At 57.4% G+C, this 136,123-nt stretch overlaps 8 protein-coding genes and 2 long non-coding RNA genes across 34 annotated transcripts; 5 read left to right on the forward strand and 5 right to left on the reverse strand.

The window, feature by feature from the left end:
• Positions 1 to 10,117: 10,117 nt before the first annotated feature.
• On the reverse strand, positions 10,118 to 10,846 carry LOC115351479. The gene is made up of 2 exons (XR_003926831.1): positions 10,452 to 10,846; positions 10,118 to 10,342 (listed from the first exon to the last, which is right to left on the reverse strand). It is a non-coding gene; the product is annotated as an uncharacterized LOC115351479 (long non-coding RNA).
• Positions 10,847 to 10,957: 111 nt separating this feature from the next.
• Positions 10,958 to 26,110, forward strand: SFPQ (splicing factor proline and glutamine rich). Of its 14 annotated transcripts, none has more exons than XR_003926826.2 (13): positions 10,958 to 11,716; positions 12,097 to 12,285; positions 12,380 to 12,681; positions 12,795 to 12,890; positions 14,250 to 14,446; positions 14,738 to 14,822; positions 15,116 to 15,233; positions 15,452 to 15,500; positions 15,580 to 15,701; positions 18,352 to 24,742; positions 25,038 to 25,112; positions 25,810 to 25,931; positions 26,036 to 26,110. XR_003926826.2 is itself a non-coding variant. In XM_030038190.2 (11 exons), exons 1-10 carry the CDS (start codon positions 11,069 to 11,071, stop codon positions 24,716 to 24,718), a joined length of 1,827 nt encoding a protein of 608 aa, XP_029894050.1. In that variant the 5' UTR covers positions 10,959 to 11,068; the 3' UTR covers positions 24,719 to 24,742; positions 25,038 to 26,110. The 14 variants fall into 14 exon arrangements, 1 of the variants encoding a protein (XP_029894050.1); XR_003926827.2 differs by lacking the exon at positions 25,810 to 25,931 and having other exon boundaries at positions 18,352 to 21,551; positions 24,698 to 24,742; XR_003926822.2 differs by having other exon boundaries at positions 25,038 to 25,931.
• Positions 26,111 to 29,681: 3,571 nt separating this feature from the next.
• Positions 29,682 to 31,068, forward strand: TMEM35B (transmembrane protein 35B). 2 transcript variants are annotated; one of them, XM_041129069.1, is made up of 3 exons: positions 29,682 to 29,838; positions 30,370 to 30,508; positions 30,600 to 31,068. In XM_041129069.1, the coding sequence occupies exons 1-3, from the start codon at positions 29,731 to 29,733 to the stop codon at positions 30,728 to 30,730; spliced, it is 378 nt and encodes a 125-aa protein (XP_040985003.1). In that variant the 5' UTR covers positions 29,682 to 29,730; the 3' UTR covers positions 30,731 to 31,068. The 2 variants fall into 2 exon arrangements, with proteins under 2 accessions (XP_040985003.1, XP_029895844.1); XM_030039984.2 differs by having other exon boundaries at positions 29,685 to 29,838; positions 30,328 to 30,508.
• A 1,963-nt stretch (positions 31,069 to 33,031) lies between these two features.
• On the forward strand, positions 33,032 to 34,184 carry LOC115351981 (platelet-activating factor receptor-like). Its single transcript, XM_030039497.1, is given in 2 exon segments — positions 33,032 to 33,436; positions 33,438 to 34,184. Coding segments are annotated over 2 exon segments (1,086 nt in total). The 5' UTR covers positions 33,032 to 33,097.
• Positions 34,185 to 36,911: 2,727 nt separating this feature from the next.
• On the forward strand, positions 36,912 to 66,304 carry DLGAP3 (DLG associated protein 3). Of its 5 annotated transcripts, none has more exons than XM_030039361.2 (12): positions 36,912 to 37,278; positions 53,766 to 54,396; positions 57,245 to 58,328; positions 59,389 to 59,594; positions 60,146 to 60,260; positions 60,401 to 60,635; positions 61,190 to 61,530; positions 61,658 to 61,743; positions 62,446 to 62,870; positions 63,193 to 63,284; positions 63,480 to 63,623; positions 64,137 to 66,304. In XM_030039361.2, the coding sequence occupies exons 3-12, from the start codon at positions 57,303 to 57,305 to the stop codon at positions 64,353 to 64,355; spliced, it is 2,889 nt and encodes a 962-aa protein (XP_029895221.1). In that variant the 5' UTR covers positions 36,912 to 37,278; positions 53,766 to 54,396; positions 57,245 to 57,302; the 3' UTR covers positions 64,356 to 66,304. The 5 variants fall into 5 exon arrangements, with proteins under 5 accessions (XP_029895221.1, XP_029895222.1, XP_029895224.1 ...); XM_030039362.2 differs by having other exon boundaries at positions 54,313 to 54,396; XM_030039364.2 differs by lacking the exon at positions 36,912 to 37,278 and adding an exon at positions 41,958 to 42,499 and having other exon boundaries at positions 54,313 to 54,396.
• A 1,925-nt stretch (positions 66,305 to 68,229) lies between these two features.
• SMIM12 (small integral membrane protein 12) lies at positions 68,230 to 69,627 on the forward strand. Its single transcript, XM_030039837.2, has 2 exons — positions 68,230 to 68,303; positions 68,559 to 69,627. Exon 2 carries the CDS (start codon positions 68,576 to 68,578, stop codon positions 68,852 to 68,854), a length of 279 nt encoding a protein of 92 aa, XP_029895697.1. The 5' UTR covers positions 68,230 to 68,303; positions 68,559 to 68,575; the 3' UTR covers positions 68,855 to 69,627.
• Positions 69,628 to 76,024: 6,397 nt separating this feature from the next.
• Positions 76,025 to 79,447, reverse strand: GJA4 (gap junction protein alpha 4). Of its 3 annotated transcripts, none has more exons than XM_030039871.2 (2): positions 79,338 to 79,447; positions 76,025 to 78,362 (listed from the first exon to the last, which is right to left on the reverse strand). In XM_030039871.2, the coding sequence occupies exon 2, from the start codon at positions 78,339 to 78,341 to the stop codon at positions 77,310 to 77,312; it is 1,032 nt and encodes a 343-aa protein (XP_029895731.1). In that variant the 5' UTR covers positions 78,342 to 78,362; positions 79,338 to 79,447; the 3' UTR covers positions 76,025 to 77,309. The 3 variants fall into 3 exon arrangements, with proteins under 3 accessions (XP_029895731.1, XP_029895733.1, XP_029895732.1); XM_030039873.2 differs by lacking the exon at positions 79,338 to 79,447 and adding an exon at positions 79,019 to 79,057; XM_030039872.2 differs by lacking the exon at positions 79,338 to 79,447 and adding an exon at positions 78,904 to 78,998.
• Positions 79,448 to 82,374: 2,927 nt separating this feature from the next.
• On the reverse strand, positions 82,375 to 87,060 carry GJB3 (gap junction protein beta 3). 5 transcript variants are annotated; one of them, XM_030040026.1, is made up of 4 exons: positions 86,905 to 87,060; positions 85,565 to 85,715; positions 82,790 to 83,571; positions 82,375 to 82,482 (listed from the first exon to the last, which is right to left on the reverse strand). In XM_030040026.1, the coding sequence occupies exons 3-4, from the start codon at positions 83,539 to 83,541 to the stop codon at positions 82,467 to 82,469; spliced, it is 768 nt and encodes a 255-aa protein (XP_029895886.1). In that variant the 5' UTR covers positions 83,542 to 83,571; positions 85,565 to 85,715; positions 86,905 to 87,060; the 3' UTR covers positions 82,375 to 82,466. The 5 variants fall into 5 exon arrangements, with proteins under 5 accessions (XP_029895886.1, XP_029895882.1, XP_029895883.1 ...); XM_030040022.1 differs by lacking the exon at positions 82,375 to 82,482 and having other exon boundaries at positions 82,741 to 83,571; XM_030040023.1 differs by lacking the exons at positions 82,375 to 82,482; positions 86,905 to 87,060 and adding an exon at positions 86,209 to 86,427 and having other exon boundaries at positions 82,741 to 83,571.
• Positions 87,061 to 91,758: 4,698 nt separating this feature from the next.
• LOC115351834 (gap junction beta-5 protein-like) lies at positions 91,759 to 92,946 on the reverse strand. Its single transcript, XM_041129213.1, is given in 3 exon segments — positions 91,759 to 91,959; positions 91,961 to 92,686; positions 92,849 to 92,946. Coding segments are annotated over 2 exon segments (828 nt in total). The 5' UTR covers positions 92,663 to 92,686; positions 92,849 to 92,946; the 3' UTR covers positions 91,759 to 91,833.
• A 20,667-nt stretch (positions 92,947 to 113,613) lies between these two features.
• Positions 113,614 to 114,601, reverse strand: LOC115351855. The gene is made up of 2 exons (XR_003926926.1): positions 114,500 to 114,601; positions 113,614 to 114,052 (listed from the first exon to the last, which is right to left on the reverse strand). It is a non-coding gene; the product is annotated as an uncharacterized LOC115351855 (long non-coding RNA).
• Positions 114,602 to 136,123: the final 21,522 nt, after the last annotated feature.

A 136,123-nucleotide genomic window follows, 5' to 3' on the forward strand; every position in this document is an offset into this window, starting at 1 on the left:
ACATTTCGGCTGCAAAAATCAGTGTAACCTTTCAAGGTTAAAACCTAAATATTTAAAGCTTTGTAATGTTGCCTGTCATTCTCATGCTTTCCAATAATTAAGACACTCAAAATGTTAGCAAGACATAGGCCTATTAGGAAAAAAATTGAAACTGTGCGTAAGATAAAGATTTTTGCCTTTTTTTATTGTGAACAATGTCAAACATTACCAGCACCCACAAGCAGTTGATAAGAACAATGTGTTCCCTTCTCCTTACTACTTAAATAATCTAACTGCTAATTAAAACTTTGTCTTAAAGAGAAATCTCCGCTTCCTAGCTTTATCTGATTTGCACAATTAAAGGGTGGTATTAAGCAGCAGCTGCATTTCAGTGGTGAATGAAGTGATCCTTATATAAACACTGTCTTTCATCTGGCCTAAAATGCTAGATACATAATATTGGAATTCGTTTAGGAAGTCCTGTCAAGCCTCTCTTTAGAAATGACTGCATTCCAAGGACAGTGACATAATTAATGTAATAATTTAATAAGTTATGAATAATGCTTTTCATTTATACATTAATCCTCATCCTCAAGTATAAAATAATTCTAGCTGATGAGTTATTTTGTGAAATTTCTTAAAGTATTTGGGATTTTTTTGTGACAAAAGATCTTATGTGTAAACTGTGAGCTTGATATGAAATTTAATATTATTCAAAAAATACTGTTATCCTTAGATAGCTACAGATGAAAAGAATGAATATTTTAATATTTTTAATGGGCACAAAGTATAGTGACAATAAAAGATGTTAATATGACTTAATATTTATATTGGTATTGGGTTTTGAATAGCTAGAAATTCTAATATAGTCTAAATATAGGGCTGCCACATGTCAAGGTTCCCTTGGACACATCCACTAGTGCCCTGAGCAGAGAGCAGGGCATGTGGATGTTGTGCATAAAAGGCCACTGTGCGCGCACAGATTTCCCAAAAGCACGTGTGTGACAGCACAGATGTGCTGTACATGTGCAGATCATCTGAATGCTGAAAATGCACATATTTCTGAATGGGATTTTCTAGGAAGGCAGAAAACACAGAGAGAGAGAAAAAAAAAGAGGCAATAGCCCTCTTAGAATATAAATATTTATAAAGTACCTAAACAATTAGTAACAATGTTGAGAAATCCAAGTATTCAGAAGTCAGGAGGAAGACCTTAAAAGATGAGGTTGGTTTATGAATTAAGATCTTAAGGATAACAAACTTGCTTTTTCTTTTTGACCTGTGGTTTCTGAGTCATTATAGTGCACTGCCTTCACATTTTCAGGCTGAAGTTTAGAAAGTGTGTGTGTGGGGGGGGGAATTGTTGGTTGGTTGGTTTAATTAAACTTATATTTTCATGTAATCACAACTCCAAATGCTCAAGCATTCAGAATACACCTCAAACACCATAAGACTTCCAGTAATGTCACAAGACTTGACAAAACTGTTCTAACGTCTTGGGGCTACATTGTAAATTTCCATAGTGTTTTATAAAATGAAAATTTTATATAACTTATTCAAGCATGCTAACGGGAATGAACATTTTTATTTCATTGCATGGTTCTCATAAGTAAATTAGGGAGTTGATGGAAATATTTGAACTTTCAACATGCAGCTGAAAATGCTTTCAGACCACTAAACAAAATATTTTGTTAGAAATAGATCCTGTCATTAAAATAGATCCTAATACAACCATATGCTGTTGAAATCTATGCTTGATGGAGGGTTTTCTTCAGCTGATACTATGGATAGATGAGAGGGTGACAGTAAGCGTGGACCATTTAAAATTAGATCAACCCTGGTGTGTTCTGTAGACATCTCTCAGCCCGTTCTCTGAATAGGGCATTTGAACTAGAGCAGGATGTTTTCCAGCTTGTTCAGACCTGACTTACTTTTGACTCTAAATGAACTGTGTATGTACTAATGTAGGTAAAAAAGACACTGTATAATATGTAGATAATGTGGTGATGACTAGTGCAGAACAGACCTAGATAAATGCCTGGATAAGGTAGGGAAAAGATAAGATTGTTCCACAGTATTGTTTTTGAATTGCTTTTTAATTTACCCCTGGAGTGCCCATATTATAATCTGCTGCACAATTCTGCGTGAGACTGTTTGTCTTTAAAACAGTGACATTTAAAAAAGAAACCATGAAACTCCTTTCACGTGCAGGCTGCAATTCAATGAACTGGATGAATGATCTTTCCACATACCCACGGGCATGCACAGCTGAATATAGATCACCCAGAAAACCTGCCAGCCGTACATATTGAGATCCAGGCACTCCTTCCTCTGTTCCAGCTCAGGTTCTCTTCAGAGAATTGCAGTTGCTTACAATACTGCTGCGTGTTTCAGGCCAAACACAAATTAATAACAACGAATAAACTTGTTTCCTTTCCAGTGAGCTCAGTGAGCATCCAAATAGGACAGGCTTTGTAAGGTAGGCTGAGAAACACCGCTGTTGCATATGTTGTACCTGCATCTGGGGCTCAAGGAGAGACTCAGAAGAACAATGTAGGATGTCCTGTATAAAAGTATGGGACTTTGGAGTTAGCACAGCGTTATCTCTCCTGACTTCCAAGATACTGCATTGAGAAGGGTTGAACCAGCGCAGATTAGACTAGCGTAGCTATACTGGCAAGTCACTCCTGTACAAACATGCTTTGTGCTACTAACTATGTGCTATTGCCAATGGAGTTTCCTGAGCAAAATCCAGAGATTCTTTCAGGTTTTCCTCAATCCCTCTGCAAATTCCACTTTTACCAGGACGGCGTTTGGCCTCTGGTGGACACCATGGCACAAGGACAAGCTTCTAGTCCAGACAACAGGCACAAGACTTGTTAAGAGTAGCGTGCCAGTTCACTTGACATGTGACACCAAGGATGGAACCTGCACAGTGCCGTGTGGCTGTGGGATAAGATGGACTGAGAGCAGCGACAGAGTGATGAGAAAACTGAGGAAACAGAACTTGGAGAATTGAGGGAACATGAGAGATGAAGGAAAGGAAGGCTTAGAGTTGAAATGTGGTGCTTTGGGCACCTCTTTGCCCCTGTTGTTGTGGGGGACTGAGACTGGATGTGATGAGAGGCCAATTCTACATCGAGCGTGGAGAGATGCACTAGGCAGTGCTAATGGGAGCTGGAGCTACAGCCTCCCTAAACACCAGTCCTTAGCACATCTGGCCTGGGTGCGCAGAGAAGACTGTTTAAAGCTCAGAGGAGGCTCTGTTGGGGAACGAGGTTGAGTCTGGTCTAGGCGAGATAAACTGGAGCCTGGTAGCTTTATTTCCTACTCTCCCTACTGGTCCCTTGAACCTAGAGGCACCTCCCCAACAGAGGAGTAGTGACAACTCTGGAGGAGATGAGCAGCCAGCAGCCTTTTCTCTCCCAGAGATGAGCAGAACTGCTGAAACCTCTTTGTTTTAGGTGGCCCCGTACTGCAGACAATTCCAAGGCAGGGCCATAATGACCTAAGCAAACCCAGTGAATATTTCAGTGGAAAAACAATTGCTAGTGGAGTCTTCTCTTGGGGCCTGAGCACACGGGGGAGGTGGGGGGAGGACAGGCAGTCCCAGGGGCAGCAGCGAGGTGGGTTTGTCTCCCAGCTCTGGAGCTGCTCTGGCTTTTTCCCCCGGCACCAGGCGCATGGGGTGGCCGGCAGCAGGGCTGGCTCGCCTGACGGGATTTGCATTTCCCTGGCACTGGTGATGTCAGGGGCCTGCCTCTGCGAGGTCCCTGGGGCTGTGAGGACAAAGGGGAGCAGGAGGCTTGGAAACAACAAAGATGAAGAAAAGAGAGAAGCCAAGTTTTTAAAAGCGACACATTCAGCGTGTTTAGTCATAGATACACAAACGCAGGAGGGCTGGCAGGGGCCTATTTTCATCCTGAAACTCCCCCTCACGTCCCAGACTTGCTGGGCTGTGTTTGCTGTTGAGATAACATCCCCTTCCCCCACCACCCACAGATTACTGAAGGAGCAGCCGTTGCAAAAGGGAAAAAAAAAAAAAAAAAAAAAAAAAAAAAAAAGGCAGTTGCCTTGCTCTGCCTGCAGGAGAAATGTCAGGAAGTGTCTGGTGGTGGGTGGGATGAAAGGAGGAAGCTGAACTCTAAAGAGAATATTCTAGCTCTGCTCGTGCAAACAAATGCCCCTCTGTATTTTGCTTGATAAGAACAACCAGGAGCAGGTCTTGCTGCGTGCAGGCAGGACAAGAGTGGAGTAGTCACTTACACATCTCTGAGGTATTTATTTGTATATGCTGCATTATCCACAGCGCTCCATGAACTGGAGGGTGAAAAGATGTAAACAGCTAGGAAGAAATACAAGCGTCATCAATAATTAATAGTGTCTTTTTGTAATGGGAATGATCCAGTATTAATTATGAAGTTAATTTCTATTTGGATGGATTTGTGGGTTTATATTAAATTTGGACCAGCATTTAAGTTCAGTGCAATCATGCTTTATTCTAATGACAATAATTATAAATCTATTCTGCATCTTCTTTTTAAGTCTAAATAACACAGGCTTTTGTTTCCAAACATGCCAGACATCAGTTTTTGCGTACCAAATATGGCAGTTCTCAGATCCCCAACGTGAATCTAGTTATAAATACAAAGGAAATTGTTTTCATTCATTGTCACTGTGCAACCCTGTGGAAATGCAAAAATAAGCCCAGAACATAGATAATGATAAGTACACTGGATTTCTAAAATCACAGAGTCAACAGTGATGAAGGAACTTAATTGCATACATCATGAAATATTTAAACAGATAGTGACCAACCTGTGCCAATGTGGTATCTAGACTTTTACACCTAATTCTGTATTATAAACAGCTGATGCTACTCTGTGTCAGTGACTCTCAATCTTTTTTATTCTGTGTCTTTAAAAATTGTCAGTACGCCATCCACAAGTCACTGTTTCTTGTACTTTTGAAGCTTATTTTTTGTACCGGGTGATCTATTGTGAAAAAGTCTATGGCAGAAGCACAAAACTCAGAGGGAGAAGAGAGCTGGGTTTCTTATTTAACTATAGACCATCAGCTAGTTACATCCTTGAGACATTGATGCATCTAGTCATAGCAGATTGCGGGTGGAGGTTAGCATAGGGAGGAAGCAGAAAGCTCATCTTTGTTGCAGTAAGGTCTTCTTACATGGTCATTAACTATTTTCCAGCTATGTTCATGCCTTGCTTGTGCTACCAGTATAGATTTATTGGCGAGTTTTTCTAATGGAGATCCAGTTTATAGCAACAGAAGTTTTGTACCGGGCGCATAGCAGATTCTTGTGTCAAGGCACAAGAGAGGAAATACGAATTTTCTCTTTGCTTTTGTGTCTTTGCTTTTGTTTTTACATCTGCCATTCTCTCCTTGCTGAAAATCTAAACTCCCACGCCACATAAACTTCCTTCCTGCTTCATAGCCCTGTGTTTCTTTGATCAGCAGGGGAAGAGTTAGCGTTGGCAACAAGCTGTCAACTTTGAGCACCCAGAGTAAGATAGGGTGAGATTAGGAAGACATCAATGAGACATTGTTTCAGACTGCTTGCAGGCTCTCCTAGGCATGTGGTACAATGGTGTTCAGAGAGTATTATTTGCCATAGTAAGGTGCCAAAGCTAATTAAAAAAAAAAAAAGTCAACTGTTAGACTTCTGCAAAATCTGAGTGTGTTCAAGGTCACAAATTTTGCCTGGGATAGGTGTCAGGTTGTCAGACCTATAATCCTCTGGGAAGTCTATTCAACTGCCTGATGCTACAGCAGTATTGATTTTATCCTTGTCTTCTGAGAGTTACTGAAAAATGACATGAATAATCTATGGAGTTGTTTGGCCATTTCTGTTGTTTGGAGACCTCTTTATTGCAAGTTATGCAGGAGTGCCCACTTACAAACTCTGGTTGCTGCTTTTTAACATCATCCTGAATTTCGTGCTGTGACCACATCACTTTTCCCAAATGCAGAATAAAACTGTTTATTTGAATACTTCTGCCATTTTCTTGTTATGAAAAAAAGGTTTTCCAATTTTCTTATGGATATCTCCTGTATCTTTCCAATGTTCCCCCTTTTGTGTGAGTTTATGTTTTGGAAATAATAGTGGATTAAAAAAAATACACAGAGAAGACATTGCCAGTCTTTAAATTTTTGAGAAAGTCATGGCAGTCTGATGAAATACAGCATTGTGAGTCTACTCATTTTTTCTGCCCCACTTACATTCTTTGCATAGCCAAACATTAACCAGAACTGCAGTTCAGAACTGCTGGTATTTTTGCAGAGCTGATGTATCTGTTTCCTGTTGAGTGCTTGTCTCGTTTGTAAGAATGAAGACCAGGATTCTCTTTAACAGCTACCTCCCATTCTTGTCACATATTTATTGTCAGTGACAAAATTTTAAATTCTCTTAATAGAAGAAATAGAAGCTGCTAACTGTCGGGCAGCAGGATAAATTTTAGTTACACGTATCTTGTTTCTCTCCATAGCTCAAGGAAATGTATAGATTGATGGCTTTGTCGTACAACTGTTCTGAGTGTGTCTGCAAGGCAGTAAGCATCCTTAACTCCAATTGACTTTGTTGGAAGAGGAGGGCTCTTGGAGCCTCTTGGAAGACAGACTTGGCATGCTCAAGTGTGCCTTCAGCAGGCACGCACGGTGTGTACAAGCATCACTCTGCCCACTGGCAGAACACAGCTACTGCTGAGAGAGGAGAAAACAGGCAGCCAGGGGAGGGAGACACCAGTTGTTCCAGTGCTCAAGACACCAGATTCCTCTTCTTGCCTTTCTGTGGATTGTGTGATCTTGGACAAGTCACAGGACTTCCCCATCTTGGAGGTCTCTATTTTTAAGCCAGGGTATGAAGTTAAACATGTTAAAGGTAATGAGATGGCCAGATACAATGGCAGTGGGAACTGCATGAGTATGAATGATAAGTAGTTGCGCTTCTCAGGTTATAGTAGTGGTGTATAACATTTCCTTCTTGGTTTCAACAATTCCACTGATTCTTTTTTCAGGCCCAGTGATTGTCTTACCCATCCAGTCTCACCAACCAAGCTCTCCCTCACAACCACTAGAACACAAAGCAGTGTCAGAAAAAACACTGAGGAGTAAAGCAATGTTCTTGGATCTGCTAAGCAGTGCAAAGTAATTGTAAACAGGCTAGAGATTCCTCCTGTGACTTTCCTTGCACATCATGGGAAGGGTAGGGAGAAGAGGGAAAGGGAAAAGAGGGGACACGACTGGGGAAGTTTCCTGTTGCACTGCTTTACTGCTCTGCTGAACATTTCTTTCACAGAAGACCTTGTTTTTCTCTTATGTGACTTTGATGCTAGTTTGATTTCTGACAGAGGACTCACAACTACTGCTACTTAAGACATTTCAGTAACTTAATTCAGTTGACAGAAATGAGAAATGGAAAATCCTGAACTTTAACCCTTGCAGGTTGAGAGAACACAGTCTCCAGCAGAACTGTGAACTTTTCATGTCAGTGGTGTTCAGGTAGCAGACTTCCCTGCAGATCCAATATTACCTTTTTTGTAGACTCTTGAGCCTGGTTCGGATCCTTTTGTTCCATTAGGAATCAAGATTATATCCACTGAAATCAATGATGTTACTGTGCAAGGACAATCAACCCCTTCTTCCCTTCTTTCAGTCTCTAAATTTGCTTAACTATCAGTGTAATCTCTTGTCTGGCCCTGCATTACTTTCACTCATCTGGGTTAAGAAATGGCCTACAGGCATATTTGTCATGGTATACAGGAAAAACCTCTTGGAGAGCAGATTTAATTTGCGCTCAAGGAGGGAGTGAAAGCCGTGCAGGAGGCAGAGGAGAACTCTCATCATCAAGTGCCACTGGGAAGTTGCTGAGAGCTCTGCTGTGCAGCTGAATAGCCGTTACAGCAGCTGTTAGCCACTCCTTTCATCCTGCCTCTCAGCTTTATCTACCAGATGTTGCTGTAGGCATTTTACTTCCTCCTTTATTCTATAAGGTGACGCTGTTATTCATGAAACTGTGTTGAGCCCTAGAATAATGAAACTGTTCTGCAGAAATCCTTGTTCCAGACAGGTTTATCTGAGTGCACTACAAACTTGACTAGCAGAGCCTGCAGCAGGGTAAGGATGCTAGCCTGCACCTTCTGGGTGCCTCACTGCTCTGATCTCCCTGTGCAGTCCTTCTTTTGCTTCCTGCTGTTTTAAATTTAAAATTCCCGAGTATGTCTAGTTCTGTGACATACTTGAATTTGTGCAAACAGCCATTAAACTGTTTCCTTCTTGATCAAAAATGCCCAGGGAACGCCCAGGGAATGCAGACACAGCAGCTCCTCACAACATTTAATTGCTTCTTTAGCGGTGGTACACGTTACTGTGATTCATGCAATTTTACTGTTTGTACATGGGACACTTACAGAACCTCATGGGGTAATTATTCTTAATTAGCAGGTTGGACACATGCTGCTCTTTCCTCCTGCAATCTGCAATTAATAATATAGAGATAATGCAGATTTCTTCTTGTCAGTCTTTTGTTTATGTTTATAGGAGGAGGAAAAGGTTTAGGGAAAGATGATCTAAATCAACCACCTGCTGAGATTCATGCCTTTCCTACCTGAAGATTACCTTGCGCTCGATGGCAGCTGAGATGTTCATAACTTCAGACACCTCAGTGTCAGCCTGATTCCCTCTTTCAAATATTCCTCTAAGGCCGGCTGCAGGTCTTTTTCTCTTCAGTCATGAACTGCTGCTTACCATGGCTCAATTCACTTTTGTAGATCAGTTGTACAGTATGAAAAATCTTTGGAAGTCGTAACACTGGTGTTATCTTTTAAGTAGCTATTAATATTTTGGAGGAGGGAAGCATCTTCTCCTTTTTTGCTTCTCCCAACAGCCCCTATTAAACTAAACTAATGTACGTCTGCACTAAACGTCCCAATAACCAGATCAATATGAAGATGGAGAAATACTACAGAGCCACTTCAAATGTTATAGCAGTTGTCATAAACAGTTTCCAGTCTCAGACACAATGTTTATTTACAGTGGGACATACTAGGGAGAACATCTCGAGCTTTCTTCCTCAGTGTTTGTTTTTATATGAAAACGGCAAGCTCCCTAGTGTGAATATTTACAAAATAGGTGATTGTTACCGGAGGTCATTTTTATTTCAAAGTCCTCATAGGGACATAAATGTTTCTTTGATTTCAAGCCCAGGATACATAGTTACAAAACATGTAATCATATCCTGGCCTCTACTAGATGTGTGGAAATTCAAAGCTACTTTGTAGACTTCAGATAAGTTGTACAGATTTATGCAGGACTGGGAGCAGGATTATACTCTTTATTTCTTTCAAAGGATGCTAAAAATTAATAGCTCCCTAAAATACAGTGCGCTTACACTTAGGACACAACAAAGGTGAAACCAACCCTTTTACACTCAAGATTTTTTGTTGCTTCCTGAACAGAGATAACCAGGTGTGACAGCGAGGCAGTGCCAGTTGTTTGTGTGCAGGAAGAGCCAGTCCCAAATTTCTTCTTCCAGCGCTTTAACCTCTGAGACACCTCGTGGTGGAAGCATTTACTGCTCGCAAAGAGGGGCTGACATCTCGGAGAGAATCCATTTTAAAATAACTTGGGGCTTCCATTCTGCTGCACATGGAAGTGGTCGAAGTCATACAGCCAGTACAATACCAATTTGGGGAAAAGATTGATCTATAGCAGATTTTTATTTAAAAAACGTAAAGCCACGGGAAAATTAATTTTGTTAAGAACAAAGTCAGCCTTTGACTGCCCAGGGCTTCACAAATATTTATGAGATCGATTGATAGTATTTTATCACAACAATGCAACAGTTACCGTTTCTGCGCAAATAAAACAAAAGTGGCTTTCACTTGGGTTTCACGTGGGGTTTGGTTCTTCAGACCTGAAACTGAATGTGAAACATCAGTGGGAGCTTGGGAGCGTGATGGATTGAAACCCTCATGAAGTGAAAGTATAAAAATGCCATGTTGTTCTAATGTTAGCATGTCTGCAGCGCAACACCGCTGAAACCAGTGACGTTAAATAGATGGAAAGCGCTCTCAGCCTGTTTTCTGTATTAGAACGTGGAATATAGTGACCACAACCGCTGTGAATTTTTACAGCTGCTTTATTTTTCTACTGAGAGCACACTGCTTTACATTTTGGGGACCTGACGCCCTCTTTCTCATCAGCAGAGGAGACAGAGCCCAGAGCCCTGTCCTGCGCTTACAGGGAGTTCGTCCGTTGTGGGTTGCTGTTGGCCGGCTGTCCGGCTTTTCAAACGAAATGGAGTGAAAGCGACCTCCCACGCCGGAGCTGCGTTTCCACTGCCACCCTTGAATGAATAAATAAGAAACTTTTTGTATCAAATTTGCTTTCAAAGCACAAGTGAAGGCTGCCGACCGCGCGGAAAGTAGCCAGCCGTATTTATTCGAAAAACGCACGTATTGGAGATTTTCCCAGATGACGCCTGTGGCCGCTCAGCCGGGGGTGCCACAAGGCCCCGCGGCTCTGCTCTCTCTGCGGGCGAGCGGCTTCCCGAAGCCGGCGGCCGCCCGGAGCCGCCCTGCCCGGGCCGCAGGGCTGGGCCGGGGCCGCGGCCTGCGCAACGCGTGGCCGCCCCCGGCCGGCGGCCGGGCCGGCGGGTTCCCCTCCGACTGACTCCCCAGGCAGCCAATGGCAAGCCGGGCTCCTTTCGTGACTTCGCCTCCCGCCGACCAAACTGCCCAATCAGCACGCAGGAGGTTAACGGATCGTCCCGTGCGAACGTCGGCGGTCAAAGGAGCCAATCGGCAGAGGGCAGGTTCCTTACCAATGAGATCAAAGAGTTAGCGGAATAGGGACGTGCCATTGGCGACTCCACCTATCTGTCAGCGCCGCCGAGGCCGGTGGTTGGCTGGCGGGGCGGAGGGGCGGTTTCCGGGGGCGGGGAAACTATATTAGGGGCGGACAAAGGCGGCGGCGAGGCCGTTTAGTTCGCCGCCATTTTGAGCAGCGGGCTCTGAGGAGCAGCAGTTGCGGCCGGAGCACTTCTCCTCCTCCTCCTTCCTCCATCACCACCATGTCGCGGGATCGGTTCCGTAGCCGTGGCGGCGGGGGAGGCGGCTTCCACCGGCGCGGCGGCGGCGGTGGCCGCGGCGGCCCCAACCACGATTTCCGCTCTCCGCCGCCCGGCATGGGCATGGGCCAGAACCGCGGCCCCATGGGGGGCGGCCCGCAAGGCCCGGGCGGCCCGCCGGGCGGAGGCCCGAAGCCCGAGCCTCCGAAGCCGCCCGCGTCGACCTCCGCTCCGCCTTCTTCGTCCTCTTCAGCCGCCGCCACCACGGCGGGGCCTGCCGGCAGCCAGGCCGGCCCGGGAGCGCCTCCGCCGTCCGCGCTGCCCGCCGGGCAGCCGCCGCAGCAGCAGGCCCCGGTGTCGGCGCCCTCCTCGGCTCCCTCCGGCCCGGGGGGACAGCCGCAGCCCAAGCCGAGCCCCAGCCCCACCCCAGCCGGCGGCCCTAAGAAAGGACAAGGACAGTCGCCCGGCGGCGGGCCCAAGGGACCGGGCGGCCCCCAGCAGGGGCCCGGCGGGCCGCACAAGGGCGGACCGGGGCACCGCGGCGGGCCGGGCGGAGAGCCGCGCGGCCGCGGGCAGCAGCACCAGGGACAGCAGAGCCTGTCCGCGCAGCAGGGCTCGGCCGGCGGCGGCGGCGAGAAGCTCTCGGATGAGGTGAGTCATGGCGCCCTCCCCCTCCCCGAGCCACAAGATGGCGGCGGCTGCGGCCGGGCACGGCGGTTCTGCGCTCCCTCGCCGCCATTTTGAGGGGAGGAGCGCGGCGGCGGGGGGCCCGGGAGAAGGGCGAGGCGAGAGGGGCGGCGGCGCTGGGCGCAGGCGGCCTGCGGGGACGCCTCGACATAACGTGCGTGTTCCCTAGGTGCCTAGGCAGTTCCCGACTGCAGCCTGAGGGGGTCTGTGGCAGCATGGGTTTGTATTCGCTTGCGGTGCCCTGGAGGTGTTCTGGGCTTCCTGGCAGGAGAAGGCCGCAGGTTGGCGGTGCAGGCGGCGGGGCTGCACGCAGTGATGGCTCGAACCGGTCTGCTTCTTTGTAGGGATTCAAAGCAAACCTCTCTCTTCTGAGGCGACCCGGGGAGAAGACCTATACTCAGCGTTGCCGCTTGTTTGTTGGGAATTTGCCTGCTGACATAACAGATGAAGACTTTAAAAGACTGTTTGCCAAATATGGGGAGCCGGGAGAGGTTTTTATCAACAAGGGGAAAGGCTTTGGATTCATTAAATTGGTAGGCTTTCACACTGTACGTCCATCCGTTTAATTCTCACGAAATAATAAGTTATAGCTTGGTTTTCTAAAACTGGATCTTAAACTTTCCTCAGGAATCTAGAGCTCTTGCAGAAATTGCAAAGGCAGAACTGGATGATACCCCCATGAGGGGTCGACAGCTTCGTGTTCGGTTTGCCACACATGCTGCTGCTCTTTCAGTGCGTAATCTTTCACCCTACGTGTCCAACGAGTTGCTGGAGGAAGCTTTTTCCCAGTTTGGTCCAGTGGAAAGAGCTGTTGTGATTGTAGATGATCGAGGTAGATCGACAGGAAAAGGCATTGTTGAATTTGCATCAAAGCCAGCTGCAAGAAAAGCATTTGAACGGTGTACTGAAGGAGTGTTTTTGTTGACAACGTAAGTATTTTGCTGCTTAGGATTTTTAGTTTTAAGCTGAATAAATTGCCGGCTTCTGGTTTTTCAGAATGGAGATTCTTATGGAAAAGTGAAATGAGTATTTTTTTGTTCAGCACTCCTAGGCCAGTTATTGTGGAACCATTGGAACAACTGGATGATGAAGATGGTCTTCCAGAAAAGCTTGCTCAGAAGAATCCGATGTATCAAAAGTAGGCACTGTCTTTTGGTATAAAGAGTATATAGGTGATGTGCATAGTATTGTCCCTGACTCTGAAGGAGATGGAGTAATTTTTCAGAAACAGGCTTTGATTTTGAGTAGTATTTTCAGTTCTTGGGTGTTTTTTTTTTTTTTTTGAAGAGTGTGTTTGTAGATAATATACTGATTTGTTCAGTATATTCACTAAGTGTTACACAAGCAGTTTTCTACATTGTATCACAAAGAAACAGTAAAGCCTAAATAGCAGCCCATTAACAGATTTTTTTTTTTTTTGGTATATATGTAGAAACTCTTGAAAATCAGACCTCAACTGTTTGCTCATCCTGTTGAGAACTGTCATCTCACTTAAGGTGTATCTCATGTTGATGATCCCATAGGGAACTTAGAAACTGATGTTTTTTTAACTCATTGCATGACTAATAAAAACTAGTTGCCTGTGGATTTGCCTTCCAAAGCTGACCACTGGGCATAAAAGAGTAGATAAGAGTCCATAGGAGTCTTTTCCTAAGTAGCCATTTTAGGTTAGGATCTGCATATTAAACCTCTTCGTTGTAGAACTGTTGTGTTTTCCCAGATCACAAAAGGGAGTGCAGAGGGGAAATCCAGTCAGTCCTGTTTGTATGAGAAAGTGTTCAAAATTACTTGCTTTGATCAAAAGCTATAAATGGTTTAGAGGCAGTGTCTTTGAAACAGTGTAGATTAGTATAGTGTTTCTAAAATGTTAAAATATTTTACATTGCTAATGTATGGAAAGCTTTTGAACTTTCCTAGTTTTGTTCCATTAATTACTGAATCTTAGGCTGCAGTTTCTTTATAGGACAGCATAAGCTGTTGGCCCTTAGGCATTTTGCAAATTATTTAAGTTAGTGAAGATTATTACTTGCCTTTAACATGCAGTGCTTTGGGTAAGTCAGCACTGAAAAAAATCCATCTTTCCATATGCTGTTGTTTTGAGCAGCTGTACCTACTTGGGCAAAGGCCTGTCTTGTTTGAGGATTTTGCACCTGGCAGTTGCCAGCAATGGAGTGTCTAAGGAAGAAGTTAAGAACAAGATAAACATGCAGTAGAACTGTAAGTGGGAAGATTTGTTTGGATGTGATAGTGCAGGAGTCTCCATATTTGCTATGGTAGTCGTAGAGTTTATTTATATTAAATGCTGCTGTTAAGCATGTAAAATGCTGTACTGTTACCAGCATTGTGTCACAGCAAGTTTTCTATCACATAGTTGTGAGGTAGTGTTTTCAGGACTCCTTTGATGTTCCCTGGTAATTCTGCTGTTTTGCTTGTGATCTTTTATTGACCTTCAGTTTCCAGGTTTACCCAGTCTGAATGAGCATCTTCCTTTCTGCAGGGAAAGAGAGACTCCTCCCCGTTTCGCTCAGCCTGGCAGTTTTGAATTCGAATATTCCCAGAGGTGGAAATCTTTAGATGAAATGGAAAAACAGCAGAGAGAGCAAGTGGCAAAAAACATGAAAGATGCCAAGGACAAACTTGAAAGTGAGATGGAAGATGCTTATCATGAACATCAGGCAAACCTCTTGCGTCAAGGTAATTGGCTCTGAATTCTGTATCATCTTTTTGCTTTAAATGCTAGCTTAAATGTATAGCTGTTTAATGGTTTAATGAATAAATTCATGCTTCCTACTGCTAACTTAAGAATTTCAGGCTTAAGAAAGAGCAACTGGTAGTTTTTAAGTTTTTATTTAATTGAAATATTGTTAAGAATAGTGATGCTCAGAAGGTAGCTGTCTGCCATACTGCAGATGAGGTTGATCTAATTCTGATCTGAGTTTAAATATGAGTTTGTGAAATAGCTGCTGACAGCCTTCATTTCTGCAGACCTTATGAGGCGTCAGGAAGAACTGAGGCGTATGGAAGAACTCCATAATCAAGAAATGCAGAAACGCAAGGAAATTCAGCTGAGGTTGGTTTGGCTTTCATGGGATTTTTTTCAATGTTACATTTGTTTCTTATTTTAAAATGACTTATGTATGAAAGTTTTTATTTTTCAAGAAATACCATTGCTGCTTCAGTTTGTGTATAAGAAATTGAACTGCAGTGTAAGTTTTTCCTTGAGTATTTGAGGATCATAGAGTATCTTTTTTTCCTTAAGTGTAATCATTCAGTGCCTTTTAAATCACTTGTGCAAGTGATGTTCATGAGATAAGTGGACGTGTTACACTCCTGGGGTTTAACAATCTGCTTTGGGATGATCAGGCAGGAGGAGGAGCGTCGCAGGCGGGAAGAGGAAATGATGATACGTCAGCGGGAGATGGAAGAACAAATGAGAAGACAGAGGGAAGAGAATTATAGTAGAATGGGTTACATGGATCCAGTAAGTGAAATCATGATGGTTTTTGGATACATTACCATGTTCAGGAATTTTTTTGATCTGTTTTCAAGATTGATGCGTTTGGCTTTCTTTATGTTACATAATGGGATGTCTTTGTGTAGGTGAAATGGTAGTAGTTAGCTGTACATATGCTTTATTTCCTGAAAGGTATGGATTTCAGTAGTTGATTATCTGTGCTAAAAGTTGTTTCTTCTATGCAGAGGGAGAGAGACATGAGAATGGGTGGTGCTACCACAATGAACATGGGAGGTAAAGAATTTTTAAATAATTACTTTATGTGGTTACCTTAGAAATTGTCAGAATATGATTATATATTTTTCTTTCTTAGATCCTTATGCTTCTGCAGCCCAGAAATTTCCACCTCTCGGAGGTGGTGGCGGCATAGGTTATGAAGCTAATCCAGGAGTTGGCCAAGCAGCCATGAGTGGTTCTATGATGGGAAGTGACATGGTAATGTATCCTGTGGTGGCTTTAGTTTAGCACAGGGGAAATGTTGTGGCTGGGAATTGAGTTCTCTACCAGTGTTCGGATGGTTGTGTAAATTTCACTGTTAACTGCTGACTTTCTTGTCAGGTGTTTAACATGAAGACTAGTGTGGCAGTATGTAGTACTAGATTAGTTCTTAACCATTATGGTAGCTTACACAGTCGGAAGTTGTTTGTAAGTGGATTCAAATGTGCTGTTAAGCATATTTGCAATTAACTCTGACTTTAGTGGACTTTGGAAATTCTGCGTCACTGTTAGGCTTGGAAGGATTTTTTTATAAATTCTAGAGTATCTGACAAATTTCATAATTAAAATACATAATGTAGTAGCTTTTCAGTGATTTGACATTCTGTATTTATGGACAAGAGAGATTTTTGTTCTCCTTTCCAATGTGTAACATTGCATTTATTTTGGCCCTTCCAAGCCTAGTTAGGGTTGATGCATGTTGGTATGGGTATGCTGTTAATTCAAAAATCTGCGCTCATGACTATTTAAGCAGCAGATTAACTTAAGTAATCAATGGTAAACAGCATATCACTTACTCTGTATGCTGATGTTTGCCATAGAAGAGCAGAAATGCTGTTTTTTAGCTTTAGGCATGTTCCAGTGATCCTTGACGGTAGCCATTTTGTGGTTCCTATCTCACAAAGGAATGATAGCCTGTTCTTGTTTTCCCGTGCTGGGCATGACTATATAGGTAGAGTTTGTTAAAGCTACGGCATATCTCATCTTCTGAGGTATGTTTCCAAACTGTACTATTTTTGGCACACTATATGTGTGAATGGGCTTTGAGCCTGCTTGGTGTTATCACACTGAAGCAATATGGATGTAGATTAAAGAAATGCTTAATGGGTAGGATGGAAATCTATGTTGGCTTAGGTGGCAATATTAGTGTGCTTTCACCCTCCTGAAAGGGTGTACACTCTGTAGCACAAGCTGAACTAAATGATTTTTGGGTGGGTTTAGGCCTCTGGCTTAACGTGGTGAGCTACCATAGTAGCTTGTCAGGTATCTTCTGTTTTTTTGGGGGAACCATATCTTTGCAATGATAACTTTGCAACCATCATTGATTCAGTAGACAGTGCCGTTGGCCTTAATGTATCTATATAATCTACTGATATTTAAGCAGTTCCTCAGTTTCCCGTGAACAGTTAGGCAGTCTGTGGTGAATGCTGTGTACATTTTTCTCCTGAAAATCATGGTACAGGTGCATGCTGAACTTGTGTAATACTTGAAAATGTGATATGGTCAGACGGTGTGACAGTAAGATGGTTTAACTGCCTTGAGTTTCTTAGCATGGGGATCTCTGTCACACAGTGCTGTCACAGTTACTGGGCTGATATCTTTTAAACAGAATTGGAGATAAGCTTAAGCTGCCATGAATTAGGCAGAAAAGAACCTAGGTAATCTTTCTGAAATTCCTTTCTTGGAAGGATTGAAACTGACTTTCAGCAGTCAAGAACTTGAAGTGTGAATTTTCAGTTGCAGATATCTTTTGTAACAAGCAACCTACCATTGTTCTGTTACTCGGTAGTGGAAAACTTGCTTGAAATGAAAGTTTAAAGCTATCTTTGACTTTATAATTTGTCAGTTCTGTAGATTGAATGCTGATCACACCTACCGATACAGTAACTGAATGAAGTTTATGCAACTAGAGGTACTAGTAAAAATACCTGAAGTCTCTGCTTTATTGCAGGGTAACTTAGCTTTTACATCTTGGTGTGAAACCTTTCAATGCTGTGAAGTTGTGAATTTTCCAAGAGCTTGTTGTGAAGGTGGGGTGGGAAGGGAGATATTGACTAGATGCACACAACCCTTTGTGCATAGTTCTAACTCGAAACACTGAATAAATTGTAGTTCTTTGAAGACATTTTGCATATTATACAGCAGCAGTTCCGGAGTACGTGGGATTTTAACAAATGCAAGTCTTTTGATCGAGCAATTGCGTTGGTTAGGTAAATCACTGGTCATTAGCTTTTTTCACATTTTTTTTTTCTTCTTGCAATCCAGTAGTGCTCACAATCAGTTTTGGTTACTGCCTAAGGCCTCTGCAGTTTAGTCAGCAGACCGTAGTCTTAACCCCATCTTGAAAAGCACATGGTCTCTATTGCAGCACATGCCATTAACTGGTGAGTAGGCATTCTGTTTACAATGACATTTTATGAATGTCAGCTCATACTTCAGTGAACTGAAGATTCGTTCTCTGGCTAGGCTTATTTGGAAATGACAGTGATGTAATCTAAGCTTTTACTGCACTAAAGGTGAGAAGTTTGCAAGCTATTTGCATTAACTTGGTTGAAAATTGCTAGAGCTCATTTGGAAAAGTTGTTAATTCACATCTGCACTAATGCTTACATTTCTAGCACTGCAGGGAGGATCTGTTCTTTGTAACAGATGTATGAGAATGCATCAAGTGGGAACATACCTCAAGGCATGTATTACAATAAACTAATTTTTAAATTACCCTTTTTTCCTTTCTATGTTCCCGGTACCTGTGGATCGGCTCAATGGTGATTGTATCGACGAACCTTGACTACGGAACCTTCTAAAAATATATACTTAACACACATGGACATCAACTACATATAATGAACTGTTAATTCTGTTCCAATAGCGTCCTGAACGCTTTGGGCAGGGAGGTGCGGGGCCTGTGGGTGGCCAGGGTCCTAGAGGAATGGGGCCTGGAACACCAACAGGATATGGTAGAGGGAGAGAAGAATATGAAGGCCCAAACAAAAAGCCCCGATTTTAGATGTGACCTGTAGTTTCATTCCAGTTTGTTTTTGTCTGTCTTGTTTAGACACCAACTTTTTAATTCTTGCATTTTAGTAAGAAAGCTACGTTTTTATGGATGTTAGAAACTTACTGACCTAATATTTGTAAGTGGTCTGTTTGGGCGAGTACAATTTAATTATGTAATGCAGTGTTTCAAAACAAATTTAGCTGTTTTTTTGATGTATAACGTCCCTAACTTGATGGCAGTGTACCTTGTGCCACTGAATTCCCAAAGTGTACCAACTTTTTTTTACTGTGCTTCAAATAAATAGAAAACTAAATGTAGTAACTCTTCTTGCCATTCGTGGTTAAACATAACGAGGCTAAATACCACACCTTCCGCAGTAAACCAAGAATCTTGAGTAGAGGTCAAACTAGACCAGGGTGTGGAACTGTAGTGAAGAGTGAGATCTCTTCCCATAATGCCTCTAGCTTAAGATTGGGTCAAATAGTAGCCTAACTTTCCAGTAGGTGCAGATTTTTTGAGCATTAATTGTGCTGCAATAAGGAAGCAAATTGAAATCTTGCAAGTGCTGTAAGATACAATAATTAAAGCTGCACTGCAAGCAGTGCAGTATGTAATGAATTTCCTATTTTAGCTACGGATAATGGGTGGTGGGATGGTAGCTCTTACCACCTTGGCAGTTACTGCTTGGAATCTTTTAAAGACTTTAAGCAGAAGACTAGCAATGGTTATTTTAAAATAAATTCATAGAATGACTTGTATTGGCTGACTTCCTAACTAAAGGATTGTTAATGCGATATTTATATGCTCTTAAGCTGTCTGAGATTACAGGATCTGGCCTTGCTCCGTATTGTATACTTACCTGAAATTGCTTGGCAAAAAGACCAGAAGTGTTACTTGAGTGATTACGGTTAACTTGCTTATGTCCTCATGCTAATTGAGTGGACTAATTTGCATAGTTCAGAATACAATCATTTGTATTATTGGGACTGCAGGAACTATTCTTAAATCGTGTAGCTGGTGGGCAAATCCTAAAAACCTGTATGTAAAATACAGAAATTAGCTTGCTTGCATGATGGTTATCGCTCTTTTATTATTGATGTTTGGAGATAATGCATCAAAAGTAGTATCTGAATCTGGAGTTTAATAGTTAATACTACACAGTACAAATAAACTCCCTTTAAGGTTCTTTTGTAGAAGATTTGATGAATTCGTTAGCTTGCTGTTCATTTTATTAAGCCCCAGAAGAATTTCAAAGCATTCTGGACTCATTGATAAGGTAGTTGCTTTGCTTATTATTACATTGTACCAGATAAGCTGGGAACATGACTTCCCAGTGTAAAATACCTTGGTGTTAATGCAGGATATGTCAACCTGCTTGGCACGAAGTAGGTAAACTTATTTTGGCTGTACCTTCACACGATTCCCCAACTACCGAGCATTCTGTGAGTAGTTTTAATCTTCCAAAGATCTTTCCATTCCTTGTGTTAAGCATTGGCTAATCCTAAATTCTATGCTAAATTTTCTCTGCGGTTAAAACTTTAGTGTCAGATTGCAGTATTCTAGAGTGCAGATGATCCCTCTTGAAGTACTCACTGTAAGTGCTGTTACTCCTTAAATGAAAAAATAGCATGCTGTGAAATGCTGATACCAGGTAACACTGACTTGGAATATTAAGCGCACTAAATAGCGACTCAGCTTGTTTGGTGAACGCTTCTTATTTTCCCAGAAAAGTTTGGGGGTTGTTAACATGCTACAAAAATGAATTGCTATTCAGGAAATTCCGAATTGGCAGTTTGTAAACTGTGGACCAAGTATTTGGGAGTACTTGTATTGGATACTTAGTTTAAAAATCAGCAGTACCGATGCAATTTGCTTTATTGAAGTAGTATTAAATAATGCATATGTTTTCTGGAGGGTGTTCATGGGACACCCGCAAAAGGTGAAGGTGTCCTAGATGGGGAATTCTGAACGTGAACATTAAATTAATTTTTTCAGTTTATTTTTCAGATTACATGTCATTCTTTATTAAAGAGATGCTGGTGCATATCCTAAAGTATGTTCTTTTGTAGTTCTGTAACTTGGAAGAGTGAAGGATGCTGATGTCCTTGTACCTTACAGAGGTTGTCTTTTGCTACCCCTGTTTTGTACGTAAGCTATTGTTGCTAGGTATTAAAAATAGCTGAGTTGCAAACCTATGATTAGTAAATATATTGAAAGATTTGGCAGTTTTCAAAACATTTGAAAGTTTGGTTAAATCTAGCTTTGTTGTAGCTGCATAAGCAGAATTTCTAAAACAAGTTCTGCTTTTGAGTTGCATGTATTAAACAGGCATACAATTAACTAGCCAACTTCTTTTCAAGACCTTTTAAAGGTGGTGTCTTAAAAGCTGGCAAACATGTCAACTTTAAAATCTGATGAAGTTGCTAAATGTGGGAGGTGAGAAAGTTATGTTCCTTTGATCTGTTCCTATGAGGTTTTGGACTTTTTTCATAAAATCAGATTTATATAACTGAATCTTTAAAACCATTTAGAAAAGTGCTTTGTTGGTCAGACCTGTTTTTGGATGGTCTGGATCACATAACACATTTTTGTACTGGACTTGGAGGACATTGGCTGTTGCAATTTAGCTTGCTTTATCAAAATTGAGCCCATTTTGACACTTGGATCTCTAAAAACTGCAGCATGTAGAAACTGGTATCGTTATACATATATCTTCACGCTTTCTCAGAAACGAATACAGAATAATCTTGTCTTCTGGTGTAGACACATGACACTAATCATTTATACAGCTGATGAGAAACTGAAACTGCTTTTGAGATTTTGTGGTATTTTTGTGGTAGAAAAATTCTTGGCTTCTCCTTGGCAACCATTTACTGTGGCAGCAAGTTTTTGCTGGAGTTTGAGACTGCAATTTACACTTAAAACTAGTGGCCTGCTACATAACTGCACTTAGCCAGCATTTCTGCAGTTCATAACTGTGAGGAACGTAGTACCACAAATGGCAATGGACATTAGGACCCGGATGTAGTATTCCTGCTTGCTCCAAGATTCTCATTGCCGACTGCATACAGGTAGGTAACAAGCAATATAATATAACTTGGTGACTTTCTATGTAATCTTATACTGTGGGTATTCTGACATCACACTTCTGACTGTGGAATTACAGTGCAGCACTCTTGATACCTGTATGTTAAGCTTGCATCAAAGCTGCGTGGTTTTCGGTTTTAAGCTTTGTCTTGTTCAGAGTCAATAAGCAACTTACTGTGATTCTTAGATAAGTATTTTCAGACCCGATTCCTTTGTACATATGACTCGGCTTGTGTGGATTTTTCTTAGTTCCGATGTAACGAAGATATTCTTAGAATGAGCTCTGTGGGGAAGAGGGAATGTGATCTTACACTCACTTAAGTCAACTAGGTGCTATCGGTGCCTAGAAAAGGACTGTTTAAACTTTCTGTAGTGACAAAATGGCCCATCTGCAGCGCATCCCTTTGTAGAGTCTTGGCTCAGTAGGAAATGCATTAGCAATCGCTGTTCTAGCCTTGTGTGCACTGTGCGATAGTCACTTAAAGCTTGCTAATACAGTCAGCTTTGAGACTGATGTGGAATATTTTTGAGGACATACAAATGAGTGCTTGAATGAATATCCCCGTGAGTAGTTTCATAGAGCTTATTGGACATTTCAGTTGTCTTTTTTTAATCTTTGATTGACAAGCATAATACATTCCTCTGCCTTTAATTGACAGTGATGAGATTCTGTATTTCTGCCTCGTAGAGTCATCTTGGTAGTGTAATGCTCAATTTCATTTTTCATCAGTCTTGGGGATGTAATTCTAAACTCTTCCATTACTAGAAATACTGAATGTAGTGTTTCAGGATTAACATGCTTACATTTCCAGACATCCAGACATGCTGATCTCCAGCTCTTTTGCATTAGCTCTTGAATTTTAAGGTCCCTTGTTTCAGCACATGATCTAGCTCTTGTCTGATACTCAGTTTATTTCAGAGGTGTTGTAACGTGTTTTCCCGCTTGTTCTGCAAAGTTCTGCTTTGCATACTTGTTTCTGGTATTGTCACATTTGCACCCTTCCGTATTATCTTCCAGGCAAGACTCCTGCTGGTGAACAGGGGATCTGCTGGACGGCCTTGCCCTCTGCTGTAGCTGACTTCTCATGTTCCATTGAAAGCTTGAAGTAGCAGCTGCACCTTAAGATCGTAATAGCAGGTCTTTGGTTACACCACAGTGAGTGTAGCCGAACTCTAGCTAGTCAAGCAGTGACACCACTTGTCACAAAGTCAGTTTGGCTTTTCGTGATGCTTACTCTTACCTGTGACGAGAATTCAGTAGCAAAACTGATGGCAGTATGCGTACTGTCATGTAGCAAAACTGAATTAATTAATCTTTAAACCAGCGCTCAGATCTGACTAGTTTTTCCAGTGTGCTCTGGATACTTGACTTGACCTGCAGGAATGTCGTGGAGGGGTTATTGGCACATCTGCCTCGTTCTACGTACTTGAACTAGCAGGTTTTTGACACTCTTGGAGCAAGCAATTTGTGACTGAACCATGGGTCTCATACCAGCTCTGACTGCAGTAATGAAACTTGGTGTGGTAGCTAACTTAAAAGCAAATAGTCATGTCTGCTCTAAGTCAGTCTGTAACAAGTGGGTACAAGTAATGACATTAAGTGCTTGCATTGTGTTTCATCTTGGGTTTTATCTGTGTGTGAAATACACTTTTTCTCAAAAGCTTATCTGAAGCTCAGAAGTGTGGTGTCAGAATACATATGCGTACCTGCTAGGCCCTCAGATCCAGATACTGGTGCTGTCAGGAGAGAGCACAGCATAGTGTGTATGGGGGCTTTACTGTAACATTAAGCATACAAAGTGTTGATTTGCTTGCAGTTTTCCCCATAGCTAAACACTGAGGCCTGTGAGTAGTTTTAGGACTTGAGCAGTAATGGGGTTGCATGTCTCTGTTAATCATTGCCAGCTGCAGTGACATGATCAGGAAGGCCAGTGTTTGTTCCATTATGTTAAATGAGGCTAAGCATGTTGGAAAGGATGCATAAAAAGTATGCTGTTCTGGGTAATAACTTGGCTTCTTCCACTACTAGCAAGTTTGGAATCAGCTAATTAGCTTCAGATTTTTTTTCTCTCCATACCAGCTAGTGGGGCTGTTAAATAGCTGCTTACTGGAAAAGGAAAAAAAGGGAGGATTGGCCTTCTCCCACCTCTGTCATTGCTGCTAGATAATGATTGACACGTTAGGACTTGGCTGTGCAATCCCGCAGTGGTCTGTGAATACCCCATCTCTATAAATGTTGCTTCTGAACACCAGTACTGAAGAGCTAACTGGGGAGGGTTGGGAGGAGTGTGGCTATAAGTGAATCTGGAGTGTTAAAAGGATGCACAAAGATATAGTATCCCTTATGCATGGTGTTTGTTGCTATGGCATAGAAAACAAAACGTGCATACTATACTTCTGCTCCTGAGGGCCATGATAAAACCCAGGTGGTGGGTTTGAGACTAAACTTGAACTTCGCCCTGCCTGGTCAGATCACATTGTGACCACGGTGTGATTTGCCTCCCAACTAGAGGTGTGCACAGAACCTTGTACTACATCCCTAGCTGCTGACCATTGCAGTTTGCCCTCAACTTAGCTATAGTAAAAGGGTGGGTCTTCAGAAGGGAAGAACCTGTTGCCGAGAATAAAAGCAGTAGACTGATAATGCTAACTTCTAGTGTCTTCCTTTGGCTTTTGAAGCACTTCTAGGACTATTGAACCTGAGGGCTGCTAGGAGTCAGGAACATGGCACTCCTTCATGAAGGGGAAGAAAGAGGGCATTACTACAGGAGACAAACTAGGGTAAAATAGTTGAAGTAGCTTGACAAAATTGTTAATGCCTTCACATAAGGGATAGTATACCTCTGGCTGCAATCAAACTTCATTGTACTCAGACTGGTGATTTACGGTTTGTGCTCAGACAAGGTGCAGTTCTTCAGTCAACTACCTGCATATTCCTTCATCTCTTTACAAGTGTTTAGGCTAGCCTATTTTTGCCCCTTATTCTTCCACTTAATATTTTGGAATAATTTGTAAATTCCCCCTCATAACTAATCAGTCCATGTATCTTAAAACCTTATTTTTAAGTTAGTTTTGAAATGGTCAGAATTTTGTGTGTATTACTATAATAACTTCAGTTGTTATCCTTTAGGTGAAGATGAAAGCTGAGTGAAACCGGAGTGCTCATCCACGGGAAGTAAGCATAACTTCTAGTCTTGTTCTGAATGGGTGAAATAATAAAGGCTTCTGGACTCTTGATGTTCAGTCACTGACTACCTTTGAATTGGTGAATATTGAGAAATTGGTACAAGTGAACACATGAAATGTGTAGGGTAGGACTTAGTACCTGCTGTCAAGCTGTGGGGTTAAGCACCCAGGCTCCACCTGGGCTTGATATCTTGACAGCAGTGGTTAAAAATACCTTTCTAGACATGGGTTTGTACAAAAGATTTCAGAATCACTGTGGGTATAACTTCTGAATATTTCTCCAGTTCAGGAGCCGAGCATGAGCACATCCAACATGATGCCCAGTGATAGATGGAGGGACCAAGATAACAAGTGAACAAGTGAGTAGTTGGTGTCCTTATACTGCTCTCAGAGCTCAGTAGTCCATCACCCTGTGATGTATTATGTAGTTTCTGCCTGAAATTTGCCATTGATTAATCTCAATTTTATATAAAATTTCTGAATCTTTCTTTTGTAGACCCAAGGTATAACCATTGTTTGAGGCTTTTCAGCCCTGCAGGATCAAATAAACGCTGTCCTCTGAATGCTATAGGTGGTCAAACGAGAAAAATAACCATTTCTACATTCAGGCTCCTGTGAATAGGGTGGGTGATTGTCAGCAGGGAAAAAGGGGAACAATAGAGCAGCTGCTTCTCAAATGTTACCCAACTAAAAGTTGTTAAAAAGCTATTTTCCTGAAATACTTTAATGAACATTGAACTTTCAAAATAACCTGGAATATAAATTAGCACATACAAGAGCACAAGCAGATAGCGATTTAGGGAAATAAATTAACTTGCAGAGCTGGAATTAATGACATTTTCCCTCTAATTTACCACTTAAACTACAAGGGGGAACTTCAGATATTTAAAATCTTGTGTGAGGAGGAACATGGAAAGTACCTTAACTCACAGGTGATGGGTGAGTAATGGCTTAGATATGCCACGACCGAACCTGTAAGATGTGAAGCCAGTGAGATTCAATCGGTGAATTCCTATTGAATCATGTGTGGTTTGTCACTGCTGCTCTTGTTTCTAGGGTAGTAAAACACAAAGCCATTTCAGATCTTTGAAATTTATGAAGTAGATGAAAATGTGAATGCTGCTCGTTTCATCTCAAGTCTGACATGAGAACCTGTGATCCTAGAGAACATATGACAGGTGAATGGCCTGTTGTGATGCACCAATTCCCTTTCTGTGTCATTACGTGTGATTTCTGCTGGTGTTTTTAACGTTCTTGCTAACTATGTGCTTTGCACTTGCAGAAGAAGAAGAATGCAATGAAGAGGAGCCAGGAACATAACATTTTTAAAAATAAAATATTTAAATTTTTTTATAAATGACTTCTGTTTTGTTCCAGAGTTTATTCAGTGAGTAAGCGATCTGTTCAGCTTAATGTGGTGTGGATGAATTTGAGAAACACTGCCACAAATGAGGCTGTAGACAGGGACACAATGTGCTTGGAGTGCTGGAGGGAGAAGGGCTTGGGTCGTTGCGTCCTGCTCTACACTGTCACAAGCACATGAAAGATAACCACTCATAACCAGTAAAAAACCTGACAAATACATAATACAGTATTTTTTCCTGCTGGGATTGTGCCATGGGATTCCTCTTGTAGTTAAAATGCTCCAGTTTTCAGGCTGACTGTATTCCTGACCAATGTGCAGCCATAGGTGCTTTTGCTAAATGACTACCTTAATTTTTTTTTTCTTTTTTATAAATTACACTTGCACCTAAGGCACTTTAAGTAGTTTCTGGTAGTTTCACCTGTTCTTTCCCCATCTTGAGTCCTGTGTACTGCTGTGTTTTTTTAGATCGTAGAATTCTAAATGTTTACGTGTGCCTGATTGGTTTTTAATAGTTTTCTTGGTGATGACTGTAGTAATTAAGCCTGAGGTGCCAAAGTTCGAGTTCTTCGGAAGCCAGAAAAGTGACAAATTGCCGTGGTTCGTGTTGCTTCATTAGATTCTCTGGACAGCTGTACTGTGCACATATGTAGTTCATGCTGTCATTTATTAAATATAATCCTTTGTTTAAATATCAAATAGTTTAATGTGTTAAAACACGTCAGCAGTAGTCTCTGTTCATACAGCTGTGTTGTAACAAGGTTTTCCCCTACAGCAGCATCAAGAGTCATGAACATTTGGCTGGGAGTTGCCTTGCCAGACTAGAAAGATCAAAATAAATCGGGTTTAATGTGACAAAGTCATATGAAATACTTGAGACTTGTCTGGGTGTCCAGTGGTGCTGGCTGGAACACAGCTCGCCTGTGCTTTAAATCCTGGCCAGGAATGTGTGTTGCTTTGGCCGAAATGCAGTTTGTTTACTTCCCTCAGAAAGTTTCATTAACAAAACAGAGTAAGGCTGGTCAGAACTGCTGTAGCAGTTTTCTGATGTACGTTTCTGATGTTGACTCAATTATTTTACAGCAGTAAGGGCAGATAAGCTGCCCCGGTGCCCACCCCGATGCCCCTGGCGTGGTGGGGTTGGCCAGAGAAAAGTAGGTGCTGTTGGGGGGGGGGGGGGGGGGGGGTCAGGCCTGTGGCCTCACCCCTGTCCTGAGCGTCACTGGGGCTTGGGTGGAGGGAAGGGACCCCGGCAGCCAGCCGCAGTGGGTGGGGGGGTTCACAGCGGCCAAGCAGGTTTACAGTGGAGAAGGTTGGTGCTGCATTAAAAGCTTCTGACTGCCGCTGTTCACTGTCTGGTGCAATCAAGCAATTGGGTACAGGGTAATCTGAGGTATTTCACTCTCTGATTTGACTTCTTTGTGGTATTGTCTGGGGTCTGAAAAGGCTTCAGCAAGAAGAGGTTTTGTGGTTCCTCAATAGCTGCACTGCAAGGGGCTGGGTTTCAATGTCTTTGTCTCCACAGCTATTGCAGGCTTATGCAGCCTTTTTTTCCATCCAATTCTGTTATTTTCCAGTAACTTGTCCCAATTTCTTTTCCAGTGTTGCAGCATCGGCTGCTTCCTATGTGAAACTGTTCCAGCCTGAACGTGAGTCCAGCATTCAACCAACGTGCTGAACTTCACCTCCTACAACTCCCTTTATAAGCCAGCTGTGTTTTGCTTTCTGTATTGAGATGGGATGTGTTTTGGAGGATGGCAAAAAGCCCCCTCAGCTGTTCTCATCACCTGGTAGAGGACTGGCAAGGAGGTTTTCCTCCAACAGTTGGGCACCATGCCAGTGGGTTGTTGTCCTCTAGCTGGCAAAGCTGATCACCCGGTTCTACCAAATGTTTCATTGCTCTGAGTAGCTCCTGTAATTAAAAAAAAAAAATCAGAGACTGAGGGCAGGCATGAGGTCCCACGTGGATGGTGTTAGAGTCCCATCCCACCCAGGCAGCAGCGTTTTATCTGCCATCGTGTCCTTCTGCCATGGGGGCTTCTCTGAGCTGTGCTGCTCTGCCAGGGATTGGGAATGGTGTGGGGGCTGTGACCCCCACCCAGGCAGGATGGTGACCAGGTGCCCCTTCAGTGGTGCTGGGGCAGCCCTTGGCTTGGCCCCAGCCGCCTGGGAAGAGCAAACACACGCTGAAATGGTTTCACAATGTTTGCACAAAAAAAGGAACCTTTGTCCTGGCCGTGAGCGGGCTCTGCTCTGCGGTGGGGGCGAAACCCCGCTATCAGAGAAGGGAGCTGCTGCTTTCTAAGCTGAAGGAAGACGATTTCTGCGGGTGGGTGTCTCCCTGGCTGGCTTGAACAACAAAGCCGGGAGCAGTGACAAATGCTTCCTGCGGTAATGCCAGCGCGCTGAAGCCACGACCCCGTGCTGCGGGTGTGAGGGTGCTGAGCTGCTGCAATCCAGTGTTCAGGACGGGTTTTTTTTTTTGTTTTGTTTTTTTAATACTTTTTCCCCTGAGGGGCTTTCTGGGACAAGAAGGGCTGGAGCCTGCCCTGGCCTGTTGCTGTTTATCATCCCTCAGCTCGCAAGACGGAGCAGGGAGAAGCTCCAAATCATCGTGAGCAGCTCCTTGGCTGCACTCGCTGCGGCTTCTCCCAGCAGAGCCGGGGAACGATGTGCTGCCAAGAGTAAAATTAGTGTCGCCGCTGCCGCACCGCCATAAAGCCATGCGGCCGCGGCAGCCCCTACAAGGCGGCAACACAGGGCCACCACGGCTGCTCCGGGGTCAGTGCCGGCCCAGGCCGGCCGTGCCCTCCATGCCATGCGGTGCTTCCCGGTGCCCGGAAAACAGTTCCTCCTCTTTCATGATTTATCGGCATTAAAAAAATATTTCCACTTGAACCACGCTAACACCAGTGCCCACGCGGCTCCCCTGCGCCCTGGCTCTTGCCAATCCAAGGCTGCCTTTTCCAGGAGCCTCGGAGCGTGCCAGCAGCCGAGACACGACGCGAGCGGCGCTGGCGCAGGCGGTGACGCAGGCCCGGGGAGCGCGGGGATGGCGGCAGCCGCTTCCTTCACCCCAACCAGGCCTCCCTGGTGCCAGAAGAAAATCCTTGCTGCAGCTGCCTCATTAACCAGCTCGCTGCCTGACCCCGCGGAGCTGCCGGCATCCCTGCCCGTGCCGCTGCCTGCCCCGGTCACCCCGAGCCAGCGGCCATTTGCGGGTGCTGGCGTGGAGCTCGACGCGCCCACGGCACCCACAAAGCCGCAGCTGCGGGTTTGGGGGGGGGGGGGTGTCCACTTTTTTTCTTTTTTTTTTCACTCGGCTCTGGTTTGGTGGGAGGATGGTGCTGGCCAGGGGAGGAGGAGGGATAACAGCTTCGGGGGGGTGAAGCTGCAGATTTAAGCACCCCCTGCCCCAGCAGCACCCCACGGCTGGGGGGGGGGGGGGGGCGGTCCCTGCTCCTGCCTGCCCCAGCCAGGACGGGGCTGCGGGAGCCGGGGAGGGCCCGGACCAGGGCCCGGGTGCGGTGCAGGGGCCGGAGCAGCCCCGGGCCGTGCCGAGCCGATCCGCCGCTGGCCCCGCCCGCCCGCCGCCGTCCCCGCCCGTCCCCGCCATGGCGGCGGCGTTCACCGCCCTCCGCGTCCTGCTCGGGCTCTTCTTCCTTCTGACGGGCGCCGTGAAGCTCTCGGACCAGCTCTCGGCCGACCTGCACCGGCACATGGTGAGCGCGGCTGCGGTGGGCGGGGGGGGGGGCTGCGGCTGGTGCGGGGGGGGGGCGGGAGCGAGCCCTTGGGGTGCTGAGCCCTTGGCGGGGGGGGGGGGTGAGCTGGTTGGGGTGCTGGGCTGAGCGCTTTGGGGTGCAGGGGTGAGCCTCTTGGGGTGAGCAAGCCTGAGCCCCTTGGGGTGCAGGGCAGAGCCTTTCCGGGAAAATCCCCGGATTTTATTTATATAAAAATGGACCCTGAGCCCACTGGGGTGCTGGGGCGCGGGGCTGAGCACTTGCGGGGGCGAGCAGGTTGGGATGCTGGATGCGGGGCAGAGCCCTTGGGGGTGAGCGAGCCTGAGCCCCTTGGGGTGCAGGACAGAGCCTTTCCGGGGAAGGGGCTGAGCCCGCTGGGGCGCGGGGCTGAGCCGAGCAGACCCCGCCGGAGGGGCTGTGCCCCCCAGCCCAGGGCTCAGGGCCGCTCCGCTCCCCTCCCGCCCTTCCCAGAACTCGCAGTTCGAGCGGTTCGCCGACGTCTTTCCCCTGAAGGAGTTCGGGTTTGCGCCCGAGCCGGGCCGGTACCTGGAGGTGGTGGGCTGGGTGGAGGTGGTGGCCGGGCTGCTGCTGGCGTTCGGGCCCCAGCTCCTGCAGGAGATCAGCAACTTCATCCTCAGCGTCATCATGATCGGTGAGAGCGAACGGGCGCCCGCCGCCCCGCGCGGGGTCTCGGGGGACCCTCGGGCGAGGACCCCGGTTCCCACACTCTGCTCCTCGCCCAGGTGCCATCTACACGCTGCTGGTGCTGCGGGAGCCCCTGGCCGTGTGCGCCCCTGCCACCCTCTGCCTCGGCCTCCTCCTGCTGCTCAACATCCGCGGGCACGCGGCCCCCCCCAAGCCCAAATTCGAGTGACCGGAGGTGGGAAGGGTGGACGGCTCGGCCGGCGGGGAGCAATGCCCTTACGGTATTTTCGGGGATGGCATCGCATCCTGCGAGGTAAATTGCCGCTGGTGCGCAGTGTGTCCTCTCCTGCCGCTGCCGAGGACAGTCGTGCTGGTTGTCCCCACGCTGCGGGACCGGGGCTGGTGCTGTGGGACGGTGGCCGTGGCACCGCCACCGCTCTGGCAGCTCTGTTGCTAAACTCGCACAAAGTGTCCGGCTCTTCCCAGCATTCGGCCACGCTGGGCTGGGGCTGGCTCTGCTCTCCTGGGGGCTTTCATATTTTGGAATAAAGCCTCTTGTTTTTCATATTTTGCCTCCCCTCTTTATTTCTGCCTCCCCCCATGCTGAGGCACAGGGGCTGAGGGGACGTCCTGGGGCTGGAGGTCCTGGTCCCCTGGAGCAGTGCCCGGGGACGAGGTCTGGGGACAGGCAGGAGCCGGCGGCAGCCGGCGCAGAGGCAGACAGCTGGTGGGGAGAGCCCGCACGCAGGCGGGAACCCCCCCGGCCGCCCGGAGACACCCAGCGATGTGCCACGCCGCTTGCTGCAGATCCAGAGGGGGTGACAGCATGACCCTCCAAACCCTGTGCCCGGGCAGGCACGTGCTTTTTGGGGATCTTGCTCCAGTCGGGCCCTGCACCCACAGGGACCCCTCCACCACCACGGATGGGCAGGGCCAACGCGGTCCACTCGGGATGAACCCCAAGACCACGTTTGAACCCAGTGCATCTCCCAGCAAGGCAGCTGGGATGGCTGTGGGGGTAGACTGGGTGTCTTGGGATGAGCAGAGGGGGTACAACACCCCCATACCCCCAGTGGGACCTGAACCAGCTTGGGCTGGCACCTTTGGTGTCCCAAAGGAATACCCACAAATTGCAGGACCACGCAAAGCAGCGAGTTGGATGCTCACAGAGCCGGGGGGGGGGGGGGGGGGGGGGGGGTGCTGCTCCCCCTAAATCTAGCTTTGAAGCCAACAAAAGCACCAAGAGCCGGGAGGAGGCAGATTCCAGCTTTGATCCCTTTCAGGGCATCCCTCTTTTTCCCCAGCTGCTGGGTGCAGAAACTTGACCCTCCGCTACTTTCATCCCAGCGTGGGTGGGAAAAGGGCCCTGGGAAGTGGTCCTAGACGGGGCCAGGGCTACGCGGGGGGGCCCAGCCGCGCTGGTACTGGCGCGGCCGGGCCCCCCCACGTAGCCCCGGCCCCGTCAGCCGGCGCAGGGGGTCTTAGTATGGCTCCAGTGGGGAATCCCCCATTACATACACACGCAGGTGCTCACCCCACTCCAGCTGCTGTCCTGCAGGCACTAACCCCTACGGGGGCTTGGTGTGGCAGGGGGGGGGGCTCAGGCAGCCCCTGCCTCCCCCAGCACTTAAAGCCTTCCCCAGCCTGGCTGGATCAGACAGCGAGGAGCAGCCGGAGGGGACGCAGCCGCTCCAGCCCGACGCGGTGGGGTAAGTGACCAGCTCGGCACGCGTGAGATGGAGCATCCCCCGTGCAAACAGGGGTGGGGGAAGGAAAAGGAAAGGGGGACCGTTGAGGGAGCTGGGGGTCCTTGGGGGTCTGCGCTGGCTCTGCAGAACAACTAAAGCCCACCGGGATGAGCCCTGAATCCCACCCCCAGGCTCGGCAGCTCATGTCCTCCGTGCCTCGGCCTGGTGCTGGGTGCTGCGTGTGCCGAATCCGGCCCTGCCATGCTGGAAAACACCCGCTGGGTGACTCAGTGCCGTTGGCAAGGTGTGGGCAGGCGGTGATGGGAGGTGAAGTAGCTGCAGCCCAGGGATACAGCCATTGCGGCACAATGGGGTTTTCCATGGCCAGGACCAGCAAACGGCGGGGTGGCAGGGCTGGGGAGCACGGGGGGGCTGCCGGCCCCGTGCTCGTACCCCCTCCCCACGCTGGGGTCTCTCCACTCCACGCTGAGCCAGTGGGCAACTTCCCCACGGGTGGGCTCCGTGGGGGGATTTGGGGTGCTGGGAGCAGCATGGGGGCTGTGTGGCCCCAGCAGGCACGCGGCTGCGTGGGAGGTGTTAAGCCCCCCAGCTGCCAGCCGGAGCCGGCGCAGCACCTCCGGGTGCCGCCGGCCACGGCTCTGCCCCTCGGCCGCGGTGCAGCTGCGCCTGCCGCTCCCCGGGGAGCCCCGGCTGGGTGGCTAGCGGTGGCCTCCGGGCTCCCTCACGGCGTGGGGGGACATGGCTGGGGTTGGGATGGGAGGGGATCTTGGAGCCCCTGGTCTCTTGCCAGGAGCTTTTGGAGGCTGAGCCCCTCCGGCAGACCGCCGGGGGGGCTCCGTCTCCGGTGCCCGTGGGTGCCAGCCGGAGAGTTCGTCCTGCCCGGGTCGATGTCCCTTCCCTGTCGCCCAAGGGCTGCGTTCAGGGCTGTGCCACTGACCGTCGCCCCGTCTTTGCAGGAGCCCGGGATGAACGGCTCGGCACCGGGGCCGCTGCCGGCGGGGCACCCCGGCGAGTGCGTGTCCAGCGACCCGGTGCAGTTCGTGCTGGTGCCCGCTGTCTACTGCCTGGTGCTGTGCGTGGGGCTGCCGGGCAACCTGGTGGCCTTGCTGGTCTTCCTGCAGAGCGGCAAGGTGAGGAAGGCCATCCGCATCTACCTCATCAACCTCACGCTGGCCGACATCCTCTTCAACCTCACCCTGCCCCTCTGGATCCCCTACTATCTGGCCGGGGGGGGACTGGCTGCTCTCGGAGGCCGCCTGCCGCCTGGCCGGGGCCGCCTACTACCTGGCGACCTACAGCGCCGTCACCTTCATGGCGCTCATCAGCTTCAACCGGTACTGCGCGGTGCGGGCGACGCGGCGGGAGCTGCCGCTGACGGGGCGCCGGGGGGCCGTGCTGGCCTGTGCCTTGGCCTGGCTCCTGGGGCTGGGCTGCTCCGTGCCCACCTTGGCCGCCCGGCAGACCTTCCCTGCCCGCGCCGGGGCCACCGCCTGCTTCGAGCAGCACGGCCGGCAGCGGGCGTACGCCTATGCCATGGTGGGCTTCTTCGCCGTCGCCTTCCTGGTGGTGCTGGGCACCTACGCCTCCATCGCCCGGGCGCTCTCGGTGCCCGCTGCCGCCTCCTCGCCGGGTTCCCACCGGCAGCAGGCGCGCGCCATGGTGCTGGGGATGCTGCTGGTCTTCGTGGTCTGCGTGGCCCCCTACCACCTCACGCTGGCCCCCTGGGTGGGCAGCCGGCCCCCCGTGCCGCTCTGCGGGCCCCCCGCCACCCTGGACGTGCTGCACGCGCTGAGCGTGGCCCTGCTTAGCCTCAACAGCTGCCTCGACCCCCTCATCTACTGCTTCTCCATCCGACGCTTCCGCGCCGACCTGGGACGGACCCTGCGCAAGATCGGCCGGTGCCTCCCGCTCTCCCCGCCGGCCCCCACCGGGCCCGTGCCCAGCGTCCGCGCGTCCTCCTTCGCCTCCTCGTAGTGGGGCGGGCACCGGGGTCCTGCCCCCCAGGTGCCCCGGTGCCCCGGTCTCGGTGGGACGGGGTCCCTGGCACCCGGCTGGGGATGGGGAGCGGCGTGGGGGGAGCTCTGGCTTTGTGCGCACCCCCCTCCTCCTCCCACCCCCGCTCTGCTCTCTGCGCATCCCCACGCGCTCACGAGCCCACGGTTTCCGTTCACGCACGGATCCTGCCCTTTGCATTCGCAGGCACCGGGATGACAGCTTGCCTGGCAAGGGAGGGGGCTGAGCCGCTGTGAGGGGAGGCTGAGCCGTGGTGGGACCTGGTGAGACCGGACGGGGAGGGATGCCCAAGGTTTGCTGTCCCCTCCCGGGGGTCTCCATCCCGTGGGGACATGTTTGATCAAAGACACCCATGGCATGAGCTGGGCTGCCCGGGGCGGGGGGCTGTTAAGGGCTGTGCGGTCGGTCCCGTCCTGCAGAGTGCCCAAGCCTTGCACCCGCATCCCTCCTGCTCTCGGCCAGGATTAAAAACGAATGAGCCAAAGGCTTCCCCAGTCTCTTTGCTGGCGGGCGCCTGTGCCGCACACTGAGCAGTGCCAGCTGCTCCCGTGCCCCAGGACAGGGCTGGGTGCTGGGCAGCCCCCGGTCCCCCCCAGCGCCAGCCCCCCATCCCCATCCTCCCAGCCCCAGCTCAGCCCCGCTCCTGCAGCAGGAGCCTGCTCCGGGGCAGCTCCTGCGCCGGGGGCTGCAGGACCCTGCTCCCCCCCCCCCGCCATCCCCTACCCTGCCCACGGGTGGGTGGCCACGGTGGGCACAGCGCAGCCTCCGACGCCGCGCCTGCCGCCCACCTTCCCGGCGAGCCCTGGCGTGCGGCGGGGGCGGCGGAGCCGGCACAGGGCCGTGGGCGGCTGCGTGGGCGGAAGATGGTGTTTTCCCAGCCCTGGCTCATTCCTGCCGCCACCGCAGCCCCGCTTCCCAGCGCTGCATGGACGGGAGCAGCGGGTGCTGCGCAGCCGCATGGGCTCTGGGGCACGTGGCGGGGGTCGGGGTGCATCGGCTGCACCCTGACCGGGGGTCTCGCCCCCCCCCTCCAGCACAGGGCTGCTCTCCAGCATGCTCCAACCCACTGGTGCCTGGGAGGGAAGCGTGAAGCATCGGGTGGGAGGACACGGGCTGCCTGGGGGACCACCGGCACGGCACAGGCAGCGTGGTGGCCAGGCACCGGGACGGCTGGGTGATGCTGTGCCTGTTGGCAGTGGGTTATTAAAGGCTGCTTGGCTGCCAGGGGGGAGGCAAAGGTACGGGGCAAGGCCAGGCCCCAGGGGGACGGAGTGTCCATGTGCCATGGGAATCGTGCACCGTCGTGACTCGGGGAGACCACGGCACAGTTAACCCAGCGCGGGCTCGCAGGACGCCAGGGTTCCCCGTGGTGCCCGGGCACTTTGCTCTGGCCCCATGCAGCCGTGCCCATGGGCCGGGCTGGACGGAGCTGGTCTCTACGTGCCGCAGTGCCGCGTCTCGGCAGAGCCGGGATGTGACCAAGGGTGCCTCAGCTCCGCACCTGGCCCTGGCCCAGCCGTCCTCGACCACCCAGTTGTTCCCCTTTTGAAGTTCATATTAAATTTTAATCCTTTTATATAACTGCTCAGGGAGGTGGGCAGAGCTCCGCTCCCCGCATGCAGCAGGAGCAGCCATGCCGGTGGCAATGCGGTGTGCTGCAGGGCCTGGTGAGGGCTGGGGCTGGGGCTCCCCTCCCTGGGGGCAGCAGGACTTTTGGGGGGCTATCTGCATGCCAAGGGTGGGGGCAGCCCCAGTTCCAGCTCCGGCTCTGGCGGGGTACCCTGGGGAAGGGACTGTTCAGTGGGGGGGGGGCAGCAGTGACAGGGGCCACAGGGGTGCTGAGCAGAGTGCCGTGAGATGGGGGTGGCTCCGCAGAGCCGCAGCACCAGGACCAAGGCCTGGATCCGGCCTCGCTGTCCCCGCAGCGTGCTGCTCTTCTGCTGCCCCATGCCACCCGGCAGAAACACTCGTGTCCTCCAGCCCCGGCCGTCCCGCTTGGGTGACTGACGGTGTGACTGCTGGGGACAGCCCTGCCCGCTGACGCAGCCGGCCTGGCTAAGGACCACAGCGCTGAGATGTGGACACAAAACACCGGGACACGGTTGCTTAAAAACCTGCTCCAGGCGCTTGCCTGGGCCTCGTCCCTCCGTGCTTTGGGCACGCGGCGTGGCGGGCGGCTTCGGGACCGGCGCGGTGCCAGGGCCGGGCACGTGCCGCGGTGTGGCTCCCGCCACCGCGCGCAGCGAGGCGTTAACCGGGTTATTGTTCCGCTGCACTTCTAACCCACGCGCGCCGTGATTATTATTATTAGCAAATTACACGGCGCGGTGCGAGGGGCTTGCCGGGCGGGCGGCAGCCGGCGGTCCCCGGGGGGCTGCACCTCGCCCGGGGCTGTCCCGGTACCCCAGGGCTGTCCCGGTACCCCGGCACGTCCCGGGCAGGCAGCGTGGGCCACGGGCAGGGGTGGGTGAGGGGTCCCGGGGTGCCCCCGCCGCCCCGGGGGGGATGCCCACGGGTGGGTACCACCTCTCCCGCTGCCAGCCCAGCACCGCGGGGCAGAGCCCACGCGGCGTGCCCCACCGGCGGCAGCTCCCTCGGCCCCACGCGTGGGTCCCCCGCCCGCTCCCCTCCGCGCTCCGTCCCGGTGGTCCCGGTGCGCCGGGAGGCGGCGGCAGAGCCGCACCGGAGCCATCTTGCGCCGCCGCCGCCACCTCCCGCTCTGACTCCCGGGGAAAATCCACCGCCGTGTCTTGGCTGCGCCGCGGCGGCGGCGGCGGCGGCGGCGGCGGCCCCGCTCCGCTCCGCACCGATCCGATCCGCACCGCTCCGCACCGCACCGGTCCGCTCCGCGCCCATCCGCGCTGCACTGCGGGGCCGCCGCCACTCGCATGCTGCCGCCTGCCGCGCTCCCACGCGCGGGGCGCCGGCCCGGGCCGCGCCGGGATCATCCCAACCGGGATCAACCCAACCCAACCCAACCGCTCCGGGAACAGCCGGACCGGGTGGCCGGGGAACCGCCCGGCAGCGGCCGGAGGATGTAGGCGGTGGGAGCGGGGTAAGAGCGGCGGGGGCGGCGGGAGCCGGGGCGGGGGGGGGGGGCGGCCGGTGCCGCCGTGGGGCACCGTCCCGGGGGATCCGGGGTACCCAGCGCGGGTGGGGGGGGAAGGGGGTTCTCCCCAACGGGGCGCCGGGGCCGTGCGGGACAGGCTCCGGGGGGGGGGGGGGGGGGGGAACGAGACATGTCGCCCAGGGACCCATCCAGCCCCGGCGAGCGGGTGCTGGGCGAGGGGGGGGGGAGAGCCGGCAAGATGGCTGGGGGCATCTCGCCGGCCCCGCGGGGCTCGGCTCAGCCAGCGCGGCGGGTCAGGATCCCCCGGCGGGGGCGGGAGGAGGGGTGCGGGCATCCCCCATCTCCTGCTGCCTGAGGCTTTGGGGAAGGGGCTGAAGCTCTCGGCCCCTCCAGCCTCTCCCCCGAAGGCGATGCCAGCCATCCTGGCGCTCTCCTGCTGCGGAGGGCTCGGGCCAGGGCTGCGCCGGCCCAGGACCCTTCCCCAGCCCGGTGGTCTCCCCTCTCGCCAGCCTGCGAGCTTGGGGGGGTTGGCGCTGGGTGCAGGAGACGTGCGCCGGCCGGGCCGGTGCGGGTCCGGGGCTGCCGGTGGGTGCTGGGAGCTGCTGCAGAGCATGAGCCGAGCTGTGACTCTCGCCGCACATCCAGGCTTCGTGGTACAACCCAGCCTGACAGGCAAGAAGGGGAGCTTTTCGGGGGGCCTGGGTCTGGGCGTCTGTCTCCTCTCGTCGCCTTCCTTCTCCCGGACGGTTGGGTTTTGTTGGGAGAGCCAGCCTGGTCCCTCCACCCTGTGCCAAACCTGCAGAGCAAGTTGGCGCTGGGACCGCTCGTCTCTCTCCATCCCGTGACATCCAGCCCTGCACGTCACCTCCTTCGCAGGGTGCGGGGCCACGCTGCCCACAGGGGCTCCCTGCCTGCTCCCCGGGGCCGGCCACAAAGCTCCGAGTGGGCAGGAAGGGACAGAGCAGGGCTGTTGGGTGCCGGCTGCCCCCGTGGGAGCCCGGGCTGGGAGCAGGTGGCCTCCCTTGGTGTAAATCAGTGCAGGATCTGGCCAGCAGCGCAGATCCTCCTTTAGGAAATGGATGTCATTTCCCATCTATCTGGGTTCCTCGCCCCTGTGCTCCCGCTGTCATCCCACACACGTCCGTGGCTCCCAGACCTTGAGGACCCCGTCTGCTGGGGGATGGAGTGGGGGGATGGCCACAGGGAGACGGCCACAGCCACGCTCAGGAGGTTGGAAGGAGGCATGTCAGCCCTTTCAAAGCATTATTTGAGCACCGGCAGGGCTGAGAGGGAAAAAAATAGCCATCAAAGTGACCGTGGAGCATCTGAGCTGGAGGGGCCCCTCTTGGCTGCGGGGGCAGCAAGAGCACCGGCACAGGGCGGCACAGCCGTGAGCTGTGTTTGGGGCTGCCTTGGGCGTTGTTACCCCACCGAGCCTGGGCACCAGGACCGGCTCTGGGCATCCCTGCTGCAGAGAATGGGGTGACAAAACCACGGCATCCCCATCCAGCCTGGGCGAGTTGGTGCCGAGCCCTCGGTGCCCAAACCTCCCTCTCGAGAGCCAGGGCTTGTGCTGTGTGGGCTGGAGGAGCAGCACCCAGCCCTCCCAGCCCTCCTGGCGCCTGGCCCCTGGCAGCCTGGGCAAGGCACAGGGAGGGAGCGGAGGGCAGTGGGGAGCCCAGGCTGGAGGGTCCGGGGGGGACCTTTCCTTCAGCTTCTCCATCAGTAGCTTGGAGGCAGAGCTGTGCCGGGACCTGCGGGACACAGGGGCCGTGCAGGAGCCCCGAGGCTGGTGGCTGTGCTGCTGCATAAGTCTCCATAGGTCTGCCCACCTGTGAGGGCAGGATCAGGCCCCGCGCTGGGGCATCATACCCAGGTGGTGCTGCTGCGGCTGGGGCTGGGGCTCCAGATCCAGGTTTTGCAGATGCTTGTGTCTCTCCGACAAGCTGATCCAAAACCCTGGATCCCACCCAGCCAGAAATTTGGATCTGGAGCCAAAGGTGACTCTTGGCCCTTATTGCCATCACGGGCGAAGCTAAAATCTGGATCTGAGCGGTGACGCGAGGAGCCTGGATCCTGCTCAGGAGCTGAACGTGTGGCTCGTGCTCCTTCTGCCCATCAAATTGGATTTCCTGAAATAGCCTGTTGAAGACCAGAGCTCGGCAGGGACCGAATGACAGGTCACCAGGGGTGTGGAAGCCCCACCACGATCCTGGCTGCCTGCTTCAAGACGTTGGCAGCCAGCAATAATAGTAATATACGGTGCCATTGCCGGGAGAGCGCAGCGCTGGAGAGCTAAGAATAGCAGGCGAGACGTGCCGGCAGCCGGGGGACTCGCAGGGAGGGCCGGGGGCCGGGGTTGCGCGGTTGGACGTGTGCCGGCGGACATCCCGGCGATGGGGTGGCTGGTGGTGGCAGCCTCCCTCCCTCGCAGGGGGGAGGACATCCCCGCGGTGCAGGTGGCACGGGGCACGGCAGGTGCCAGCAGAAGGCAAGGGGACGGGGACGTGCCGAGCGGTGCCCGGTGCCGCCGACCCTGCGTAGCGCCCTTCAGCGTGGCCTCGGGGCTCTGCCGTCCCCGAGAGCCGGGTGTAATGCCTGTGCTGCCAAAGTGGCCTCGGGATTGTGGCCCTCTCGATGGCCCTGTCATGCCCAGTCCCCAATACGAGCAGCAGCGTAGGGGCGTCACCTGGGATCCAAGGAGGGGGCAAGGCTCTGATCTCAGCACCCCACACTCACCTCCCCCAGGCTGGGCAGGATCGAGCTCCTTCTGCTCTGCCTGCCCTGCCCAGTGCCCAGCAGCTCGTCCCCAGGGCTGTACGGTCTTGGCCGTGGGGGGACGGAGAGGACACGGCTGCCACGAGCACACGAGCCGAGCCACGGGGAGGTTGGGCTGCTCTCTGCCAGCCGTGGCGGTGGCACGTGGCAGCAGAGCAAGTGGCCATCAGATTAAGGAGAATTAATTTGTACTTTCCCGATTTCCGTGGGGCTGGGGGTGCTGCAGGTGCCCGGTGTTCCCCTCCCGTGAGCAGCTGTGCTCCTGCAGCTCCTGTGTCAGTGCCTCTACAACCTGCCCTCAATCCTAATTAGATTTTCCACATCCCCCCCCCGCAGCTCACTCCTCCCCAAATGCTGGAGCGGGAAGGAGCCATGACATGGTTTCTAATCAGCTTCTGAATCCAGATATCTCTTGGCTGTTGTTAGAGGAGGCTTTTCACAGCCTTTGTCTGGTGCTGCCCGAGCAGGGTTGCTGCTCTGTGGTTCCCCTCGAAGCCGTGGCGGCAGGGGATGCCGGCGTCCTGGGGAGCGAGCCGCTCAGCGCGGTGCACGGAGGCAGCCGGGAGACCCTACAGGAACACGGCGCTGTTTGGAGCCGGACACTTGCAAGAGCATCACCAGCACCCACAGATCCTGCCACGTGCGGCTGGGTGGGAGCCAAAGCAGGCAGCCTCCCCGCCGCAACCTGGGGCCGGTGGGCGCTGGAGCTGCCACGTGGTGCAGTGGTGCTGTGCCGGTGGTGCTGTGCCGGCGGTGCCGGCCGCTCCTGGCAAGCACAGAGCGCCGCTGCTGCTGTTTTCCTGGGGCTCGTTCTGCGTTGGTCCCGCGGGGCTGGGCGGCGGGTGCGGGAGCTGGGCACCGTGCCCCGCGTGCCTGTCCTGGCGCAGCTCCGCTGCGGCCGGTGCGTTGCTGGGTTTGGCTCCTTCCCCGGCACACGGACCTCGTCAGCAGCGAGTTGTGGCTCTGAGTGAAGCCAGGGGATGCAAACACTTCCCAGTGCTGCCAAGCCCCAATTAATAGCCTGTGAATCATGATGCTGTTGGAAGAGCAGATGTTTGTGGCATGGTTGCCAGCGCTCGGCGTTTCACCGAGGGTCTGTTTGGCCTTAAACCGGCAGCTTCGGGTGGCAGGCGGCGGTGTTAGGAGTCTCGCTGCCTGCCTGGCCCTCTCCCCCGGCGGGGCCAGGAGCTGTTTGGGCTGGGAATTAGCTGAAGTTTTTGGTGGGCAGAGCAGAGCGGGAGAACAGCCTGTCCGTGGGCGTGTGGGGGTGCCGCTTCAGAGCGAGAGGACTGTGAAGGCTGAAGGTACCGAATCCCAGCGTGACTCCCAGTGGGGGACCTGCTGGTGTCCCATCCCCGGTGCTGTGGCCTCAGCCTGGGGCACCCCCTGTCTCCCCAAGGGACTGCAAGGGCTGTGGTGGGACTGGGAGCCCTGGGCCCATCGGTTTGGGGATGGTGAACTTGTTGTTACCGGGGAAAGACTGTGTCTTGGATGTGGCAGCCCCCGCCGTGGTGGTGCAGCTCAGCTGGGTCGGTGTCCCCAGCCGGTGGGTCGGGGGGAGACCCAGCGGCAGTTGATGCACCCCAGGTCGGTGCCGTCGGTGCCACGGGTGCAGGCGAGCCGAGGGACGGTCTCGGTGTTCCATGTCATGACACGCATCTGCCCCGGGCTCCCCCGGGCCCTCTCTGGGTTGGGGGGGAGTTGGGGACAGCCCCGTGCCGGGGTAGCCGCGGTGGGTGCCGGGGGGGTGCGGGTGTGCGGGGGGCTGGCGGGGGCGAGGGCTGCGCGCAGGTGCCTGCGGGGTGCAGAGGAGCGCGTGGGCGGGGGGCGTGGGGACGCAGCGGGGTGGGAGCAGCGAGGGTGCGGGGCGCGCGGCACCGCAGCGGTGCGGGAGCAGCCGGGCACGCGTGGCCGTCCAGGTGCACGGGGATGCAGCGGTGCGGGGCGTCCGTGCGTCCATCCGGGGGCCGTGTGTCCGTCCGGGCGCGCGGGGCTGCGTGTCTGTCCGTCCGCGCGTGGCGATGCGGCGGGGCGGCGCGTGGGCGTACGGGCGCTGCTGGCGTGGGCAGCCCCTTCCCGGGGGTGCGTGGCTGTGTGCGGGGGTGGCCGGAGCGCGCCGGGGAGCGCGCGTGGGTGTGTCCCAAGCGTGCAGGGGCGCCGGCTCCGCCACCGCCTCTCGCTGGCTGGAAGGTGCCGGTGTTGGCCCGGGCGCTGGGAGCGTGGCCACCGCCGCGCTGCCGTGGGTGGCCGTGACCCCGGGGACGCCTCCGGCCCGGCCAGCGGCCGCACGCTGCGTGGCCTAGCCTGGGCATGGGCAGCTCGCAGGGATTTCGCAGACAGAGGGAGAAGCCAGCCACCACGCCGCTTCTGTCCTCCGGCTACTGCCGAGCCCAGACGGGCAACTTCGTGGCTTAGCAGCAGCGGCAGGGTGAGTGGGGTGGTGGGGGCAAGAGAAGGCGCTGCTGGGCGGGAGGGGAGCGGGCCTGGCTCCGTACAGGGGGGGTCCATGCTTTGCAGAGCCCCTCTCCAGAGAGAGCCCCGCTTTGTGCCCAGCGGTGCTGGTGCAGCCGAGTGCCCCCAGCCCGGGCAGAACGGGAGCCCCCCCAGGCAGCCCGCACCCCCACGCAGAGCCGCTCCTAACCCTTTCCTGGCCGAGTCCTCCTCCTTGGCAGCTACCTCCCCGTCTCAGTGTGCAGCGTATGGCTCCCGGCCAGCCCTTGCCCAGGCAAGCCTCGGCACAGCCTTGAAGCTCGCCCGGCCGGGATGGGGAGCTCCCAGCCTAGAAGTCTCTCCTCCCTTTCCCTGCAGCCCTGCGCTGGGCTGGGGGCTGTGTCTGCTGGGGCCGGGGGCTGTGCACGTTGCGGGGTGTGTGCTGGGGCTGGGGGCCAGGGGCTGTGCACATCGGGGTGGGGGGCTGCGTGCGCTGGGGCTGTGCACGCTGCGGGTGGCAGCCCGGGCTGTGCCTGAGCTGAGCTCCCCCTTGGGGTCCAGCCAGCGTCAACCCACCACACGCCATCAGCCCTGGGGTGGTCTCAGTTCGGGCGTTTGCTCAGGATGAGGGAGGTGAGACCCTGTTGCTCCAGGCCCAGCTCTGAACGGGGCCACGCTGCGCTGGCTGTCCCCAGGTCGTGCAGCGCTGGGGTCCATGGCTGGCTGCAGGGAAAGGGAGGAGGGAGTGTGTGGGAGGCTCTGTGTGTGGGAGGCTTTGCTGCATGCTCAGAGCTTGGGGGACGTGCTGGCCTTGCCTGAGCCCCCCGTGGGGGTGGGTGTTCATTTGCCTGCCCGTTGCATTCCAGAGAGCAGAGCAGGGAGCAGAGTCCCAGGGTGACTGGGCTGAGCGTGTCCCGGCAGCGTGGGGAGCGGGGCAGGGCTGCACCTCCATGTGTGCGAGAGACGGGGTCCCCTCTGCGGTGTCTGTGTGTTGGGCCACGGATGGAACCAGGGAGCCCCGGGTCTGCCTGCCTGCCTGCCAGACGGCCCCGCTGCCAGGGAGCGGCACAGCTGGTGCTGACATCTGTGCGTGGAGGCCTGCCTGTCGTCAGTTCGCTCCTTGGCACAGTCACCGTGGCAGTCGGGTCCCTCTGTGCCTTTCCATGGTTTTCCCCCACCACCTTGCCTCTCCATGAGACGAACCTGTATTCTTCGGTGTGTTTTCTTGGAGGGGAAACTGAGGCAGGAGGGAGGGAAGTAGCAGAGCCCTCTCCTGATCACCATCATCCTCAGGCTCAATCCCACGCCTCACCCTGGGTTGTTTTCTCCTGCCAAGTGATGCCAAGAGCCAGGTGGAAGCAAGGGCGTCCCGGGACACAGCTCCCAGCCGTGTCTGCCCGGGGCCCTGGAGCCGCCCGGCTCCTCCTGCCGCCACCTGGCGCGTCCCTGGCCTGGGGCTGCGAGAGGGGCTGGTGGCGGGGCTGTGGGGCGGCTGTCTGTGGTGTGTGCTGCCGGGCGGTGTGATGGCAGTTGTGGTCGTGGGGCTGTGGTGGCCATGGTGGCCGCAGTGGCCATGGTGGCAGTGGAGGCCATGGCGGCCGTGGTGGCCGTGGTGGCCGTGGTGGTAGTGGTGGCCATGGTGGCCGTGGTGGCAGTGGTGGCCATGGTGGCAGTGGTGGCCGCGGTAGCCATGGTGGCAGTGGTGACCATGGTGGCCGCGGTGGCCATGGTGGCAGTGGTGGCCATGGTGGCAGTGGTGGCCATGGTGGCCACGGTGGCCGTGGTGGCAGTGGTGGCCATTGTGGCCATGGTGGCAGTGGTGGCCATGGTGGCAGTGGTGGCCATTGTGGCCATGGTGGCCGTGGTGGCCGTGGTGGTAGTGGTGGCCATGGTGGCCGTGGTGGCCATGGTGGCCGTGGTGGCAGTGGTGGCCATGGTGGCGGTGGTGGCCGCGGTAGCCATGGTGGCAGTGGTGACCATGGTGGCCGCGGTGGCCATGGTGGCAGTGGAGGCCATGGTGGCAGTGGTGACCATGGTGGCCGCGATGGCCATGGTGGCAGTGGTGGCCATGGTGGCAGTGGTGGCCATGGTGGCCACGGTGGCCATGGTGGCAGTGGTGGCCATTGTGGCCATGGTGGCAGTGGTGGCCATGGTGGCCGCGGTGGCCATTGTGGCAGTGGTGGCCATGGTGGCCGCGGTGGCCATGGTGGCAGTGGTGGCCATTGTGGCCATGGTGGCAGTGGTGGCCATGGTGGCCGTGGTGGCAGTGGTGGCCATTGTGGCCATGGTGGCAGTGGTGGCCGTGGTGGCAGTGGCCGCGGTGGCCGCGGTGGCCGCGGCGGGCGGGCGCTGTCCGCGGTGCTGATCACGGCCGCCCGGACGGGAGAAGGGGCGGCGCGTCCCGACCCCTCCTCGGCTCCCCCCGGGGGTCCCGCCGGGCGCGCTGGGGGCTCGGGGTCCCCCCCCCGTCCCCTGGGGACGTCCCGGCCTGCCCCTGCCCTTTGATGAGCGGCAGCGGCAGACAGGGCCGGCGGGACGCGGCAGCCACCCCGCTCCCTGCCTGCCGGGCCGGGCCGTGCCGGGCCGGGCCGGGCTCGCCCGCCGCCGGGCGCTGCCGGTTGCCCCCGCTGCGCAGGTCGGACGGGGTCGGGGTGGAGAGCGGGGCAGAGCGGGGCAGCCGGGGACGTGGGCCAGCGAGGCTCCATCACGCCCTGCCGGGTTTGGGGCAGGCCGGAGAGGCGCTGCCGGCTCTGCTGCGTGCGCCCGGGTGGGCGCAGGGGGGTCGATGCGGAGCGCCCGGGGCAGCGCTGCCGGCTGGGGACCCTGCGCCCCCCCCTCCACCCCCCCCCCCCCCCCCCGAGCCGTGTCCCCCACCACGGTGCCGGTGTCAGTGCTCCCAGAACAAAATGTCAAACCATGCAAATGAGGCTGCGGGAGCAGCTGATTGAAGGGCCCTGCCCCGCCTCGGAGTTGCAATCAAATATGCAAATGGCTCCCGAGGAGGCTAGTGAAGGCTATTAATAGCGGGGAATGAGGTTGTGAGAAAGCATGGCGTTCCTTCAGAGGATGAGGCTGGGGGGCTGAGCTGGCTCGGCTTCTCCCTCCGTCCGGCACGTGCCACCCGGGCAGGCACCCGTCTCTCTGCCGGTGCCCCGGACGGGGTGCCGGGTGGTCCCTGCGGGGAGCCCGTGGACGCCAGGTATCGCTTTGGCCGCCATGACCCTTTGCGGGGTGGGTGCTGCCCGTGGCCTGCGCTCCTGCCCGGCGTCCTGCGCGAACGGTGCGTGTCTCCGCGCTGAACAGCCGGGAAGCCCCGTGGGGAAATCACATTTGTTGAAAACGCTGGGCTGAGATTTTCCCCTTGGGGAGTCTAACCTCAAACGAGGAGGAATTAGGTACCCGGGGGGACCTGGGCGCTGCTGGGGGGGGTTTACTGTGGCTCAGTCTGTTGGGGGGAGCTCAGCCTGAAGCAGGCATCACCGTTTCAGTGTAGGGAGGGAGGAGGGGGCTGGGGAGGGCTCCTCCCGGCCCCCCCATCCTTCACCCTCTGCTTTCATCTCCTCCTCTCTCTCCTGGTTTCCTTTTGTTGCCGTCGAGGCAGAGGACGTCCCTCTCCTGCCAGCTCCAGTGCGAGCATGAGGCGGGTTCCCACCATGGCGCTGGTGGGGACTGCGCTGTCCCCAGTGTCCCCAGCCAGCACGGGGGGCTCGGTGAACTTGGGCCCCCGCCACAGCCCCTCTGCCCCATCTCGTGGCTTTCGGGAGCCGGGATCCAGCAGACCTTTTTAGAAAATTGTGGAATTAAGGCTGGAGACAACAGTAACTAATTATTTAAAATCTGAAACTGGAATAATTAGCCCAATTAACAGTCTCAGGTGACATCTTATTCCATCTGATAACGGCCTGAGGAAGAGGGAAATTAATTAATGCATCAGCCTGACGTTTGTAGGTCACCACCAGCCCCTCGTGCCCGTCCGGGCGGGAGCAGGGTCGGCTCAGGAGTGCCCGTCCCACTTGGTGCAAGGGGTCTGCATCTTTTGGGGGTCTCGGTGCAGGGAGGGGGGCTGCGGATGAGCCCAGAAGCCAGTTGGGGACGACGGGTTGGGGGCTGGTGGGTGGGGGGAGAGGGTTCCGTGGTCCAAGGCTGGGGTGATGAGCAGGGGGACGGTGCTTGGTGTCCCCCAGGAACGCTACCAGTGCAGGTTCGTTAGCGAGGCGGCAGCTGTAGGCCTTTAAGGTTGCTGTGGAAACGGTGGTGCTCGTTACCGGGAGGAGCCTCCTGCTTTCCAGGCAGGGCCCCCCCCATCACTGAGGGAGGGGGACCCCCACCCCGGACACCTGGGACATGGTGGCACGGATCCCCCCCGTGTCTGGGGAGGGACATGGCGAGGGCACGGCCGTGTACACACAGGCGGGTGGCGTTGGCCATGCAGCTCCCCGCGGGCCAAGCCCCCTCCAGCATGGACCCCCCCCCCCCAGCCCCAGCTTGTCCTTGGCGTGTCCGGTGGTGCCAGGCAGGGCTGCACACGCATGGACACGCATGCACACGCGCGCATCCCTGCACAGCGCGGGATGCCAGCGTGCACACCTCCCCGGGCAGCGCGGCCGTGCCCCCGCACCCCCTCGGGACCCTGTCCTCGCACCTCCGCCGGCACACGGCCGTGCATGCTGCCGGCACGGGAGCGTGCGCGTGTGCGCGTGTACCTGCCTGTGCCCCAGCCTGGTAGCTCTGCCCAGCCCGGCACCGCGGCCGCGGTGCCGTGCTGCCTACCCTCCCCGGCACGGCACGGGGCCCACGGGGTGCGGCGCGTGCCGAGGCAGAGCCCCCGGCTGCAGCCCCGCGGGTGGCTCGGTGAGGCCTCGGTGCTGCTCTCGGCTCTTGGAGTTTTAATGAGGTAAATTGTATAAAAAGCTCCGTTTGCCCTAAATGCCCATCCCTGCGTGAAGCTGCTGCGGCGCAGCCCGGGCCCACCCTGGGAGCTGGGCAGGGGGCTATGGGGCTAGGCACATGCTCCTGGGTTGGGCACGTGGCAGCGGCAGGAGGAGGAGGAGGAGGATGAAGGCGTTTTAGCACATTTGCAATAATTTCCCTCCTCCCCCCCTCAGTTTACAGCTTACCTCAGCGGCTTATCAGCCTCCAATCTCATTAAATCAGGCAAATTGTAGCATCTGATATTTTATGGAGATTAAGGTGTGCGCCCAGACTCTATAATTATCGGCAAAGATGTATTTACAATACCTTGTTGCTAGTAAACAAAAAATAACTTCAGATCAAAGCGCTTTTACAGGGAAATAAATCTGCCGATAGAGCCCCACTGCGGCGTGCGGCACGGAGACGTCGGTGCTGCCCGGGGCGGGTGGGCATTGCGGGGGGATCCGCGAGGGGCGGTTCAGGGATGTCCCTGGTCCCACGTGGCTGCTGCGGATCCCGTGTGCCACCGCCATCCCCAGGCTGGTGCTCTGTTCCTGGGTCTCCCTTGTTGGCATCTCCCATGGGCGCCCAGTGGCACCCACTCCTCCGTCCCCGGCTCCGCCAGGGATTTCCACCCCGGAGACCTCCCAGTGCCCCTGCTGACACAGGACCGGGATTTATTGGCACAAGCATGTGAGCAGCAGCGGTAGCGCCTTGCCCCTCGATTTTTCACCACGGTGGGAACGCTGCGGATTACCGATGCGGTGATGCTGGTTTATTGCTGCCTGAAGTGGATTTATCTGCGTGGCGGGGCCCGGGCTTGCCGCCGGTGTAAATCACTGCAGGGCAGCCAGCGTGAGCCCGAGCACGGTGGCTGCCTCCCGCCGGGCCAGGGCGTTCCAGCCTCCCCGGGGGTTTTCATGGCCGGGCTCCCCGTGGGGCCGTACGCTGCACACCCTGACTCGGCTGCCTGGCAGCAGGCATGGCCGTCCCTTCTCTGTCTCGCTCTCCTGCCTGCTGAAACGAGAATAAAATGGTGATAATGCCACAGACGTCCTCTGGAAAGGGCTCTGAGGCAGATGAAAAGCCCTACTTAAGAGTGAGGCCATTATTATTAATAACTCGGAGCGAGGCTGTAAATTCAGCTGACACAGCTATTACGGGAAATGAACCTGCTCCCGTGCTGGATCCAAGGCTGCCCAGGCACGGGATGGGCATGGGGACAGGAGAGCGGGGCTGGATGGCCGTGGGGCTGCTGGCTGGGTCATATCCACAGCCATTGGTGCAGCATGGCTGGAGGGGGCAAAACCTCTTGGCAGACACTGAATCCATCTGGGCTTGCTGGGATTTCTTGGCTTTTCTGGGAAGGTCGGAGGTGTGAGGGAGGGTACCCGGAGCACGGGTCTCCCCTCAGCGGGAAAGGAGGCGGCTGAGGTTTGCGACAAGGCTGAGACCTGGCTGAAGCTCAGGACAGGGGTGATGCAGGCTGCGAGGAGCGTGGCCGGGGCTGGCGCCAGGGCTGGGTGCGGGAAGAGGGGCCACAGTGCCACAGCCGGCGCAGGGCTGAGCTGGGCAGGACCTGCCGTGATCAACCTGGCGCAGGCTGGTTGTGCCCATTTGGGGAGCATCTGTGGGAATATTACGCCTCGGCAAAGGTTACATTAAAATAAAAATAACCCAGTACCATTCATCGCCAGGCGCCTGCAGCCAGGTCAGCCAAAGGCGAAGAGCTGCCGCGGCTCCTGCTCCGTCGGGATAACTTCACCTCCGGCATTGCCACCCCATGAGCGGTGCAGCTGGGGCACCCACTGGTGCTGCCGCCCTGGGGCTGATGGGCTGCGGGTACCCGGGATGGCAGAGCTGGGTGTGGGGCCGGGCAGGGGGTCCTGTGGGGGTGTGGGGTACCGTGGGGTGCTGAGGCCGCGGTCTCGGGCTCGTGGTGCTGCCTGTGCCCAGCTCGGGAGCTTCTGCGGGGGAACGAGCTTTGATATAAATATCTTTTTGCTCAGCACACGACCTACTTTCCAGACAATGCCATTAGCCTCCCGACTCCCTCATTCATCTTCCACCATCCTCCCCCAGCCCGCCCCGTGGCGGCACCCGCGCCGGCGCTGCACGCCCGGCCGTGGTGTGGCAAGGCAGGATGGGCACCTGGCTCGGTGGCACCGTGGGGACCCCCGTGCTGGGGCTCGGGGCCAGCCGGTAGCCCCGTCCCCACGGCTGGCTGGGGGCTCTTGCTGCCTGGCCCCTGCCCCTGCTCTGGCCTTCCAGGGGGTGGCCGGGTGCCCTTTGGGGTTTCTCCGCCCCGTCGCGGAGAGTGCTCAGCTCCATCATCCCTTCCTGCTGCTTCCAGCCCCGTTCTTTGGCACGGTCCGTGCCCTGGCTGGCAAACGGCCTCATCCAGGGACAGCCTTGTTGGGGACATCCTCGTCAGGGCAGGGGAGAAGTACAGCGAAGCAAGCAGCAGCCGAGCGTTGGCTCCGGGCTGGCCCATGGGCAGCATGCGGGGCCCAGGGCCCCTCCTGAGCCCCCCCGGAGCATCCCTGGCACTGGGGCCACACACGTGGTTCATCCGGGGACGATCCTGCAGGAGCTCCCACGTGGCAGCGGAGGCTGTGCCGCACAGTTGGCAGCTGGCGAGCGGCTGGTGGGATTAGGGGAGGTTGGGCAGAGGGTGCCCAGTCCCACCAGCATGGAGCTGCCCGGTCCCTGGTGTCAGCTCTGGCATCGGTTTTGCCCTGAGAGCTGGAAATGCCTCCCCGGGAGGCAGGGCAGCCCCTGGACCCACCGCCCGCACACCTCCACGTGCCCCTGGGGCCGAGCCCCCACTCCTCCCCTGCAGCTAAAATTAAATATTCAATTTGTATTGCTGGTAAATCCTGTAAATCTCTTTTATCTCTAAGCTCTTGTAGCAGGAATATCGGTGGTGTAATCTTTACAGGGGCCTGTCCCACCACCCTTTGCAGCTCCCTGGCTCGGACCGCGCTCCCCTTTCCCCACATCTCCCTGTGGGACGCTTTGGAGGCTGGTGGCGGAGCAGGACCCCGGTGCCCACGGCAGAGTAACCCACAGCCAGAGGACCCCACGGCACACACCCTGCCTGCGCTGCCCGCTGTGGGGGCGAGGGCGTGCGCTGTCCCCATGCTGTGCATGATGGGGATGCCAGTACCTGGGTGACCGACGTGGTCCCACCAGAATGCCCCCCATCCCCGCCGTGCCCCTGGCTCACCAGCCGTGTACCCCCCCCTCGCTCTGCCCCCGCGCCAGGCCTGCGCTAAGAGCATTGTGCAGAATTATGTATTTAAATATTTAGGTTTTCATCAGCTTTGCAAATTAAGCCCATCCATTAAAGCAGCAGTTTGGGTCCTCCACTGGTGAGCTGGGCTGTGCCGAGCCCTGGGCTCACTGTGCCTGTCCCAGCCCTGGCCCCGGGGGTGGGATGCAGCCTGGGAATGGGGCACGGTGGCCCGGAGCATCCCTGCCGGCACGGGAACCAAGGGCTCTGCTTCCTCGCCGTTCCCAGGTCCTGCTTGCTGGAAACCCTGGCCCCTGTGGCCACGTTGTGGGAAGAGCTGTGGGACGGGACGGTGCTGCAAAGGGAACCGGTTGGGATGGGTGTTATTTGAGGTTGGAGCGGAGGGTGCCGCGCGCCGGGGAAAGCAGGGCACGGAGAAACACCAGTGGCAGGTGAGAGCCCTGGCACGGCTGAGCGCCCGGCGGGAGCGGAGCCGGGGATGGAAGGGCCAGCCCGGCAGAGGGCTCGGCAGGGACGGGCAGGGGACGGCCAGAGATCGTCACCGCTGCCGCGCTCGGCGCGAACACCGTGCCGCCCCGACCTCCCCAAAGCAGCTTTGGCGTGATCCCTGGCTTAAGTCATTACACCGTGTGGCTGGGGAGATAAGTGGCTTTTTAAGCCTAGGGAGCATGGCCCGTCCTGCTCCAACAGAGTGTGCTGCGTGCGGGTGGGGAGGGTGAAATGGCACAGCCGGGGGGGCGGTAGGGAAATGGGGTTCAGCCAGCTGGGGACCCTGGCACAGCCAGCAGCGCCTGGGGGGGCTGCCATGGCCCCCAGATGCCTGGAAAGGGTCCTCCGGTGGGGGCAGGTCTAACTCTTGGGGGATCCCTGGAGCTCACCACCCGCCTGGGGCTCTGCTGGGCACGGGAGCAATGTGCCCGGTGGGGACGTGGGCAGAGCCCCCAGGGTGAGCGCGATGCGGGGGGGATGCCCCTGCTTATCCCCTCCCTTTGCCGCAGGTGCACATCCAGCGCCTTGGTCTCACGTCGGCTCTCTGTCCTGCCGGGCTCCCCGGGGTCGCCTGCACGTCCCCCCTTTCCACCAAGCACTGGAGGGGCACTGGGGGAGCGTGCTGGCTGCTGCCGGCCCCAGGCAGCACGGGCAGATGTCAAGTGCGTCCGTGGGAGGGAAGCTGTCCGTGGGCATAACCGGTGATGGGTGCTTATCCGTGCGGCGCGGTGCCCATGAACCCTGTGCCAGCTGGCGTGGGCTGGGGTCCCCGGGGCCCTGCCTGGCCTGGGGGTCCCTCCAGGGTGGTTTCCCAACTCGCCGTTCCTGCCGCGCTGGCCGTGGGGTCCCACCTCTGGCAGTTGGCTCGCCGTGTGCCGTGTCCCGGCTCCCATGGGCAGGATGAGCATCGCTGTGGGGCCGAGGGGGCCGGAGGTGTGTGTGCCTTGGGGCAGCTCACCCCTGCCTCTGCCCGTGCCCACCCGGGCATGCTGGCACAGCCCCTTCCCTGTGCCACCTCTTTCCTTCTCGGCCAACTTCTTCACGGGCGCTGGCTGCCAGCCTCGGCCGCTCCGCACTTGTACGGGGCTTTTGAAGAAGAGGCTCATCCGCCAAGATCCAGGTTTGGGCTTTGCAGGGATGGAGCACCAGGCTCCCTTCTCCGCTGGCTTTGCCCCGGCAGCTCCGGGATGCTCTGGCTCCCTCGCACGCCCTGGCGCAGGAGTGTGGCTCTTGCCCCGGGGGTATCGGCTCTGGGGATGAGGGTGTCCGGGCGGGTGATGCTGGGCTGTGCGGGGCAGGGGGTCCCGCTCCCCCCGCGGCGGCGGCAGCTGGAGGCACCTGCGTTGTGGCGGGGAGTCCCGGTGCTGGCGGCCGCGCCGGGATCCCTGGCAGCTGGGGCGCGTCGTGGCCGTATTTCCTCGCTCTGCTCCAGGAGTAATTGCTCAGATGGGGACTTGGGGTAACTCCCATCCCTCTCGCGGCATGGTAATGAGTCAAGAAGACTCAAAGACAAATGGCTCATTAAGAAGCAGTGCTGCATTGCAGGATTTTTCATCCCACCAACCGCTGCATCAGCAGAGGCAGCACCTCTCGCGCTCGCTCTCCCCAGCCCTGGAGAAGGAGCTGTCAGGCAGCCGGTGCCGGTGCCAAAATTAATCATGTGCTTAATAACCTGCCCCTCCCGTAGAACAGCCTGTCCTCAGCCTCCCGGCACACGGAGCAGGGTGGCAGCGCTGGGCTCGGGCCCCAGGGCACCGTGGGTTTCGTGCCCGGGAAGCACCCGTGCTCGGCGAGGAGGGATGTGCCGGGGCAGGGCTGAGCTGGGGGAGATGCCCCCCGGCATCGGGGTGCCAGGGCCCCCCCAGCCCGGCTCCGTCAGGGTGCCGGCCAGCCGTGCTGGGCAGCACCATGCTGCCGGCCCCTCTTGGCGGCCTCGGTAAACACTTCTTGCTCCGCTCACATTTGCAATTCTTCAGCTGGTATTTGTCCTTCATGACTTTTTAAAAATCTTGCCTCATCCCTTATTTACAGCAGCGGCCAGTTGGTTCCTGCCGCTCGCAACCCTCTCCAGGCAGGGCCCACCTGCAGCCCGCTCGGTTTTCTTTCGTTAGCAGTAATTGAGCGCGTTTGCTGCGATCTTTGCATCCTGCTCACTCGCTTTCCCCGTCCCCTTACCTTTCCCCTTCCCCTGGCCAGCCCTTACCTACCGGGGTGATGAACCTCTCCTTAATGACACTCTTCCCTGCCTGACACAACTAATGAACCGTCGGTGAGCTGCTTTCAGCTAATTCAACTTTTAAGGAAATAATGACTCGTCACAGTATTATGTACTAAATTAGGCAATCTCTTACTAAGCCCCTCTTTTTTTTTCAGGCTGAGTAAATTTTACTAATACAGCCTAATAAAATAACAGAGCAATTAGTAATAAAATAAAATGTTTGCTTTCTGCAATCCTTCTCGCTTACGACGAGTTGGGAAAAAGTAAATAGATTAAAAGCGTGGTGGAAACGACCTGGCGGTATTCCATATTTATTTTCTTCCGTCGACCGTAGATCAAATTTGCTTAGCTCCTAAGTGGGAAGACCACTTTTTTTTTTTTTTTTCCCAGGCTCCAGCTTGCGCGCGGTGCCGGGCGCTCACGCTGCGTGTTTGTTCTCTCCTGCTTTCATCCCCAGCTATAAAGATCCCCAGCAGGACCCGCGCTGGCAAAACCTCGCGCTAATTTGCAAAGCAGAACGGGCCGAGCTCGTGTCTCTGCCGGGCCGGCGGCTGGAAAAAATCGCTTTGCTCACGGCAGAAAGCCGGGGTGGCGGGAGGAGGCTTTGTGGAGCATATGGCCGGATCCGGAGCAAATCAAAGTCGACGGCGAGGTGGCCGCTGGGCCGGCTCCGGCGCCCGCTGGCAGGGAATTGCATAAGACGGTGGGGCTGGGGACGGTTTTGGGGCTAAGCTGGGCGAAACACGTGTCCGCGGCCGTGCGGAGCCGTCCCCGTCGCTGCCGGTACAGGCAGCGCTGCCTACGGGGCGGCCTCGGGGGAGGAGGGAAGGTTGGGCTGCTGAAAAAATACACAGGGAGTTGTGTCAGGCCGTTCTTGGGGAGGAACACCCTTGCTCTTCCTCCCTGGGCTTCATCCCCCTCGTGTCACTCCCCCCAGAGCCTGCTGCCCCCGGGAGACCCAGCGTGGAGGAGCTGCCGCCGGCTGGGGCCATGAGGACAGCATCCCCCTGAGCGCTGGGCGGTAAGTGCTGCCGACGGGCTTCGCCGGGACCCCGGCTGGGGCTGGAAACCCTGGAAATGCTGCCCGCGGCTGGGGCTGCTTGGGAAGGGCAGGGGGCTGGGACACCCCCGGGCGCAGGACCGCCAACCCCAGCTCTCGAGGTTTGACCTGGAAATGTCGGAAAACCCGGTCTTGCCCTGCGCCAGGGCGGTTTGCCGGACCCAGACGTTGTGGTGAGGTTTTTGCTGTCCCGTCACCTCTCCGCCAGTGGTCCCAGAGCTGGAGGAAAGGTGGGGGGACCCTGGGTGCAGGGGGGTCCCAGGCAAGTTCAGGGTCCTGCTGGCGCTGACCCCGGTCTCCGCAGCCCTGGGCCTCGGCACGGCGCTGCCTAAAAGGCAGAGATCTCACCGGGCGGCTGCTGGGAAGCAGAGCCGCCTCTGCCGAGTGCCCCTATGGGAAATTAAGCGGGAGGCTGAATTTCGGCGTGGCCCGCAGCGCCGGGGGGCTATGGGCCCCTCTCCTCCCTGCGCTGACCCTCGTGGCAGGGAGAGACGCGGTGGGAGCAGACGTCAGAGGGAAGGTGGCGGTGGGGGAATCGCCGGTGGGAGTTTCTCCAGGCTTTGGATGCAATAAAGGCAAGAAGTGAGTTATTTGTAATGGTAATTACGCTCTTCCAGTTTATCCTAGCACATAATTGTGTGGGCGGTAGGTTCCCACTGGTGGTAATTACCCTGGTGTTAAATGGCACAAAATTCAGCCGGGCTGGGTTTTTTTCCCCCCTCTTTTTTGAGTCTGCGGTTCGGTGGCGCAAATCCCCTCCTTCCCGAGGGCTGCGCAGCGCGAGCGGCCTTCAGCGGGAGACGGCTCCGGCTCTCGGCCGCGGCCGTCTGCCCATGAGCCGCGCTCCGGCCGGTTCCCCCTGCCCCTGTGGCAGCCTCCTGCCTGTGCCGCCCACCCAGGACGGGGGAGAGGAGCGGGCTCGGTGGCTTCTCCTGCCCTCTGCGTGTGGCCAGGACGTGGGGACGGGGACCTTGGGCTGCACAGCCTGCGCTGAGACCCACAGGATCGGTCCCGACCCCTTCCCCATCCCCAGGGTACCCGCGGGGGGACCGACTGGTCCCTGGCCGGGGCACAGGTATCCGCGTAGCTTTGGTGAGCTGGTACTGGCGGGGATGTAGCATCCTTCACCATGGCATGTCCCCATCCATTGCCCCTGCTCCGCCAATGCCCGCGGCTGCGGGAGAGCTGCGGCGCTGCCTCGCCGGCACGGCGGCAAAACCCAGCTTTGTTTAATTCCTGCACCTGCTGAGCGCAAAAGCCCGCCGGGCTCGTGGTGACGGGCTGCTCAGCTATTTTGACTCCTTCTTCTCGCCGCAGCGGCAATATTTGGATCAGCTGAGAGCTTCCCTTCCCGAGCAGGAGATGTTAGCTCAGCCTGCGGAGGCAGAGCTGGGGCTGGGAGCCCGTCTGTCTGTCTGTCCGTCCTGCTGCCAATTGCCGGCTCCATCCCAGGGCAGAGGAGGCAGCCCCCTCCCACACCGCTGTGCCCGCTCCTCGTAGCAGCTCTCCCAGGAGGGGAGGCATTTCTTTTTGTAACAGGCTGCAGCATCCTTCAGTTAAGATGCAGCAATTAGGGAGCCTCATTAGAGCAGGAGCGTGATGGTGAGGGTGGGGGGAGAGGCACAGGACCGAGCCATCCAGCCTTGAAGCCGGGAATGAAGGTGACGGTGGAGGCTTATTAGGGCAGACGCGTTCCCCGGGTGCTGCCGTGGCCCCATCTGCCGCTTGCCACCAACATGTGCTTCCCGGCCACCCCCGTGCCCCTCGGGGACCTCCAGCCTCTCTCCCCTCCCGGGGCTCCTTGGGGTACATGGACCCCCCCTCCCCACACACCCCCAGCCCTCCCAGTGTCCCTCGTTTCCAATCCCCACGTGTCTAACGGACCCCATGTGTCGCGGGGACCGTCCCATGGTCACCTTTCCCTGCAGCCGGTCTCGGAGACGGGCTGCCTGCAGCACCCTGCCCAAATATGATAACAAGAGCATTAACGATGCCTGTTAATTAGCTGAGCTACACTGGAGAATAAGTAATTTCCTCATTTACAGTCATACCAAAGGCAGAGCCTTTGAGGGACTGTAAGGAAGACAAACCCCAACGGGTGCACGCAGCTCCAGCGTCCTGGTGGCTGGTGCGGGGCTCAGCCTGGCTCGACGCCGTCTGTCCTCCTGCTTCGGCGTGGGGATGCCCCACACGCAGCATAGCCATCTCCGCTCCCCGGCTCTCCATCCGGGGGGCTGGCGGGGCCGTGGGGGCCGGCAGGGCGGCCGGTCGTGGGTCTCCATCCCACGGCCGGGGCCATGCGGGGAGGATGGGCTGGATGGAGACATCAGAGCGCGGCCCCCCCCGCGCCCCGCGGCAGCTCATTAACGGCTCCATGAATCGCAACGGCTGAAAAACTCAGCCAGAACGGTTTTCCTAATGGAGAAACACTTCATAATATTTGGTGTCGGAGAAGAAAACAAGTTTCTGATGATGGCAGCGTGTCCTCCCTCGCCGTCTGCAGGCCCCATGCTGCCTGCATCGCTGCCGGCGGCGCCTTCTCCTTCCCGCTCCCCCCTTAGTGCTGCCCCCCTCCGAGCAGCCGAGCCGGGGGTGACCCTGGGCGCCCGGCCCCGTGCCCCCACTTGCCCCATGGAGAGCCAGGTTTATGGCACTCCAGCCCAGCTTCACAGGGGCTCAGCCAGGGCTGGATCCTGCCCTGGGAGCTTCCAAGCCCCCTCGGTCGGTTTCCCGCGGGACAGCCCCAACGTTTTGCCGGCGGTGGGGCGCAGAGGGGAGCGTGATGCCGTGCCTGTCCCTGTCCCCACAGATGAGCCCGCAGGGATGACCCTGCAGGATGCCGAGGCTATGGGGTGGGTGCTGACACGATGAAGGGCTACCATGGGGAGCGTAGCCAGGCACAGCCCTCCTCCGGCCACCGCTGCCGCTGCATCCCAGAGGACTGCGAGCACCCCGCCGACTACGTCCAGCACGGCCCCGAGGGCCGGCCGCCGTACCTCCTCAGCCCCAGCGAGCCGTGTTCCCTGGAGCATCCCTACTGCCCGGCGCGGAGCCCCGGCGCGGCCGGCGAGTGCCCGGGCGGTCCCCTGAGCGAGCCGCCCTCCGCCAGCGCCAGCAGCACCTTCCCGAGGATGCACCACGCGCAGCAGCCCTACGACTCCTGCGACGAATGCATGGCGACCGCCCACCCCGCCAGCAAGATCAACCGCCTGCCCCCCACGCTGCTGGACCAGTTCGAGAAGCAGCTGCCGCTGCACCACGACGGCTTCCACACGCTGCAGTACCCCCGGGCCGGCGGCGCCGAGCCCCGCAGCGAGAGCCCCAGCCGCATCCGCCACCTCGTCCACTCCGTCCAGAAGCTCTTCGCCAAGTCCCACTCCCTGGAGGCGCCGGCCAAGCGGGACTACAACGGCGCCAAGATGGACGGCCGCGGGGACGGCTACCACCACCACCACCACCACCACCACCACCATCATCACCACCACCAGTCCCGCCACGGCAAGCGCAGCAAGAGCAAGGACCGCAAGGTGGACTCCCGGCACCGGTCCAAGATGATGGGCTGGTGGAGCTCCGACGACAACCTGGACAGCGACAGCAGCTACATGGTGTCCGGCCGGCACGCTGCCGAGCAGGGCACCCAGTACTGCGTGGACGCTCCCGAAAGTGCCTTCAGAGACTTGACCTTGAAGAGTCTAAAGGGCGGCGGGGAAGGAAAATGCCTGGCCTGCGCCGGCATGTCCATGTCTCTGGACGGCCAGACGCTCAAGAGGAGCGCCTGGCACACCATGACCGTCAGCCAGGCCCGCGAAGCCTACCCCAGCGCCGGCGGCACCGAGAAGACCTTGATGCTTCAGGAAGCAAAGGCCAAAGACCGAGCGTACCAGTACCTGCAGGTGAGGGGGCCAGGCGGGGTGGGGGGGCTGCCGCCCCGGGGACCGCGGCCGGCGATGCCGTGGGGCGAGCGGGGGCTGGCACCCTCCATCCCAGCGGCCCCAGGCGCCGTGGGGATGCTCCAGCTCTGCTCCACGTCCCCAGCGCCCGTGCCCCGTCCCGCGGGGTCCCGTGCCGGTCCCCGCTGTCCCCTCTCTCCGGCAGCGCGAAGCCCCGTCCGCCGTCTCCTGCCCCGTGCCCGCTGGACCTGGGGTCAGACCAGCTCTGTCGGCTCGGGACTGTCGACAGCCCCGCTCCCGCTCCCTCCTGGCGGCTTTTATCCCGCTTGCGCCTGGCCGGGTGCCACCGCCTGCCTCGTCACCGGGCTCCCTTCTAGGTCACCCCCCCCCCCTCCCCTTCCAATTAAAAACTAATTAACTCTTCTCTCCCTTTCCCGGGGGAAGGAGACAGGGAGCGGCAATGCCGCGGTGGCCGGGGGCTGGGGGCGGCCGGGGCCTCTCTCTGCCGGCAGCGGGGGCATCGGGGCAGGGTACCGTCCCCACCGCCCTCCCCGTGGGGGCCAGGGGACACCGTCCCCCTGCTGCAGCCCGGTAAGGACCCCGTAGCGCTAGCGTCAGCGGCGCGTGGCGGGACCAGCGGCCGCTGCGTCAGCCGGGCGGCTGCACTGGCATGGGTGGGATTTGGCCCAGCCGTGCCTGCCGGGCGGGGGGCTGCGAGGTGGGAGCGCCTGCACCGCCCTGCGTTTTAGGATAGGGCCCCCCCCCACGGGGCACGGGGAGCCGTGGCTGTTAGGAGGGATCAGGTCTCCTGGATTTAGGGGTTTTCCCAGGGGGTCAGAACCCCCGGGGTCTGTCCCTGCAGCACTGGGGTGCTGCGGGGAGGGCAGGGGAGCCATGCAGCGCATGCAGCGGCCCTGGGCCGTGCACACGTGCTGGCTTTGGGCCATGCATGCGTGCCAGGCTCGGGCTGGCACGTGCCACGTGGCAGGCGCGGGGCTCGGCCGTGCGTCCCAACCGCGGGACCGCGGCCACCGCGTCCTCCCACGCTTGCCTCCTGCTCCAGGTGCCGCAGGACGAGTGGAGCGGGTACCCAGCGGTGGGCAAGGACGGGGAGATTCCCTGCCGGCGGATGCGCAGCGGCAGCTACATCAAGGCCATGGGCGATGAAGACAGCGCCGACTCGGACGCCAGCGCCAAAATATCGCCCAGGGCAGCCACGCGGCGAGACAGCTACCGCCGCTCCTCCAGCGCCGACCAGGCCAGGACCAAGTAAGGGCTGTCGCCTCCCGGCCCCGTCTCAGCACCGCGGGCAGCAGTGGGACCGTGGGCTGGGGCTCCCCAGGAGGACGAGGCGCATCGTCCTCGCTCACGGCCGCGCTCCCCAGGATGACAAGGGGCGTCGTCCTCACTCACGGCCGCGCTCCCCGGCGCAGCAGCACCGAGCCCTGCCCCTTGGCGGGCACCGGAGGGGACGTGGCTGTGCTGGGCTTCGGGGTGGGACCCGCTGCTGCAGCCCCGTGCAGAGGTTGGGGAGAAGATGCACGTTTGAAAGGAGACAACTGGGATGTGCCCCAGTCCCGGTGGGTGACAGGCTGGCTCCTCGTCCCTGGCCCCGCGTCCCAGAGCGGGCACGTAGCCCTCTGGCGGCCCCGCACCGCTGGGGGACGGCTCCGTACCCCCAGGACAGCGTTTTGGGGCAGTTAGGAGTGGGGACAGCGGCGGTGGCCGGCGGGAGCATCGCCGCAGCTGCGTTTCCAAATGCTCTGCTTGAATGTGTTGCTTTTGGTGCGATCCCTTCTATTCCCACTGTCTCTCATTAGGTTTGCAAGTAGGCACTATTCTGATTCATATATCTGTAACTGTCCCAGCTGCTGCACGCCACCGCGAATGCTCCCGCGGGGACAGGGCTACGGGCGTTCCTTCACCACCGGCCAGGTAGGGTCCCATGTCACGGGCGCTGTGGGGCAGGTTGGGGCACGGGGGGGGGGGGGGGGGCAGCGGATGTCCCTCTGAGCATCTCCTGCCCCGCTCGACCCCGGCTCACCGCCCCCAGCCTCACCCGCCGCTCTCCCCAGATCAACGACGAGCTCAACCACCAGTTCGAGGCCGTCTGCGAGTCGGTTTTCGGCGAGGTGGAGTCGCAGGCCGTGGAGGCGCTGGACCTGCCCGGCTGCTTCCGCATGCGGAGCCACAGCTACCTGCGGGCCATCCAGGCGGGCTGCTCCCAGGACGACGACTGCCTCTCGCTCTTCTCCATGTCGGCCCCCGCCGGGCCGCCCATCACCAGCAGCATCCTGAAGCCCAGCACTTGTGAGTCCCGGGGGTTGGCGGGGGCTCGGCCGCGTGAGGGACCCCCGCATCTCCCTGCCTGCAAACCTGGGCACCTGCCACGGGCTGCCGCTGCCCCCCCTCCTGCCCCGCGCAGCCCCCCGGCACAAGGCGTGAGCGTCCCGCTCAGGGCACGAGCATCCCGCTCCCAGCTCAGCACCGGCGCAGGGCATGAGCATCCTGCCTGTGGCTCAGTCCCGTTCAGGGGGCCGCTCTGTGGTCCCAGCACCCATCTGCCGTTCCCTCCTTCCCTCCACTTCTGTCCCCATCTCTGTCCCTTGCTGGGTGCTGCAGTGGCGTGGCCAGCGTGGGTCTGGGGTGGTTTCCGATCCCTTTCTGGGGATAAACCGGCCAAACAGTCCCTCTGAGCTCCAGCCGGGATCTCAGCCAGCTGAGGTGCAAACCCCGCGGGGCTGCGAGCCCTGCGCCGCGGGAGGAGGCAGGCAGCGTTCCCCCGGGGCCCCTGTTCGTGGCGGGAAATAAGCCAGTGTCTGTGTTTTCACGTGCCTTTTCATCCTGCGCCTCTCCCACAACAGCCTTCAGTTACAGAAAAGCTCCACCTCCCATCCCTCCAGGAACCAAAGCCAAACCCCTCATCTCCGTCACGGCGCAGAGCAGCACCGAGTCCACCCACGAGAGCTACCTGCCCGGCGAGGTCGCCCGCAGCCCCGCATGGTCCAAAGATGCCGCGGCCCGCTGCAACTCGGCCGAGAGCCTGGAGAGCTCCAAGGTGACGGCCGTGGCCCTCGACCTGCCTCCGGTCCAGCCCCGCGCCGCTCCCAAGCCCTCCACGCTCATCATCAAGGCCATCCCCGGCCGGGAGGAGCTGAGGAGCTTGGCTCGGCAGAGAAAGTGGCGCCCGTCCATCGGCGTTCAGGTGGGCTTCGCTCCTCCCTGCGGGCTCCGAGCCGGCTCTGAGCCTGCCCGAGCGGCGTGGGCGACGGTGAGCCGCTGCACCGCGTCTCGGGGCTGCCCTCCAGCGCTCTCCCTCTGCCCCTCGGCAGGTCGAGGCCATCTCCGACTCGGATACAGAGAGCCGGAGCCAGAGGGAGTTCCACTCCATCGGAGTGCAGGTGGAGGAGGACAAAAGGTACCGCGCGGCTGGGCTGGGCTGAGACCTGCCACGCTCGCTGCACTGGGGGATTGGGTCCCCTCGGGACTCCCTGAGCTCTGCTTGCCACCGCTGCCCAAAGCATCTTTTCTCTCTCTCCTCCGGCTGAGACCCCCAGAGCTCTGCATCATCCCCATCCCAGGCCGGTTGCCCCCACCTGGGGCAGGATCTGGCCTTCCCTTTGCCCTTGCACCTCGCTGCTGCAAACGGGCTGTCCGGGGAAGGGGGTCCCCTGCTCGGGTCTCCTCCGCTGGGGCTCGGCCCTGAGCTTTGAGCCTGGCCCAGGCACGGATGAAACCTTTGGGCTTTTCTGCAGCTAAACATGACATTTTGGCTGGGGTGGGAGTGCCACGTGCCGGGACCTGCACGGCCCGCCGGAGGGGAACTCCGGCAACGTGCCCACGCAGCTCCGGTGCACGCTTCTCTCCATCCTCGGTCCAGCACCGGTAGCCATGGAAACGGGCTAAGAGCAGAGGAGATGAGGGACTGGCAGGTTGCGGCTGCTCAGGGCTGTCCCCGCGGCCCCGAATGCTCCGGGATCCAGACCGGCATCCCCAGCCCCATCCTACCTGCGGGCATCCCTCACGCCGCCCCTGCCCGCCATGGTACCCGGTGGGGGACGGGGCACCGGGGCTGCCCTCGCTGGCTGCGAGGGTCCCCACGTGCTCTCGCTCTCCGCAGGCGAGCACGCTTCAAGCGCTCCAACAGCGTGACGGCGGGTGTGCAGGCGGACCTGGAGCTGGAGGGCTTCACCGGCCTGGCCGTGGCCACCGAGGACAAAGCCCTGCAGTTCGGGCGCCCTTTCCAGCGGCATTCCTCGGAGCCTGAGTCCGGCCGGCAGTACGCGGTGTACAAGACGGTGCACACGCAGGGGCAGTGGGCGTACCGGGAGGATTACCAGCTCCAGTACGACACGGTGGAGGTGCCCCGGCGGGATGCCTGGATGGAGCGGGGCTCCCGCAGCCTCCCCGACTCCGGCCGTGCCTCCCCCTGCCACCGCGACGGGGAATGGTTCATCAAACTGCTGCAGGCGGAGGTGGAGAAGATGGAGGGCTGGTGCCAGCAGATGGAGAGGGAGGCCGAGGACTACGACCTGCCGGAGGAGAGTGAGTCGGGGAGGTCTGCGGGGTTGGGAGGGACTGGGGGTCCTGTTGAGCTGGGGGGGGGGCACAGCCATGGTCCTGCGGTGCTCCCACCTTGGAGCATCTCCCCTGCCAAGGTTAAAGAGGTTGGGTGGGGACAAGAAACACCGGGAAACCCTCTGGGACTAGTGGGGTCTGGAGGAGGGAGGAGATGCCACATGGTTTGGGGGGGGGTCCAAGCTGTCCGGGCTGTCCCGCTGACCCCAAGGGGGTGCAGGTTCCCCTCGTGCAGGGGAGACGTTCCGTGCCCCATGCGAGGGCTGACTGTCTGCTCTCCCCCCGCCAGTCCTGGAGAAGATCCGGAGCGCCGTGGGCAGCGCCCAGCTCCTCATGTCCCAGAAGGTGCAGCAGTTTTACCGCCTCTGCCAGCAGAACATGGTGAGCGCCAGGGACAGCCACGGCAGGTGGGGGGTCTCGTATCCTTAGCCAGTGGAAAAGGGACTTTGTAACGCCGTGGGGGAGAACGGGACAGAGAGCTGCCCCAGCAGCGTGGAGGTGGGATGGCCACGTGGGCAGCAGAGCCGAGGTCCCGCAGGCGGACGTGGATGACACTCTGCCCCTCTGTCCCCATAGGATCCCAACGCGTTCCCCGTGCCCACCTTCCAAGACCTGGCCGGCTTCTGGGACCTCCTGCAGCTCTCCATTGAGGACGTCAGCATGAAGTTTGCAGAGCTCCAGCAGCTCAAGGCCAATGGGTGGAAGATCGTGGAGCCCAAGGTAAGGGCAGGGCTCTGCCGCTGGCACTTGTCCCCTGTCACCTCTCCCTCCTTCCTCCTCCCCAAGCACATCTGCGCCCAAACCGCCGCTGCCGGGCTGTCGCTGGCAGCTGCTTTTAGCAAACACTTGAAAAACAGAGCTGGAAAAAAAACAAGGCTAAAGAAGGGGCTGTTCCCCCGCCGCGGTCTCACGGATGGCTCGCTGGGCATTTCTGGGCAGCGCTGCCCACGAAGGGCCGGGCAGGGTCTCGGCACGGGCAGGGGCAGCGCGCTGCGGACACCTTCACGCCTGCGCAGGCGGACGAAGGGACGCGCGGCCCTGCCTCGCGCCTCGCTGCGGTGCAGGACGGGCGCGGGGCCGTCTCGCTGCGGCTTTGGCTTCGCCACCCGCGGCAGCGCCGTGCACGGAGATGCACGTCTCACGCGCCCGCTGGCCGTGCCGAGCCCGCCGGGACGCCTGTTCCCCGGAGGTCCTGGCCCCGTGCCCGCCCTGAAGCCCCCGTTATCTGTGCAGGAGGAGAAGAAGGTGCCTCCCCCGATACCAAAGAAGCCGCCACGCTCCAAGGTGCACCCGGTGAAGGAGCGCTCCTTGGACTCGGTGGACCGGCAGCGGCAGGAGGCCCGCAAGCGGCTCCTGGCAGCCAAGCGAGCTGCCTCCTTCCGCCAGAGCTCGGCCACCGAAAGCGCGGACAGCATTGAGATCTACATCCCCGAGGCGCAGACCCGGCTGTGACCGCAGCCTCCGCTTTTCTACCCGGACTGGACGGCGCGGCCGTAGCTCACTGTGATGGGGGGCCGCGGGGACACCCTGGGGCAGCTCTTGGCCCCACTCACAGCTTCTCTCTTTTCTATCTTAGACCTTTCGTGGATCCGACGGCGGGTGAACGCAAGCCCGGTTCTGCCCCGTCCCGTTGCCCCCCGCCCGCATGCCCCTGCCAGCCTCTCCCGGGGTCCGGGGCTCTCCCTCCCTCTGCCCTCCCTGGGGCCGTGTCCCAGCTCTCTGTCCCCTTCCCCCCCCCCCCAGCCCTTCTGCAACCCCCCCCCCCCCCTCAGCCTGCATCCCAACCGAAAGAGAGGTGACCCTCAGCCCCCGGCCCCACCGGGCTGGAGGGGAGGGGGCTGCAGGCAGGCCCCCCCCCGCCTCTCTGTACTCAGTGCAATCCCCCAGCGTGTGGCGGGGACGGGCCCCCCCCCCCAGTCCCCGCCTGGCCAGAGCCCCCCCCCAGCCCCGCTCCCCGGCCCTGCCGGCACGAGGCTTTGGGACGCGGTGGGGACAAGGGGCTCCCCCGTGGCTGCCCCTGCCTGCCTCTGGCTCGGGTGCCACGGGGCTCCTTCCCCTCTATACATATATAAATATAACCTGAGGAATAAACCAGAAACTACACGTGACCAGCGCTGTGTTCTGGCTGGTGGGACAGACCAGAGCAGCAGAAACCCCCCCCACCCCGGTCACGGCGAGCCGCCCCGCTTCCCTCGCACGGAGCATCGCGACGCGCTTCTCCCCGCTCGGCCCTTCCTTCTTCCCCATCGGTCTGTCCCTCCATCCGTCTGTCCTTCCCTCCTGCCAGCCTGGAGTCTGGGAGCACCTCTGCAGCGTGGCACTAGCCGGGGGTGGGGGATACGGTCCCCCCCGTGCCTCGTCGCCGGTGGGAGCTGCTTCCCTGGTGTGCGAGCGGGGTGGTAGTGGTGGGGAGACCCGACCGCAGCCTTTTTGCACCCACAGTGCCAGGGACCGTGGCGGCTTTGCCCCGGGCCGGGCTTGGCACCGGCGGGTGGGATGGGAGCGTGGACGCGGCCAGCAGCTGCCCCTTGAGTGTGGGGCTGCTAGAGATCGCCCTGGGGGGGGGTCCCCCTTCTCCCCGAGCTCCTGGTGCCCCGCGGGGATGGGGCACCCCAGGATAGGGCTGTCGTGCGCCTGGTTCCCCTACGGGGCCAAGGGACGCGCCGGGATGCTGCTCATCCCAGCTCCTCCATCGCTGTGCACAGACCCGGGAGCAGGGTGGGGGGGGTCCCCAAAGGTCCCCTCCAGGGCAGAGCAGCGTGGCGGGGCAGGAGGCTGCGTCTGCCCCATCCCTGTCCCTATCCCCATCCCCGGTCCCTGTCCAAGCATCCTGTCCCCCCCAGTGTCCCTTTTGGTGGCAGAAGGGGGGGAGGACCCCGTCCTGTCCCCCACCCCGCTACGCCAGCAGCCCCACACAGCATCACCAGCCACCCCCCAGGCAGGGCCAGTGGGTGCCGGGTAGCTCCCAAAATCCAGGGCCAAACCTCGCCCGGTGCCCTCGGGCAGGGCGGTGGGATCGGAGGCAGCTGGGGGGGGGGGGGGCCCAGCTCGTGCCCCCCATGTAGCAGGGGAGGCCGGGGCCAAGCAGGCGGACGCCTCGCTGGGGGTCCCTCGCTCCGGGGGGGTCTGTTGGTGCTAAACACCTCCGGGACGGCAGCGCCCGCTCAGCCACCCGAGGCCCTTTCCCACCCCGCTCCCCCCCCCCAACACCCCGGATTTAGGGATGTGCCTGGGAAGGGCCCCCCCCGGGCCCCCACCCCGGCCAGCGCCGTGCAGTGACCGTGACACGTGGCTCCCTTTTTATTGTAACGAACCGCCGCAATTAATAAAGATGACTTTGGTTACTCCGGGCCAGCGGCCACCTCCCCGCGGGGACACGGCCGGTGCCGGGGCTCGCCTTTCCCCCGTCTATAGCCCCTTTGTGTTCGTGGGGTGGGAGGGGGTGTCCGTGGGGTGGGAGGGGGTGTCTGTGGGTGTGAGGGGGTGGTCGGGTGTGTGGAGGGGGTGTCCGTGGTGTGGGAGGGGGCTGTCTGTGGGGTGGGAGGAGGGGTGGTCCTGTGGGGTGGAGGGGGGTGTCCGTGTGGGGGTAGGGGGGTAATGTCGTGGGGTGTGAGGTGGTGTCCTGTGGGGTGGGAGAGGGGTGTCCGTGGGGTGGGAGGGGGTGTCTGTGGGGTGGGGAGGAGGGGGTGTCCGTGGGGTGGGAGGGGGTGTCCTGGTGGGGTGGAGAGGGTGTGTACTGTGGGTGGGAGAGGGGTGTCCGTGGGTGGGAGGGGGTTCTGTGGGTGGTAGAGAAGGGGTGTCCGTGGGGTGGGAGGGGGTGTCTGTGGGTGGGAGAGGGGTGTCCGTGGGTGGGAGGGGGTGTCTGTGGGTGGGAGAGGGGTGTCCGTGGGTGGGAGGGGGTGTCTGTGGGGTGGGAGGGGGTGTCTGTGGGTGGGAGGGGGGTCCGTGGGTGGGAGGGGGTGTCTGTGGGGTGGGAGGGGGTGTCCGTGGGTGGAGAGGGTGTCCGTGGGTGGGAGGGGGTGTCTGTGTGGGAGGGGTGTCCGTGTGTGGGAGGGGTGTCTGTGTGTGAGGAGGGGTGTCCGTTGGGGGGTGGAGGGGTGTCTTGGGTGGGTGTCCGGGGTGGAGGGGGTGTCCTGTGGGTGGGAGGGGGTGTCTGTGGGTGGGAGAGGGGTGTCCGTGGGTGGGAGGGGGGTGTCTGTGGGTGGGAGGGGGTGTCTGTGGGTGGGAGAGGGGTGTCCGTGGGTGGGAGGGGGTGTCTGTGGGTGGGAGAGGGGGGGTCCGTGGGTGGGAGGGGGTGTCTGTGGGGTGGGAGGGGGTGTCCGTGGGTGGGAGAGGGGTGTCTGTGGGGTGGGAGGGGGTGTCCGTGGGTGGGAGAGGGGTGTCCGTGGGTGGGAGGGGGTGTCTGTGGGGTGGGAGGGGTGTCCGTGGGTGGAGGGGGTGTCTGTGGGGTGGGAGGGGGTGTCGTGGAGAGGGTTGTCTGTGGGGTGGGAGGGGTGTCCGTGGGGTGGGTGGGGGGTTCCGTGGGTGGGAGGGGTGTCTGTGTGGAGGGGGTGTCGTGGGTGGGAGGGGGTGTCTGTGGGGGGGGAGGGGGGGTGTCCGTGGGTGGGGGGGGGGTCCGTGGGTGGGAGGGGTGTCCGTGGGTGGGAGGGGGTGTCCGTGGTGGGAGAGGGGTGTCCGTGGGTGGGAGGGGGTGTCTGTGGGGTGGGAGGGGGTGTCCGTGGGTGGGAGGGGGTGTCTGTGGGGTGGGAGGGGGTGTCTGTGGGTGGGAGAGGGGTGTCTGTGGGGTGGGAGGGGGTGTCCGTGGGGTGGGTGGGGGGTGTCCGTGGGGTGGGAGAGGGGTGTCCGTGGGGTGGGAGGGGGTGTCTGTGGGGTGGGAGGGGGTGTCTGTGGGTGGGAGAGGGGTGTCCGTGGGTGGGAGGGGGTGTCCGTGGGTGGGAGAGGGGTGTCCGTGGGGCGGGAGGGGGTGTCCGTGGGGCGGGAGAGGGTCTCTCGCTGGCGCAGGAGCAGATCTCCCTGGAGGGTGGCTGGGGGGTGTCCGCAGGTCCCCCCGTGGGTCTCCCCCCGTGGGTGTCCCCGTGGCCCTTTCCCTCTGCATCTCCCCGTGGGTGCCTCCAGGTGGCTCTCTCCCCGGCGTTCCCTCTCCGTGGGTCACGCCCTGGGTGTCTCCCCGTCCCCCCCGTGGGTCCGTCTCTGTCCCCCCCCCCCCGCTCCGTGGGTCTCCCCGCGGGGCGGCCTCAGCCGGGGCCGCTCCTCCAAGCGCCGCCGATCCGGCGCTGTCCGCCAGGGGGCAGCACCGCCCCGCCGGGCCTCGGGGGCCGCTGGCTGGGCCGCGCTACCGCTGACCGGAAGGGGCGGGGCGGCGACGGCGGCGGCGGCGGCGGCGGCGGCGGCCGGGCCCAGGTGAGCGGCGGCCGCCGGGGGCTCGGTCCGGGTCCGGGTCCGGGTCCGGCGGCAGGGAAGCCCCGCGGGGGCCGGGCGGGGGTCCCGGTGTCGGCCCAGGCGGGTCCCGGTTCCCTGTGGGTCAGTGCTGAGGACCCGGTGCGGCCCGCCCCGGTGCGGCCTTGCCCGCCGGAGCCTCTCCCGGGCGTTAACCAGCCCGCAGGCCTCCGGGGGTCCGGGCCCGGCTTGTGACCGCCCCGTTTCGCCCTCTGCTAGGCGCAGCCCCCGGCACCATGTGGTCCGTGCTGTGGGCGGCCGTGCGCTCCAAGGCCCCGTACGTCACCTTCCCGGTGGCCTTCGTGGTGGGGCTGGTGGGCTATCACCTGGAGTGGTTCCTCCGTGGGGACCCCCCGCCCGCGGCCGAGGAGGAGAAGAGCATCTCGGAGCAGCGGGAGGACCGCAAGCTGCAAGAGATCGCGGGCAAGGACCTGACCAAGGTGGTGAGCCTGAAGGAGAAGCTCGAGTTCGCCCCTCGGGCCGTGCTGAACAGGAACCGCCCGGAAAAAAGTTAATAAAGTTGTTTGGGCAAACGCGGCGCCCTAGAGCGACTGTCCCTGGGGCTGGAGCCGGCTGCCGGAGGGCTGTGGCCCGCAGCACCATGCTGGGGACTCCCCTGTTGCCTGCACATCTTCCAGCAGCGTGCTTCCTGCACCGGGCCGTATCTGGGCAATATGCTGTGCCCACTGCTGCTCTTCACTCCCCCGGGGCCCTCCGGAGGGTCAGGGTTTGCCCACCCCACGGATGCGCTCGAGACACAGCACCCAAACCTCTTCCTTTGTGGCAAAGCAGGCAGGGAACCATGCTTTGGACGTGGAACGTGTCTGAAACTCATCAGCTCTCGGCCTGTCCTGGCCCCTGAACCACAAAACCCTCTCAGCTTGGTTCCACCCACATCTCTTTAGGTTTGGTTTCTTCCATGGCGTGAAGACAGAAGAAGCTTGGACCTGAGTGACGTGGGGTTGGGGTCAGGTTAACCGCCTGGGGCGGGAGGACCTGCCGTCCTGCTTACAGCTCTCCCGTGGCTCTTTGTGAACCCCGACCACAGCACCATGTTACTGCGTTATGCCTACGGGAGCCTGAGCAGCAGTGGAGATCTCTGGGGAAGTCCTCTCTGCATCATCCCCAGGCTTCGCAGCGAGGAAGAGGGACAGGGGGAGGTGGAAGTCCTGGCCTTGCTTCCGTCGTGGAGCTCAGAGCGTGGTGGTGGCTCTGGGCTGGCATGTAGAGAGCGGGGAGATCTCTGCCTTGTACGGGAACAGCCAGAATAAACTTCTGTCAGTCCTTGGCCCTCTGTGTCGTCTGCATCAGCACCTGGCCCCAACCCTGGCTCAGCGTTTTTCTGCTCCCCATGTTTTCAAGAAGCAACTCCTTCTACAATGGGAGAAATGCCATCGTTGTCCCTGGCTGGGCACTGACCTTGGGGCCTGGCAACAGGGTGGCGGGCAGGAAGGAGGGGGAGGCACCGAAATCCCAGCCCGTGCTGTGCTTGTGCCTCCCTCCTGGCTCACCCGGCCACGTCATTTGCTTCCCTTCGACCTCCTTATCTAGACAAGAAGGGCTGTGGCAGTGCCGGGTGGGGTCCCAGCGGACAGGGAGGGTCCCACTGGGCTGCTGAGCAGGGCAGCCCATGGCGGGAGAGACTGGCAGCAAGCACTGGGCACCGGTGTCCGGTGTCCCATCCAGCCTCAGGCATCACCGGCACAGCAGGACCAAACCCTGGTGAGAACTGCCTGAGCAGGGCCAGCCGGTAACCGTGCCGCCGCTCACTGCCGGCAGCATGCCAGGGCCGTAGCCGGGGTTATCGCTGCCTCCCGGCTTGTTTTTTCCCCTGGTGCCTGAGCGAGGCCTCGCTGCTGCCCCGGTCCGGCCTTCCCCTCCCGGGGACGATAAATCTGTCGTGCCTGGTGCGAAGCCCTGAGGTCAGCAGCCAGTTCAGCGTTTCACATCGCTCTGTCCCGCTTCCTCGGGGCCAGCTTCTGCCCCGCTGACAGCTTTACTGTTGTCGCTGCCCGGCTGTGTTTATGTCCCAACCTGCTGTCCTCGGGCTGGATCACTGCCCTCTGGCCAGGCTGACGGCCCGGCACTGCCGGGAACTCGCAGGCCTTTGCCGTTGTGGTGTGTGAGCGCAGCTGAGGCTGGGTTAGAAGGTGCAGGAGGAGTCTTGGGTCAAGGCAAAGGCTGTCCCAGCCCTGCCCCACTGCTGCCTCCCACGCTGGGGCTCACAGCACCTTTCGTGTCATCACCCTGGTCCCCCTGACAGGCCGGCACTGTCCCCTGAGCTAGCCCCTGCCCTTGGCCTCTTGCTTTCCCAGCCTGGCTGTGGGGTGATGCTGGGCGACGGCTGGTCCCTATTGTGCACCAGGGTGGGAACAGTCCCGTCCCTTCCCCCAGCCGGGACCAGCCAGACCCAGCTCGGAAATGTCTTCTGAAATGCCTTTGTTCACCCCGCGACGGAGTGGCTCCCCCGGCTGTTTATAGCCCATTGATCTGCCTGTTCCCAGGGCCGACTGGGCACAATCGGGCTTTGTCGGGGCCTCACTGCCCTGTTTCCTCCCCTGGGCCCACACCGTGTCGGTCGGGGGGGCTGCTCCGGCATGGTGCTGGAGCAATGCCCTCGGGAAGGACTGAGCCCCAGTGGTGGCTGCACAGGCACCAACAGCACCTGGCTGGGCAGCCCCAGCCCCTGCCCTGCTCCAGCCACGGCTGCCTTGCTGGTCCCACCATGTTTCCAGTTGGTTTCCGTGTGTCTGGGGACTCTTGTCCGTCCCCACAGCAGATGCTGGTGTTGCTGCAGGGCCATGGTTCCCCACAGGCGCTGGGGAAGGGGTGAAGCTGCTTCCCAAAGACCGGTCACAGTGCGGGAAAGTGCCGCTTTTCTCCTATAACTCTCGGTGCTGTAAACCCACCCTTCCTCCCATTGAATCCCAACAATGTGCTGCCTGGGAAGTGCCGGCTGTACAAGAATAGGAGCCGGCAAGCACTCAGGGCTGGGGTGAGCAGCCACGGTGGCTCACGAAGAGTGAGAGGAAGCTTTGTTGAATAAACCATTACGGCAAAAAACTGGCTTCCCGAGCTTGCACACAACTGCCCGAGCGCAAGTCCTTGGTCTGGCCCAGCGCGTTTGTAATCCAGCTGTTCCCAGCATGGCACAGCCGGGCGCTGCAGCAGGAGTGTGGCAAGGAGCCATGCCAGCGGAATGTCCGGGGCCCTGCAAGGCGGAGGGGGGGAGCCTGTCCCCAGGCAGGGAGTCCCGTGTCTGGTCTGGAGGCTGGTGTTTTGCAGGCGAGCATCCTCCCGGGGCTTGCCTGGCTTCGGAGAAGTCCCTGCGGCCGCGGCCATCTGCGGCTGCTCTGTGCCACAGGGCAGGGATCGAATCCGGCAGCTGCAGAAGTGCTGCCTGTCTCTGCCCAGCACGTGGTGGCCGTGCCCTCGGCTTGGTGGGGGCAAACTGGCTGCAGTGCTCTTGGCATTGCCTTGCTGCTCCCTCCCTGCGGGCTCCGAGGGTGGCTGCGGCTCCCGGGCTGACCCTCTGCCCTGCCTAGGGTCGGGTTTGCTCCCGGGGGTCCATCACGAACAGCTTGTGAGAGGAGCAGGTGGTGGTTTCTGGAGGCAGGATGCAGGGAGCGAGCCGGGGCTGTGTGTTGGGGGGGGGGGCAAGCTGTGCCCCAGCTCACTGGGGGTTGGCCCAGGGGACTGGGACAGCTGCTGTGCAGGCAGGGACAGTGAGAGCCCCCCCCCCACCCCGGCCGCTCGGCACAGCTCGGCACACCTGGACGGCTGCAGCGGACGTCCGGTTAGATCAGAGCAGGGATGCACCAGCTGCACGGGGCGATGGACGCTGTGACCCTGTGCTGGCACAAGAGCTGCTCGGAGCTATCGGTCCCTTTCCCGCAAGGCCCTGAGCGACGATGCTTTGGGGAGGAGAGGGAGCTGGGGACCACAGGGACTCCTGGTCCTGTGTCCCGTTCTGGAGCAGCACAGTCACCCTGGACACCCAGCACCCGCGCACAGTGCGGGGTCCCTGCAGCCCCAGGGACATGGAGGGTCCTCACCCCAGCTGCACTGGAGAGCAAACGGTGCATCCCCCCCGCCCCGGGTGCATCCCCCACAGCCCCTGGGGATGTCTGCTCCCTCCCCTGCCCGGGCCAGCCGAGGCTGTTTTCCCAGGGTCTCGTTTTGCCCTTTCCCCGAGTGCAGCCGAGTCCTTTCCCAGCCTCCCTGTCTCGCTTGCCTCTTCCTGCCACGGCCCCATGGCGCAGGCGCACCATGTCATGTCCAACGGCTCCTTTCTGCCACCAGCAAAAACCCTGAAGTGCTATGGGAGAGGAGCAAATCCGCTCTGCACTGAGACGCATTCCTCGAGGCCTGGCCAGGGACAGCTACAGTGGGACGTGTTCCCTTCCCACTCGGCATTGCCTCTTGCAGCCGCAGCTCATGGCTGACTCCCCATCCCCAGGGCCACCGCAGCTCCTTGCTTTTAGACCACATCAACCTCCCCATGCCAGGAGAAGCCCCCGGCTATGCAGGCAGCAGCCCCTGCCCTCCTGGTGCTCCATTGGGATGATGCCCTGAGTTGCTGGCGGGTGCAGGACCCATCCTGGGATGGGCATGGGGTGCCGGCCGCCGCAGTCCCGTTGCCTCCGCACAAGGAAGCGGCCGGAGGGGACCGACAATGTCAGGATGCGGGAAGTCGTCGGGGCTATTGAGCGCGTTTCCTCCTGCCTGCGGTTCTCACACGGGGCCGCATTGTCTGCCGTGCCCGCGCGTGGAGGGCTAAATATAACCCCGCGCTGGGGATGGGCCGGGGGAGGAAAGGAACTCTTCGGGGTTTGCTTTTCCTTCATCGTGCACTGTTGGCAGCGGCGCTGAGAAGGGCAAGATTGTACCTGGTTTGGTTATTGCCTCGATGGTGGGTCCTGCGGGCATGGGGTGCTGGGGTTCAGGGGCCCAGGAGGTTGCTCCTGCCTGACCCTGCTCCCCCCGAGGGGCTGCGGGAAATGGGGGCACTGGTAAACTGCAGGCAGAGCCCTGGGCACGGACAGGGACCCAGGGGGACGGGGGCTGTGCTGTTGTCCCGGCTGGCATCCCCCTGCCCAGCCCTCTGCCCTTCCTCCCCTCTCAGCTGCGCTTTTGCTCCCGCCACAGCTCTTCCTGCGAGCAGGTCGGATTTAGACACTTGCTATTTTCTGTACGCTGGGAAAGCTTAAAAATAAACTCCTTGGTGCTCGGCCAGCGCCTTGGGCAGAGCCTTGCAGGCAGGACACGCTGCGGCAGCCCTCATGGCTCCTTTCCCCCAGCCCAGGGCAGGATAGTGCAGGTGGAGCCCAGCACGGACTGGTCCTAACTGGGAGGAGGGCAGGAATCTCCCTCCAAACCCATGGCTGTGGGGCAGTCACTGGCGCAAGCTCCTGGGGGCTGCATTAGACCTATGGCCCCAGCAGGAATTGGGGTCCCAGGACTGTCAGAGCTGCCCCAAAGCCTTTCCTGACTCAGGGGGTGCTCCAAGTGGCCACCCCCCCGCCCCAGCATTCTCCTGAACTGCTGGTGAGCAGCCGAGGGGGTGCACGGTGCTGCTGGCCATGCACCCAAGGGAGACCCCACACCTGTACACCCCCAGCCTCAGGCTGTTGGCGGTCAGGTGCGCATCCGTCTGTCTGTCCACCTCTCTCCCTCTTCCTTTTGCTCCTTCGGCCACGCCACATCCCTCTTTGGACACTCGTGTTCTTCCAGGAGCTGAGGATGCGGGAGCAGCCCCACGGTGCTGCCTGCACCCTGCTGAGCAAGGCAGCCTGGCTCCTGCACCACGGCACAGTGCAGGCAGGCAGCTCTCTCCCCCCCCAGATAGTTCTGGAGGGCTGCGGCTGTGCCTTGGGTTGGGATAAAGCCCACAAGGCTCTTAGGTGAGGGGTACAAAAGCTGCCCCCCCCCCCCCAAACTCCCAGCGCGGGGGGTCACAGCCTGTGAGTGGCCATGGGAACAGTCCCGTGGTGCTCCCACCCCATGGCGATGCCCAGGGCTCTCCGCCTTCCCGGCTGGGCAGCTGCGGTGGGTCCCGGTGCCTGCGCATCCTGGCACACACTCGGGGCTCTGCTTGCTGCCCGTTATCCCAGAGCTGGACCCGGAGCTGGGTCTTGGGGGTGCCCATGGGGAGCCCCTCACCGCAGCCCCCAGGCTGCCCGTGCCACCGCAGGGCTCAGCTTCATGGTACAGGGCCGGGTGTTGTGGGAGCAAGTGCCATTCCCAGAAAGGGACCGGAGGGGCCTGTTTACTCAGGAGGGAGCGCGGAGGTGTGAGAAAGGCCATACGTGTCCGTCCGGCCACTATCTGTCCCCACGCTGTGCCAAAGGGCTTCACCGGGCCAGCCCGCGCCCTTATCAGCTGCAAACTTTTATTTGCCTAAGGGCCTCCTGCCCGCCTTCTGGGGGGCTGCTGCCAGCACCGGCCCCCGCTGCCACCCCCTCCGCGGCCCCGCCGCGCAGGTGAACCCCTCGCTGTTGTTGTTGGCGTGTGCCGCGGGCAGGTCCCGGCGGCGTGGGGGTCACGCCGGCCGCCCCCGAGCCGCCTTGTCACAACACGGGAACAATAGCGGGACGTGGAGCTGTGTTTGCTCAGCGCCCGCGGCCGGGCACCGCGTCCAGGCAAGGGGGCTCTTCGGCCGTCTTGTTTACCACCTTGCAGGGCCGTTCGGAAAAGCGTGATGCTCCCCCGGCGCCAACAAAAATATCAGCCCAGGAGAGGGGAGGCGAGCGGGGGAGCGCTGCCGGCGGGTAAACACACCGCACGGCTGCACCGTTACCTTTCACACGGGCATTTCCTCCTGGCCGAGCGCGCCAGCCTGCTCTCCCCAGAAAGCCACAGCGCTTCAGGGCTTTGCAGCTCTGCTGATGCCCGGTGAGCACTGGGCTGTGGTCCCCCATTGCACTGGGGTTCCCCGGGGGGGGTCCCCACTGGGTAACAGTGAGAGCAGGGTAGGGTCCCTCCGGAGATGGTGGGAGCAGGGCAGCGTCCCTCCAGAGGGGATCTGCCCCAGCATCCTCATGGAGGGCGCAGGCGAGGGCTGACAGCGTGCACCCCAGACCCCCACCCCAGGGGATTTTTGCCCCCCCCATCCCCAGCAGGGAGGGGAGCCAAGGGCAGGCTCAGCCGCCAGCCCAGGCTCTGCCCCAAGGGCAGCACAGGCGGGTGCCTCCCTCTTCACTTCCTCCAGTGGCCGATGGCAGCGATATCACCCCGTATCACCCATATTTCATTTTCTCCAGGGTATTTTTAGCCTGTCCCACCCTTGCTGAAGAGGCCCTCGGCCGAGAGCAGGTTCTGCTCCGGGCTGGCTTGGCTGTACAAACTAAACAACAGCCCCAGCCGCATTGTGTGCCTTTATCTGCTGCTCATTTCCACCTATTATGCAGCCACGAGCAGCTCCACAGCTTCCACTGGGTTTATCTGCAGCAGAGCCGGGACATGAGGAGAGGGGCCGAGTCCTGCTTTGGGTCACCCAGAGCCTGCACCAGCCCTGGGCCAAGGCTGGGCTCAAGGGGACAGGACACTATAGCAGGGAGGTTTGTGCCTTCAGGGGGTGAGTGGCACCAGCAGCACAACTGGAGCTCAGAGGGTGCCCGTGCTCCCCTTCAGCCCAGCCCCATCGCCCATGGGGCAGCAGCTTCCTTCTCCCTCGGCCCCAAACCCTTACCCACCCTCCCCAAGGCAGATGCATGAAGCACAGTCACACCACACTTCACTTTTTTCTTTCATCCGACTTTATTCAACAAGATGCAACACTGAGTCTGCCAAGGGGGGAAGGAAACAGCATTGAGGAATAATGTCTGCATTCCACACTTGTGCCTGGGTCACGCAGGACCCACAGCCCCTCAGTAATGGCAGGACCTCCCCCTTTCACAGCACCAGTGGGCTGGGGAAGTTGGGGCAACTGCTCTCGCTGTGGCAGTTCGTTCTTCCACACACACCCCTCCCCAGCACCTCAGCCCACAGCAGGAGAGGACTAGTGCAAAGTAATAAAACCAATAACCCCCCAAACCAGCAGTTGCTAGGCTAATTCTTCCCCCAGAACCATAGGGCTGGAGGGTGCGTGACCCAGGCTGGACACAGCTCCCCAAATCCCCCGCACGACTGCACCTTTAAGGCAGAAAGCTCCATACTCAGGCCAGCAGGTTAAAAATAACTTAGAGACACACACCACATGGGAAAGGATCCAGGGCCAGGAGGCGGGGGGGGGGGCTTCGCACTCCCAGGGCACCGGAGCGGTGACCCTGCAGCCATCGGGATCAGCCGGTCACCGCAGAGCCCCGACTGAGATCTGCCGCTGGCTTAATCCCCCCGCCATGCCCTGCAGGGAAGGGGCAGCTCCTGCGGCAAACCCCAGGCAGGAGCCGCTGGCCCCGTTGGCTCCCTGCCGGGGTCAGAGGAACAGGACAGGGCTGGTGGCCAGGACCCATCAGCCCAGCTCCCCCCCAGCCCTCCCGGGCTCAGCCCGTTCCATGTGGAGGCTGGAGGCGAGTGGCTTCCCACGGCCGCACGCCCGGCTCTCACGCCGGCGGGGGCTCCGGCAAGCTCCGGGGTCCGGCCGAGCTGCAGCTCCCGAGGGGCAGCAGCCTCCCGCCACGGCCCCGGGGACAGCCCGTTCCCAGCCGCGTGGCTCCAGAGATTTCTCCCTTTCCCACGGAGAGGCACGCGGGACGCGACATCCCGGGGAACTTTCCGCAGTTTCCTTCCTTGCAGGGTCTGTGGGGAAAACAGGAGAGAGCGAAGGCTCCGCTCCAGGGTGACACTCAGCCCCGCTCCCGAGCATCGCATCCCGGAGCAGGCAGGTCTCCGCGGGCACAGCCTCCGGAGCGGGGCCCGTCCGTACGGCACAGCACCAGGCAGGAGGCAGCTGCCTGCCTGCGGCCAGCACCTTTGCAGGCACGAGGGACCAAGGAAGGTCCCCTCGGCCGGCCGGGGCCAGCCCCGGCACTAGACATACTGCTTTTTGGAGGCTGAGCTCCCGGGCCGGCTGCATAGCTTCTCCTCTGGGGTGGGGGCTTCGGCAGCCCTGGGGGCATAGGGGTCCGACAGGGCCCTGCTGCCGCTGCCCAGTGCCAGGTTCTCCTCGTTGTGGAAGTTGGCCCAGTTCTGCTCGCTGGAGAGCTTGTTGTAGGCCTGGTAGGGCGGCGTGTGGCTCTCGGCCATGGGCAGGAAGGGGTAATGCTTGGGTGTGTAGGGACCCGAGACCATGTCATCGGCAAAGGCATCCCGGCTGGGGCCGGCCGGCCCCGACACCTTCTTGATGTTGCTAAGCAGGTTCTTGCAGCAGAGGTGGAAGAGCTCCAGGAGGTTCAGGATTAAGGAGATCAGGCCCATCACCAGCATGAAGATGATGAAGATGCTCTTCTCGGTAGGGCGGGAGATGAAGCAGTCTACCTGATGAGGGCAGGGGTCCCTCTTGCACACGTAGCGGGGCACCATGGAGAAGCCGTACAGATACCACTGGCCAACGAGGAAGCCAGCCTCAAAGATGCTTTTGCAGATCACACTGATGATGTACGTCCACATCAGCGCCCCTCGGATCTTGAGCCGCCCGTCCTCCGTCACGTAGATCTTGGACATCTTCTTCTCCACGGCCGCCAGGGCCTGCTCGATCTTCGGGTCCTTGCTGTGGATAGCCCGAAGCTCGCTCTCCTGTTGCTTCAGCTTCTCTTCCTTCCGGGAGAGATAGACAACGTGGCCAAGGTAAATCAGGGTTGGGGTGCTGACAAAGAGGAACTGGAGCACCCAGTAGCGGATGTGGGAGATGGGGAAGGCTTTGTCATAGCAGACATTGGTGCAGCCCGGCTGCTTGGTGTTGCACACGAAATCTGACTGCTCGTCCCCCCATACAGACTCCCCGGCCAAGCCCAGGATGAGGATGCGGAAGATGAAAAGCACGGTGAGCCAGATCTTCCCGATCACAGTCGAGTGCTCCTGGACTTGGTCCAGCAGTTTCTCCAGGAAACCCCAGTCGCCCATCTTCTAGGGAGCCTCGTGCCTCTGCCAATGGAAAAGGAAGGGGAGCCAAGTCAATTCTCTGTTTCCATACTAGAGAGCACAGGGCGGATGGGGCCACCTAAGCCCCATGCTTTCTTGGGACACGGCTGCTCTGCAGAGGGTCCCAGCAAACCCCCTGAGGAACATCCCACACCTGAGGGAGGGAGCCAGGCAGCATTTCTGAGCGCAGGAGTGCTCCTCCTGCACCCCGCTGCCCGGTGTGGAAACATGGGGCTCGGGGAGAAGAGGCAGCGCAGGGATTCACCTCCCTCCGCAGCACCCACGGCTCGTGGCTGTCCCGGCATCCCAGGACAGAGCCCGCAGCGAAGGGCTCACTGGCCAGCAGGTTTGGGGCTGCCTTGGGAGATCAGGGTCACGGCAGCCAGAGAGGGTGCACGGCGGGGGCTCGCAGGAGCAGCCCAGATTTGCCTCTCCTACAGCCCGCTGCCCCAGCTTTACCAAAGGAGAGAGCGGCAGGGTCGTGGCGAGGGGAGTACAGACCCCCGGGGTACAGCAGCCACCCCGACACCCATTCAGGGCTCACCCCAAACCGATGGGACAGTCTCCAGCCGGCTCCCTTGCTGCGGGGTGATGGCACTCCAGCACGTTCCCCCTCGCCCAGGGTTTTCCCCAGCCTGGGGACCCCCGAGACCACTCACCACACGCAGACCCGAGATGCCGGTCCGGGGACCCCTCAGCCTCACCCCCGGCCTGCCGGCGAGCCCAGCCCGCATCCCGCCCCACCGGAGCTCAGCCCCGCAGCCCAGCTGGGAGAGAGGAAGCGGCCGCAGCCCTGGCCACTAATTAACCTCTGCCAATTAAGCGGGCGGAGGTGCCAGCTGGGCCGTTAAAGGGACACCCAGCCGCGGTGGGGCGAGAGGGGTGTTCCGATGCGGGTGCTGTCCCCGCCGCTGTCCCCAAGCGGGGTGTCCCCGGGGAAGCCGCAGCCGCCGGGGGTCCCGGGGAGCCCTCACTCACCTCCGCCGCGCCGGGCACGTCCCGCCTGGCTCGGGCCGCGCTGGGTGTGAGCGGCCGGGCCGGACCGGGCGGCTTTGGCCGTGCGGGGCCCGGGGGAACCGGGGGAGGAGCGCGGGCAGGAAACCGGGGGCCGGGGCTTAGCGCCGTCCCGCAGGTGTGCGGGGCCGCCCCGTCCCGCTGCCCCCGGCCGAGGGGGCGGCCCGAGTGGGGGGGGGGGGGGGGTCCACGGAGCACCGCCCGCCCGGGACCCCCGGGGACGGCCGGGACCCCCCGGGACAGCCGGGACCCCCGTGAAGAGCGGGGGCCGTAGCCGGGGTGGGAAGCCCGGCTTTCCCTGCCCGCTCGTCCCCGGCTGCGGCTCCGCCACCGCTGAGCGGGAGAGGGACCCACCCGGGGGGGGTATAGGGACCCTGCCCACGCGTGGGACCCTGAGCAAGTCACCCCACTGCGCGCCCCTAAAACCGCCGCCCTTTTAGTGCCCGCACCGCGGGCGGCGGGGGGGGGGGGCAGCGGGGGAGACCGGGTCCGGGGCGAGATGCCCCGGGGGTGTGCGGTGGGGTGTCCCCGGGGATGCTCCGTCCCCTGCCCGCTCCGGCGCTCGGCGGGTCCCCCCGCGCCGCGCGTCCGTGCGGTGCGACGGGCGCTGGGTGGTGCTGGAGCCACACCGGAGCCCTGGAGCCACACCGGAGCCCTGGAGCCACACCGGAGCCCTGGAGCCACACCGGAGCCCGGCGCTGCCCCGGCCCCGCGTCCCCCGCCGGCTCCCGGGCCGAGCTGCACCGGGGATCCGGGGGCCGGGACCCGCCACCGGGTTTTAAGCGGAGCTTTGCTGTCGGGGGGGCTCAGACGGGCGGCAGCGGAGGCACCGCAGCTGGGGGGGGGGGGGCAGATGCTGATATTTTATGCAGAGGCTTAAGTCCTGCTGGCTTCGGGGGGGGTCGGGGGGCAAAACCCTTGTGTGTGTCCCCAGTCACTGTCCTGCAGCGGCCACGAAGGGCTGGCACGCTTGGCATGGGCTGCGTGGGGCCAGCCGGGGCCGGGGGGGTCTTGGGCTCTCGAAACCAGAAACTAGGCCAGTCCGCACACACAACTGGGAGCTGCCGCCTCTCCCGCACCGAGACGTGGCATTTCCTCCTCACAGACAGTGCCGGGGCTGAGCAGAGGGCAGAGCCGGAACAGCATTGTTATGTTTAATATCAAATAATTGCCGTGCTTCAGGTAACGCCCTCGTGCTGCCCAAGGCCGTGGCACCAGGGTGCTGCGGAGCCCGGTGCCCATCTCCCAGCCGGCCCCCCGTGAATACCGCTTCCCACTGCCTCTGGGTTGTGTCTGCTGCTACAGCGAGCCCCCCCTTGGTGCCTGTCCCCAGGGATGCTCTGCACCCCACCAGCCCTCGACGGGTGGAAGTGATCGCCTCTGGGGAGCTGCTCCAAAACTACAAAGGAACCAGAGCTGCCCTCACTTGCGGATGTGGCGGCTCCCACATTGCTTTACCCACCAGGAAGACCGTGCCCAGCATGGACTTCACCCACACCAGCCACGGGTCCCCAGTGAGCCGTGCGGGTGTCCCAGAGCAGACCCCCACGCTGGTGCCAGAGCCGCTTCCCAGTCAGAGACCTTGTGCTGTTCGACCTTCTGGAGCATCTTTCCTCCGGCACAGGGTGCCCCGTGCCCAGGGCTAGCACCATAGGTGACAGAGGTGATGCGGTGCTGGGGTGCCCAAAGGAGCAGCCCATGCTGGAAGCACTATTTCTGTGTCCTGGCACAGAGACATGTCACCCTCACGACAGCGTGGGCATCGCCGTCACAGCCTTTCACAGCGGCACGAGCCCCGGCTGTGGTGGCACGCACGGCGACACACTCGTGGCTCTGGGGAAGCACGGGTGAGCCGAGCAGAGCTGGAAACACGGCTGGCCAGAGCGCCAGCAGACCCTCCGCGTAGTGCTGCTTAAGGGGAGATTAAATGGAAATCATTTCTATTTATTGTAATATTTATCAAAGTTTAGTAAATAATTGATGCTGATCCGTGCTTGATTTCCTTGGGGGCCAGCATGCGGTTCTGGCGAATTAAAGTTTAACGATGCGTGACAAGGCAGGAGGAGGTGGAGCGGGCGGACGCTGGGCACGCCAGCCCTGGGGCTCGACCCGCGGTGCCCTGGCTCGGGCGGGAGTGGGGAGCACCCGGCCAGGGATCCTGGGGAACCTCTGCAAATCCATTTCTTCTGCCCTCACCAGTCCCCCCGATTTACAGCGTGCAGAGCAGATCCCAGTGTCTACAAACAACATGGTGTTTATTGGCCTTTTGGATCCGTATCTCGTGCTGTGCGTGACGTCCATCCAAGGCAAGGGGGGATGCAAAGGCACTGAGGGAAGCAGCAGAGCCAGCAAGGGCATTTGGGCAGGACACCGGCACGGTGCTTGCATGAGCAAAGGCAGAAAGCTGCTCCTGCCCCAGTACTGGCAAACTGGGCCAACCAAGCAGTTGGCAACAGCCTGGAGCCCTGCTCCTCTGTAATTACTTTGGATGCATGAAGAGGGCTCTGGCCACAGCACTGAGCCCAGCATTTCTTTGGAAAGGAAGATGAAACAGTGCTTGGGACTGTGCATGTGCAAGGCACAGGGAGCCAGGACGACTGTCACCACGCTGGGTGACGCCAGCCCTGACTGGGCACCAACCGATGCATTCATACCCAGCATGGGAGCAGCAGAGCTGGAGGACCCAAGAGAAGCTGTTGGGACACGGAAGCCCCCATGCTCCCTCCCGCCAGCCCGTCCCGTGTACCCTCCCAGATCGATGGCTTCATCCCTGCAGCTCTTGGCTGGGCTCGCTGCCAGGCCGTACAGCGCTGGCTGCCGCGGCGGGGCTGGCTGCTCGGCAGAGTCGTGCACGGCGTCTGCGTTGGTGTGATGTACAAGCCCTGCGGTACCGCTGTGTGCAGCCAGCAGAGCTCCGGGGCTGCCCTCGCCTTACCTGCATCTGCTCGGGCACCTATGGCCCTCTCTCGGGGGACTTTAGTTGGTTGGGTTTAGTCATTTGTCACATGGGTTGACTCTCGAGGGTTGGGGGACTTGGCAGGCTTGAAAAGCTGGTGGGCCAAGGGGAAGGCGAGCCAGCTGGGATGGGTGAGCTCACAGCTCCTCTCCTCTGTGGAAAGAACAGACACCCTCAGGCATGCCCATGGGCAGCCAGCACCCACCTGCCACTGAGCTTGCCCATGCCGTTGGGACACCTGGGGACATCCCTACGGCCCCAAGCAGGAGAGTTCCCATGGATGTGTCCCACTCCCCTTTAGAGCCATTGAGGTCCTGGATGAAGAGTCTGGTGGTGGCATCACCAGTGGCCACCTCTGGGGCCAGCCATCCCCGGACACGTCTCCCTCCCTCTTCCCCTCCCAGCACCCTGTCAGACTGCGCTCAGATTGGGAGCCGAGGCCCGCAGAGCTGCCACACACCTAGTCTGGGACTTGTCCTTCTCCGTCTTGAGGTGGCACTGGCAGGTGGAGGCCTTGCTGTAGCTGACGGAGCGCTTGGTGGAGTTCTTCCACTTCCGCGTGCTCCGCACAACCCGCTTGAAGATGAGGTAGAAGATCTCACAGACGGTGAGGACGATGCAGATGGAGGAGGCTCCGACCATGAAATAGGTGAAGACTCTTTTCTCGGTTGGCCGAGCGATGTAGCAGTCTACAGTGTTGGGGCAGGGCTCCACGTTGGAGCACTTGACCAGCCTTGGCAAGTCGAAGCTGTCCCACATCTTGTGGAGGAGGTAGAGGAACAGGATCTCTATGATAAGCTTGAAGAAGAGACTGAGCAGGTAGGTCCACCACAGCCCACCATGCTTCTTGCCCGTGTTGCTGTAGAGCTTAGGGCAATTCTCCCCGTTCTTCTCCCGATTCTTCTTTTCGCGGTCCTCCCGGTAGGCCACATGCATGATGACCAGGAGGGAAGGGCAAGTGACAAAGATCAGCTGTAGGGCCCAGAGGCGAATGTGGGAGATGGGGAAGAAGTGGTCGTAGCAGACGTTGGTGCAGCCTGGCTGCCGTGTGTTGCAGTCAAAATCTTTCTGCTCATCTCCCCACACACGCTCCGCCGCCACCACGTAGACCAGCACGCGGAAGACAAAGACCACAGAGAGCCAGATGCGGCCGAAGGCTGTGGAGTACTTGTTGACCCCACTGAGCAGCGCCTGCAGCGTTTTCCAATCCATGGCGGCCGGTGGAGACCAGAGTCACCCGACCTGGAGAAACAGCAGCAGAAGCAGCAGGTGGAGAGATGCGATGGGAGACAGCAATGGGCCAGCTCATCTCTTGCTGCACTTAATCTCATTGACCTGCCAGAATCTCTCCCTCACCACGTTATACTCATTTGGGGTAGAGGGACGATCCCATTCGTGGATGGTAAAGCCCAGCCCCGCACTCTCCTGGTGACAGTCATGGGTGACTCAACCTCTCTGCGCTTCCTTCTGATGGAGGCTTTATCATCAGGAATGAGCCTCCCAGCCAAGTCCCTGCCACCAAGTCTCCGTCCTGATTGTGCACGTCGGTGTAAATTGGCAGCACAATCTGCTGGAGTGGGCCAGGATCAACAGCGGGAGGCCGTGCCCGGACGGCAGACCGGGACGGCTGTGCAGGGCGCTTGGCATGTCAGCAAAGCAAAGGCTTGTGTGGACACCAGCCCTCGAGCTGGCACATCCCTTGGGATGGGGGGCGGGAGGGACCCCGCAGAGCATTTCCATCTCCAACTGCATCTTCCTTCTGCCCCACTGCCCACAGGACACATGCTGATGGATGCCGGGATGGATCCCCAGCACCCTACCAGCTCCCCCTTGGCTGCCGAGGTGCTGGCTCCCCGCGGGGCGCAGCACCGGACCAGCACAGCTCCTGGCCTGCGCTCCCCAGGCTTGTCCTCTTTCCTCCCCAGGGTTTCATGCGGCTCAGCCAGGCTCCCCTGCGTGCCCTGCACCAGCGCGTTTTGGGGATGGATGGGGACCTTTACCATTAGGGAGATCCCAGGGGATCTCGGGCTTGGTCCCAGCCTTCCCTGAGCCTCAGTTTCTACATGGATAAAATGGGCTAAACCAGCTGCCATACTTTGCTAATGCCAAGAGCCGAAGGGGAAGCGCTGCTGCAGAGCTGGGATGCCGGGACACGCCAGGGACCAGTTTTCTCTCTCGCAGGTGATGCCCGAGGCGGCCCAAGCGGAGGCGAGAGCTGGGCTGCTGAAAGCGAGAGTCCGGTGCTTGTCGCCGGCACCCCGCTCCCGGCAGCGCTGCCGGCAATCCCGAGGCCCTGTGCCGGCCAAACCGGCTCCGCAGCTCAGCCTGGGGCTGCCCCGATGCGAGGAGGGTGGCACGCTAAGCCCGACCCAGAGCTTTACTGCTGCCTGGATTTACAAACCCCGGGCGATTTTTACCCAGAGGTGAGTTGGCAGCTGTTGACTCGGTGCTGTAAAGGTGTCTCGTCTGACAGAAGGTTTCACAGGACGGTGGGGTGGGTCTGTCCCCACACCGTTGGCTCTTAAGGAGTTGCTTTGAGTAACGCACACCGCCGCTGACATGAGCACAGCGGAGTTTGCAGCGTGCGGGTGAAGATCAGAGCCCTCGAAGGACAGAGCCAAGCACCGTGGAGACTTTTTGCAGCCTTTTTACCTTCGCAAGAATTAGTCCGGTTTTGCAAGGAAGTGCCAAGTTTTGTGGGTCTGTGCCCGACAGCGAGGAGATGCTGCGGGCCAGCTCCTTGCATGCCTCAGGAATGCTCCCGCTGCGCCCGCAGAGCTGCTGCGGGTCTGCAGCGCCTGGTGCTTGCATGGCTCTGGCAGAAGGAATGTGCCGAAGCCCCACGGGAGCCGCGACTGGCCCAGCAGGTTGGGGCTGGGGCTGGAGAGGCAGCACCGTGGCTGGCAAATGCTTCCAGGGGGAACATGTCCCAAATACCACCAGCCCCAACATTCTATTTCTGCGTTTTCTGAAAGAGACGTTTTGTGTAAGAAAAATATGGTGTTTTTTTCAGAGAAATGCTTTGTTTCTGGCTGTTGAAGAGCCCACCTGGGGAGTACAGGACAGCCCAGGAGCCAAGGGGCAGCTCCAATTTCAGGCCAGATCGAAAGCTACATTCAACCCCAAGCGCTAATTCCTTCTTTCCAGCTACTCAGGTCAATCAGCACCGTGCCCTCGCATTCCCACTCCCGAGGAGCCGCTGCCCGTTGCCGACCCAGCACCCTGTGAGACGTACCTGGAGGAGGCTCGGGCTCCTTCCCCGCTCACCGGGGGCCGCGAGGTGGGAAGTCCCCAGCTTGGGGCATGGCCGGGGATGTGATGGCACTCGGGCGGTCAGGGTCCCCTCGTCCGGGGAGGGCTGCGTGGCGCGGCGAGGCGTCCAGTGACTGCAAGGAAGGAACAGAGCCTGGGGCGCTGCCCGGAGCCCACAGGGATCCCTGGCCGGGGATACCCCGCAGCAAGTCCCGAACCCACCGTTACGCTCTCACGCTGCTGACCTGGGGACGCACCGAGAAGCGTGGCTGAGCCAAGCGGGGCCAAGCTGGGGTCCCCGTGCCAGCGCGCGCCAAGTGCCAGGGCAGTGCCTCTGCCTGCACCCGCGCACCTTCTTCGCTCACCGCCCCATCTGAAACCAGGAGATCCTCCTCCCCAGCAAACCCGCGGCAGCGAGCCAGGGTGGGGAGCAATCGCAGCGCTCCCGCCCGGCCCTTCGCTTTGAAATCGGAAGAGAGGAGCTGCTGCTTTCCCGTCCTCAGCCGAAAGCTGGTGCCGAAGGCTGGAGCCTGGAGCCCTTGCATGACCCCAGGGCCGGTGCTGCTCACCACCCTGCCAATTCGCCCATGGCCCCGTCCCCGGCGCCCTGCCGGCAATGCTACCCACCTGCCCGGCACTCACGTGCCTGGCTCAGTCCAGTGCCAACTCCAGCCCTGGAGCCATGGCAGGGCGGGATGGGGATGTGAGCTCCGTGCTGAGACCCGTGCCGGGGTGCGGTGTGCGGTGCCGTAGGAGCCCCGTAGCCTGGCCGGCGCTGGCCGGCAGCCAGGCAGAGCAGGGGCGATGCTCCAGGTGTGCTCGGCTCTGCCTGCAGCTCCGGTTTGCCTCCCGTGAAACCCCGCACCCTCGCCAGCCCCTGGCATGCCAGCCCGCTGCGTCACCACCGGGTCCTGCCCCACGTGGGTGCAGGGCGTTGGGCCCGAAAGCACCCAACTTCTGGGGTGCAAATGCAGCAGAGCGGGGCTGTGTACTTTCTCCGGGGGGGCTCAGCCTCTTTCGGTCCCTGGGGAGGGCAGTGGGACAGAGGAGCAGAGCCCGGGGTGGCCATTCCTGCTGCTCGGGGTGCCACGCCGTGCCAGCCCCCTGCATCACCCCCCCGGGGTGCGCAGCCTGTGGAGTCCCGACGTGGCACTGTGCGATGTCGGGGTCCCCACCTTCGGCCACCGCAGGCACAGCAGCCCCAGCTGTAACACATCTCCCACCTGCACCCCATTAGCACCACGGGGTCCGTCCCCCCACAACCTGCAGGTCCCCAGCAACCCCGTGACACCCCGCGCCTCTGCCCCGGCGCGCTGGAGGTACCTGCCCAGCCAGTAAAGGGCCAGAGGAAGGTGGCCGGATCCGGGCAGCTTTCAGGGTAGGGAAGCTCTTTCCCAGCTGTGCTGTCTGCAGCCCTCCTCCGCGCCCAGGTTTTGTCTGCAGCGTGTGTGTGGGGAGGGGAAGGGTAGTTTGTTCTGTTCCCAGTCACTGGGTGAGTCTGGGAAACAGCTCCTGTAGAGGTTCTTGTCTGCGCACATGCACACACACGCTTGGGTTGAACAACAAAGGCGGGTCAAATTCTGCAGTGAGATCAACAGAGCTGGATTCCTCTGCAGGCAACACCAGCGGCTCCTGCCAGGTGATGCTCCGTCCCCTGAAAGGGTGGCTCTGGGCACTGCAAACCTGGCAGCAAACCCCGGGCAAGACCAGGGTTGGCCAGGGACTGGCACCGGGCTCACACCATCCCCCCAGCTATGGGTCAGCCAGCAACTGTTGCTAAGAATCACAAATTATGCAATTATAACCCACTTTTTAAATAGTTTTGCCTTAGTAATAGTTTTGCAACAGCTCATCGGTATCTCCAACCTACAGCGACCTGCAACCACCGCCCTGCCGACGCCGGGGCGTCCCGGATGAGACCTTTCCCAAAGAATGGCACAGACTGGGTGCCAGAGCACGGTAGCGATGTCCCCACGCAGTGGGACCCTGCCCTGCCTGCTGCCTTCACTCCTGTCCTCGTGGGACCTGGGATGTGTCCCTAAGGGGACCGTCCCTCTCCCCAGAGCACCGGTGGCATCCCGGGAGGCTGAGTCAGCCCTTCCCTGCCCGGTCAGCCGGGTGTCCCGCTCAGCCTCCCCCCACAGAGCAACCCCATTTCATGCCTCTGCAGACGTGGCCCGGGCAGGAATGTGTTTCCGCTCGCTCGCGGTTTACCCGGCCTCTCGGCTGCCCGGAGGCTTTCCCGGCATCGCTCCAGCACGCCCCAGGGCCAAGCACACCGAAGCGTTTTCCCATGCGGCACCTCGCCGGAGCCAGCCCTCCCATGGGGACACACTTGAAGAGCCCCGCCGGGTGCTCGATGCTCCGAGAGGTTCGCTCCCAGCACTTGTGGCAGACAAGGAGCCGCTCACCCAGCAGCTTTTTGGCTCCAGGAGGTCAAATAATAAAGTGTGTGGGGGCTTGCCAGGCTGGGGACACAGCGGGGAGAGGCCACGGGAATGGGAGCCTAAGGGACCCAAAGCAAACCCTCGTGGGAGCCTGGGGGTGCAGAGCGGGGCGAGCTTGGAGGAGGGGGCAGACACGGGCACCCTCATCCCAGACAAGAGCGAAGCGAGGGCTCCGGAGCAGCCAGGAGCCTCCCCTCACCCAGGAGCTGCCTTTGCACGGTCCTATCAGCAGGATCAAGAATTTCAGCTATGTTGTAGAGAGCCGGCGTGGCAGGAGCTCCGGCAGGAATCTGGGGGCTGTGGCCTTCGAGATGAAAAACCCAGGAGAGAGGGAAGACCGCGAGGAGCACTGGCAGGTCTGATTTCTTGCAAAAGGCAGCAGCTCCCTGCCCCATGGTGAAACCCTGTAAGGGCCAGGTGAAGAGCGGGGCCAGATCCCCCCAGCAGCCTCTCGCCTGAAATTTTGGAATTTCAGGAGAGGCCATGCAGCCACGGCGAGAAAGTTCAGGTGCCTTTCGGCACGGGCAGAAGATTTTCCCTAAGGCAGTTGGGTGGGGAATGGAAACACCCCGTGTTTTGCAGTGTCCTCCATAAAGGAAAAACCCGAGCAGCGGAGCAGGCGGCTGCCAAACCAGCAGGATCAGACCTCAAAGTCTCTTTAAAAGGGTCTTAAATGGGCCATCGCAGGAGGCAGCACTCGGCCGCCTGCCGGGGCTGGGACTCAGCCCTGCTTTTTTATCTCCAGCTCCCTGCCTGCCAACAGCATCCCGGCCATCCCGGCTGTCCCGGTCCGGGGCCATGTCCCCGGGGACGAGACCTCCCCTGCAAGCGCTGGGGCACGGGAGTCACGGGAGCCTGGGAGCCGGCAGTTGGGGCAGCCGCTCGCTCCAGCACGCTGGACGTACATCAGAGAGTTTCTCTTCAATTCCCAGCAAACAGGCGAGTTTCGGGCAGGGAAGAAACAAGGCCCCGACCTGTGCCATGGCGCACGTGAGACCCTCCACATCCCCGGCCGGGCTGGAGTTAGCGATGGGTTTGTTTTAAGTTCCCTCTCCCCCACATTCAGGGGGTCTTCTGGGCACCCCACAAGCAAATACAATTCCCTGTATGATGATGCAAAGTCTGGGAAATATTCGTCTTTTATTATGACATCCCCCGGTTTATTTGCTTTCCCACTGACACCGGTCCTGTCTCTTAACCCAGCACTCCGCTCCCCAGGAGGCAGGTCCCCCCCCAATTTCTGCAGCACCAACTGGGGCAACCTCAGCTCCCCTTGGTGCAGAGCACAGAAGCACATCAGAAAGTACAAGACAAACGTTCCCATTTGCCCAGCCAGCCGCCGCTGATCCCAAGCCCGGATGGTGCAAGACACTCAGAGCTTTGCGGAGCGGCTGCAATGCTCGCTCCGGGCGAGATAAAGCAGCACAACAACAAACGACAACTGGATCGTCAGGTCTCTCGCAACGGGCAGCAGCTCTGGCTGCCACTTTGATGTGCAGAAGTGGGGCAGGTGGGCAGGGTGGTTGCTCTGGGTCTCATCTTTGCCGCGATTAGCGCTTGCAGCTGGGGAACACCTCAGGGTTTTGCTAATCGAGGACAGCCTTGATCAAGAGCGGCCAACCTTGCTTGAAAACAAACAGCCCAGCCCTAGCTCTTTAAATCAGAGGTGATGGCTTGCACACAAAGAACAGCTTGTATCCTCTGACGTTAAAGGCTTCAGTAAAGTAAATTTTCAGGTGGATAATCCAGCAAGCACAGCAACGAGAGCGGACAGAAGGAAGGCAGAGATCAGCGCAGCTTCACTTAAAAAGAGATGGAAGAAATCCACCTGTATTTCACCGCCTGCCTCTCTTACCCCAAAGGTCTCCAAACTCACCGGTGTCAGCGCAAGATGCTGCCGTGTGCCCAGAGGGTCCCGGGCTGGTGGCAGGGATCCCCCCAGGGCTCCTCCACCATCCCCACCCTCGTGGGACGGCCGGTCCGGTCCCTGCCCTCCCGGCCTGCCCTCGGCATCCCTCTGGCCATAGCAGTCCCTCTGCCTCCCCCTCCAGCGCACCCAGGCCGGTCCCTTTCCCCAGGGTGGGCCGTGGGAAGGAGCTCAGCTTTGCCCACTGAGGGTCTCAGGTGGGAGCTGGTTCATTGGGTCAGGCGTTGCTGCGAAGTGGCAGTAACTGCAATGACCTGACACGGAGAACGGCCCCGGTCCGAAAAGACACGGCAACGGCATCCTCGCCCCGTGCCGCTTCCTTTGCAGCAGAGCCACCGAGCGCGGGGGCTATTGGTGCTCATGGAAAAAGTAATAATCACACCCTCTAAATAAAGCGAAACCAGTAACAGATCGAGCTGCATGTTCAATGTTAATGTTACTTATGAGTGCATTTGCCATGAAATTATTGTTAATTATTCATCCCGGCTAATGCTCAGTTACCGTTGATGGCCTTAGAAATTGCAGTGCTGCCTGAGTCACGGCAGAACGCGACATATTACAGCAATAAACAAGATCATATTCTGCCATTTAATGTTATTGTTTAATCAATGGTTGGGGTGTTTTTCCTCTCCTTTATTCAGTTGTTTTGCTTGGGTGTTTTTCTCTGGCTGGGCAGGAAGAGCTGGCAGCCCACAGCGGGCTCTGCCTGCCCGGCCGGATCCTCACCCCCGTGCTTCGCCAAGGTGGCTGCTGCATCAAGCACATGCTCTTGTCCCCACTCAGCTAATGACTGTTATTAATGACGATCACATCAGTCTGAAATGGCCATGACACTTGCGGTGCAGCTTACGTAGGGTGAGGGATAGGGAGAGGGGTTCCCTGGGGGGGCTCAAGGGTGCCCGTCCTGGCTGGCCCCTCTCCCCTGCCACCTCCGAGCTGGTTTGAAAATTTGTGACATTTTTAAATTGCTCCAGCCTGTCCCTGGCAGCCCATGGCTGCAAAGAGCTCTGCCACCTCTGTGTCCCCGGGGACATTCACACCTCTGGGTGTGCCTGCCTGTGCCCAGTAGCCCATCTTAAATCAAGAATTTATTTTTTTAAAGCCTGGGATTACAGGGAGAGAATTAAGCTGTCCTCCTTCCTCGCCTGCATCCAGTGCCTGGTGAATGCAGCAAGAGTTTTGCCGTTGACTTGCTGGGTGCAAGGACAAGCCCTTCTCCAGGCAGCACAGACCTCATAACATCCCGTGCATCCCAAAAACTACCCGCCGAGCCGCGGCACTCCCCCTCTCTGGCCAAAGCCATCACTCATGCCCAGCTCCAGGGACTTCTCCAATTTTCAGTGGCTTTTCTCCAGCAGACCCGAGCCGGCAGCCAGCTGTTTGTCACCGCGGCTGGTCCAAACCCAGCCCGGAGCTGCCCGTGGGAGCGATGCCTTTCCAGGGGTGAAGCAGCCCTTGCTCCCCGCTTGGCAGTATTGTGCCCAAGGAGCAGGAGAACAACCAATTTGGCCATCATTTCTGAGGGACAGAAATTTTTATTCATGGCAAGGATACCCTCAGGACCAGCTAAGCCAGACTGGCTGGGACAGGCTCGACCTCCGGGCACCACTGGCAGTTCACAGCCGCCACGGAGCTGCTTGTCCCTGTCGGCTCTCGGGGACCGCACGTGTCCTACAGCACCCGGGTTTACCCCAAATTCAGCAGAATGATGTAACGTGCCTTCCCCAGGACGGGACAGGCAGAGAGCCTTTGAGCAGAGCCCGACTCCGAGGTGCTGCCACCCCCAGGGCTCCTGCACCGGGGGGATGGAGGAGGAAGAGGAGGAGGAGGAGGAAGGTGCAGGGCAGGTGAGCGGCTCCTGCTTTCCCCCAGGCAGCTCTAGGGAAGAGCCTCCTCCTCGGACAGCGTGCCGGGGCTGGAGGCCGTGGCGGGGATGGAGACCGTGGGAGGTTTGTAGTCCACCCCGTGGAAAACCTGCCCCGCCATGCCCACGGGCTCGGTGTGGGGAGAGCGCGCAGTCCTGGCCGTGCTGATGGCTGTCCCCGCTGCCGGCCAGGAGGCACTCGCGGCACCGCTTGCCGATCAGGTAGGCGGCCTCGACGAGGCTCAGCATGACACAGACGCAGGCAGTGACCACCATGAAGAGGGTGAAGATGTTCTTCTCGGTGGGCCGGGAGATGAAGCAGTCCACCGTGTTGGGGCAGGGAGGCAGCTCACACTTCACCAGCCGGGGCAGGGTGTAGTTCCTGTACAAGTGGTAGAAGATGTAGAGGAAGACCACGTCCACGCCAGCCTTGAAGATGAGGCTGAGCAGGTAGGTCCACCACAGCCCCCCCCGCTTCTTGCCGGGGTTGGGGTAGATGCAGCGGCCGTCATCCCCGCCGGCGGCACGGTGCCTCTGCTCCTTGGCCTCCCGGTAGGCCACGTGCATGATGACCAGGAGGGACGGACAGGTCACCAGGATGAGCTGCAGGGCCCAGAGGCGAATGTGGGAGACGGGGAAGAAGTGGTCGTAGCAGACGTTGGTGCAGCCCGGCTGCCGCGTGTTGCAGTCAAAGTCCTTGTGGTCGTCGCTCCAGACCCGCTCGGCCGCCACCACGTAGACCAGCAGGCGGAAGATGAAGACCACGGAGAGCCAGATGCGGCCGAAGGCTGTGGAGTACTTGTTGACCCCACTGAGGAGCCCTTCGAACACCCCCCAGTTCATGGTCCCCCGATCCTGTTAGCTGGCCTGGGAGGAGAGAGAAGGCACAGTGACACCAAAGCAGCAGCGAGAGGTCCCCGTCGGAGCACCCGTGTGCCCCAAAGCACCGAGCCGCGCTCCTGCCCGGGTGGCCTTGGGCACCGTCTCTGACCTTTGCTCGCGTGCGGGGACACGCACCCCAGCACAGACCTGGTCCGGGCGACGCGTCTTCGCAGACCACCGTCCCCCTCTGCGGGGGGGGTCACAGGGACCCGGCAAAGCGTGCCAGTGCTGCCACGGCAAAAGCATCCTTCGACCACCACCCGCTACCGTCCACGGCTCAGCCCTCTGCCATCCCGCCCCATCTCTCGCCTCGTTGCCCAGGTATTTGTTTTTAATTTTCCTTACGTTGCCAGGCCTGGCCCAGGCAGAAAACAAACAGGAGCAGCCGGGGCATGACTCACCCGGCAGCTCCGTCCTCTCCCAGCGCTGGAATCTGCCGTCGCCTCCGCTCTCCCACCCGGGCAGCGTGGGAGAAGCCCTGCGCCGACCGCGCCGTGCCCGTGCGCCGGAGGGAGGCCGTGCCGGGCACAGCACGGCGTGGCGAGTGGACACCAGTAAGCTGAGGCTGCAGGGCGAGCTGGGGGGGGCTGCACGGCCCCAGGCAATGCCGAGGTGCTGACCCAGGGCTGGGCGGCCACCACAACCGCTTGTCATCCGCTGATCTCAGCCCGTACCAGCCCCGGGACCCTGAGCAGCTGATTTCAACCCGGATTGCATCGTGCCGGATAAACGCACCCCACGCGGCATGGGGCCGCAGCCGAGCAGGACTCCCGGGGCTGCGTTTGGCACCGACTCTCCTTAAACATTTTACCTATCAGTAAAATAACAAGATTCCCCCCCCGCTGGCAGAGCTCTCGGGGGTGAATGCATCCCGCTGCTCTGCACAGCCTGGCCCGTGCAACACGCTTGCTTGCAGGACCAGGGTGGCCACACACATTCCCTGGGGAACATACTTCCCACGGGAGCCGGCAGCTCCCGTCTCACCCGGTTGATCCCCAGGGACGCGCTCGCAAACCCCAGATTTCTCCTTCCCCGTGCACACTTCCAGCAGCAGCCCAGAATGCGCCCGTCACCCCGGTGTCAGGTCGGGCTCTGCGACATGCACCCTGCAGCAGATGCACCTTCCCCAGCCTCAGCACCATCTTACCAAGGGCCGGGGGCTGCAGAAGAGGAGTATTTTCATGCCGCTTACCTGCAGGGCGTCCCTCTGCCGAGGCCGGCGCTGGTGCCGGTCGGTGCTTGCCCACGGCAGGAACGCATCGCCCGGTGTGAGAGGTGCCGGCGCCACGTGAGTCATCCCTGGGAGCGAGGAGGAGATTCCCAGGGGGAAGGAATGGGGTTCAAGGCAGATCCCCACATGTCCCGTAGGCTGCCAGATTACCTTGGGGCGAAGGGCTGCCCCGCAGCGCGTGGGGGCCCAATCCTGCTGCCGTGCAGGGAAGGGCTGCATTGGCTGCCCGACGGTGGGCAAGGGCGGGTGCTTGGGGACATCTGCCCTCAGCTGCTGCAGGGATGCCAGGGTGCCCGGCACAGTCTGGGATCCCTTCACTCCCTCCCTGCGCCCATCTTCCCTTGCTCGGCGTTGCAGGGGTGACGTGGCCGAAGCCCTGGGAACCCCTGCCCGAGGCACCGAGAGCCGCTCAGCCGAACACCTCCCTTTATAATCCCTTTTTACTCAAAACTTTGCACCATGGCAATAACTTAAAAAGAGCCTTTATCCCTCCCCACCTTCCGACGAGTGGGCGACAGTTGATTCTTTCACTGGGAATTAATTAACCACTTTTCCTGTGCTCCCCTCACCTGCAAGCTGGCGCAAGTCTCTTCCCCATCACCCCCTCCCCCTTGCCAGAGCCCGGGAGCCCTCCCAGGATGAGCCCCCCCAGCTCAGAGAGCCCCTGTGCGAGGCCTGACCGCTGGCTCGCAGCTCCGGGGTGCAGCAGGGAGCACGGAGCGGGGCGCAGGGGTGAGGGTCGGCTGGGTGGGAGTTAGTTCAAGGAGTGGGTGCTGCTGCGCGGGGTGCAAGAGCTGAGGTACGGCTGGAGTCATTTGAGGAGCAAACACACGTTTCATTTGCAATTCTGCTGGGTTTTAGAAAAAAAGGTAGAGAAACAAATCTAAACAGCTGTAAAGTAAATTACCACTGTTTGCAGATGGCTCCAGGGAAGAGTTCTGCAGTTTGAAATCAAACAAGCCCATTTTTATTTTTTTTTTAACATGCCTGTGCGGTGGCTGTGCTGGGAAAGGGGTTCCTGGGGGCTGCATCCCCCCGCGGGCAGGCAGGGAGGGCACGGAGCAGCACCCATCCTGCCAGCACCCAGCGGTTGGCAGGGGGACATTGTGCCCCGGGCCCCCCCAGGCTTGTGGATGTCTGTGGCTTGCAGCTTTCTGGGTTAAAATCCCCTCTTTTGGGGAGCTGCCAGATGTGATAGGCAGTTTCTGCTGGTGTTGGGCTCCAGGCAGAGCACACCTCCACCCCTCTACAGCACTTGATGGCCCTCCCGGGAGCGTGGGCACGGCCGCCGTGCCCCCCCCTCGCCCCCCTGCCTTGCTTTGATGGCAGGAGGAGAAGGTGAGTGGCCGCACAGCTTCCCTCTGCATCCCGCCAGGTGGGACTGTCCGGCTGAGCCGGAGCAGAGCTCAGCCCCATCTGCCTGGCAAATACCTGGTGGAGGCACAAAAAAAAAAAAAAATAGGGTGAGAGAAAACCACAGAGTGAGGTGAAGCAAGAGGCAGGAGCTGCTCTGCTGCTGTCTTTCCCTCCCAAGCAGCAGACAGGGCTGACACCAGCCAGCGAGAGCCACAGCGTATGGTGGTGCATCCTCTGCCCTTGGGCTGGCAGACACCGAGCTCCCGCAGCCAGAGCTGCTGTCCCGCTGCTTAAATTTCCTGGAGATTTCAGTTTCCCAGAGGCAGAAGGGGGGGGGTGCCAAAGGCTGCACCCTCCGCCAGCCAAAACCAGCCAGCCCGCATGAGTCCGCGGTGCTGGGGACGCGGAGGTGTATTAATGGCATCACTTTATCTTCCAGGAACGAGCCCCATTAGTACATTTTCACTACAACATGAAATATTAATAACACTTTGCATTTATATAGTGTCATTCATCCAGGAGTCACCAGCCGAGCTCCTGACATGAATCAAACACCACAGCCAGCTCCAGACATGGCAGGTAAATAGGATTATACCCATTTTCCTGCTGCACACACCGAGGCACAGGGTTTCCTCCAGGGCACCAGTGCTTAGTGCCAATGTCTGTTGTGGATGAGACCACCGGCGCTACTCTGCCTGCCATCTGAGGGTGCCACTGCTCAAAATGCCATGGGGCTGCATACCATGCATGGGACATCTCTGTCCGATCTGCCCGCTTTGCAGGGAGTTCTGCTGCTGTCAGACAGAAGTTGCTGTAGAAAAGCAAAACGCTTCCTTGGGCCACCGGCACGTTGTTTTTCCTTGAAGGTTTTGGAATTGCAAGAAAAGTTTTTCCAATTTGTAAAATAACAGCAGCAATATTCAGAGCTTTTTTGGTCCTTTTGGTCCCTTCCTTGACAGATTTTGCAGATGTGAAGCACAGCAAACCTTGCGCCTGTTACTTCACCCCCTCAGCGGAGCTGGAAGCTGCTCCGCTCCCCAGAAAGCTAAGGGCGTTGCTGGGTGAGATTTCAAAACATCTCCTGTCCCTCCACCAGCAGCTCCTGCAGCTTTAGCTGCCCAACACCATGCAGGTGACACGTTCCCACTTTCTCCAGCCCATCTCCAGGATCGGGTGCCTTTGCTGAGGATGCCAGCAGCCAGGCTGGGGCGTGCCGGGTGGCCAGCACATGTTTGGGGGTTATTGGCTTGGATTAAAAATAACAGTCAAGGAAAGAAACGTGTTTTACATTCGTGCCGTGAAGAGTGAGCTGTCTGGGTCCTGTCTTTGGAGAAGGACCCCATGGGCACATGGCCGTTCTCCAGGACCATCTGCTGAGCTTCACCAGCTCCAGGGACTCACAGGGTCCCAGAAAACCCCTGTCTCGGGCACCACAATGATCAGGCAGGTCCCGAGGTCTCTGCTTCACTTCTACACAGGTGAAACCACCAGTGACAGCTGGGTTTTCTGCTGAAAAGTTTGATTTTTTTTGTTAAAAAAAGTCCAGCTGAGGAAGTGTTGGGTGCCATAGCCCAAACACACAGCAGCACTGGCCGGCGCTGAGCTGCTGCCTCCTCCAGCTGCTGCAGCGTTACTAATATTGTGCTGATGGCGCAGGGAGGGGAGTTGTTTGGTGCAGTTAGGAAACCTGTCAGCCCACAGACAGCCGGGCCCTGACACAACCAGGCAGCTCCTGCGGCATGAAAGAGCAAGCAGAAAACTAGTGGGGAAAGGGCTATTTTCATCTTATTAAAGAGCCTTATATTTAAACCCTCCTTCAGGTCTGTAGCGCAAGAAGATCGCAAAGGCTTTTACACACTAACTCAGGAGGAATCGCTTCTGCTTTCAGTGCTGTTGCATGCAGATGCTGGTTAGCAGGGTGGAATCCCATTATTGACGCTGGATAAATACAGAAAAATAGGTCCTGGGTGAAGGTACAGAGCGGGTGGTGAGCGGCAGGGAAGCGCCGTTTGCACAGACTGGCCGCCCACTGCTCCCTTTACCCAGCTTCATCATTATTCAAAGAAGGCGGCACCTTGTCTGCAGATAATTTAAAAAAACCCAAACAGATTAGTGAAAACAATACACAGAGCAGGTTGGATGTTGGCTAAACCACTGGGAAAGTCGTGTGAGCACCCGTCGCTGTTGCGGCCAAACTGCTCCAGCCCTGGGTCAGCCCTGGTGTTCCCCCCCCCACTTCCCTGGCCCCATCCACTGGCCCACGGCTCCCCACTGTGCTGCAACCTGCACCCCCCCCATCCTGGGGCTCACGCGGGCTGTCACCCCCTTCCCACACTGTCAGCGCCTTGGGAGACTTGCAAAAACCCCAAGGATTTCCCAAGGGGGGCTCCCATACCTTTTTGGCCTCCACCTCTGGCGGGGGGGAGGGGCCAGCAAAGGGTGGTGGAAGGTCCTGCGGATGCTGGTGGCTCAGGGACACGTGCCACGGGACTGACCTCCCATCTCCCAGTACACATGGGAAGAGCCGGTGCAGCCCCAGCACCGCAGCCGGGCGCTCAGCAGGAAGGGAGAGGGGCACGAGGGCTTCAAACCCTGTTTTTAATAAGATCCACAGGGTCCTGGGGAGGTTCTCACCCAAAACATGCAGCGCTGCTGGGGAAGGGGGGAAGGCTACAATTAAAGGAGGATGGTGAGAAGGCGGCACTGCTATCGAGGCTGACAGCAATTAAACCGCCCTGCTGGGCAGCGTGCTAATGAGGAGGGGGCTGCGGCACCCCAGGAGAGCCTGGCGAAGGCGTCTGGATCCAGCATCACCAAACAGCCGCTGCAGCGGTGCAGGGGCCGAGGTTCTGCTGCGGCTGGACCTGCGGGTACCGCGGGGCAAGGGGAGCTGCAGCCCAGAGCAGCCCGTACCCCACGGCCCCCAGAGTGCCCATAGCCCACGGCACCCGCCAGCACCGGCCCCCAGCACCCGCCAGCACCGGCCCCCAGCACAGAGACGTAGGAAAGGACCTTTCGCTGCCTCATGTCAGCATCAACCCCGAGCTGCCCTAAGAGCCGCCGATATTAACGCTTCCCCTGGCGCAGGTTTCCTTCACGTGGCCAGGACGGTGGTTTGCAGATACGCTGGGTCTGTTCAGAAGCTCTCCTACAGGAAACCCGTGCTCAGGGACTGTCTGGATGAGAGCAGGCAAACCCTCCACAGCCCAGCCTGGTAGTGGCCATCTAACATGGCCAGCACCCATTAATCTGCTAACATTTATAAGCGAGACTGCAGGGAGTAACCTCATTTCGAGGGAGAGCTTAATTAATCATGGAATCAAACTGACTTGATGAGATTGTTTGCTACTGAGGAGATAAATTCACATGGTCAGTGGTGGCTGAGGATGGGGACGAGGTTAGCAGGGACCTAAATCATGGCAGTTGATGGTGGTGAGCAGAGAAGGGGACAGGGCGAGCAGGGTGCCAGGGCACGCCTGTCCTGCGAAACCTTTTTCTGCACTGGGAAGCAAATGAGTGGGGCACAAAGGGGAGATGCTGCTGTGGCACTCTGCCCCTAAGAGGGCAGAAATAAGAGCGTTCCCAGCCTGTATAGACCATGCCCCTGCAATGATGGCAAGGGAAGACTGTAGAGGGCAAAGTCATAAGCTGGAGGGGACCGTGGGCAGTCACAGGGTCCCAGAACCCAGGCGGGGAGGGGTTGGGGTCCCGGGATGCTCTCAAAGAGGGAGCAGAGCCCAACCCAGCCCTCAGCCCCTGCTGACTGCCACCAAGGGACCCGGTTACGCCTGTATCGGGTTGTTTGGCCAAATAATCATCGTGCAAATGACATCTTTGCCCTTGCCGCTGACCTTGGCAGCATTCAAATGGGTGACCCACAGGTCAAAGTCTTTATATCCTATTACCAGTCTCCTGAGTCATGCCTGTCCCCTGGCACGTTATATTATTTTGAAATGGCAGCTAAATGGGAAAGAGGTCGTGCTCCCAATACGGCAACAATAGGACATGACAGCACTTTTCTGAGTGATTAAGCCTCAGGTGATGTCGGGGCTACAAGACAAGTGGCTGAAGGCTGAGAGACTTTAATCACCCCGGACATGTCATCGCATCCTCACGCACCATCCTGCCGGGGTGGGCTTTTAGTGCGAAACGGGAGCGACAGAAAAAATAATCAAGCCCAACCTGTGCACCCACCAGTTAGTTATCTGTGCTGCAGGTACCGCTGTTAATAATCAGCCCAAGCTGCCTGTTGGCCCTCAAAGATCATTCCGTAATAAATAAGCTCTGATGCCTTCAAATAACTGTCTGGGGCCGCCGGAGCAGACACTAGATGGCATTGGGAGAACGCGCCGTGCGGCGCCGGCCGCCTTCCCTGGAACAGTCTGGCAAAGCAGAGCAGAAAACTCAGGATGACAGAGCAGAAAATGTCTCTGCCAGGGAAGGGCTGCCAGCTCACCTTCAGCCTCGCACCAACCTTGCGGCGGGATGGCTTCCCGGGGGTGAGCGCAGTGGCATGGTGGAGCTTGTGGCGCTTAGCCTCTTTGCTGAGCTAATAAAAGAGTTTCGCCCAATATATGTATATATATATATATATATATATATTTTTTTTTTTTTTTTTTTTTAATAAGGAGCTGGGGCCTGGACCTCACATGGCTTCTTGTTGCTCCCCGGAGCCCAGCTGCTCCCGCCGGCACCGGCACTGGCACGGCCGTTCAGGGGTTGCGTGGGTGCCTGCCTGGCTGGGGTAGCCAGCACCCGGCCACCCTGCACAAGGGATGGCTACAAGGAGCGGGGCTTTAAAGTGAGTTCAAAGCTGAACACTGCTGCTGACCCATCCCTCCCCTGCCGACACCAGAAACCTGCCAGCTCCCTTTGCATGAAAAGGAAGATTTTTCTCCTGCAGACCGGGCACGTGCTTTCCCAGCCACTGGCAGACAGAGGGGTCCATTGGGGAGCAGGGGAACATCTGCCGTGAGGATTTGGGGGCCGCAGCCCCACAGCCAGCCAGAGGCTTCAGGCACAGGAAAGCGGCTGAGGATTAAGCCTGGAGAGGGCAGGGGACCCGCAGGTTTGCTCACACAGGAGAAGGCAGAACAGCAGCAGGGGCTAGGATGCCCCGATGCACCCCAACTCGGTGCCTCGGTAAGCCCAAAAAGGCACATTCTGCCTGCCACCCACCATCCCTCTGGCCTGAAATCCCCAGCCACGGGATGGTTTGCCTCGGTGCATCCCAGCACCCGGCATTTCGCCTCAGGGCAGCGTTTGCAGCTGTAGCCTCCGGCCAGCTCGGGGCTGTGACAGCAATAGGGCATCTGCACCGAGATGGCTGAGCCTTTCAAACCTCTGTGCTGGGGGGGGGGGGGGGGGGGCGGGGGGGACGGGGACGGACACGGACGCCCAGGGCCAGCTCCCCTCAACACTGCAGATCTCACCCACGGGATCCATCCCTGCGTGTGCCCCTCGCAGCCCGGTGGGACCCACTCGCCCCGCTCCCGTCCTGGGGGCTGGGGTGTCCCTCTGCCTCCCCAGGCACAGCCTGCTGGTGGGCGAGGGCAAACTGGTGTCACTGGACCCACTCTGGTGGGGACACCGCCCCCCAGCAGTGCCCACACAAGCCCCTTCGTGTCCAGAGTGAGGGGGAGCACCGTCGGCCCTGCGGCAGCCCCGGGACCGTGCTGTCCAGCGGGGTGCTTCCCCCCCATTCCCATCAGCTATTTCTCCCGTGTCCTGATGAAGCCCTCCCTCCAGATGAACCTACCAAGATCTGTTTATCTGTCTGTCCATCCACACCCTGCATCTCGCTCTACCCCTCACCTGGGTGCAAAAGTATCCCAAGGGCTGGTGCGGACGGGCCCCTCCTGGGAACAAGCCTGGGGATATTCTTAACCGGGCAGCGCAGCGTGCTCAGCCCCCCGGACCTGCCACACTGGGTTGGAGCCAGAAACTGTTTGCAGCAGCCGGGATCAGTCAGGCTCTTTCCCCTTTCGCCCGCTCCCCATCACCTGCCAGCCTCCTCCCGCCAGCGTCTCCTTCCCCCAAATCACCTCCCGCATCCCCGCTGAGCCGAGCCGACTTTTGCGCTTTGTCTCCTAAATGCTGCATCGCGCAGGCAGCCCAACAGCCACAATACATCTCTTGATTGCAGCTCGCTCCCTTCCAGCCAGCCCCGGCCTCGCAGCCCGCGTCTCCCCTCCGCGCTGTCAGCAGCAGGCGGCACGGCACGGCACGGCACATGGCTCGGCACTGCGGCAGCCCGCCCGCTCCTCCCGTCCTGGGGATAATCCAAAAGCCTCCAGCCGCTGGAAAATGGCATGGCCAGACTTTGCGTTGCTCTGGTTGTGCAGGTGAGAGCTGCGGGGGTGATGCTACGGTGTCTGGGGCGCAGGCTGCTCTCCTGCCCCAGCCTGCCCCTGCCTCCCATCCCGTGGGGCTGGGACCCCCCTCCCTTGTTCTCCCTGCCCGAGCAGGGTTAACACAGAGCAGAGCTGAAACTCAAACGTCTTCACAGGCGCCTCTGCCACAGAGCTCAGCTTTTTTTGGAGAGCTCTGCCCAGGCAGCCTGACATTACAGTATTCTTCCAAGGGCTAAAAACTCGCTCACATCCTAAGAAAAATACTACTTCAAAACCAACCCATCGCCCCTCTTAATTTGTTCACGCCGCTCCTGGGGACTCTGGGCAGCAAATGCATGAACTGAACTCTGAAAAGGGCCCAGACTTGGCTCAAAGCAAGAGATTTTGCATCATCGTGTCTTAAAATGTCAGCACTTTAATTAGCTGCCATCTGAAGCTGGAGCGGATCTGTCTGGAAAACAGCTAGCAAACTGTTTTGCCCCTCTCTGTTTTCAGTTCAGGTTGAGAAATTTGTTCAGGCTGACCTTTTCCCTCCCAGACCCAAAAAAAGTTCCAAATCCATATTGGCGTTTCCTAAAAATAGGACAAAATACCCCCCCAAAAATACCAACCAGCTGTAAGGATGATGTTGTGCTCAGCTAAACCACATCACGCCGACGCAGGGAGGAGCCATGCATCAGAGGACTTCAGCGGCGAGATTTCTGCCCGGTGAGAGACAAGGCAATCCTCCCAGGGCTCCCACGGTCACCCGCGACCGTCGCGTGCCCGGCACATCCTCCTGGCATCTCTCCAGGGCTCCCACCACGTCTCATCGCCTCTTCATTAACACGGAGGGCTCCGTGACATTCATTAGGTGCCAGTCTGGGACATGCAGCCAAAACACAACGGGACGCTTAATGAGCTGGAGATTCAGTCGCTCCATCAGCCTGCCCGCGGGCTGGGAGCTGCGGCTGCCTGTGCCTGGCTGAGCGGGTTCAGCGGCACCGTGCTCCCCACGCACGCTGCCACCGACCCCAGAGGAGAGGCAGGGACGGGCTGGCAGGGCAAACGAAGCGAGCAGGGTGAAGTCTGGGGGGGGGGTGCAGGGGGCTTTTGAGGGGAAGACAGTCCCTGCTGTCACCCACGGCTGTAACCCATCCTTGGGATCCAGGCTTTCCCGGCATCCCCCCTTGAACAGCACCCGGCACCTCTCTAACCCTTGGTGAGCTGGACCTGAGGGCAGGGATGACACGGAGGTGATCAGCGCCATCCCCCAGACCCCAGGAGCCCCCCGACCCGCTGCTGAAGGGGATGGAGCTGCAGGGCATCACCCCCTGCAAGAAACCTCCCAAGGCAATGCAGGCTTCCCCGTTGTTCTTCTACCTCCAGCCCCATTTGTTGTTACCACCAGTGTCAGGGTTTTCCCTTTCATCTCCTTCGGACACTGCTGCCAGGTCCCCTTCATCTGAAAGGAAACCCCCAGTTACAGTTATCTCAGATCAAGGTGTCACCTGCTCAGAGTTTTCATTTAAATCTCCATCTCACCCACCCTTTTAATTTTATTTTTTGTACCTGTAAGGCTGCCAGAGTCATAATTTACACTCCAGGATAATTTCTTGCTCTAAAGGATACAGTGAACTTCTTCACCATTTGCCAACCAGCCAAGAATGCTTCTCCAGGTGGGTTACGTGGGGTAATTATTGGATTTCAGCTGCTGGAGATGGAGGTTCAAGCCCACTTACGCTCTGTGTGCGTGTGTTAAATTAATGAAAGCAAAGCCAGAGGCAGCACCTGAAAAAACACAGGAAAGTGGGAGGCCACGATGCCCCACCGCAGCTGCCGGTTTTGGAAATCTCGGTGCCGAGGTGGCACAACACCTCAAAGGGCTCCGGTGCCCCAGACAAGGCTGTTTCCACCACAACCTCTAAAAGCAGAAGCCACCAAAAGCCAGGGACCGCCATCAGGAAGGGCCGCAGAAGGACCCAGCGTCCACCATCGTGATGGCTGGGGACCGCGAAGGGCTCCGGGATGCTGGGTTTGGGTCTGAACTTGGCCCGGAGCCCAGCGAGCATCTTCCTCGAGGTCGGCTGGTGCTGCGCAGGCCACCGGCACAGCCCGGCACCGCGGGCCGCTCTGCCCTCTCGAAACGGCAGAGCAGCAGTTGGTCTCCTTTGCAGAGCAAGGGAAAGCTCCAGCCAGAGAAATACCTTCCTCAGAGCCTAATAATTCTTCAGCATGTCAGAGGAAGAAGAGCGGGATCAAAAGCATCCTCCCTGCCTCCCCGCTCATTGACGGAGAGCCTGGAGTCCTGGCCTCGCGGTGCTCCGGCTTTGGTGGAGTGCGACACTCATCTGCGGCGTGGCATGCAATTACGGCTCGAAAAAAGAAGGGGCAGATCGCCCCGGGCGTGGGAAGAATAAGAGCCAGCCGCCTTTTATCCGCACCCCACCGTCCGCCGCCTGCCGCTCGCTATTCTTATCCCTCCTGATCAAGGCGAAGCGTTTCCTCCTCCTGCAATTGAAGCCCGGAGCCCCGGCATTGCGCGGGTGGCACGGGGAACCGTCCGGCTGCGCCGAGCGAGAGATGGAGCCGCTCCCGGCCCCACACTGCGGGGCATGACCCCGCGAAGATGGCTTTCAAGCTCAGAGACCGCCTCGTGGAGACAGGTATTTATGTACAGATATACATACGTACAGCTCCGCCGCTTCTCGCACGGGGAGGAAGGTCAGCCTTGGTTCACGCTTGATGTGGGAAACGCTGTAGCTCAGATGATGGCAGGCAGCGCAGGGACAGTTCATGCACCTGTGTTGGTCCTAAACAGAGGTTGTGCCCTAGGGAAGAGGAGAAAAGGGGCTCTAGGAGGAAACTTTGGTCATTGGGATTTAAAAATCCCCTCGCGTTCTCATGAGAGAGACTCTGACTCTAGGTTTCTGTTTGGGCAACTTTGCCCCAAACTCTAGTCCTCGTGAGAAAAACAAGATCCCATGAGTTACGATGGCAAGTGGTCACTCGCGGGTTGTGCCCCGCTGCCCTAGAAGAAGATGGGAGTTACTACTAGCACCATCCATGAGTAGAAAGCAGAGCTGCCTTGGTGGCAAGAAAAAAAACCTCCCCAAGAGCCTGGGTCCGTTCGGCCCCCACGGCAAAGGCTGATGCCCTGGCCAGACAGGGTAACGCAAGTTGATGCAAGGTGGCTGGGTCCATCTGTTCTGATGTGAAACCAAGTCAGCAGAGCTATCCCAGGGACCAAGAACGTTTGAGGAACAAAGGAGACACCAAACTCGCCTGGTGATGCTCACAGCTCCCATCTGCTACAAGAATTTCCTTGTGCAGCAGACAGGCTTTGCTGACACTTCCAGGCTGCCTTTGCCACTTGTCTCCAACTTGGCTCTCTCTGGTTCTTATTCCAGGAATTAACCAAGCCCAGGGTTTCTGGAGATGCTGGAAGAGCGCACCAGGGAGCACTGGGCAGGTCTCCAGGAGGAGGCTCTAAACGTGCCCAGCTGCCCATACCCTCAGGAGCAGAGCCAAGCCAGGACTGCAGCCCCCAAACAGCCCCAGGGCTGGGCTGGTGGGACCCCACCGGAGTCGACCTGCTCCACCACCATGTCAGGACCTCACCTCTCCCCCTGCCCGGCTGGAAAAGGGGCTCTGGGCAGCCCGCCCTCCCTCTCCTGCCGCTCTGTCTGGAGTCCTGTCACCGCAAGGATCTCATCACTGAAACCACCGGTGCCGGGGAGAAGGACAAACCGCCTGTTGTCTGCCAACCTCCCACCATTTCAGGTGGAGCTGGATCCCACCCCTGGTCTCCTGCATAGTGGGCAGCCCAGCCCACCGTGGCAGCAGCCGGGATCACGGGCAGCAGGCCATGGGTATTAATTGGCTGGGAGAGGCATCGTTATTCCCAGGCTCCCTCCTAGCATGTTCTTTATGTCGATACAGCTGCAGGAAATCAGCTTCATTATCTTGAAGGATCCACAGGCTCTTCCCAGATGTCAAACACAGAAGCAGCCCTGAGGGCTCTTGCAGAGAAATAAAAGTCCAGTAAAAGTTCACTCCTTACTTTACTCCCAGGGAACTTCTCGACACTGATCCCAAGCTCAACGGTGACTCATGTGCTGACGGATGAAGCCTCGTGTTTTGGGAGCCAGGGCCGCTCTCTCCCAAGCACCAGGGCTCACACGTGCTGGGTCCTCTCGCTCACCCCTTGCAGTTAAGGATTTATGGTGCGTTGCACTGAGGATGCCTCAGCGTCCTGGGGAGATGCTGAAGTGAAATGGCCCCGTGGAGAGGAGAGCAGCTCGCTCCCCCATCTGCACAGCATGGGGTGGGGAATTGTGTAGGGCTCCTTGCTGCAGGTTCATGCCTGACTGCAATCAATATCACCTTTTAAAATTAGTCTACCTTCTCTTCTCTTTTGCACACAAACACAGTTGCTGAAATTCCTCCATTTCCATGACATTTGGGAAAAAATTCTGCCTCAGTGGAATACTTTCGTTACACTATAGACTTTATTACTTTAGGGGGAAATTAAAATGAAGTCTAAAATTAAAATGAAGGCTGAAATTAAAATTTTGTCTGTGATATTGGGAAATAAAGGTTTTTTGTCCCACCTAATCACTGCACTGCTGTATGTGCAAGCGACTGCCAAGCAGAAAGAGCAGAGCAGTCAGGACAGCTGGGGTCCACTCCCAGGGCTCCCAGTCATCCTGCTTTGAAACCGGGGGGAAACAGCTGCCAAAAGTTCGTGGGCAAAGAGCTGCGCCCCAGGTCGGACACTGGAGAGCTGGGGCAGCCGCCCAGCATGGCTGTGGGCAGCCCCAGCATGAGCACAGGGAGCTTCTGCGTTATGCTCTTGCTCCTGATTTCTAAATATCTGAACGACATCGGCAGCGATGGCCGTTGGGCTCTCAATCACCCGCAGCCTGCACAGGGAAGGGCTGCTGAACCTGAGCTGAGGAATTGACAAGGAAAGGTTGACAGACCCAATTTACACATCACCCTGCTTTTTTTTTTTGCTTAAAATAAAAAAAAAAGCAAGGTTTCTTCCCTGTTTCCCAAAAGCAAAGCCCAGGTCCCCCCTGGCCCCGTCTCGTGCCGGGCTGTGCCCGGGGGCTGCGGGGCGGCAGGAGGGCGAGGAGGGAGAAGTGAGGAGCTGCCTCTGCACCCTGCCTGTCCCAGGGGCTCTGGACTGTGACACAAAGGGACACCTTGTCAACCAGCTTGATCCCACGGCCGCATCTGTAAAATTAACGGAATCGAGCAAAGGGGAAGGGTCTTCACCCATGCTCGTGTGGTGGGAGATGGCTCCTCTATAAGTGAGCTTGCAGAGATAAAAATGACCCCCCGGGTACAGTGGACGTGTTGTGCTTCAGGACAGCAGCCAGACCTCCAGCTGCCTCGGGGACAGAAGGAAAAGGGTTTAAACAGCTAATTCAGGCTTTGCATTTGCCTCAGGCTCTCTGGGTGCAGAAGGGGTGCTGATGCAGCTCACCCTCCACCCAAAATTTCTCACAATTGCTGGTCTGTAGCCTGCTGTGCTGTGGGGTTGTGCTCTGCATCCCTCCATCCCTGCCCCAAACAACCCCTGCTCCCGCGGAGCCGCATCTGCCAGACCTACCAGGCACACCACCATCCCAGGTAACGTGTTTCTCCGCACAGATATCCTATTTCTGCTCATCTAACAATGCAGGTGTTTGGGCAGAGAACAGGAGCAGCGGCAGCAGGACCCCCGTGGACCACACGACCCCCTGGCAGCGCCGCTCCCCTGGGAGGCTGATGGCAGAGCTGGAAAGGCCAGGGCAGGACGGTGGTGCCCGGTGCCCGGCCAGGCGAAGCGAGGGGTTACCGGTGTCACACATACTCCCCGGTCCGCCGTGACAGCCCTCCGGCCATCCCTCCCTCCTGACGTCCCCGGCTGCAGAAGACGGGGCTGGATTGCCTGGAACAAACCCAGCAGCTTGCTCCTTCTCTTTCCCAGGCTATTTTTATCCTCCTCCCAATGACAGATTGAGGGCTTCAAAAACAGCCCCGTGAACTCTCTCCTGCTTCCCCGCCATGGAAATTACTGCACAGCGGTTCAAAATGGGAGAGCAATTTGCAAAACAAATAAGTCTCCGATTAGCTAACAAGCGGCAGGCTGACCTTACAGGGACCCTTTCATTAGGAGACACTTATTTCCTGATACTTCTCTATAGAGCACCGATTAACTGCATTGGGATGGAGGGAGCTACTTCATACTGTTTTAATGAATTAAATATATGCTCCTATTTGGCTCTTAATGTTAAAAAAATATTAAGTACAGTAATTGTCACATTCCCAAAGCCAGTCATCTCTTTACCTAGCAGTTCATCTCTACTTTCCCCTTCCCACCACAAAGTTTAATCTGTTAATGGGCTCCTCGTGATACAGTATTTTCCTCCATTAACACCAGCCCATCAAAGTGTCCTGCACAGGGAGCTCAGGAGCTCTCTCCTCTGGGTTTCCTCCCGCTCTCTTAAGCTCCGTCCTGGCCATTAGCTCCTGCTGGGGCTTTATCTTCTCCTCCCCTCTTTCTCCTCTTCCTTCTGCCGGCATCTGCAAACGCAGAAGCAGGAGTTGTGCCTCCACCGCCGCGGCTCAGCCAGCAACGCGGCTCCCGAGGGACGCCGGGAGGGTTTGGGGACGGGTCAGAGGGCTCAAGAGAAAACATCTTCTCCTGGGACATTCCTCAGCCTGCTCTGCTGAGGTGATACCCACCTTTGACTTTCTAGAAACACAAGCCCTCCCAGGATCTCCGAGGGGCTGGGAAAAAGAAGGGGAAAAAATAACGACAAGGAAACAGCAGAAGAAGCAAGCGACCGAACGTCCCGGCCATGCGGCTGGCTGTCCTGAAGCTCTCCCCCGCTGCCCACGGGGCTGCAAACCTCACGTGTTACGTTGATGTGCCTCTGACTGGCATGTAATTTAATTACCGCACGCTTAAAAGATTAAATCCATGATTAAAAGAATTTATATGGATTAGCACAGGATGATTTTAAATCACTGCCAGCTCACGGCAAACCAGCAATCTGCAACCCGCAGCAAAAGCACTGGCGATGCGGAGGGCTGGGCAGCAGCTCTGGCCCTGCTCCGTGTGCCGGCCGGACCCGCTGCTCCTCGGGGAGCGGGACAGCCGCGCACGGGCCCCTGCCGAGAGCCCGAGCCCCTTCCCGGTGCAGCCGGCTCTGTGCCGGCGGCAGCACGGGCACTGCCGCAGAGACGGGAGTGATTTCACCTCCCCAGCACGCTTCTCTCCCAACCCGTCATTCCATCGCGCGCATCGCTGCTTGAGAGCATTCCTGAGTCCCCAGTCATTAATTTTGGGCCGTTGTTAAGCCCCTCTGTTATTACTCTTAAGTCACTTATTAGATGTCCCTTTATGGGGGAAAGAAAGAAGCTGGATGGGAGGAAAAATAAAGCATGCAAACTGGGAAGATTTACAAAATAAACTGGTTTAAATCAAATTCACAAGTCTCCAGCTAAAGCTGTGCCCCAGAAAGTGTTACTGTTTCCCTCTCAGGGGTGAGAAGGAGAATGTGAAATTTGTTTTCCTGTGCTGGGAGGGGAAGGGAGGATCAAGGGCAGCATTTTCATCAAACTGCTTCTTCCAACACAGCTATTTACAGATCTTCATCCCTTTACCCAAGCAGCCGCCTCACCTGGCTGCCGTGCTCATCCCCAGCCCGGGCAGGGACGGAGACCGAGCAGGTCCAGGGCCAGCCCAGCGAAAGGGCTCCGTCGGCTGAAGCAAACATTTTGCAGCATCTCTGAGAAAATTCTGCTCTCCTGAACAGCGACCGGAGCGGCCACCTCGCTCTTCTCCCCTATCCCCCAAAAAACACGACAGCTGACGCTGATGGTCAGGTTTGCCCTTGCTCCTTCGGCGGCACGTGCCTCGCTCAGCTCGCGGGCTGGCCGGCAGCCGCAGCGCCGTCTCCTGCAAACCCCCGACGGCTGGCCGCGGTTTGAGGCGCCGGCCAAGGACACTCATCCAGCCATCCCCTAATAGCACGGCTGCGCGAGGGCGCTGAGAACAGCTTCCCGACCTCCAGACCTCCGTACCGCTGCTGCGTTAGGATATATGCGGGATTTTTGTTTGCAGCGTTGCAGTGCAATACCGGGCCCTGGGCAATCTGTTTGATTTGAAATATTAGTGAAGAGATTAGAAACAGTGCTCATGATTTTGTGATGCATATGGTAATTAAAGTGTTACATTGCAATTATGATGTAATTAAACTGTGGGATGCTCTTCAAGATGCAATTGCCACTCATTTGCATAACTGACGGATTTGCTTATTATCACCCTTTTAATATATGTATTAAAAAGAGCATCAAGAGCGTCGGCTGTGGAAGCTTGCAGCGGCTCTACCCAGCGCTCAGCCTTCCTCCAGCACGCTGCAGGGCCCACGCTGTCGTTCCCCGGCTCTGACTGCTGCCGATTCACCTCCCCTGGCCAGGGCTCCCCCCCGCCAGGACTCGAGAGCGGCTCCGCTGACCAGCAGCCCCCCTAAAGCCCAGCCCTTGGCAAACACCCCGGTTAGAGCAGACATACCTTCACGCACATCCATCCTCCGGCAGGCGGCGGAGCCTTGGTGCAGCATCTCGCCGGGTCCCCCCCCAGGCAGCCGCTAAGCAGCCTCTGGGTGACCTTCCCCCCCTGCACAAACCGCTGCCAAACTCTCCCATGCTCCGTAGCCACTGGGCTCCTAATTTCAGAGAAAGAGGTTTTCCCCTATTCCAGCCTCCCTAAGCCAGTTCTCCGTTATTCACCCTTTCAAGGATGCTGTTTGGGGGTCCCTATCCGGAAAGCCCCAGGAACCCACCAGACTTGACCCTGCCAAGCAATTAATGCAACTCCCTACACCCTGCTATACCCGCCAGCTGCACGCATCTGGCACGGTGCAGGCACCGAAAGGCACATGCTCTGTGTGCAACAACTATTCTCAGTCACCCAAAGACCTTTCTGGCTCTGTAGATTTCTATAGGCACTGAAAAAAAATAACTTTATAAACCAAACCTGATTTTGTCCTTTTTAAACTCATCAGAACTTCCTCAGAGGAGCTAAAATAAAAATACCCTCAGAACTGGGCTGTCTATAACCTTGTCCTGATCAGACGGCTGTGAGTGGGCGTAACGCGCGGCAGGGACGTGGGTACACGCTGGGGCAGCCTGGGAGTAACGGCTCAGGGAGAGAAATCTTCCCTGAAAGCCAAATCCTGTGTCTGGACTTTGCTTTTATCCAGAGAAGGCCATGCCTTAAAACATCCCTGACAGCTGGTAATGCCTCAACCTGACTCACTGAAGAGCGCACAAGAAAAGGAGAAAGGACTTTTCAAATGGTTCCTTTTATCTGCTGTTTTAACCTGCGCCAAGAAACACGAGATTCCTGAAAAACGTGATGTCTGGTATTCTGCAGAAATAGATCTATCAGGAAAATAATGGTGCTGCTTTGAGAGGATGACAGGTTGGGCTCTGTGAGGTGCAGGGTGTTTCATCCCCCCCTCCAGTGAGACCCCAGAGAACATGCCCAGGTTTAACGCTCCGCAGCGCAGCGGGGCACCGGGTACGGTGTTTTGGCAGCACGTGGGCAGGACACGGAGCAACTCGCACCATCGAACCTCAGCGAGACACATGGCTATACACCAGTGATCTGCCAGGCTTGCTGCTCAAAATGTTCTGCATCTTCTTAAAAATACATTTGTCTTTGCATAATTGCCTTCCCAAACGTTCTTTCCTTTCATTACAGATTCTGTTAGCCTGCCTGAAAAAAAAAAAAAAAAAGAATATTGATTTAGGCAAATAAGACTATCTCTGTTTAGACTCTGAACACGTGGTCCGGGATCGGACCCCAGGCTGCAGCAGGACCAGGTGCCGCTCAGCGCCGAGCTAACAGGGCTCTTCTGCTGCTGCAGGAAAGCAGTCGGCTTCCTCCTCACCCGAAAATGCTCTTCAGGAAAAACAGAAAGCATTTTGCTATATGCATTGGTGAAATTCCAGCTGCGCTCCTGGGGGCGTTTGCAGCAGTCAGCAAGTCTTACAAAACAGGTACAAAACGAGCACGGCCGCTCCGGTTTCGAGGCATTTTGGGGAATTGTGCTGCAGGAGAAATTTCAGCTTTGCTTTTCACCCCCTTCCGAGAAGAGCTGACCTGAAAAATCACAGCCTGGCTCACAGCCTGGCCAGGCTGGCAGGCACGGTTCTGCGGCGGCCGCCCCAGCTCGCTGCGAAGCCGGCGCTGGCTCTGCTGGAAGGCGGGGGGGGGGCCCTTGGGGTGCTCGCGCTTCGGGTGCACGTGGGGCTCTCATTCGTCTTCGGGGGAATACAATCACTGCAGGCCTAACTTGCTGAAGATTTAATACAGCTGGAGCTTAATTTCAGTTATATAAGAACTTGTCAAAGTTAGGAATGTGAAAAGATTTAGATGTATGGCTCCGCGCTTCTCTTTTTTTTATTTTTTTTTTTTCTTCCCCCTCCCTTAAAAAGCTGCCATCACGAGGCAGCAGCACTGCCCGCAGGGCACCGGTTGGGCTGCGGGGCTGGAGTCAGGACGGTCTTTCTCCAGCGCGGCAGCGAGCGACGGTGCTGTGAGGATGCCCGTTGGGTGGTTGGTACCCAGGGACCTCCTGTGCGGGATCCAGGGATGGTTTCTGGGCTCTGCTGACGGCCACGACCGCGGCGAGGGAGGAGAGTGCTGCTGCCCTTCCAAACCATGCCGCGTGGTGCAGCGGGCTCGGGAGGTGGCAGGTGATGGAGGTCTCCATCAATCAGGTCAAACACCAGCTCATCATTTGCCTGCCCCCTGTGAGCCATGATCTCCGAGAAAAAAACATTTATAGTCATTTAGAGGCAGGTAGAGGAAAGGCTTTTTTCCCTTCCCTCTAAGCTACAACAGATCTATGATAGGGCTTTTCAGACTTCAGCATCCCCATGGTAGCCAGTGTGTTAGGCCTGGAGGTGTAAATAAATGACTCCTCACCAGATTAAAAGATGTGTGTGACAGCCGAGAAGTGCTGTAGCTGAGCCACGTGCGAGGGAGCGCTGAGTATAAGCCGGGCCCGTAGACCACTGGTGCCGGGAGGGCACCCGTGGGGTTTGCTCGCCCCGGCAGAACTGCCTGGGACCCCCGTGCCCCGGGAAGGTGCTGGGAAGCTGGGCTCCTAAAACAAGCCCTGAGCAGCCTGCAGCAGTGCCCCCACGGCACCCTCCCTTTCCCCATTTATTTTGATTTAGTTGGGAAACTGTAGAAGCTTGCTAATTAAAATTGATGTCATGTTCACCAGACTCCAATTCTGCATCGAACTCCTGTTGCTTCCTTCTGCACGAGAGCAGGTCTGCCATATTTAGCCAACTTTTAAACTCATTAGCAAAAGCAGATGCTTAGATCTGCAGTCCCTAATGACTGTAAATGAGAGTATTAGTTTATTGATTGATGGCCTAATTGTCACCACCATGACCACAAGTGATAGCTTTAAGCCCAAGTGCCCTGTGCTGAAGGATACCCGCCCCGCGGGGGGAGAGGGAGAAAGGGAAAATGCTGCCGAGGCTGGGAGCGAGGCGAGCAGGACGGGCCATCCAGCAGCACCCGTGATGAGACCCACATGCAGCTTTCCAAATTATTCCAGCGTGTGAACAGTCAAGCAAAAGTTAATTAAACTCCACTTTACCCAACAGAGGTCAAAGCCTTTGAGTGTGTCATGATGCGTAACCTCTTGCAGGGTGCCTTGACTTGCCTGTGCTCTTTGCATGGTAATGAAGAGACTGCTGGGGCCTGCAAACAGCAGTGTACGCTATCCTTCCTTCTTCCCTCCTTCCTTCGCTTGTGCATGAAAATGTAGAGAAATGGAAGGAAGGGAAAGTCGGAGCTTGGTCCCTGTGCAGCCCTGCAATGGCTGGGAGACGTGCCTGGGTGACCTTCAGCCCCGCTCCTGTGCCAGCCCCGTGATGGACGGTCCACAGAGATCTCGCCAGCATGATTAACTGTGCCTCTGCTTTAATAAAAGCACCTACAACCTGGGTTTGACCCGGACGGACACAAACGCCCCTGAAATTAAGAGGTCCCGAGCGTGCACCTGAATGGCTCGTAGAGCAGGGACAGACTTAAGCCACGGGAAGACATCGATGCCCTGGGATGCTGCTGGGGAGACGAGATGCATTGCTAACAGGAGCTGGCTTTGGCCAGTGTCTTACTGGAAACAAGACCGAGAGCTGCCACGCAGACCCGCAGAGGCTGTGCAAGGCACCGGTGCCCTGCCAGGTTCGGCAGGCAGCAGCCGCGGGAGCTGCTGCACCACGTACCCGAACCCCCAAAACACTGACACGGCATCGTGTCTATCCAGCAGACTTCAGGGAAGAGAAACAGCTGTGAAGAAAGCAGTCTCTGCCTTCAGAGTTTGGTTGATGTTTCTCCAACATCTAAAAAATCAACAGAAAAAACAGATTTGCAAGAGGATTTAAGAGGCATCAAGTTGCCTGGTTACCAGATCCTGTAAGTACCCAAAAAGTAATTATAAAGCAAGAAATCTGTCTCAGCTAAGCAGGTGGACGGGAAATTGGAAATCCATTTGTGAGAGACCTTCTGCTTTCTAACAAGACAGGTTACAGCTCACCCCTGTTCGCAGCAGCCGCGCGCTCCTGCTCCCGACCCTCCCCGCCCGCACCCGCGCAGAAGGATGCCGCGTTTCCCCGCAGTGCCGGCGCCGCATCGCTCTCGCGCCACGTTCGCAGCTCTCCCCAGCCGCGGCGCCCGCTCCGCGCAATCCTCCGCTCGCGCTCCTGAGCGCAAAGCCGCGGCGGCGGCAGCCTGTTTCCAAACCAGCTCATCCTCCTCTGCAAGGTGAAGGCTCGCACAACCCGACTTACCAACTCGGTGTTTGCTCCCGAGCTTCGCCTGCTGCTAACGACCCCTCCAGATGGCTGGCGCACGCGCGTCCCTCGAGTCCCTAATTAGCTGCGTGGGCTCTGCTCTCCCCTGGCAGCCGTGCAGCTCCTGCTCTCGGGCCAGGGCTGTGTTTAGAGCTGCCCAGCAAACCTCTCCTGCACGGCGGCGAGGCTCGCTGGAGCCACTTCCCTCAACCTCCTCCCCTGCGATGTTTTGGGGTCTGGCCGATGGAGCCAGCTTGGCACCGCCACACCAATTAAAATAAAAACCTGGTGGCCCTGCCAATGAGAAACCCACTTCGAAACCTGCAGGCCTGGTATTTTCCTCTTGGGGAAAGGTTAAGAAAAATTACGAAAAATAAAAAAAATCCCCCTCTACAATCACAAGATCCAAATTCCTTTGCAAGGACTCGCTTCGAGCTCAGCAGAGCAGGCTCAAGTCAGCCGATAATGAGTTTGCAGTCCAAGAGCAAGGACTCCTCGGGGACGTTTTTGGACCAGAGCGGTCAACCTCATGAGGCATCCAACAGAAGTCCCCCGTGGCCTCCCCAAATGTTTCTGCTCTGTGTCCCAGCTCCAAAGAAAATATTGCTGCCAGAAATAACTGAGAGTAAGAAAATAACTTGTTTCATATCAATAGAGTTTAGGTGCTTTTGAGGGATAAACTCCAAACATTTACTCATATAAGAGTGAATACATTTACACATGCACACATAAACCTAAGATCAGTACCTCACACTCAAGGACACTGAGGTTCAAGGGAGCACCGCTTTTAGAGATCAATTTCCGCAACGTGTCACAAATAGTTCCATTTTAATAATTGCCAAAACAATAGTTTTTCAAATCCCATTTTCTTCTTAATGCTTGTTCCCACTTTCTGCATTGCACTCAATAAAACGTAACTACCCAATTTCCCTTTGCTCTCCTGCTGCTTCTCACCACTGCCAGCTTTCGGCCCCGACGCACCAGGGCACGGTGAGCCCGGCGCGGCTGCAGTCTCTGTTTGAAGACAAATCACATTTCCCAGCGCAGATCTCTCTAGGTGCACTTCCCTGGATACAACCCACTTAAATCCTCAATAATAGGTGCAGTATTTCAAAAGGCGGGTGGCAGGAAGGATTTGAGGCTTGCTCAGATCACATCCCTCTGCAGGCGCAGGCTGTGAGGGACCAGGAGAGGTAGAGAACGAGCAGAAAAAGCTCTCTCCTCCCTGGTCTCCCCACCTCAAAGACAGCCCCCCAGTGACCCCATGTTGCTGCAACTTGGCCGTGCCCCTTTAGGTACTTTGAAGACGGAGGTGCAGGGGAGCTTCAAACACTTTGAAGCAAAGCGTTCCGTACGAACAGGCTGATCTCAGCCCCACGCTCTGCCAGCCTGAGGGGGCTGTCTGCTAAACGGTGCAAATTCCCGGGCTACAAGTGATATAATTTCAGCACCGCGGGAAAGGAGCGGCGTACGACAGAGCCCCTGCACTGGCAGCAGATCCCCAGCCGGGAAGCGCAGACCCTGCTGCAGCGGGAGATGTTATTCCGAGCAGCGCTGTGGCTATTACTGCACCAAACATCGCCTTGGGAAACATGCGGGGCATGATTCACCGTTTCCCACGGCTCCGTGCACCCGAAGCCCACCGTCTGCAGCGCACGCCGGGCGCTCCGGCGGCAGCGGGTGCCTGGACAGACGAGGCGGCCGCAGCCGCTTCTCCGGGCTGAGCCTCGGCAGGGATTTCTAACCACCACCCAAAGCCATCTCCCTTTCCGGAGCACAGCCTGCTGGTGCATTGCAAGGAAGTCTAATTATGACTACAGAAGCCTTTTGCTGCTGTAAATGTTCCTGTGTGGCCTGGGAGGAGATGGGTTGTGCTGGAAGCAAGAGAGATTTTGCTGAAGCGTGAAAAGAAAAGCCATTTAGTTTAGGTAACAGCTCCGGAGCTCTAGGGGTCAACAAACTGAGAACTCCAGGAATATACTTTTCAGGACAGTCTGGAGACAGGAGAGGAAAAAGGACTTGAGACAATGCATTTATTAAGTGGCCAACTTACTCCCTCCCAGTCTCTATCTGCTCCTGTTCAGCAATAAAATAGGAGCCACGAAGAAGGATTAGCGGCATCACTGGCAACCTACAGGGTCGTCATAGTGGGAGGAAAAATAAAGACAGGGGAATGCAATAGCAGCAGTGAGTTTGAACTGCAAGAAATTGCAAAAAGAAGGCAAAAAGGATGGGTAGGGAGCAGAAACTGGGAGAAAAAGCCTGGTGGCAGCGAGGTCCTGGCTTGGGAACTCTGTTCTGCTCCAAGCCATACAGAGACACACAGGCTCCTTCTCCCTCTCATTCACTCACGACACTTCCATTCAGGGATTCCTTCTTTCCATGCAATATTTCTTTCTATAGCGAGTCTCATAATTCTGTATTGCTGAAGTCAATATTTTTGACAAGATAAAGGGCAGGTTGGGAACACTCCCTGTGTAAATCAGCTCATTAATACCACGATACGAAGGGCTTCGCTGTCTCACTCCAGCCAGGGAACCGCGGACAAAGGTATGTGAAATATCTGTCACTGTGGAATTAAAGGCCGCGTTGTCCTGTGCGATGGGGCTGGCTGAGATATCAAGGAGGACGTCAGGGATGCAGTAGGTGTAGGAGTAACCCTACAGCAAGAGGTGACCTTGACCTAGAAGATTTCTTCTTTGTTTTTTCTTTTCACCTCTCGGCAGCACGGGCAACGTTTCTGTTTTTCAAAGGCAAATTTCGGCTCCAAAGAAAGGAATTGCTAAACATTTATCACAACTTGCCTGGAGGTATGTAAAATACAAGAGGAAATCTCTCCCCCTTGCCTCCCACTGCACCCTACCCTGAATACAGGAGGAAAAGTCATTTGAGTGATCTTAGCAGAATCAGAACAAGCATTTAGTGGTCTTTAAGGACCCATAAAATACTTCAGTAGTTTGCTGTTTTATATCTGACTATCTTCTACATTAGCCATTTAAATTAAAACATTTATAATTAATTGAACAAATCATTTCCTCTCGCCCCCTTTGGGGACTGGAGCGCATAAGTCTTCAGTAAATTTTAGTCTCTTAAGCAACGGGGGTATCCATTTCTTTTATAGGGCTTATTTTCCTGCAGGGTGGGAATCAAGGGCAGGCAGAGAGCAGTTTTAACTGGAAAATCAATTGATAGGAGAGACAAATTAACACATTTTTTTTCAAAAGGGGAAACGAAAAAGAGAGCTCGGCACTAGGAACTTGCCCGACGGGCAGCCGCCCGCCCTCCCCCGTGCCCGCGGGAGCCGGCTGCGACGCAGGCAGCCTTCGTGGCATCGCCGCGCGCAGGAGCCACGGCCCGGCTCTGGGGAACCACTCGGGAAAACTGCCCCTAAATTTTGGGATCGCTATGGTGGTGGGAAGCCCGGGGCGGTGCAACGTGCCGGGGGTCCTGGCTTCCCACTGCGGTGCCGGAGCTGCGGCGGGGCAGCCCCGGGAGCAGCGATGGGGAAGAGGGAGAGGAAGGACCGTGAGCGGGGGCTTGCCAGCAGAAAGGGGGGGGCTGGAGCTGAGCGGGGACGTGGCGGCACGGTCCTGCCCCAGCCTCGTGCAAGGAGAAGGGCACGCGCAGCACCTTCATGCGGGACAACGCGTCTTCTTCCCTGATGGGCTGGGTTATCCCAGCTGGGAACTCCGCCTGCAGCGCACAGAAGATGCAGGTTGAGGGCTAATTCTGCCTATCGTTTCCAAAGAGCCACTTTCAGATAAGAAGCTTAAACAGCAGGATTATCTGGGCAGCATGATCTGCCCCATCCTACAGCTGCTGCCGAAGACAACATCAGCAAGACCAGGCGATGCCAGGAACCAGGGCATTCCCTGGAAAAAGATGGTCCAAACAATCCTACCTGAGACAGCCCAGCGAGGGGGTCTCTGTGTCAAAGCCCCCCCCCTCAGAAGAGGCACCCTGTCCCCAGCCACAGCGGGACCCGGGGCTGAGGCGGGTGCTGCACCGGAGCTGCGTGTTGGGGCAGGGATGCATTTGCAAAGCCAGTGCCGGCAAAGGGAATCGGAGGAATGCACCAGGATAAAAAAAAGCAAAGTAAAATCAGACCAAGGCTCAGAAATGCCGTAACAAAGAGGACCGAGAGCAGACAGGCTCTGGCAAGGCAGGTCGGATGCTCTGGTGCGGGAAAAAGGCAGAAGTATCTATGACCTTTTAAGTCATGTTGAGGGAACTCTCAAATAATGAGTAAATGGCGGGAGTATCTATGACACTCTTAAAGACCCCGCTTTGACCAGCACCTAACAGCATGAATAGAATGGGTGCGAGCCAGGGGTATCCGACTCTTTAACACAAAGCATCGCGAAGGCCCATGTTGGGTGTTGACATGATGCTAATCTGCCCAGTGCTCTGAATGTCAAAGTGAAGAAATTCAGTGAAGCATGGGAAAAAGGCAGAAATATCTATGACTTTTTAAGCCCTAATGAGGGAACTCTTAAATACGAGTAAAAGGTGGGACTATCTATGACTCTCTTAAGACCCCACCTTGACCAGCACCTAGCATCATACATACAACTAGGGCAGGCCAGGGGTATCCGACAACTCTTGGCATCGATTTCTTAGATGAGCAGAGGGACCAGGAGCAAGGAGGGACAAAACTGACCCCAGATACACCACGCACGGGACTGCTCCGCGTGGGTGACAGATGGGGTAACCCCTGATCGGGCTCAGGAGCCAGGGCTGAGTGTCCCAGGGATGGCGGGTCTGGGTGGCTGCTCTCAGCTGGGCTGCCTGCAGAGGTGAAGGAGCTCTGGAAGAGCCCTGGTCTTTGCAGAAAATACAGTTTATTTTGATGCCCTGGAAATGCCTTTGTCAGCAGATCTATTCTTTCATTGTGAAAAAGCCTATTAGCTTCTGCTTTCTACTTCTATGGGAATTTATTCCTCCATCAGATCTTCTATATAAAAGTGCTTCCCTTACGGAGATTGATACCGTGTATATGAAAAGCTCCGTGTGCCTCTGGGCAAGGCAGTCCCTTCCCTCAGGAAGGATGAAGGATGGCTTTGAGAGCAAAGCACTGAACAGCTCGAGAAGATGAAATCTCAATTCCAAGGTCTGCTGCGACATCCTGGTGACCTTGGGCTGTCACCGAGCTGCCCGTGCAGCGCAGGACGTGCTGAGCTTTCAGCAGGAGAGCAGTCCGTGGGCTTTGCTGAAACCTCACCGCACGCATGCCCCGCACAGACCCCACACGGGAACATCCCCCAGCGAGGGCCGAGCGTGCTGGTAAAGCTTTACAACCCCATCCCCTGCTGCTCAGCAGGCCCAAGAGTGAGGACAAATCTGGGGGTCATACGCTCAGCTATATGGGGTCCGGCGCTGCCCTGCGCAGCTGGAGCTGGCTCCCAGCCGGCGTCGGAGGGGAACACGACAGACAGCAACCCAAAGCAGAGCTCCGAGCAGGGCTCTGCACAGAGGTGACACGATGATCTTTAAATTCAGCCCAAGCCAAGCAGAACTCAAGCCCCTTCTCTCTGTTCACCTGTTAATCGGGAGGTAACGCCACTCGGGGCATTCGGCACAGATTTTGTCCCTTCGCTTGCAACACAAATAGCACCAACATGTGCAACTCCTCTTGAAGCACCCCCAAGTCCCTCTGCCTGTACCTCCGGACACGCTGGGCTGCCCCTGACTGCTCCGGTATCAACAAACGAACAACAGCAGGAGAAGAAACGTGCTCAACCAGCTGCGTGCGTCTCCTGAGCCGGCAGAGCGAGCAGCAGGCTAGAGACAGAGCGCTCGTACCGTGCACAGAGACAAACTTCTCTAGCGGCCTGAAACCAGGTGGAAGGAGTTCACGCCTGCCTTCAAACGGCTCTGGCATCCCCCGCGCCGGGCAGCACTGGCACAGCACACAGCGTGATGTCCAGGCATTGCCAGCGCAGCCCCCGCGGGGCGAGGGTCCTCCTCTGGGCTCTGGTACCCCCTCGAGCATCCAGAGGTCAGCCCGGTCCCGTCCCTGCCCACCCAGCCCTCTGCCACCACTGGTCCCCTCCGACCAAAAGACAGTGCTGCTGTGGACATCAACCCCCCCCCCCCGTCCTCCTGCACCCAGACCCACTCATCTCTCCACCCGTCTCCGCTCCGTGCCCAGCGGCAGCCCCTGCGCTCCCGGCTCGCAGGGAGCCATGGCCTCGCAGCGCTCCGGCTCCTGCAGCAGGGGCCGGGGTGAGATTAAAATAATAAATAACAATAATCATCTGCTCGGGCCATTACAGAACCCCTTTGCCATGGCAACCGCCTGCTGGCAGCGATGCTGCCTCGCCGATGGGAAGTATTTTCTTGGGACGGATGCAAATTCCTCCGACGTGACCCCAGTGCCGCGTGCCGCTGCTCGGGGAAAGGCCAGCGTGCAGGGAGAGGGTGACGAGGACAGGCGGTGACAAGGACACGAGCGAGCCCTGACTGCCCGTGCAGAGGGAGGCAATCGCAAACAGCCACACCGGAGCACTCCAGCAGCTCCGGTGAGCACAGCCCAGACACCAACTTGTGACACTGCCTGGCAAGGTGGCTTCTTTAAGGCCGGGTGACAGAATAAATTCTCACCTGCAAAGAGCCACCGTGTTGCTTTTAATTATCAGGAAAGGTCCCGAAGCACCACAGTCTAACTTGGGCTGATGGAAACATATTTGTCATGACTCCTTCTTTTTTTTTTTTTTTTTTTTTTTCCTTCCTGCATGTTTTTTCTCAGAGCAAACCAGCTGGAGAGACAACCCCCCTGGGGCTGGGCTGGAGCGGACAGGGTGTGCTAACCCTGGACAACTAACCTGCGCTCCGGCTGCAGCTCTGCCCGCCGTGTCCTGCTGCTGAGCCAGGACTCAGGCAGGCTCTGGGCTGCAGAACGTGACAAAAACACTAAGTGGGAACCTCTCCTGGCTCTGCCTGTGCCTGCATGAAACATGGGATTCACATTAAAAAAAACCAAACAACTCCAAGAATTATTTAAACTCAAAGATGCCCAGGCTGAGAGTGCTCCTCTGAAACATGGTGCCCTGCAGAAGAGGGCCACATCACTGCTGCCTCCCTTTTTATCTGCCCAGAGTCAAATTTAATATGCTACAGGTTTATACCAGGCACTCTCAATTTAATAATCAAAATACCTTGCAGGGGATTAACTGCCAGTTTCCTCTCTTAATCACTATTGATATAATGAGATGACAGCTTCACAAGGAAGGGGGGAACATTTGTCAGGAGGGCTTTTGCTGCTACGGTGTCTTGCTCTCCCGTTGGCAGAGGCTTAGATGCTCATCTGAGACAGAGGAGATTCAGACGCGGAGGGGACGGGAGCAGGTTTGCAGGGGCAGGTTTCCAACCATCCTCTTGCCCACAGCTCCGGCCAGTGCGAGGACGACAACTCCAGCCTCAATCCCTTGAACTGCATCAAGTACCGGGACCTGGGAGCAATGCAGGGGGCCGCGTACCAGCAGGCCAGCCTCAACGGCAGGGCACACGTGCCAATTAGAAAGCCACACTCATGTCCTCAGAGTTGAAGCAAGAAAGGTGAGGTAGAGATGCAAAAAAAAAAAAAGAAAAAAAAAAAATCTCTAAAAAACATCTGCCCTGGGAAAAACTTCACTCGGCTGCGGGAGCATCTGCTGCCTGCTGGGACCGTGCTCCTCCGAGGGGACGGGGACCACGGGCACGTCCAGCTAGAGGCAGGTGGATCATTGCCAGCAGGTTTGGGGCTCAGGGCTACTTCAAACACGGGGTTTTCAGTAGTGCCTTCTCCTGGGTGAGGCCCAAGCCCCGCCAGCAAGAGAAGTTAGCAACAAACCCTGCCTGGGAGCTCCTGCTCTTTGTGCGTGAACCCAAAGGAAAGCAAGGGCAGAGCATCCCCCCTTGGGCAGCTCTGCCCCCCCGGCTGCCACCCCCCTGCCCAGCACACGGAGGGCCCTGCTCTAACGAAAGCGCTGGAGGACCCCGAGAGCCTGCCGGGTGGGCTGCCCTCCCCTTCCCTTCCAATCCCTTTCAGCTTCCAAAATAAAAAATAGGAAATTAAAAATTTATTTCGCCAAGCCATAAATCCCTCGATAAAAGAAACGCTCAGGCGGCAGGAGAGCGCCAGACTTAATCCTCTGATAGTTTCATTCCTTTTGTTCCAGCGGGATGATGGCTTACGGGGATAATGGCTTCCCGTGGGAAGGCTCCCACCCCAGCTCACCCCCCCGTCCTGCTAACACCTGAGCCCACAGACATCACCTCAAATCCCAACCCCAAGATGGCTCTTGCCACCCATAAGGAGCCAGCAAAGGCTGTAAACTCCGGACAACATTTACCCCCTTCCTGCTGGCAGAAGCTGGGTGGCTGACACCGAGACGGTAGCCCTGCCTATAAATCATATTTTGCCCAGATTTAGAGGAGAAAGGAGCTATTATGAGAAATAGATCAGAAGTGACACAGCTCATTATTACGAGGTGAGTCCGAGTTGCAGACAAGGGCAAAGTTAATAGAAAACGTATCCAATCCACAATGGTAACTTTAATTGTTACCACTAATGAAGCCTATTTAGGATGGATTATGTATCTGGCACTTCAGATGCAGCCCTCAATTCATCTTCCGCGTCAGATGTCTCATTGCATCAGATCCAGAGGCAGAGGGAGGCTTTTCCCCTTCCGCCGAACAACTGGGGTTGAAAAACAAATTCTGTGTAATCCATCAGCCGAGAGGACCAGCTCTGCAGCCCAGGGCAGGGACTTTGTGGAGATGCTCACAGGGGACAACTCACCTCCCCACCGCGGCCGGGAGCTGCTGAAGGACCAGCGGCTGCAGCATCGGCACTGCAGGACCTGCTCGAGGGCAGCCAGCTCCCCACCTTTCCGTCACCCTCCCTACACTATTTCCAGCTACAACAGCCACCAAGGTGGCTGCTCGGGACCCCAGGAGGTGGCAGACGGCTGTGGCTCTGCCATGGCCCTGCCCTGGACCAGTCCCCTCCTCCCCAGCCTCCTCCCGGCTGGTTTTCTAGGCACACTTCTGGAATTAAGGACAAATTGTAATTACTTTCCTCGGTAACAAAACCTTTGGAGGAAAGGGCTGGTGATAGATTTCAGGTTTTATCAGAGCTGACAAGGAGCATTACTCACGCTGCACGAGAACTGGCACCTCGTCAGACACGGAGGTCTGTGGTGACCATCCCCTGGGGCACCAGCAGACACCGGGATTTTTTTTTCTTAATATGGGAATTAAGCACGTTGTCTTGTTCAGTTCCCTCAGCCCTGCTGAGCAGCGAGCCTGGCCCTGGCACATCGGGCCGCGTGGCATGAGGAGCCATCTCCTCCTGCCCCAGAGCAGGAGCTGTGCTACGGGGAAACACCCGGCTCCGCTCCAGTAGAGAGCAAAGCCACAGCAAGGAGAGACAAGTGACCTTCACAAAGAGCAGACAAAGTTTTCTAATGCTGAATATAACGACACACCAGACTACGGCACCCAGGGAGGAGGTAGAGCCTGTCACTGCAGCTTGATCCCATTTTGGGGCAAGAGCTATGAATGTCAGGATCCCTTCTCCCCGTTTTCTACAGCCACATCAACAAGGCTTCCCCACACAAAGCAGTTGAGGCTGCACCGGTCTGCCAAAACCGGCGATGTCCCATCCCTCTGTACAAGCCAAGCAGGAGGGATGCTGTGCTCCTGCTGCAGCCCCTGCCCAGACCCAGCACGTGTCCACTGGCAGGGGCACGTCCCGCACCCTCCGCTCGGCTGCTGCCACACCGCTGCCTTCAGACCGGGTCTGCGTGACTTCTGTTGATTAAGGCTATAATCAATCAATGAGCTAATTGAGCTTGTTCAGTTTGATCTCTTAAACCTAGCTTTAAAGACTATCTCTTCCCATGAGTCACCTGCACACGTTAACCACAGCTTTTCCTGTGCAGACAGTATTTGTGGTCCAGCTTTTTTTCCCTCATTTAGCTGTTACTTGAAGCCATTTATTGAAAGTGTTGATTGCTTACAAGGAGGGGAGGTCGCGGGTCCACTTCAGCCCTGTGCAGTGAGAGTCTTTCCAAACTATTAGCTTGAACGGTCACTGCAACCCAAATATCAGACAGAGGAAACTGCAAAGCAAGGAGAGAAGAGAGCCAGGGCTTTGGTGTTAAAACTCCCCACAGAAACGGGGCACTGCTTGGGTACGCCCAAGCCAAACCCAGCCAAAGGAGCTGCTGGCTCCCCGGTCAGGGGTTTGCCTCTCCCCAGGAGGAGGCACGGCACCACGCTGCCGCATCCCTGGTGACAACCCAGGAATCAGCAGCGAGATGCTCTTAGATGCGGACAATGTCGACACAACCTGCTCTGAAAGGGGAGAGCAACCCTTCCAGCACTGACCTCCTGTTTACTCCTGGGTTTGCATTAGCCCTTGCCTCAAGTGTCAGTAATTCACTCCTATTTAGTCTCAATTTAGCTGGATGTAGTCATGAATTATAATGACTGCTGCAGCCTCCCCCGGAGCAGGGAGCCATTAGTCACCCAGCCTCAAATGGGATAATTCCCCCTTTCGTCCCCATTTTCCCTTCTCAGCAGCAAATATCTCTTCAGTGTGCTCAGGATTTTCTGCAAGGCATATCAGGGCAGAGGAGTGAATTGTGAAGATGATTACTTGGCATTCAGGTGGGTGCCACAACAACGCCCTGAGGAATTATTCCATTGCCCTTTAGCAGGACACAATTGCGCTGGCTGGAGCGGCAGCAGCTGGCGCAGGGAAACGGGGGCTGGCAGCCCCAAGGACACCCACCCCTTCCCAGCAGGAGCATGGGGAAGGCACATTGAACCTCCCATGCTCTGTCTGAACCTGAGCATCCCACTGTCCTCCAGCTTTGCTCATCCTGAAAACGGGAGACTGAAATCAAGTGAGTAATGGGAGCCATTGGAAGTCTGAGATGGATCCATCCATCTCATCTTCCATTCATTGTATCCATCATACCACTGTATTTTATCTCTGTGTCCCTTTAAATAATGCTGCTTACTTTCCACTGGGGAGGGAAAAGAAGGAAAAAAAAAATCGATTAAAAAGAAAAGGAGGTAAGAGGGGGAAAAGGATAATTATATTCCACAAAAATTAAGGAAAAGAAAAATGATGTAAAGAAATTACTTCTCATATAAAAGGGTATTTTATAATGGACATTTAAAGCATTCTATCAAGTAAAACCAACACATTTATTTGAAGCCTTAAAGAGGAACCTTCAATCAATCAGAGAACTTCATTTTTACACTGTAATGAATTCAATTGACCTTTGCGTTGCAAAGATATGGTGATTGAGGCAAGGGGGAGCCTGCTCTGAGACACCGTGTTATCGCTGTGGGTGTCTGCCCGCTGATTCCAGGCCACAATCCCCCCCGGGCAGCGGGGTCAGCCGGAGGAGATGCCCTTCGCAGCTGCGGGAGCTGCAGCCCTACTCTGGGGCTCTGGATTTAAGGAGTCTTTAAGGAGACTTCAGATGCGGCACTCGGGGAAGGGACCGGCCACCGTGGTGAGAACAGACATCACTGGAAACTCACTTGGAGAGCGACGCTTCTGTATGAAATCCTGAGATTAAACCTCTGCTCTCAAAGCAATTATTACCAGCTAATGGGAGCTGGGAAATTGCCTCTCCCTTCCCACTGATTGAAATCCCATTTTGTCCCCCCACATTGCAAATGGAAGGGCATTCACTTAGTAACCCATGAAAATTAGAGATGAAGTCTGCAGCTTGAGGTTTCCCCATCCACAAGCATTTTGGATGCACCATAAGCCCATGCAGAAGCGGAACCAGAGGGATTTTGGACATTGCATTGCTTAGGGATGGAAGGACCTCAGATCTGCAAGCTTTTTGGGAGCATGTGTCCATCTCTCCTGCCTGGATACAGCAGAGTGCCAGCGCAAGAACGGGCTGCTCCGGCAGAGCAGCCCCGGCCCCAGGCGAGGCACCCCATTTTCCGTTCTGGGTCCCTAAATCACCCAGTGACATTAAAGAGTCCAACCCCACCATCAGCTGCTGCTGGTCCCAGTCTCGGGGCGGTTCTCTCGAAGGTGCAGCAGCTCCTGCAGCAGCCGGACACCTTCCCCAAACACCCGAGCCTCTGCTGCTCTAGGGGGGCAAACTGCAGCCCCCACCAGTCTTTTCTCTCGAGTCATCTCCTGGATTAACAGCAGAGCAAGTACTAATAAAAATGGTGCCTAAAAATACAGAAAAAGCATTTATTATTGAGGGAAGAATTCCTTGAATTGCACCCGGGCTAATTAACATTTATACAAAGTGCACTCATCACAAACATATATTAACCTTTGAAGCATATATAAGAGCAATTGGAAAGCATATAATGAGAGCAGAGAGACACCAGAGCACTAGACTTCCCTACTGAAAATGCCACCCTTGCCTCCTCTTGGTTGAATTTTGAAGCAGTTTCCCCACAATTACCAGTTTTTCAGCACTCCCGAGGTAGGTCCTTGACACCCCCCCCCCCCCGGCTCCCCCCTCCCCGCTCAGAGCCCGGGGCGATCGCCCACCCTGCCCGCAGGTCACGGCTGTGCCTGGACGCTGCCCAAGGCTCTTCGTCCCTCTCGCCCGCTATTCCACTGCGCTACGCCCCCAGCAAACAGCGATCGCTTCTCATGGCAAGCCACGTCGGAGAACTCCAAAGAAAAATGAAGGATTTTGTCCAAGATTTAAATTAAAACAGCAATCGATATTGCTCCTGAAAGCAGAGAAAAGAGCAGCCATGATGCTGAGATGTCCTTAATGATTCCAATCAGCAAAGTCATTAGCAAAGTTAGTTCCCTGGCTTTTTTTTTTTTTTTTTAATTGGGAAAAGTGTGAGACACCCAGCATCTTCAAGGAAAGACAGAGAAATGTGAAAGACATCTGGGCAGCACTCAAGCTGGAAAGACAAGATGTGGTGCCGATCTGTATGTGGCAGTTGGGCTGGGAGGGAGAAAGGGAGGAAAAGGAAAAAACTTCAGAAAGAAAAACTCTGTATTTCTTCACACCACTTAACCTGTGCGGTAAGGAAATGGGCAAGTGGTCAATCTCCTACCTCATTTAACAAGAAACTAATAATGATCAATACCTGCTCCTTAGCTCCCCCTGCCCCCACTTTGTTACTCGAAGTGGCACCTTCCCACAGCAGGTCATAAACACACGAATATGGCAAAGCCAAATGGATGAATGGCCATTTGTGTTCAAAGACTGCAGAAATAATGCTATCCTGTGAGGCAAGGCATAAGCCCAGGTCCTCCAAACAGCCTGCATTTCTTTATTTTTATATATAGTATTTTGGTTTTGTATACAGTATAGTAAATATATATATTTATACACAGACACATTTATACTTGCCCCCGTGGGGAGGTTCAGGGTTCTTTGCGAGAGGGCACTGCTCCACCACGGGCTGTGCCCCGGGGCAGGGCAGCACGGACCAGGTCTCCCCGCGGTACCCAAGCAGCTCAACCTACTGCCGAATCCAGCGAGGGGCTGGGGAGGGATTCATTTCAAGAGCCATCACTGAAACGAGGGCTTTTGTTTGCTCAGCAACCAAGAAGCACTTCTGATTTCAGTTGTGTGCAACTCCTCATAAATCGTCCCAGAGTCAACAAAAGTGAAAGTCATTTAACTCTGCGCTAATATAAAAGCGAGTAGGAAGGAGCTCGTGCATGGCAGCGAGCACAAGACTTTCCAGAGGAACAGCGAGGAGCAGTTATGCTTATTGGGAGCTGGGGTGGGATCCGGCACGTCTGCAGGCTGGTGCCAGTAATCACAGTTAATTTTACAAAGTCTGGATGACATATAGGGAAGATTTAGATGTTCTAATTACTCCGCTGAATACCAGGGGTGCTGCTGATGAGGGAGGCAGGCACATGCACATCCACACATACGCACTCAAAGCCAATTAAGAAAGAAAAAGAGCAACAAGGAGCCTGCAGGCTCACAAGCTCTTTGTAAAAAATAGGTCTAAGCTGACCTACCCCTTGCTGTAGAACACAGCAACCACAAACAAGCTAGAAGATTTCTGATAGCCAATTCCCAGCAGTGAGGACCTGAAAGCTTTGCGCAGGGCAGGAGAGGATTCAAGCCATCACAGCCAAGCTACAAAGCTTAATTTGTAGCTAATAGCATCGTGGTGCCCAACAGCATCACATACAGGGTCCTCCACCCAGCAAGGACCTGGGACAGCAGTGAGATGCTGCTGATCAGTAAAATCCCACCTCTCCAGCCCACTGTTTTCTTAGCTCTCCCTGGGTGCCTGCAACATGGATCACCTCTGATGTGAAAAAAAAAAAAAAAAAAAAAGCCCCCAAAAGACACCACAGCCCATCCCTTACAAGTCTGCATCATTGGACCGCACTCCAGCCTTCTGTGACCGGCAGCATTTCTGGCCAACTCGCAGAGAACCAGCACGGGATTACCGCAGCAAACCCCAGGGCCTGGCTGCCCGGACAAAGATCCCGCAGATCCAGCTCCTCTCACCAGCACCGGCTTACCTCCTCCTCCGCACAGTCCAAGAGCTCAGCAGACAGCGCCGGGGAAGGGGCTGAGCCACGCAAAAGCGTATCTCCATATTCTTCTTTCTAACTTAGGACCGTAACAGCTCCATTAAAACCCCCATTTGGGGTTTTGTGTGTGTCCGGATCAGTCGGACTCTCCTCTTTTCCCAGCAGCACCCCCACACCCTCCCAGGCTGTTCCAGGGCAGCTGCTTCATGGCCAACATCCTCCTGCCCACCAACCCTGCGAGCACGGCAGAGAAACTGCCCCCAGCAGCAGTCTTACCAAGTACCAGGTGGGACAACTCATTTGCTTGTTATTAGAGCCTTGAACCAGATGGAGCTGCTGATTTAACCACAACCTTTTCTCCTGACTAGTCTGAAACCCACCTGTAGGCTCAAGGGAAGACCAGAAAGTTGTTAATAGGATACAGGTGCCTCTCTCTGTCCTCTCCTTGAGCCTCTGTTTGTTGCCAGTCCCCTGCAGAGGAATACAGAATGAAGAACTTAAGGCTATAAAAACAAAGAGGACCTTTGATCCTGGCTGGAGGCATGGGAATTACCCAGGAAATCCAGCAGCAGAAATTCAGAGATGCCTTAGTCCTGCGAGCAATGAGATGCTGCACTGAGCATACTCTGCGAGGGGAGACCCGTTAGCCATGGGGAAGGGATGCTGGCTGGACAAAAAGTGCAAGGAGCAGAAGTTTTAAACAATCCCTGAGAAGCAATGCTATTATCAATGTTATTTATTGCAGAAAGTGGCATTAATATTACTACACTTATTAATACATAAAGCTGTAGCATTATTACTGAAACAGCTGAAAAACACTGCATTACTATTAATGCTGACATTAATATATTAATAATACATTATTACTGGTTTGTTTTGTGGCTTACACTTCCCTGAAATAATTTTTTTGCTCTAACTTTTGTTCATGTTTGTTCAATATTTCAGCAAGTAGTTAGGTCTAATCAGTAATCAGGGCCCGATTTTCTTAGATAGCAGACAAAAAGCGTTTGCCTGAAAAAGTTGGAAGCTTTAAACATGGCCCAGATTCAGTGCTGGGAGAGGAGCTGGCTGATGAGGCCAAATCCTGACGTTCAGAGATGGGCTTTTCAACACAGCCGTCAAAAAGGGCACAGGTAAGAGGGTTACCCCAAAGGAGAGGCTGCGAGCGCTGCCCCGGGGTGGGTGCCACCACCTCAACCCCCTCTTTTGCGAGCCCCAGCTTGCTGCTCAGCACAGCGGGGTCCGAGTCTGCCCCGGGCACGGTGACCGAGCCCAGAGCAACGCAGGCCACCGAGACGCGGCAGCCTGGCACACAGGCTCCACGAGAAGAGCATCGTAAATCCTGGCACCGGCTAAGTGACGTTCTGCTGGGCTTTCTCCCAAATCGCACTCATTCCTCACGCTGAAATCCTACCCTGTTTTGGCAGCAAATCTGCAAAAACGAGCAGGCACGGTTCCGCATGCTTGTGCAGGAGGAAAGTCAGCACGACAGAGAGTAAATGAGGCAGCACCAGGCTTTCAAGGCATCTCAAGATTTCTTTGCAAGCAAAGTCAGGCATGATTGAGTTTAAAGTTACCTAAGGAGGAACTCGACCCTTTGAACAGCACGAGCCATTTGTCTTCCCACCCTGGCCCAGGAGCAGAGCCTCACCGGCAGAGCAGCAGCAAAGCGGCCATGTAGAATTACCCAACCTCCAGCCAGTGCTGTGCTCATCCCAGGACGGTCACCAGCCCCCCCTCTGCACTAGCTGCAGTCCGCAGGGCTGCCGAAAAACTCCCTATGCAGTTTAGTCTTCACCCATGGAGTCAGAAATCAGCTGCGCCATCTCAGTCTCACTGGATTTAATAACTAAAAAGCAGGATTGCCACAGCCACGCTTGTAAAACAGCCCGTGCTGGCTGATGCTTCCTCCTTTGGCACCAGCTCCTGGAGTCGGGTGATGGTGCAGAAATCTCAGCTGGTTCTCCAGTGATGCTTACGTGTGTGGATGATTGCTAGAAAGCACGGTCTGAAAGACTTCACAAACATAACATCAGTATTTCCTTTTTCAGTCTTGTCAGTTATATCCCAAGCTGTTGATGTATTCTGGGAGCAGGGAGGGCATGTAATTAGTAAGGGCTGCTGGCCCTGTAATCCCTCACTGGAGGTTACGGTGCAGAAAGGGAGATATCAGCAAAGGAAAAGGACTTTGTCGTGCAGGAAATGGCATGGTCGAAATGCGGATTTAGCTCATGTCTCAGAGTAATACAGGTAACCTCTTGCCCCCCTCTCCTTGTCTTCTAATATTTAGAAAACATCTTTTTAAAACCGATAAATACATAATGGAGAAACTTTTCATTTCCTCTGTGGTCAGGGGCAAATATTTGCATTGACAGAGATAAGAATTGGATGTTCCGGATAAGTGCAGGCTTCTGCTGTCCAGAAAGGAGACATTAATGCAAATTCCTGTCCACTTCTACGTTTAATAAAAGTATCACTGCTTTCATCTTGTTTCAGAAAGTCCTCCCATCAAACATCAACGCAGTGAGCTGGAGCTGACCCTCTGCCTCCTGTTCCGGAGGGACGGATGGACGGGTGGGATGGCGGGGGCTGGCAGCATCACCCCGCTGCCCGGCTCAGCCGTCAGCCCAGCTGCTCCCGCTGCGAGGGTACCAAATCCCGGCTGGGCTGATCCCCATCCCAACATTGCTCTAGGTGCATTACAAGTGGAAGCTCACAACTCCTAAATCACTCGAGAACCATTTGCAAATGTTGCTTCTTGCAAAATGGGGTGGGTATGAAAAATGCAGGCTTGGCAACTGCTGAGAGGGACAGACAGACTCCACCGAGCCCAAGGGCCGGGGCAGCACGGCAAAACCTGGCACGGGGCTGCACCTCCACCTCCGGCACTGGCTCCTCGGTGCAACGTGCTTCTGCCCGTGCCTGCTCCTCTTTCCTGTACAAAGAAAATAGCACCTATTTAGTAAGTGCTTTAAAGATATATGGCAGCAAACTCTAGCCAGTAAGAAAGCTAAATCCTCAGATCTTAAGTACAAATGATCAAAAACCTCCTAAAAAAATCCTGAAAAAATAAAGAAAATTCTAAAAGTACACAGCTGAGTTTTAACCTTGATGCCATATAGTCTATGAAGAAATCTCTGTTGCTATTGATTTACGTGGAAAACGCTCTGATAAGCTGCAGATGGACAGCGGGATGAAACATGAAGACAGAGGCAGAGATCATGACCCCACGGCCTTCCACGTTTCATGAATGCCCAGCAAAAGCAAGCAGAGTGGGAGTTACTTTGAAATTCATTTTGGTCTCAAACAAGCCAGGACCCAGGGTGCTCCTACCCACAGCTTCTTTGATTCCGAGGTTTTTGCAGCTGGAGAGGGGGGAACAGGCAGAGGAAAAGCTGTGTGGCTGCTGCAGCGGGCAGAGCTTTCCTCTGCCCCCCCTGCCTGTGCTGCCTGGCTCAGGGGGACCCAGCTCCTCGCAGCTGGCAAAGTGTAGATACTGCAAGTTTCAAATAAAAACCTTACTTATCTTGCTGGGGAGAAAGCACTGGCTTTTAAATGCTGCATGCTCAAACAGAAAATATTCATCTCAGCCTCTGAAGAGCTTTACACAGAACACAGCCCCATTTTTTCTTAGGGTGTTTTTCCTCCCTCACAATAAAAAGCATCCACTATCAATATTCTTTTAGGATTTTCTTTCCTTAATGCATACACACGTTTCCTCTTTCTTTCCCTTCTGTAGCTGTGCCATTGCCAAGACTTTGACCTTTCGGAGCCCGCTGGGGCTGGGGAAGCCCTGCGGCAGAGACGGCCGGGCAGCGTGGCCAGAATCTGTGATCCCCTGGACCTGTGGAGACAAAAGCAAGCGCAGCTTTATTTGTACAGCTAATTGCAATATTGTTGGCTACTCACAACTGCTCCATGTAACCACTGCTGGTCCTGGTGCTCCCTGTGAGTGCCGAGGATCTGTAGTGACTGGACTAACAGGGCACTGGTGGGTGCTGTAACCTTGGGCTGGTGGCAGGACAGGATCTAGTTTGCCTTCCTAGATCAGCCACTAGTTTACTGAGAACAAGTAAAAGAATTCTGCCATGCCTTTGTTCTCCCATCTGGATGTCAAAACCTTCCTTAGCATTAGGTATAATTAAGGCCACTGGCTGCACAGGTCCAAAATGCATCTGCTGCAGGGAGCAAGTTCACCTGGGCAGGGCTGCGTGCTGGCCAATAGCCTCTACAGAACATCAAACCCTGTAAGATCCATCCCCAGCTCCACTTCTTCAAGCTGCATCGTGATTTCAAAGCACTTAGCGGTGCAAAGCGCTCGGAACAGCTCTGTATTTCACTGCAGATCAGCAGTGGGGTTTTTGAAGACACAACGTGTTTAAAGTAACTCAACTTGGAACTCACACAGGACGTGAGTGGCAATTCCAGCGGTCAGTCCCTACCCACCACAAACAGTGGCTGTCTTGAAATAAGCCTACCTGCAGGACAGCTTGGCTGTTGCTCTGGGAAAGGCAGTGGGGTACTGAGGGGTACCACAATTTCACCTCCAGCAGGCAGAGCCCCAAGCGAGCTCTGCCTTGGGGCAGGGAGCTCACCAGCTGTGAACAGAAGGTGCTTAATTTCCTTTGCATGTCTCTGTTTATGGGGATGTTTTATTTATTTCTGTATTCACTTGGTAATTGCCTAGTGGGTAGGAAGAGAAGGTGGTGAAACTGTTTTTTCCCAGGTATTTTGTAATGCATTTTTAGCATTCCTACAGGCCCTGAACCAGCAAAGCATCAATTTTACTTTGAACACACCGCGATGACACTTTCTAAGGCATGGAGAGGCTGAGGCCCAGATCCCCCACGGACGGGAGAGACCCCAACCGGCAAAGCCACCCCTCCAGCTCCATGAGCATGTCACAAATGTCCTCGCAGAAGCCAGCAGCGCAGCAGTGGACCCGCACACGGGATTGAGGGCAAATTGCCCACCCTGGAGCGCTGCTGTCCCAGTCCCCAGCTGGCAAACACAGCTCAGCCCCCAGGCTGGACCCCCCCGCCCCGGCAGCGCAGGCTCCTCTCGCTGCCTTTGCCCCCGGTGCACGGCTGGCACCGGCTGCGGGACACAGCAGGGACGTGGGCTGTTATTCTCCCGGCCCAAGGGGCAGGAGTCACTGTGCCGAGAGCGATCTGTGATTTTTCTCCTTCTGAAAAGAGCTGAAAAGCCTTGGCGGTATTTTCACAGAGAGTTCAGGGGAGAAAGAAATTACACTGCTGTAAAATCATCGGGGTTAAGAAACCAATTTCCTTTCTAGCTCTACCACTGAATACGAGGAGAATCCAGTCATTAATGACTTACAAAAGTTTAGGGTGAGAATGCACTAGAGCTGAGAGGAGAACAAAGCCCAGACCTCCTGCAAGCCGGTCCCCACCTCACAGGCACATCTGCAGCCACTCTCCTCCCTGAAGAACACTCGGCACTTTCTATTTTTATCCTCTTGTCAGAGCACATCCCTACCTGTGCCAGAAAGGAAGAAAGAGGAAAGAAAGTTCAGCTCATGTTGAGAGTCAAAGGGAAGATAAATAAAAGCCCTGTTTGCTCAGAGGCAGCCCCTTCAGGATCTCAAAAGCTGTTTTTCCTCTGGTGCTGCCAGTCCGGAGCAGCACTGGACACAGCTCTGTCATCTCACCTGGCCCAAAGGCAGCAATCCATCCCCACCTTCACGGGCACCGGCAGCCTCTTTCAAAGGTCAGGAGACAGGATTTTGTCCAGCGTCTACATTGTGATCCTTGCCTTCTGCTTTCTCTTACTTCCACTCCTTTCCTTTGGCCGCGGGCGGTGGGAATGGGCTGCTCTGCGGGTTAGTGCCATGAATCAGTGCCCAACCTGGGTCGCGGAGGGGAGGAGGGAGCGGAGGAAGAAGGAAGGATGCGCACATAAGCACAGTCCCCGTCCAGGAACGAGTGTGCCTGTTTGGAAAGAAGCAGGGCACTGCTGATTCAAATCCTTATACCACCCATTTCAGAAAGTCCAGCATCTTCCAGGCTTTAACACCTGTATATGTAGGTCATTCTCTCACTCTGGGAGGAAGATAAGTGTGCAATAAAACATATATATGAATGTGCACCTTTGAAATGATGATAGGGAAGACAAGCTGAGAAACTGCGCTTGGCACAGCAGAGCAGAGGAGGCACCCAGAGCCCCTGCAGCCACTGTCCGTCCCCAGGAGAGCTCCAGGAGCTCTGCTCCCCGGCAGTCCAGGGGCCGCAGGCAGGGCTGGCCAGCTCTTCACAGCCCAGACCTTCACCCTGCCTGCACTCATGCACTGAGTGAGCCGGGGATGAGGACTGACGCTCCTTCACTCGAGTAAATTAAAGATAATATCTGAAAATGCCAAAACTTGCATTGAAATTAATGGGACTTAGATGCCAAAATACCTTTGTGTATGTGGCCCTCTAGGTCTTTATCTTGATTCAATATTCTCTGGAAGTCAGTGTAGAGTGAAGAATAGGTTTTCATCTAAGATTTTGCTGACTAGAAGTCATGGGCTGTAGGTAAATCTCACCTGGTAATATCTTACCCGTCAGAGCCCTTTCAAAACTCTGGGTAGCACAAGCATCCATCAGGGCTGACACATTAATTCAAACAGCGTTATTTTCACATCATTTAAGGTGTCTCTTCCCACTTTTGTTTTGCAATTGAAAATATTTTTGAGGCATAACACAACTGCCATCCTCACCCTGCTGTCTGGAACCACTGCCGTGGTCCGCAGGGACTATTTGCATTCCAGTCACAATTAAGCATTTGAAGGGGTTTAGATTTAATCCCATTCATATATGCATTTTGCTTAGGATAAAAGAAAAAGTAGCGCTCTCTTGCTGAAACAAATCAAGCCCAGGTGATGCTGACAGTGGCAGGGGTTGGTTTACACCTCATTGCATATGCAGGGAATAAAGATAAATCACAGGGGCTGGGAGCAGAATTAGGCTCTGGTTACAAGTAACGCAGCCTCAGCCTCCGCTGCCACAGCAGGATTAATGCATCCATTTAAAACAGATCACAGTGTGTGTGTGTGTGTGTGTGTGTGTGTGTGTGTGTGTGTTCGGACATCACCGTATCATCACGCA

The sequence above is a fragment of the Aquila chrysaetos genome, chromosome 16, assembly GCF_900496995.4.
Source record: "Aquila chrysaetos chrysaetos chromosome 16, bAquChr1.4, whole genome shotgun sequence".
NCBI classification, from domain to species: domain Eukaryota; kingdom Metazoa; phylum Chordata; class Aves; order Accipitriformes; family Accipitridae; genus Aquila; species Aquila chrysaetos.

Excerpts from the sequence above, each read along its gene's own strand:
- SFPQ (XM_030038190.2), top strand. The coding sequence starts at position 11,069 with ATGTCGCGGGATCGGTTCCGTAGCCGTGGCGGCGGGGGAGGCGGCTTC. Across the intron at positions 12,891-14,249 it reads AAGAATCCGATGTATCAAAA|GGAAAGAGAGACTCCTCCCC; the intron begins GTAGGCACTGTC and ends TCCTTTCTGCAG. Across the intron at positions 15,702-24,697 it reads CTATGATGGGAAGTGACATG|GTGAAGATGAAAGCTGAGTG; the intron begins GTAATGTATCCT and ends GTTATCCTTTAG.
- GJB3 (XM_030040022.1), bottom strand. The coding sequence starts at position 83,541 with ATGGATTGGAAAACGCTGCAGGCGCTGCTCAGTGGGGTCAACAAGTAC.
- SMIM12 (XM_030039837.2), top strand. The coding sequence starts at position 68,576 with ATGTGGTCCGTGCTGTGGGCGGCCGTGCGCTCCAAGGCCCCGTACGTC.
- TMEM35B (XM_030039984.2), top strand. The coding sequence starts at position 29,731 with ATGGCGGCGGCGTTCACCGCCCTCCGCGTCCTGCTCGGGCTCTTCTTC. Across the intron at positions 29,839-30,327 it reads CCGACCTGCACCGGCACATG|AACTCGCAGTTCGAGCGGTT; the intron begins GTGAGCGCGGCT and ends CGCCCTTCCCAG. Across the intron at positions 30,509-30,599 it reads CCTCAGCGTCATCATGATCG|GTGCCATCTACACGCTGCTG; the intron begins GTGAGAGCGAAC and ends CTCCTCGCCCAG.
- GJA4 (XM_030039871.2), bottom strand. The coding sequence starts at position 78,341 with ATGGGCGACTGGGGTTTCCTGGAGAAACTGCTGGACCAAGTCCAGGAG.
- DLGAP3 (XM_030039361.2), top strand. The coding sequence starts at position 57,303 with ATGAAGGGCTACCATGGGGAGCGTAGCCAGGCACAGCCCTCCTCCGGC. Across the intron at positions 59,595-60,145 it reads GCCGACCAGGCCAGGACCAA|GTTTGCAAGTAGGCACTATT; the intron begins GTAAGGGCTGTC and ends GTCTCTCATTAG. Across the intron at positions 63,285-63,479 it reads GCCTCTGCCAGCAGAACATG|GATCCCAACGCGTTCCCCGT; the intron begins GTGAGCGCCAGG and ends CTGTCCCCATAG.